This window comes from Hesperophylax consimilis, chromosome 17 (genome assembly GCF_061612785.1).
Source record: "Hesperophylax consimilis isolate HC1 chromosome 17, BYU_Hcon_1.0, whole genome shotgun sequence".
NCBI classification, from domain to species: Eukaryota; Metazoa; Arthropoda; class Insecta; order Trichoptera; family Limnephilidae; genus Hesperophylax; species Hesperophylax consimilis.
Genome location: NC_142852.1, coordinates 14,026,315 through 14,170,493, shown reverse-complemented (window position 1 = coordinate 14,170,493; position 144,179 = coordinate 14,026,315). Strand labels below are relative to the sequence as shown.

Here is a 144,179-nt window from a genome sequence, read left to right as displayed (position 1 = left end):
AATGGTTTGAGTCAATGAACAACGAGACGCTGGGGATAACCTGATGACATTTAGAATTTAAACATTTAAGAACAAATTTGTCAGCAAATAGTTGACGCCTTAAATAAAGAGGAGGATCAGAACATTCTACTTGAAGGGAATTGATGGGTGACGATTGCATCGCTCCAGTTATTATTCGCAAAGATTTATATTGAATTTTGTCTAATTTATTAAGTACATTTTTTGAGGCAGTACTAAAAAGTGGGCAGGCATAGTCGAGATGGCTTCGAATAAGTGCATTGTAAAGCAACTTAATGCAAGTAGGGTGAGCTCCCCACCAAACGCCAGATAATGATCTGATGATATTTAATTTTTTTTCGCATTTAGTAACTAAATTATTAATATGGGAAGACCATTTAAGTTTCCTATCAAATGTTACTCCCAAAAATTTTACTTCAGAAGCGTTGGGGATTGGAGAATTTTTAAATAAAATTTGAACGGGGGGGTTTTTATGGCGGTTTGAGAAGGTGACACACTGAGTCTTTTGGATTGAAAGTTCAAGACCATGTAACGTGAGCCATGTGCAAAGGGCATTCATGGCTTCGTTAAGATATTTGACGGCAAGAGGGATGATTTTGGATGATAAGAAGAAAGCTATGTCATCTGCGAACTCGATAATTTTTATTTGTGGGGGAATAGTGACATGCATATCATATGTGTATATATTATACAGTAAGGGGGACAATACATCGCCTTGTGGTAAACCCTTCCAAATAGACCTACTTTGAGGAGAAATATCTGGAAGTTCAATGAAAATTTTTCTATCTAGAAATAGATTAATAATAGATTGGACAAACATGGGGGGAAGGCCAAGGCCTAGAAGTTTTTTTTTCAGGATTGGGATGGAAACATTGTCAAAGGCGCCTTCTATATCTATAAAGACGGCAAGACAAACTTCCTGTTTAGAAATTGATAAATTAATATCAGTGCTGATGATGGCAAGGTTATCCTGAGTGGATTTTTTTTTCCTAAATCCAAATTGAGATGGAGAGAGAAGCTGTTTACTCTCGACAAAAAATTCTAATCGGTTTTTAATTAATTTTTCATAAAGTTTACTGAGGGTGGATGAAAGAGCGATTGGCCTGTAGTTGGATCCAAAATTTGGAGATTTGTTTGTTTTTAAAATAGGGATGATTATTTGAGAACTCCAGTCATCAGGCATTATACCAGTCTGGAAGATTTTATTTAAGATGCTTAAGAAGTGGTTTAGAACATTATCATTACTATTTTTGATTATGCTGTAAGGTATACCATCTCTGCCTGGAGATGAGTCCTTGACTGTTGATAAACCATTTTTTAGCTCAATTAAGGTGAATGGAGAGTCTAGCCAATGATTAGACATGGGAGTATTATAGATGGGCGTTATTTCATCTAAGTTAGGAACAGAAGGGGGGGCAATTTTGTCCAAGAATTCATCTATCCATTTAGAATGGGACGCTCGAGGAGATGGTGAACTGAAGGAGGATCGAAATCTTCGGATCATAGACCAAACTTCCGAAATTGGAGTGTTCGGAGATACTGAACTGCAAAAGTTGTACCACCCGGATCTTTTTTTTGACCTCAATACCCTTTTGGCATTGGATTCAGCGTTTTTGTATATAAGATAGTTCTCCATAGTCATATTGTAACGATAGGAAAGAGATTTAGCTTTCCGAATTCTTACTACTTTGGAACATTCCTCATCCCACCAGGGAGTTGGAGGGAGTTTTTTTAAAAGAGATTTAGTTTTAGGGGGAGGATTGGAAAATTGGCTTATTTTAATAAGCGCTACCGATAAAAAGTTGTCTTATGTCTTTATTGTTAATAAAAAATTTTAAAAAGTCGTTGAATGTTATCATTTTTAGGTTCCACATTGCGATCGAAAATTGATTAAAATACATTTTTTGTGAATTATTCCCAAGTGATAAGGTAATGAAAGAGTTATAATTACAATTTTCACAATAATTTATTTAGTATTAAATGCTGTTTCAACATTAAGAATTTAACTCATAAATATTACAGATATCGTATAGAAATAAACGAAATCAATTATTCCGGTATGGAATCACGATTAGTTAATTAATTAATTAATTTTTTGGCATATTTTTTCTGTAGATTATGGTGGTAGTAATAAGGCCTTCCCTGTTCTTCTTGCCACACACTTTCGAAGATGCTTCAGTTACAACCTTCACACAGCGTTCTACCGATTGTGTGTGACAGGGGAATCCCTCAAATTTTATGAAAATGGAACTGATTTCTGAAGTTAGGTTAAGATCCTCCGGGTCTTGTTTTGTTACATCTTCTAAAATGGGAGGATATGTGATCGGCGTATCTTGCCAAGATATCATATCAATATAGCATTGTGTGTTAAAATTCAATGTTGGTACTTTAAATGTTCGGAGCTCTGTCCGGGAAAACTCTCTGGCTTTCAACAAACGTCTTATCCCAAGTTCTTTGATGATAGGCGATTCATCGGTTATCATTGATAAGAGTTAATTTTCCGGATGAGCGTAGTAAGCATTTCGCTGTATTACGTGATAAATGATGGCTTTTAATTTTTTTTTTTTTTTAAAGAAAGACAAACATTCCCGGGTTACGAATAACCCAACAATGTTTGAAAATCTCCTACTACCACCACAGAAAGCCGAAAATGTTGCTTGTGTTGTGATGGGGGACTTAGCCAGCCGAGGAATCGAACACGCGACGCTCGGGTGAGACCCAAGCGCTATGCCCACTCAACCACTGACCGGTCAAATTCGTCCGGAAGATAGCGCGAATAGTTTATCATATTATAAATATGCCTCGCACCATCTTTGCACGACCCATATAGTTTTATATCAAACCACATGGGAACATAATATATACCCTTATGATAAATGTGGTTAATATGACCAGATTTTCTGATGGCGTTGCGCATCCAATATACAGTCGTAGGATACGACTCGCTGTAGTAAGCCATCGTGCATGTGACATCAATCCTGGGTTTCTTCTGGCAATATCAGGATGACAACGTCCGCTGGAAACTGTTTTGAAAATATCGAGCAAGTATTTTTGATCGGTGCTTAAATCAGCATGCAGGACATCGGTCGAGTACTCCACATCGATATTTATAAAAGATTGAACCGGCAAATTATGACAATTATGAAGAGCCGAACCTACAGGGCCGGAAAAAGCATGAGGTCCAGTAGTTGTGCCATCCAACTTAATAATCAAATGGCGTAGAAGCAGCTCGTTTCAATGAAAAAGACAGATCAGCCACTGTACTGAACGATTTAAGTGTCTCTCCATCATTCGAATCACACCACCAGTTGTTCCCGTGTTAAAATTTGTACCATCACAACAAATTGCTTTTAAATGGCCAAGTGAAATGTTTTGACAAGCAAAGTATTCTATAATTGCTTTGGTTATATTAACGGCAGTGCCTGACCTAGGGGTAATATGGGTCAAGAAATGAGATCCTGGTTCCATGATTAACGATACGTGTTCTTCAAGTACCGTGCTTTTATGATATTTCTGTCCTTTTTTATATTAACCAAAGTCTTGTCCTTTCGACCATCAAAAAGTAATCCACTTACTTTATCCCAAGTCTTTGATTTCATGAGTATAGATAGATCTGGTACGTAGACGTGCGCGACGCAGTCTAGTTTTATCTATTACTTTATTAGTATTATCCTGCGTTATTATGTTGCAATCATTTAAGACGGCAGAAGCGATTGCTGCACCAGCTCGATCCGATATCCTGAACCTGTCACAGATCTTGGAGAGAACTGTAAAAGATGGAGATTTGCTGGTCGTCGGAAAAGCAGTGGTATTAGTCTTAAGTAGCCCACTTGATTTTGCGATCGGAGAAGATGATTTTGATGTTGAAGTGGAAGATAATGATACAGTGTCTACAAATTCTTTTTTTCACACACCTGGTCTTTTATTTTAGTGATATCTTTTCTCTTTCTCTTCATAGATTTTTCCGTTTGTTTCGTAGTCGGTGTATCAACACTGCCGATGAATTTTTTTCTCTCACCTCTTTGGTCTTCCAAAAACTGTTTTTCTTTAAGGGAAACTTTCCTTGCTTTCGAACAAGTACAATAATTGTCTTTACATTTACAAGAACAAATATCGAATACTCGGGAGCTTGTTTCTATAAATTGAGATACTTTTTTTTCGAAACAATCTGTATTTCTTTTGTTCTTTTCTGTCTTCAACAGGAATTTATACTTAAGATGATAAACCTTAATAATTTTCGCATTCTTTCTTTCGAAATAGTTGGCAAAGAAGCTTTTTCCCATATTTCTAAAATACTTGAAATTACCTTCACAACAATATCACGTAACGGAGGGTCTTTGGGGCCATGGATAGATTTCCACTCCGATCGCCCCCACTCACAACACTTCAATATGTTTTCGTACGTGGGCAACACATTGACTTTAAGCACCTTAAAAGTACCAATAATAGGGCACGTGATTAACTGCCTAGTATTAATTTTGCTCAATTTTACACTGTATTACCAAAAAAATACGCATGACCTCTCCCTTCGAAAGCAGTTGGTCGACTGACTAAGGCCTAGGCCCTAGGGCAAATACAGAACGGCGAGTAAAGCGCGCAGCCAGTGCGACGGCGAGGCTAGGAACTGCGGGCGGGAACTTTTTTGTGTCGTATTACTACAAAAATAATAGATTCTAGTTTTATACAGTAAAGCTACATACTTTATTAAAGAAGATTTCATAAATGCACATGATTAAACTGATTCAGAATACTTTATAATGAGACTGAAAAAAACTAATTTTTAGCATATTTTCTCAAACTTTAAAGGCAAAGTGGAGCCTTAAGATATAAAAGATATATTTTTAAAATTATAATATTTTGATGTTTTAGATACAAAGACAACTTTTTATAAGTAGCGTCAAATGGAATTCTGAAGAAAAAAAATCGGCCCACACTACTTGACAGTAAGTTAAGTGCAGTAAAATCAAAGTTATTTTCAAAATAGCCTTATCACTGTCACAAACTGAAATACATACATTATAAAGATCTAAATGGACACTATCTCTCAAACAGGCCGTAGCCTTATCACTGTCACAAACTGAAATACATACATTATAAAGATCTAAATGGACACTATCTCTCAACCAGGCCGTAGCCTTATCACTGTCACAAACTGAAATACATACATTATAAAGATCAAAATGGACACTATCTCTCAAACAGGCCGTAGCCTTATCACTGTCACAAACTGAAATACATACATTATAAAGATCTAAATGGACACTATCTCTCAAACAGGCCGTAGCCTTATCACTGTCACAAACTGAAATACATACATTATAAAGATCTAAATGGACACTATCTCTCAAACAGGCCGTAGCCTTATCACTGTCACAAACTGAAATACATACATTATAAAGATCTAAATGGACACTATCTCTCAAACAGGCCGTAGCCTTATCACTGTCACAAACTGAAATACATACATTATAAAGATCTAAATGGACACTATCTCTCAAACAGGCCGTAGCCTTATCACTGTCACAAACTGAAATACATACATTATAAAGATCTAAATGGACACTATCTCTCAAACAGGCCGTAGCCTTATCACTGTCACAAACTGAAATACATACATTATAAAGATCTAAATTGACACTATCTCTCAACCAGGCCGTAGCCTTATCACTGTCACAAACTGAAATACATACATTATGAAGATCTAAATGGACACTATCTCTCAACCAGCCCGTAGCCTTATCACTGTCACAAACTGAAATACTTACATTATAAAGATCTAAATGGACACTATCTCTCATACAGGCCGTAGCCTTATCACTGTCACAAACTGAAATACATACATTATAAAGATCTAAATGGACACTATCTCTCAACCAGGCCGTAGCCTTATCACTGTCACAAACTGAAATACATACATTATAAAGATCTAAATGGACACTATCTCTCATACAGGCCGTAGCCTTATCACTGTCACAAACTGAAATACATACATTATAAAGATCTAAATGGACACTATCTCTCAAACAGGCCGTAGCCTTATCACTGTCACAAACTGAAATACATACATTATAAAGATCTAAATGGACACTATCTCTCAAACAGGCCGTAGCCTTATCACTGTCACAAACTGAAATACATACATTATAAAGATCTAAATGGACACTATCTCTCAAACAGGCCGTAGCCTTATCACTGTCACAAACTGAAATACATACATTATAAAGATCTAAATGGACACTATCTCTCAAACAGGCCGTAGCCTTATCACTGTCACAAACTGAAATACATACATTATAAAGATCTAAATTGACACTATCTCTCAACCAGGCCGTAGCCTTATCACTGTCACAAACTGAAATACATACATTATGAAGATCTAAATGGACACTATCTCTCAACCAGCCCGTAGCCTTATCACTGTCACAAACTGAAATACATACATTATAAAGATCTAAATGGACACTATCTCTCATACAGGCCGTAGCCTTATCACTGTCACAAACTGAAATACATACATTATAAAGATCTAAATGGACACTATCTCTCAACCAGGCCGTAGCCTTATCACTGTCACAAACTGAAATACATACATTATAAAGATCTAAATGGACACTATCTCTCATACAGGCCGTAGCCTTATCACTGTCACAAACTGAAATACATACATTATAAAGATCTAAATGGACACTATCTCTCAACCAGGCCGTAGCCTTATCACTGTCACAAACTGAAATACATACATTATGAAGATCTAAATGGACACTATCTCTCAACCAGGCCGTAGCCTTATCACTGTCACAAACTGAAATACATATAGGTATTATTTATTTTTTTATTGTTTAGGAACATTTACAGACTATTAACATGAAAAAAAATCATTAGATAAGCGCTACAAAAAAAAAACGTATATGTCAACAGTCCACTTAAAAATGTTCACATCATGCACAGATTAAGTGTCATTATACACTATGTATTAACAAAAAAATATATAAACAGCAAAACGTGAGCAAAGGCAAAAAATAGAGATATCAAAAACAAAACATACAGATAAATATATGATCCAAAAAAACAAAAGAAACAAAAATAAAACAGAAAACAAATAGAGTTTATATAAAAAAAACAACAAACATTCACAATCTATTGCTAATTTGCTTTTTAAAATAAGTGAGACTATTTGCATATATATCTATGTAGTTACACTCAATAGAATTGTACAGACGACAACTTCTAGATAATGGATTGAAGTATGCAATATTGTTCTTATGGAATATATTATGATTCCTTAGATTACGTCTATTCGGAACTTCAATAAGAATATTGCTCACACAATGAGTTGCTTCAAGCTTGTCATGAATAATTTTGTGTAAACACATTAAGTCAGCAAATTGTCTTCTTTTATCCAGGGTCGTAAAGTTAAAGTATTGGAGTCGTTCCTCATAAGACTGCAGTACGGAACTTAGTCCAAGTTTAAACGATAACAATCTTAGAATTTTTTTTTTGTACAGATTCAATAGTTTTTTAATATTTCAAGTAGTTTGAGTTCCAGATAACACTACCATATTCCAATTTGCTTCTGACCAACGAGTGGTGAAATTATACATTTTAGATTCGAAGACTTTTGCAAAACATGATAAAATACTGACTGGTCGATAATTTTTCACAAAAGACTGATCACCAGATTTATGTATTGGAACAATATGTGCATTTTTCCATAAATCTGGGAAAGTTCCTGTAGATAATGATTCGTTAAATATAATGAAAAGTGGCTTAATCAACGAGCTAGAGCAACATCTTACAAACAGGGGAGGTATTTTGTCTGGTCCTGGGCCTTTATGTATATCAATTCTTTCTAAACAGGATTTGATTGATCCCATGCTTACATTAAGTTTACTAAGACTAAATTGGTTGAATAGAGCAGCATTTAGTCCGAAAGTATTTGATGTGGGATTCGAGTATAAACTGATCCAAAATAATTAGAGAACATGTTGGCAATCTGCTGTCCATTATTTGCAGACATTGAATCCATATACATTATTTTTGGAATAGTATTTGTATTACGCAATGATTTAGAATACGCCCAGAAAGTCTTTACATTATCTTTTATCCCTTGCTCAACTAGGTTAATATAGGTTGTGTAGCATTCTTTAAGTATTTTTTTTGATCTTTTTCTAAGAGTAGCAAACTCGGCATGGTCTCTTGGGTTATTGTGTTTTTTAGCCCGTAGTCTAACCTTATTTTTCTCTTTGAGGAGCATTTTTAGAGATTCGCTAAACCAATTGGGATAGTGATTTTTTATGTGAGTTTTTTTTTTTGGAATGTGTTTATCTATAATTTCCCATAGAATATTGTAGAATAACTGTACCTTATTGTTGAGATGACAGTTGCTGAAAAGTGAGATCCAATGTACATTTGTTAGATCCTGACAACATCCTTCATAATTACCTTTCTTAAAGTTATGTTTGACAGGAGAGTGTTTTTCTTGTAAGTATTGCATTTTTTCTAAATTTACATTTATTTCAAAACAGGGATGACGATGATCGATTTTTGATAAGTTAGCTGTGGCAGAAACATTAATATTGGTTTTATCGGATAGAACAAGGTCGAGAATATTAAAATTTTTGTTAAGTAAATAATTCAATTGGTGAAGGTTACACACTGAGATCAAATTGACAAGGCAGTGAGCTTTGTGACTAGAGTAATTGGATGGAGCTAGTATTTTTTTATAATATGCTTTGTCAGGTGTCCATTTAATTTCAGGTTGATTAAAATCACCAATGATTATAAATTGAGATTTGTGATTAATGTGTTGCAAATAAATATCCTGAATATTTTTGATTCGATTACAGTAATCATCGACAGATAGATTAGGGGGAATGTATAGTACACACATGTAGATGAATGAGTTCGAATTTTCATGCGGTTTTATCATTAACCATAAATCTCCATCACCACTTTCCCAAGATGATTTATGAATTGTTATTATTTTTTTATTGACTGCTGCTAATACCCCCCCACCTTTTCTAGATGTAGAGTTAGTGGATTCCCGATCTCTCCGAAAAACCAGGTAACGCTCGTCAAACAATTCATTATTGAATATTGATGAATTTAACCAAGTTTCAGAGAAGCAGATTACATCGTAATTATTGATTATAACTTCATTTTTTATGTCATTTGTTTTAGTTTTAATTCCCCTAACGTTTTGGTAGAAAATTTTCGGATCCATTTTGTATTTTATAAGACATATATTATGTGTACAATCGGTTAAAACACGGAGGATTACTGAGATAGTTTAAGGAGTGAATCCTTGTTTTTTACTAGCACTGAAGCAGAAGTGTCATCTTTTCTTAGATAAACACGCCCATGCTTGACCCACACGTACTTGTAGCGAAGATCTTTGGCGGCGCGCCTAGAAGCTGCGTGTATATCCTTGTTGTGTGGAGATAGATGTTCGCATACATAAATGGGGGAAGAGTCCGGGAATCCAAGATGTTGGCGATTCAATTTGTTATCAGCATTCCTACGATTAAAAGCTTTCACTGCTGATAGTAGTTCGTCACGTATACGAGGGCTGGGTAGAGCTAGAATAATATTTTTAGGTCGAGAACCTGGAACGGCATTCGGATGATGAGGTGTTCGGTGGCAGGACTTAATATCATCTTCCTTTAATGTGTAGTTGACAGCAGTACACAATTTTAGCACTGACGTCTTGATAACTTCATCCTTCTTTTCAGGAACCATCTGGATCTCCACATTGAAGTTCCTGTTCGTCTGCTCGATATCATTAAATTTATTCATAAGTACCTCTTGGCTCTGTTGTAGACGAAAATTAGCAGCATAACGTTTTTTTAATTTCCGCTTCATTTTCTTTGCATATTTTGTTAAGTCTGTCATACTCCGTGGAGAAGAATTCTAGGGATGTTTTGAGTTCATCGAAATGACCTAACTTTGTCTTGATGTCCCCTAATTCTTCCACTATTTGTGAGTTGAGGTATACAAATAGCTCGTTTTTAAGATTTTTTAAAACGTCATCTAACTTACGGTCTATATGAGACATCATTAATTTAGATTCATCACTTAGGGTCGTACTATGTGCAGTGGAACTATTACCGCGAACAGGGGTTTCCGCATTACTTCCTGTAGACCGCTGTTTCACCTTACATTCTGGGCACTTCCAAGTTGCTTTGTAATTCTTAGATTGCTTCAGGTAATTATCCTTCGTTGTTCCCAGACATTGGAAATGATAACTCAGCGAGCATTGACATCATGTCATTACATCATTATTTTTTGCTTGTAGCTGGCATCCTTCACAATTAAACATTATGCGTGTTTTTTTCATGACGATGAATAGTAATAAAATTTATAATTTTTATTTATTTATGTTTAGTTGATAAGTAGATAAGTTGCTCTTGTCAGACTAGCGCCTGTTTGCCGCAATCCGTAGGGCACAGTTCCAAAATCAGACACTTTCGGCCAATAGCGAGATAGATGACGACATTTACGACCAATGGCGATATAATGACAACACTTGATCTTAGCGCCTGCGTGTTTAGTCTGTTTAAGATGTAAGAAATGTTTTTATAATTATTTTATTAATCACTACACAGCTTACTATACACTTTTTTTCACAAATCTAACTGACTGTAAACGTCGAACACCAAGTGATTTCAATTATTATAACGTTGTACTAGATTTACTTGTAAATCCTTATCGTTTAGGCAATTTTAACGTGGAGCGTGTATCACTGTATTCTAGACGGTACGACGGTAGATAATATCTATAATAGTGTGATGATAGCGAGTTGTGGATGGACGTCCCACTCTACCAAGAAGTGTCTGCGTTTGGAAATGGTGAGTTTATTTTTTAAAACACTCTACCGGGTGCGGACCGTAATTGAAAAATAGACATTAAATTAAATTAATTTGTGATTTCTGTTGTTTCAGAAACGGACATGAAGGATAGCCGCGCAAGCGACGTGGACGATGACGCGAGCGACGTCGACCACGGAGTGAGCAACGAGGATACTTTATGTATGTTTTTTTTTAATTTTTAAATTTCAGTGCCGGAAACCCGGGCGTTTATTTATTATTATTTATGTACATACATGATTTTTCTCCTTACCCTCCTCACTAGACAAAGTCTGTTCTGAGGCTGGTAACTAACAATTTCTAATTACATAAAAACAAATAAGTGGTAAAAAATGAAAAAAAAAAAGAAATATATATATTATAGTAAAAATAATAATAATAAAATAAGAGGAGAATCAGAAATTAAAAACAGAGTAGAAAAAAGGAAAAATATAATTTTAGATATTAAGAATATTACTTATCTCTCTTCTTTCTTTGACATTCAACCAGTTTAAAAATCTTTTGAATACCCAATTCAAATTATTAGATGCGACGTAGGTCTTTGTTTGGGCTACAAACTTATTGAATATATGTGGTGCCAAGTAAGATTCATGTTTTTTTGCAAAATTTGATTTGATATATGGTACTTGTAATTGATTGTGTGTGTTTGCTCTTGTGTTTTGCGAGTGAGTTATGAAGTGTGGTGATATTTTTATGCAGTTTTTGTAGATGATCTTCTTTACGAACAGTTTATTTATGTCTAATAGGTTATTGTTGATCATTAGCTGTTCTGTCGGATGTTGATAAGGCTTTCTAAACATAATTCTGATTATTGTTTTATGATTAATTTTAAGTGATTTGAGATGAGTCTCTGCTGCTGCTCCCCATACTGAAATACCATACATAAGAATACTTTGACAGAGTGCAAAATATATAGTTTTTAGCTGAGGTAGTGACATAATGTTTCGAATTGTTTTGAAGATGTAAGAGAGTTTCCGTATTTTTTTTGTAATTAGGTTGATTTGGAGATCCCATTTTAAGTTATTGTCAACAGTTAAACCGAGATATTTAATATTTTGCGCATAATCAATTTTGTCACAAACACAGCGTGAGTTAGTTAATGAGGTAACTGTGCAGGGGTGAAGATGAAGTTGTGGGTGACTATCTGGCTGACCAGCTAATGTTTTACTGAAAGTTAAGTATTTAGTTTTAGAAATATTAAGTGTCAGTAGATTATTTATTAGCCATCTATTTACTTCAGTCATCCCTGTTTCCGTGTGTTTGAAGACGTTTTCCCATGATTGGGCTTTGAATAAAATTACAGTGTCATCTGCATAACTGATTACTTTGTACTCTATGTTCCCTAGGCTTATCTCAGTTAGACTGTTAATGTAGATGAGAAACAGTATGGGACCCAAGACGCTGCCTTGGGGTACTCCATACCTGTTGCCTACTTTGTCACTTTCTTGATTATTTATTTTTACAATTTGCTGTCTATTTTCAATGTAGCTAATGAACCATTTTAGTGGTGGACCTGTTATGCCAATGTTTTTGAGTTTTTGTTGGAGTAATTTGTGTGAGATGGTGTCGAAAGCTTTTGCTAGGTCTAAGAACACTCCTAACACCTTTGAACCGCCATCTAGGTTTTTCACTGTGTAGGTGGTTAGTTCCGATAAGGCGTCTTCTGTTCCCATTTTCGCTCTAAACCCGAATTGACGGGTGGAGATCAGTTTGTGTTTATCAAGGTATGCGAGCAGTCTTTTTTTCATAGTTTTTTCTAGTAGTTTCGATAGCGAATTTAGCAGAGTGATTGGTCTGTAATTTAAGATAAGCGTTTTGTCTCCCGATTTATGTATTGGAGTAATATAACCTATTTTTAGGTGATCGGGGACAATGCCGAGGCTGAAACTTTGGTTGAAAATATGTTGAAGTGGTATAAGTATATGTTCTCGGAGACTAATCAGTATATGATTGGAGAGGTTATCTGGGCCCACAGCGCAATTTGGTTTGAGAGAAGTAATTAAATCTGAGATTTCCTTTTTAGTTATTTTGTGAGCATAGAACGAATGATTTGGTTGTATGGTAGAGGATAGTTTGGTTAAAGAGTCTTCTGTTGTGCCGTTTTTAAGAAGAATTTTTTCAGCTAAGTTAGATCCGACTTTTGCAAATTGGGAGTTAATAAAATTAGCTATTTTACCAGGTTCATTTTTTGTAAGGGTTTTGTTTCCATTTATTAACAGTACTTTGATCTTCGAGTCTTTTTTCGGATTGGAGAAAGTAATATCTTTGACGATTTTCCAGATTTTTTTGGGATCATTTTTGGCGGATTTTATTTCTTTTTTGTAGTACTTGTATTTGGCTTGTTTGATTAATTTATTACAAAGGTTTCTATATAGCAGGTAATTATTTTTTAGTTTGTCGTCATATGGGTTTTTGCGCACTTGCATGTGCATTGTGTCTCTTTTATGAATGCTGTTTACTAATCCTTTCGTGATCCAGGGTGTTATTTTTTTTTCTTTATGTGAGTAGTTTTTCGGGGTATTTTTTGTTGTATGTTTAGCAATGTAGGTTCCAACTGTGTTCATAAATGTGTTCAGCGCGTTGTTTGGGTCGGGTTCATTTATTACATTTGACCAAGATTCCTTATGTATGTCCTCTATTAGGCCCTTAAAATTAATTTTGTCTTGTACGGAGTTGTTTTTTTCATCTTTTTGTTTCTCGTTATGATGTATGCTTAGTATAGTAGTGAAATGATCTGTGACCGTTGATCGAATAATGGATGAAGATGTTTTTTTCCTAGTTTTAACAAATATATGGTCAATACAGGATTCAGAGTTTGAAGTAATTCTTGTTGGTGAGTTGATTGTCGAATTTAATCCATAGTGAGTAAGTAGACTTAAGTATTCTGTGGTTATTGGTTGCCCGTTTAGTAAGTTAATATTCATATCCCCTGCAATAATTAATTGTTGTGTTTTTTTTATTTTTTTCGAGAAGTTTATTTAAGGAGTTGAAAAAAGGTGAGAGATTGTTATAGCATGGGGGTCTGTAGACGGCAAATATGGAGATGTCTGTTCCGAGCGAGATTTGGATACAGTTTGCTTCGGTTAGGTTGATTTCTGTTATTGATGGGTTTAGTGAATCTTTGGCAAAGATTACTACACCGTCGTTTTGATTTAGATGTTTAGTGGAATGGAGAGTTGTATAGTCTTTTAAGTTTAGGTTTGTGTACGAATCATCTAACCAGCATTCAGTCAAGATAATAATGTCGAAGCTTATGTTTATTTCGTTTAAGAGGATCGAGAAATTATCGAAGTTCTTTCGAATACTTCTAATGTTTTGGGAAATTATGTTTAAGTTGTGTTGTTCTGTGAACAGAGAATTACATTCTGTCGCTTTGTCAAAAGTGTGTTCTGAGTTGTTAAATGTTTCTGTATCAATATTAAGTTGAGTGATCATGTTGCGGTTGCGAAGTTACATAAGTTGATCCATACAAAGTTCACACATTTTGCTAGTGGTGGTAAATAATGAGTAATATAGGAGTAAAAATTGAGAGTAAAATTAATCAAATACTTTGGATAATATAAACTTTTAAAAACATAAAATTTCATGGTTAAATAATTAGAATACTTTGAATAATAAAATAAAATCCTTTTAAACCATAAAATTTGATGGTAAAATAATTCAAAGAGTTTGGATAATAAAAAATATTTAAAACAATTACATTTGATGGTAAAATGATAGCAGTATTTTGGATAAGAGAAACCTTTAAAAACATAAAAATGGATGGTAAAATAATGAAAATACTTTGGATAATAAAAACCTTGAAAAGCATAAAATTTTAAAGGGAAATAATTTAAGTACTTTGAATAATAAAAACCTTTAAAACAACGAAATTTGACAGTAAAATTATTCAAATACTTTGGATAATAAAAACCTTTGGTACAATATAATTTGATGGAAAAATAAGTTGAATAATTTGGATAATAAAAACTTTTAGAACAATAAAGTAGTATGGTAATAATGATGGTAAAATAATTCAAATACTTAGGATAATTAAAACATTTTAAGCAATAGCATTTGATGGTATAATAATAAAAAAACATTGGATAATGAAAACCTTTTAAAACATAAAATTTCATGGTAAAATAATTAGAATACTGTGGATAGTAAAATAGAATCCCTTTAAACCTTAATGTTTGATGGTAGAATAATTCAAAAACTTTGGATAATACAAAATATTTATAACAGTAAAATTTGATGGTAAAATAATAACAGTACTTTGGATAATAGAAACCTTTAAAACCATAAAATTTGATGGTAAAATAATGAAAATACTTTGGATAATAAAAACCTTGAAAAGGATAAAATTTTAAAGGAAAATAATTTAAGTACTTTGAATAATAAAACCCTTTAAAACAATAAAGTTTGACAGTAAAATTATTCAAATACTTTGGATAGTAAAAACCTTTGGTACAATCTAATTTGATGGAAAAATAAGTTGAATAATTTGGGTAATAAAAACTTTTAGAGCAATAAAAATTGATGTTAAAATAATTCAAATACTTTGGATAATTAGAACATTTAAAACAATAGCATTTGATGGAATAATAATAAAAATACATTGGATAATAAGAACCTTTAGAAACATAAAATTTCATGCTAAAATAATTAGAGTACTTTGGATAATAAAATCCTTTTAAACCATAAAATTTGATGGTAACATAATTTAAAATACTTTGGATAATAAAAACCTTTAAAGGTATATATTTGTTGGTAAAATAATTAAAAAACTTTAGATAATAAAAACCTTTAGAGCAATAATATTTTATGGTAAAGTGATTAACATAATTAGAGTAATAAAAACATTTAGAATAATAGAATTTGATGATAAAATAATCAGAATAGTTTGGGTAGTAAAGACATTTAAAATATTAAAATTTTATGGTAAAATAGTTAAAATACTTTGGGTAATAAAAACCATTGGAAAAATAGAAATTGAAGTAAAAATATTTAAAATACTTTGAAAGACCTTTAAAACAATAAAATTTGAAGGTAAAAATGTAAACATAATTTGGGTTATAATTTGGGTTATAATAGAAAATGATGGTAAAATAATTAAAATAATTTGGGTTATAGTAGAAAATGATGGAAACATAATTAAAATAATTAGGGTTAAAATAGAAAATGATGGAAAAATAATTAAAATAATTTGGGTTATAATTGAAAATGATGGAAAAATAATTAAAATAATTAGGGTTATAATAGAAAATGATGGAAAAATAATTAAAATAATTTGGGTTATAATAGAAAATGATGGAAAAATAATTAAAATAATTTGGGTAATAAAAACATTTAAAACAATCAAATTTTATGATAAGATAACTTAAATAATTTGGGTAAAAAAAAAACATTTAGAATGATAAGGTTTGATGTTAAAATAATTAAAATGGTTTTGGTAATAAATACATTTAGAGCAGTAAAATTTGGTGTTAAAATAATTTGGATAATAAAAAGAATTAGAAAGATTTTTGTAAACAAAATCGGTAGAAATAATTAATGAAATGGGACTTGTAGGGGAATAATATAGTTGCAATGATTGCAATGTGTTAAATAATTCTGCCATTATGATTTATTGCAATACAGGAAGTTTATAATAGAATGCTCAGTTATCTACAGTTGAATCCCCATTTTTTTCAAATCATTTTCATGTTTTATTTCTATTATTTTTTCCCCAGTTGCTTTGCGGACAAGCAATTTGAACGTTTAATATGTATATTTCAATGATTGAAAAATGCATAGGTATTTTCGTTTTTCCCTGTATATTGTACACATTACTTGTTTTGTTTTTGTCTTTTTATATATGTTTTTTCAATTTATCTATATCTAGTAAAGTGGCTATTTTAGATCTAGTCACTATACATAATGAAACCATTTCAAGCAATGTTCAATTTTGAATGGCGGTCTGTCACCAGGGCGATACTAAGAGTATATCTCTGGAACGAAGCATAATGATACTATATATTGATTAGTTTAAATTTTATGACTCCAATAAAAAATTTAACTATTTTTATTGCAAGTAATAAATAAATAAATTGTTTGTTCTATAATTTATTTCCTCCCAACTGTTTTTTTTTCAAAATCCAACTTTTAGGTATAAAAATCATAAAGATTTTAATAAAATAAAATACCTTTTTGTTTTAAAACCACGAGTTTTAAATAATTTTTACAACCGACCGGTTTCGCTTTACTCAAGCATCTTCAGGGTACAAATTATTACTACTTGTGGTTTTAAAACTAAAAGTATTTTATTAAATATGTCAAACCACAAAGTAATTGCTTTCTACAATAATATAAAGATTTTAATTACCGTTCTAAGCTCCTACAAGTTTGACATGAAAGGTTTCATCACCATCATCAACTTTGCTAGGTTAATTCACCTGGTGTGTATTGAGCTTAAACGCTGTCAAATCACGTATTCTGGAGGAAAAAATGTCAAAATAACACGGAATTTAAGCAATTTACAAAGTATTTTCTGAAAGATTAGTAATATGTATTGCTTTGATATATATCTTATTAAAAACCTTGTTTTTTGTTTTACTATCCAATATAAAAACATGGTCATAAATATCCTGTATTAGATCTCAAATATATAAAAAACGGCGCTTCGATTTTGACATTGTAAAATAGACTGTCTGCATTATACTATTCAATTAGTTAAAAAAGGCAAAAATTATAATAATTGTTGTGGTAATTGTAGACAATGAAATTATCTTTCTAATTTAATACAATTTCAGTGTGTTAAATGTACTTAACATTGTAATTTAGTTCTTGACATTTGGACAGTCCGTGATCAAATTCTTTAAAATATTTTTTCATCCACGATCTCTGTAAAGTTGTTTTCGGTTAAAATCATAAATCATCTTTTTTCCATAGACATGTATCATTTATTATCAAGTAATCCACACACAACATACAGAAATATAAAATATTTTATGTTGACTCGAAAAAGTACCTGTCACAGCAGTTTCGATGTAAAAAATACGCAGGATTCACACGATTATAAACTTTACGATTTTTTAAATATTTTTTGTATAAATCCTACAAAAATGAAACAAACATTAAAATACAGGTTAACTCATTGGCTATATAGCACTATAATAAGTTTGTATGACTTCATGTAAAAATTCTAAGTTATGTTTTTTTTTAATGTTGGCGAAAAATTAAAAAAAAATTATCGTCTGTATATCTCGAGCAATCGAGGCAAAAATATTTATATCGCGTGGTCGCTCCAGTGGTTAAGTTCTTACGGTAAAGTCAAAATTTTTCTATAAGTAACTGAAAGAATAATGGTGAATCCTTATCAAGTTCTCAAAATATGACCCAGCAACCAAACTGTTGCGTTTTCGCAACGTCAGCGAAAAAAGGGTTAAATATTATGGTAAGCCGCACACACAATGACAACGCAGCAGATCTAAGGAAAAACGTTCCATCGCGACCCGCACCTCTGTTGACTTGCATAGTTGCACTCGGAATAAGAAAAGAGGTATTTTCTCCGCTCTGAGTAAGCACGTGTTGAAACCAATGTTCTATATGGGGGGTAAGGTGGCCTTTCCTAGAATCTGAATATGTGCACTTGAAAAATGAAAAAGGTTTGTCGCCATTGTGAGTCAGCGTGTGGCTTTTTAGAATATCCATAGATGAACAAGGAACAAGAAAAAGTTTTCACCGTAGTGACTCAACGTACGCTTCAGATTGCCTTTATAATAACATAAATATGTGCACTTGGAACATAAAACAGGTTTTCGCCATTGTGAGTCAGCATGTGGGTCTTTAGATGGACGTTTTGATAAGATGAAATGTTTTACACGGGACATGAAAAACGTTTTTCTCCACCGTGAGTTAGCATGTAGCACTTCAGATAACATGTAAAGTTGCACACGGAATATTAAAGACGTTTTCCTATGAAGTGAGAGATGGCTCTTCAGTTGGCCCTTTTGATAACATGCATAGTCTCACAAGGAACATGAAAAAGGTTTTTCTCAACTGTGAGTCAGCAAGTGTCTCTTCAGGTTACCCTGTTGAAAACTTGCATAGTTGCACTCCAAACATGAAATAGGTTTTTCTCCACTGTGAATCAGCATGTGCCTCTTTAGCTGACCCTTTCGACAACACGCATGGTTTCACACGGAACATGGAAAAGGTTTTTCTCCACTGTGAGTCAGCATATGGCTTTTCAGTTGACCCTTTCCATAACATGCATAGTTGCAGACGGAACATGAAAATGGTTTTTCTCCACTGTGAGTCAGCATATGGCTCTTCAGTTGACCCCTTTGATTACATGCATAGTTGCAAGCGGAACATAAAAAAGGTTTTTCTCCACTGTGAATCAGCATGTGCCTATTCAGTTCACCCTTTCCATAACATGCATAGTTGCACTCTAAACATGAAAACGGTTTTTCTCCACTGTGAATCAGCATATGGATCTTTAGTTGACCCTTTCGATAACACGCAGAGTTGCACAGGGAACATGAAAAAGGTTTTTCTCCACTGTGAGTCAGCACGTGGCTCGTTAGGTCGCTCTTTCGATAACATGCATAGTTGCATACGGAACACTCAAAAGGTTTTACCACACTGTGAGTCAGCATGTGGAACTTTAGTTGACCCTTTCGATAACACGCATAGTTGCACAGGGTACATGAAAAAAGTTTTTCTCCACTGTGAATTACCATGTGTTTCTTTAAATTTCGCTTTTGGGCATTTGAATAGTTGCACTTGGAACAAGAAAAAGGTTTTTCTCTTACATGTGTGCGAAAGTTCATTGCGAAATTTGACTTAGGAGAGGAGTAGTTGCGATGGGGAGGAGTGAATCCTTTTTCCACAAAATGCGTCTGAAGATCTGTCGACAAATTTGAAAAAAAAACATGGGTGAAAATGATTCAGTTAAACTTAAAGTAAATAAGCGAAGTAAGTTCGTAGAAACGTTAAAAAAAGGAGAGGCCAAATTTTTCAAGTATACCATGAAAATTGGTTTTACCTGCTGCCTTGGTAATTCTTTCAAAGCGTTCCAAACATTCCTCTTTAACATCCAGCAGGTCTATATCGATTTTCATATAAGTAAGCCCCGCTTCGTCTTGTCGGGGTCCGAGATCCGGCTTTATTTATTTATTTATTGGTAAGAGACAAACAGCTTATACATAAAATACAAATATAAATATATACGTGTTAAAAACAGTCAAGCCAAAAAAGTCTCCTATATTAATATTGATTGGAGATGCAGTTTTATTATATAAAAAAAAAAATATATATATATTTTAGGTGAGGAGGGGAGGAATAGGAATTTAGGATGAGGATAGGAGATGCTCTGGATACATTCCATACTATAGTATTAATTTTCGATCGTACGAGTTACTTCTAATCGATATTTGTGAAGTGTATTGCTAAAAATATCTATGTTTTGAAATTTAGTATTATATTGGGCACATATACGTGGAATTGGTGAATTTTTTCTTAAGTTAGTTCTACATGTAGGTAAATGAAACAAATGGGATTGCCGTGTTGATCTTGTTGGAATATGAATATTTATTAAATTCATTAGCTCTGGTGAGTCGAGGCCATTGTTAAGAATTTTAAATAATAAAATTTGGTCAAAAACCAAACTTCGTGTATGAAGTGAGTTGAAGTTGTGGTAATTAATAGAATCGGCGTAAGTTGAGAAACTCAGCTAGGGGACGACGCAATCCAGGAAGACACACTCCAAACGACATTATAAAACACGAAGAACAGGCCAAATACTATGTCACACACGAAAAAAATGCCAAGCCAAAATGCTAACCTAATTAAAATATTAAAATAAATATCCGAGAAGATCACGTTGGAGCGCCATTATAAGGGGATTTAATCCCTCAATAGGAACCATGATGATGTAAATGAAGTAATACAAAGAGATATGAATTACAACATTTTCATTTATTTCCACAGCGTACAAAAACCAGAGCAAAACTAGAGAACTCTAAATTTACATAATTGAATTTTTAATCTCAGGGCGTGTGCGTGAGATCGAAGATCTTGCGCAACGGATTTTTTTAAAACATAGGTAGCAATGATAAATGGTGTGACTAAAAATGATCAAAATTAGTAACATAAACGTGTGTGAAGTGAAGTATTCTAACCTGTTATAAAGAGATGAGGGCGCCAAACATCATTTTACATGATGTTAAATTTAGTTGAGAAAAGCAACGACCAGCAAAACGATTATAATATGCCGCGTCATTCTTCACCAGAAGATCGATGTCACGAAATGTTCGTCCAATGTCGTTTGTAGCGTTCGCTGTGTCTTCCTGAGAAGCGCCGGTCCCCGGCGGTGGCTGATTTGGTACTGCCAGACCGGGCCCGCTCGAGTTGCCGTCTCCTATCTTCTTGCCAGAGTTCAGTGTTTACATACTCCGAATAATCTTGAAATGTAGCGGGTAGTAAGGAACTGCTACAAAATTTCATGCTCATATTGAGGTGGCATGTAGCACTTCACTTAGAATTCTGGACTTTGTTCTACGCACTGCAAGGAATTTTAGAGATAACCGGGTGCTTATATTTTTATTTAATTCCTTAGTAAGGAGAAGACTTAAAAGTGGGTCGGTGATTTGGAGTCCACACCAGGTAAAGTATTCTCTCATGTTGGAGAGAGTTCAGAAGAAATTCTTGAGATTTTTCTACACGAGGGAGTATGCCTACTACCTGTGGCTCTATCCCACTGACTTTCTTTTGGGTATGCTCGGAATGAACTATCTACGGGTCAGCAGAGATGTGCGCATTGCTACACATTTCTTTAGACTGATTCGTGGATGGTTTGAAAACTCGGTCATCCTGGAGAGCATTCATTTCTATGTGCCCGATGGTTATCTACGTCACCGACAACATAGACTCTTTTATCTCCCGGCCTGCAGAACTAACTTGCCAATGGTCATGTCTGTGGGGAGAACAATCTTGCTGTTGAACAGAATCAATTCGGATATCGTCATTTTTTGCATCAATGAAGCTTCATTTTAAAGGCAAGCTCTATTATCGCTGGTTTAGTTGACATACACACTGTTTATATTAATCTAAGAATTCTTATTATAAAAATATTTTAAAAACGCATTGAAATTAATTAATTAACAATTTTTTAATGTTTTTGAAATGAATAAATAAATTGAATTGAATTGAACATCCGTCACTCGTAGACAAACTGACCTCCAGATACCTTACTCTATGAGAAGTGAACAATTGCATTCGGTACATGAAAAAGATTATGTCCAAACGTGGTTCCTCAAATCTCCATTTGAGAATACGAATAATTGCAGTCAGAACATGAAAAAGGTTTTTCTCCAATATATGGCTCGTTAGATGGTCCATACAGGCACAAGAAGAAGGTTTTTCTCCTCTGTGGGTAGGCAATTGTTTCCTAAAATGTCCATTTGAGAATATGGGTAGTTGTAATCAACATGAATAAGGTTTTTGTGCACTGTGAGTCTGCATGTGTCTCGTCAAATTTCCCTTTTGAGAACATGTATAATTACAGTCGGAACATGAAAAAGGTTTTCCTCCACTGTGAGTCAGCATGTGGCTCGTCAGATGAGACTTTTGAGAATATAAATTGCTGCAATGGGAACACGAATAGGGTTTTTCTCCACTGTGAGTCAGCATGTGTCTCGTCAAATTTTCCTTTCGAGAACATGAGTAATTGCAGTCGGAACATGAAAAGGGTTTATTTCCGCTATGAGTTAGCATGTGGTTCATCAGATGTTCCTTTCGAGAATATGAATAGTTGCATTCAGAACATGAAAAGGGTTTTTCCCCAGTATGAGTGCGTAAGTGCCTTTTGAAATTTGACTTGTGAGAATAAGAATTGTTACAATGGGGACAAGAGAATCGTTTTTCCACAGGATGTGTCTTCAGATCTGTTGGTAAATTTACAAATTATACATTTATTAAACAGTACCGAAAATGCATACAAAATAGGATGGCACAAATTAGTTAATTTAAGAAAAAAACTGATTTTACCTGCTGTCTGGGTAATTCTTTCAAAGCGTTGTAAGCATTCCTTATTAACATCAGGAAGGTCTATATCAATTTCTATATGAGGAAATCCCCCCTTATCTACTTCTCGGGGTCCAAGTTCCGTATTTATGGGAACTGTCTCCACATAAATGCTACCTAGAAATCAGTACGTACATTGACCATCGATTTTCAAATAACATTTACAAAAAAAAAGTAAACTTATTATTAGAATATTTACATTAACACCTAAAACATCGATTGAAATGGCTTGGGCCGGGTTTGGTGACCAGATCTGAATAGCCAGGATCTTCCCACCTTCCACTTGCCTATCTCCTTCCTACTACCTTCAGCCTTACAAAATACCCAATTGCTCCACGAGGCTGGGAGCAGTTGGGACTCTTGCGCGGTATTCAGAAGAGAAAAAAATTATGTTCAAAGAGTGTTGTAGTTTGGCTGTTTTCGGCAAAGATTCATTTACAGTAAATACCAAATAGGCGTATTTATGGAAAGAGAGGACGTTGTGAACAAGCTCATGTCTCGTCTGCCTGACAATTCAAATCCGATTCGTATTCCGAATATCTAAATATTTTTCATAAAATATGCCATGAAACTAACTGGCTGTCCGAGTACTCTCTAAATTGTACAAACATTCTTTCTTTACATCTGAGAGGTCAAAATTTATATCAGTATGCGGCATTTCACATCCACCTTCTTCCTTGGGCCCTGGTTCCGTATTGATGGAAACAGTATCTGACTTTAATAAATCCATGTCACTGCTGTGGTAGCGTTTGGTTATTAGTTCAAGCCCAAACAAATATACCTGAAACAGAACATTGTTGTTACGGAATTCTTATTTGTATGAGCTTTGAATATTTTGTTTCACTTGGAATATTCTGTCAAAATCGTTGTCAATGATTAGATGACTCCATATATAAAGATCCATCGGTTTTGTCGTTCCGTTATTATCCAAATAATAAGTCGAGAAGTCCATAATTTTATAATCCGGTATAATTTTTATCAATGTCTTTAAAATTATATAATAAAAATAGGAAATATGACGTCTTGATTATCTAAATGTTTCTTAAAAACCCCAAATGGATTCCTTTTCTAAAGCATTAGAACTCACCAATAACTATCACAAGAATGAGATGACAAATTAAACAACGTGTGTAAAACGGAGATTGGAAACAGGAAGAAATGCCTGAAGGTGAAGAAAGCTGAGAAAGCATGTGTCAACAATAATGAACAGTAATGAAGTCATAGACAATTTTTATTCGTAAAGTTGATAATAAATCTTTCAAATTAATTAACATATAAGCCCAGTATGTTAGTATTTTTTTGTAGTAATATCACTTGCAAGTAGCGATGGGCGGAATCGATGAATCATCGATGGCTTAATCGATCTTTTTTACCATTCGAAATATCTCGATTCATTGTCAGAATTAATTCGAATGCAACTCCGAGACAATCGTTTTGAAACGTCATCGAAAGTCGTCGCTGTGATTGGTTAGAAATAATCGATGCCAGCCAAGCGTTGTGATTGGTCAGAATTAATTCGAATGCACGGTCCGAAATAATCGTTTTCAAATGTTATCGAAAGTGGAATCGAGACAATCGCTCTGAAATGTCAGGAATCATTCGAATGTTCAGTCCGAGACAATCGTTTTCAAACTGTCAGAATTCGTTCGAAAACGCAAATCGATTCTCACATTCGAGAGGTTATATTTCCAGATGTCAAAATATCTCGGATTGCTTGACAAACGAAATATTTTATAAGTACATTGTTGGCTGCCTACTGAAGCATGTTGATGTTATAATCAACCTCGTGTGTGAATTGTAAATTATGAATTAATACTTTTAGGTGACGATTTACGTTTCCAGTAGGTATAGTTTATGTGTAAAAGATTTTCATGGTGATAGTTTTTCACAATTGAAGGTTTAATACCTACCTATGTTATTTTTAGGTTATGTATCATCTATTCGGGACATTCGGGTTGTGTATATTTAAAATAAAATAAACCAATAACTTAGCAAACACCATTTTTATATTTAATGCTGATCGGGTTTCACTACAACCGTAGCTTCTTCGGGCAGTATACAATATTCAGTATATATTAAACTCATCAAGTGACATGTGTTCGTTCATATAAACATAATATATCTGCTACCTATGCTACGAACAAATATATTTAATTTATTTGAAATTAACATGAATGAAATTAACATTGGTGTCTCTTAGTAAGTAATTAAAATGAAACGCTTTCTGTAGTAAATAGTACTATAAGTAAACTTTGTACTTAAAAAACTTGTATAATAATTTATTTTAATTGTACGTATGTAGATATTCGAATCTTATTAATTATTTATAAAAATGTTAATTGCATATACATACATATTTGAAATTCGTGGCTAACAGGAATAATACTAATGTTGCTAGCAGACAACAAGGGAATCATTGCCAGGAATGAAAATTAGTGATTGAAATTTCGCTAGTACCTGCTTACCAAAAATATTGCCATACAATAAATAAATTACAACCGGAATATGCAAACAACGATAGGAATAGTCTTGATATTCGAGTTTCTATTTTCGAATCCTACCCCCCCCCCCCCCCCCCCGACGGAAAAATTTTTGCCCCTGTCCGTAGCTATTGCTCCCGCACTCCGAGCGATTCATTCGAATATATAAATATTTCGATCATTCCCATCACTACTTGCAAGAAGTGCTTCCGCCATGGAGAAATATAGAATATTAGAGTAAAGAATATTCTCTCATAGCGATGATAGGGATTGAGTGATGTACGGGCCATACTAGGAAGAATATAATCTTTGCAAAATGTTAACATTCTGCTAATATTAATTATTCCAGTGCGACAATATTAGTGTTGTCATTTTATTACAAGATATGTTGAGGAGTGTGGGAAGGATGGGGGTATAGGTATAGGATAAAAAAAACAGGACTGAAGTAGATTTTAAGGAAGATTGTGTCTACCCTTTTGGTGATGTCTTATTTTTTTGATGTCTACACATTTACACTATCGAAAAATTGCGACTCTTAAGTACGTCATACACCATCGACGAGGATAGAGGAAACTAAAAACGGCGCGACCGTAGACAATAAAATATTTATTCGTAGCCTACTCCATTCATTGGACTAAAATATTATTTAAAAAATAAAAAAGTTTAAAATATCGAAATATTCCATCACAACAAGAAAGATTTTTAAGACACAGTGCTGTCCTCCAAAAACGAGCTTAACCCATTACCTCCATGATTTATTTTTTATTTTTATAAACTTGAATCATCATTATAACCCGATAGTATAGACTTAAAGGAGAGCCCAAAATCAGTTTTAGAATTTTCCGCCCGCCCACCCTCTCACCGGAGCGTCTAAAAAATTGATGCCTAAACGCAACGCTTGGAGGTAACCCCCCTTAGCAAAATTTACGTCAAGTATGGGTAAAATGTAGTAAGCTGTATGATTTATATTGATAATTTAAAAAAAATAATTGCAATTGTTTATAATTCAATGAAAATACAATTTATTAATGGAAAATACACAAAATAACAAAAAATTCAATACTAGAAAAAACCTTCTAGAATGAGGAAAACTAACCAAATTATTCTCTAAGTGATACCGTTCGAAGCAGTCAAAATGAAGGGCGCGGTTGCAGGCCCGGCATCGATAGACTGCTGGATTTTTTTTACATAGAGCACAACGAATTCGAGATTCGCCACGATATGTCAAATGAAATTCTTGCATTCGACGCACACGATTCCCATCTTCCTTCACACGAGAGTCTCCGAATTAGGCATTGACCTGATTTGCAAAAGACAATAAAAGAGTTCGGTTAACCTCCACACGGAATGCCTTCTGGGAAGGTTTTCTCTGTCGCCTAGTCATCTGGTTCCCCATATCATGCTCGTACTTCCTATAGAAGCATAGCAACTTATATCCATTTAAAAGAATGCTGCTCGGGCAAGATGCAAATAAAGGCCAGTACCACTTATTTGACCGAATGTTGACCCGATAATTTTGTATACCATTATCATGGAGGTCTATCCCACCCATTCCCAAATTATAATTTCGTGTTGGCACGCTGGGCACCCGATTATTTTTGCATGTTTCCTTCAAGACTTTGCCTTTTTTGTCTTTCTTCAATTTCTGCCAACTCTGCACTTGACTTACTGGCTCCATTCGATCATTGTTCGTGGCCACTGTTACTTCACGGTTGTCCTAACCAACGGCATATGAAGATTTGGCTTTCTACGTCTACCACCGCATCAAATTCACCTGCTACGTAAATGTTCGCTATGCGCAAGGGAAATATAGAAGAAAATGTTACCTTTAGGCAATTACTTTCCTGTCTTCAACTTGCCTGAAGCTTCAAGGTTAGGGAAGCGAACTGGCTTACATATGCCAGTAGCGCACATTCTCTTATCCTTCAGGATACACATCAAATGGTGAGATGTGAAGAAATTGTCCATAAATAACTCATGGCGTGCGGGGAACTCTATATATTCCATCATAGACAGTACGAAGGATAATCTTTTACCTAATACGGGGTCATATGTATCAGATGCTCAGGAATATGGCATAGCTTGGAAACAGGTAGCCTTCGGAGGAAGCAAGACACCAAATCTCGTAGCCAACTTTGATTGGCTTATTCTTAATGTACATCTTGCAATAATGTCGACCGAAATATGGCACCATTTGCTCGTCGATGGAAAGTTTGTGTGCAAAAACATCAAATACAAATAAAGATGGAACGTTAGTCATTATCATACCTTAGCCATTACAGAATGGCTAAGGTATAAGTATAACCGACAGCGGTTATATCTAGATTGTTGTTATCGTAAAAATGTATATAGCGCTTTATAAGCTCGAAATGTGGACGTTGGTTCCTTTTTTGATGACGCTTACACCCAAGGTCGGGTCAGACGAATAATAATCTGTGGTAGATGGCAATGTATTGTAGCCGGTCAACACAGAAACCAAGAAAACGCTTCAATTTGTATATATCTTACTGGAATTCGGTATTGGTTTTAAATCGAGCGTATTTGATCGTCCTCTCAAGAATAAACTGAATCACTTCGTCATCAAAGAATAATGAAAACACTTGAAAAGCTTAAGACTTCAGCTTTTCGTACATATCTTTATGCACCACATTTAGCGGTTCAGGAACGCAACAGTTTACTGTAGTTTTAATTTTTTGGCTGGTGGTGCATTTTAAATAGATATTCGCAAGGTATTACGACTCGCACCAGAGGATGTCAAAGGCTGATTCCAGTCAAGTCGTGATATGCCATCAAATCATCGTCAATCAGCTCTTCGTCCGTCTGTTCATCAACATTCTCTGTTTAAAAATATCCGAAAACTGCAGGCTAAATATAATTTTTAATAAAAATCACCCATAAAAACACAACAAAACCGTATTATTTGAAGGCAAGCCAACCAAAAACATATGAAAACACTGTCACAGCTAACCTCCAAGCGTTGCGCGCAGGCATCACCTGATTTTAGTGACATCCAGCGGTCATCTTATGCATATAATACTATGTTGAAACAGTGTTGTCGACTATTTCATCTTTTGATAACAATATGTGATTCACACATGTTTTATTTTTTTCCGTTTTAAATTTTTACATTTTTTTCGCAAAATGGGTCTATTTTCAGGGCTTTAGTAAAAAAAATATTAAAAATAGAATAATTAATAAAATTTATTAAATTATGTTAATTTTTGAAAGCTAACATACCATTCTGTAAATGCTGCATAACAACTTGGTGGGATTTAGCTTTATTCATAGTGAAAAAAAATCATACTTTTCATCTATTTTTTTGATGCCTATAGACATCGTCATGGAGGTAATGGGTTAAAGTATCTTTCTTTACTGCTCATTTTTTCAGGACAGCGCAAGTAATGTAAAATCTTGCTCCAAGATAAACAATTAATCTGTCTAAAAAATAATCTACAATGACTTGAAATTTGAAACTCTTTAAATAAAGGATTTGATTTAAAATCATTTATCGGAAAGGGTTGTTACGGAGAATTTGAACGTTCATTTTGCGTGTTCTGTGAAAGTCCTATTAAAATTCTGTTAGAATGTATTATTAGGCTAGTAGCTTTACAGAACTGAAATAATAACAGAACTTGAAAAAAATCTTTTACTGAACATGAATATTAATTTTGAATTTGTAGAATTATTAGAATTCTTCTAAACAACTCGTCATTAAATTAAATCTAAATTTTAGATTATCAAATATGAAATATGAAGACGTGCTTTTTAAGACATAATCGAATTTTGTAATTTCTCTGCTTTTAACAGAAAATTGAAGAACACAGAATTTTTTATTTCCTTTACTTAGAGTTACATTTATACATTTATATTAAGAAATTAAATTCAAGATCATAATTGGTCATGAATTCATTATCGGATAAGAGAATTTCTTTGTCCTGATAAAAAGGGAGTCACGATTCTTTTATGTTTTGCATAAAATATAAATTTATTAATCTTCTTTTTTTCTTGGAAAATGATAAATATATATTGAACTACTACTAGGAGAGGCGTTTTTATCGTAGCCAGTAAAAGAACCCAGTATTTTCATGTGGTACTTTGTACTTTGGACAAATCCACAAAATACCTTGTTCCAAAAAACTCATAAGTAGTTTATACTGGGACCAAAAATTAAATATTTATGAGTTATTTTACAACCTACCCTCCCATGGAGTTGAATAAATATTGTGGGGAATTACTTCCTTCAGAAATTTCCTAATAACTGCCCCTACAAGGATTTGACAAATTACTGTTGGGAAACAAATATCGTAAATTCTTGTGGGGAATTACCTTTCACAGAAAACTTTTATGGAAACCTCTTTTCTAACTCGCCTAAAGTGAGTGTTATGATGAATTTTAAAGGGATCTTGACCCATATGTGTAAAATAAATGTATAATGTAAGGTATCAAAGACAAAGAACTACAACTATTAAAAAGTTACATGAGCGACAGAACACAACAAGTCAAAATTAATAACTATACTAGCAAACCACTGCCGATTACACACGGAGTTCCACAAGGAAGCATACTAGGGCCCGTTCTTTTCATAATTTACATAAATGAACTTTTTTTTTATTTTTATTTATTTATTTATAATGTATTACAAAAAACATGGTAAGTAACACATTATTCCCAATGAGTTGAGATAAAACTCATTACGGGAAGTACAGACATATAAAATACATTTTACAAGGATATTACACTTTTAAAAAAATACAACATATTTAAAAGGAAAAGAAAAATAAATAAAAAAGGAAAAATACATTGTTAAGAATAGAGATTTTAGAAATACTGAGAGACATCTATACACATGAAACATAGTAAACCAACATATGAAAGCGAGCGAAAATTCACTGGTTTAAAAACATTTTCAGGAAATAATCTTTAAGCGTTTTAACTAATATTTTTTTGTTAGTTACTGATTGCTTTATTTCATTAGGTAATGCATTGTATTGTCTATATGCAATATATTGTAATGAGTTAATACCAAATTTTGTTGTGTGGGTAGACGATGCTAGGTGTATAAGATTTTGGGACCGTGTTTTGTGCTGGTGTATGTCTGAATTAAATGCTGGTTTGATGTTAGTGTGTGAGGATCTATGTATGATTTGTAATATAATCTCTTGTAATGTAATCTCTTTTCATACTCCAAGCAGGTCGGTTTCAAGACAGTACCTACCATATTATTGTAGCAATTCTATGTCAACGTCCCAATATCATACTCCTATGCGACGGATTCAACAGCTAGGAAACAAATACTCAGATGTTGTTGATATATTTAGTACATCAATTTCAATATATAAGCATACCCTATTGAAGTTTTTTTTTTCATCGAGTAGTGGAATATTTTAATAAAGGTATTTAATTTGATTTGACTAACATTTAATAATTTTGTCAACTGAAACAGAAAAAATATTTTGGATATTTTATATGTTGTGCCTGCATTCTGTGTAGATCAAGTTGAGTGATATTTTGACTTTATATTTATTTTTCTGCAATTGTATTAATAGTCGTTTCCTGCACTATTTTCATGTATAATTTCGTAAATATTTTTTATATATATGTATGTAAAAGCCTTAATAGGCGTGAAAGAAATAAATAAATAAATAAATATTGTACAAGTGATATTGTATTTAGGTAGAACCGTAAAAGGAAGTATGTTTGTCTTTAAATATATATCTTTGATATGTGTATCCCACGGTAGACGGTAGATATTCCTTATTGCTCGATTTTGAATCACTTGTATTTCTGATATTTGTTTTTTAGTAATAGTGCCCCAGATACTAACTAAATAACTCAGATGGGAGTGAATCATCGCATAGTATGTGGCCCTTAGTAGAGATGTAGAGAGAAGACCTTGGAGTCGGTACAGTACGCCGGTTATTGGGGATATTTTAGATTTCACATGCTCAACATGGGAATTCCACGAAAGTTTAGAGTCTATTAATAGCCCTAAATATTTCGTGACTTCTATATTTTGGAGCTTCTCAGTTCCAAGTGTGATATTCATGGGCACATAATCCTTATTACCGAAAGTTAGGTAGTGCGTTTTTTTTATATTGAGGCTCAATTTATTAGTACGCAGTCAATTAGCTAGAATTGAGACATCTACATTCATTTGAGACTCCAGGTCACTCAGGCTTGTACTGTGATAATAGATTACAGTGTCATCCGCATAAAGTTGGAGGTTTCCAGAGATACCACATTTAGTTATGTCATTGACATATAGCAAGAAAAGCAGAGGCCCAAGAATTGATCCCTGTGGCACTCCACATGTGATTTTACCTAAGCCACTCGAGACACCTTTGACTTCAACAAGACAAAATCTATCATCTAAGTAGCTTCGGAGAAGATTTAGGGGCTTCCCAACAATTCCCAAATATTCCAATTTCTTTAAGAGTATTTCATGATCGACCGTATCAAAGGCTTTTTTGAGATCTATAAATATGGCTGCCACATATTCACCCTGGTCTATATACTGTTGAAGGTTGGAGATAAAATCAAAGGCGGCACATTGAGTACTAGAATTTTTCCGAAAGCCATATTGTTGTGGTGTAAGGATATTATTCGCAGATATGTATTTTAGGAGTCTATCTTTGATTATGGTCTCAAATACTTTTGAAAAAACCGATAGAAGTGATATAGGACGGTAGTTAGAGAAACATGTTTTACAGTCTCCTTTGTGTATAGGTATTATCTTCGCTAACTTTAATTCATTTGGAAACTTTCCCGAGGACAGTGACCAATTAAAAAGTTCTGTAAGGTGACCCGCTAATTCTTCTTTACAAGTCTTAAGAACTGATGGTGTTACTCCATCGAGTCCCGGTGCTGCTTTCAGCTTAGTTTTAGAGATGATCCTCAGTACCTCATCTTTGTTTGTCCTAGCCATGTACAAGGATTGGCAAGCCTTCGGTTCCACAAATACGGTATTACAGTCATCCGGGAATGACGGAATGGTAGCTGCTAGCTTTTTTTCTATTGAGAGAAAAAACTCATTAAATGCGGATGCTATTTGGCTCGGATCCTTAATTACGCAGTCATTTACCACGAGGGATTCTATTTCGTTAGTTGGTTTATGTGTTCGGTTTGATAGAATAGAGTTTATGATTTTCCAGGTTTTAGTGGGGTTATTTTGGTTTTGTTGAAAGCTGTTCGCATAATATTTGTGTTTTAGATTTCGCCTATATTTAGTAATGGTATTTCTCAATCTCTTTTTAAGTGTTACAAGAGTAAGATTACCAGGGTCTTGTTTCAACTGCTTGTGAATCTGGTTTCGTTCTTTGATTAATGTATTTAATTTGGAATCAAACCACGGAGTATTCAGTTGTACCCGACTTCTTAATCCTGTTTTTGGTGTAGTTGTACCTGATTCTATTGCCTTTTTAATGTGATAATTGAAACTTTTAAAAGGGTCTTCTGAGGTGCTTAAGTTGATCGTGAAATTGTTATCAAGAAGATAGGATTTTACTGACATACTGTTGATGATAGGTCTCGTAATCCGGGATTTGGTTCTATTATTAAAACATTTTTTTAAGTTGTTCTTATAATCAACAATAAGTATATTATGGTCACTAAGTGGATCATCAATATTCGATATAGTAGTCTGAATGTTTTGCCTATTTGATAAGATGTGATCTATTAAGGTGCAGCTTGTATCAGTGACTCTCGTGGGAAATGTTTTGTTATGTATTGAAAAATTGTAAGATTGTAAGATGTTGCAAAAATTTAATGAAGAGTGTGTGGATATGGATATGTAAATGTTAAAGTCTCCGAATATTAATGTATCTTGTCTACTTTCGTTCAGTATTTTTTCTAGATGTATTAGAAAATCCTGCATATTTTTGTTGGGTTTTCGATAGATAGCATAGATGTTAACTGGTTTCCTATCACTGCTACTAAGCGTTATACCTAAAAAGGAATTTTCATTTGAGAAATTTTCAATAATTGCACACTTCATAGTATCAATCACATATATTGCTACGCCGCCTCCTCCTTCGTTGGGGCGAGAAGCAAAAACACTTTTGTAACCATTCAGGGAGTAAAACTTTTCCTCTCCAATCTTAAGCCACGTTTCCGTAATGACGAGCACGTGTACAATGTACCGCGAACTTCTTACTTTTTCTTCGATCTCATCAAACTTATTACGGATGCTTCTCGCGTTCATATACATTATTCGTAGACAGTTCGTCACGGGATTATAATTCTCGATGGTGAGGCACTTATGCTCATGTATGTTACACTCCATAATCTATAGTTGCAAGGTCGTTCTTGAGTGCAGCGTGTAGGCCGGGCAGTTGTCCCTATCTCCAGTTGAGTGATCAGCAGGCTTACCAAATCTGGTGCATGTCGCGCAAACTGGTTTGATGGTGGAATTTGGGCAGGACTCACCAGTATGATTCTGTTGAGCACAATGTCCACATGTGGGTTTGGTATCTCTGCAATACTTGTATGAGTGACCAATCATGTAGCATTTGGTGCAGACAGTAAGGCCAATAAAATCTCGGACGCGGCAAATAGTCCAGCTTATAAATACTTTCTCTTGCTCGACTAGAAATTTACGTACGGTAGCGGGTACTGCGTAGATACGGTGACAAGCGTTACCTGTGCGAGCACCAGCCAGGTGACTTAGTTTACAGCCTGCAATAGTTTCTTCAATGTCTTCAACGTTGGGAATACCAGTGAGAGCCATCCTTAAAAAATCTTCGTCGGTCAGGTCCCGGGGAACATTAAAGAATATCAGTCTCGGTAGACGCTTTGACGGTAGTCGGGCCTTCAGTTTGCTCGAGTTGTCGAAGCAAGGTGCATTTAATAGCTTTTGTTGTTCGCCCGTGGTTGCCGTATTGATCAGGATGCCTTTATTTCTTATTTTTTTTATTCCCGTGACCCGAACGCCTAGTTCAGATGGCCGAATTGTATCTTCAATCATTTTTTTCGTACCGTCACTGTCCTTTGTGGCGTCCGCATCCGTTGGAAAGATGCAAACGGCAGGTCTTGGTGGTCCGACGCGATGTCCTTGTTGAGTGATTGGTGGGGGTTGGTGAGCATCATATGGCTGTTTTCGGGCAATGTCAGCAAAAGAGAGGGTAGCCTCCGTTGCCACTGCCACTCTCCGCATTACAGGCCCGAGATCAGACTCTAATTGTATGATTTTTTGCTCAAGGTGCCTTTTTCCCTCTTCTCGTGGCGTATTTTTATTTCTGCCATTCTAAGTTGTGCTGTAACTGTAGCTAAATCCGCACGCATCGTCTCTCGCTCCAACAACAGCTGAGATACGGATCTGAAAACTTCCGATACGTTTCTAGCGATCCTCAGCTGCTGGTCTTTTGAGACCTAAGATTGCTTCTCTGCTAACACAAGTTGAAGAGCTGTCAAATGTGCTTGGGTTTCATTGAGCACATCTACTCCTGAAGCGCAAGGATATTCCGCTTTGGTGACGTCCGAGCCTTTGGATGACGTAACCGAGCTGTTTTCATCCGCATCCTCAATCGTGACGCACTTTCCTCCTATATCCTCTGGACTAGGAGACATCATTGTGCTTATGTGTCGTTTTTTAGGACGATTCATTATTAAACACTACTTTATAAGGACACATAAAAAAAAAAAAAACAATGTTTGAAACAAAGTATTAGTTCTGTTCAGCTTTGCGCCTGAAAATTCGTAGGTGGGCAATCGGTCTAGCTCTATGTAAATCAAAACAAAAGTCGCCGTATCGAGTTTTTATATCACGATTTTTTTTATATTTGCACTAATTGAGCACAAATAACTTTAAACAGTTTATCACTATGAATGTATCTACGAAATCCACTATCGGTTTTACCGAAAAGTTTCTGTTTTATTCACGAAATTATCGGATATGTTTTTTTGTAGGTTCTGGATAATTTTATTTAAAAGAAAAAATACACAAATGTTTACTAAAAAGTATTTTGCGAGATGAGAGTAATCTCTTTCGACGCACAATTGTCACTTTAAAAGGATTTAATACAGAGAATTTAGATAGTTTCGATTGTAAACAAGGGGTATCACAAATTCACAACACAAACGCAACCAATAGGAGCCCTGAAAGGTGAGCTCATAATTAAAGCGGCCAATCCGCGCACTTTATCCGTTGTACACAACACTTTGGTTTGGGATGCAGTGAATTTTATAGTTTATATTATTGAAAAAACAATGGTAAAATGTTAAAAAGTCACTGGAGAACACTACCACGTGTTAAACTTTCGTTGTTTTTAACGACGATTACGTTTTATCTTCCGTCGGATTTATTATAAAGTTGTTTACTATTATTAACGATAGCTTGACAGAGCACGACGCTTCGCTTCGTAGGTACGGTTCGAATTAGTTTGCAGCATGGAAATAGATGGAGAAATAATTAGTTACGCAGACGACACAGTTTTACTATTTAAATCTAAGTATTGGAATAAGGTTTATAACATAGCGAATCTAGGAATCACGCAAGTGAAAAAATGGTTGGACTCAAATACACTCACACTAAACATATCGAAAACGAAATTCACAACGTACATTCTCGTACAACAACTCATTCAACGTACGTTCTCTGGCGCTCCTGAAGCTTGCCGGCTGCTTTTTTCTAGCGCTCCTAGATATATTTTGAAAATATTGGGAGGTCCTTGTTTGTTAAATTGTGTAAATATCTAAAAATAACCGTAATCATTTTTATGTTAAGTGTATATAATCAAAATAATTTTAATATCGCAGTTTCTAGCTTAATTGAACTTTTAATAAAATAACTCATATTATTTTAAAACTCTCGTTTCTTAAAACACAGTTGCGCTTCCATCCGATGGTCAACTGGACACATGTGCATACCGCACGTGGCTCGACCTAGCAGCTAATCCCAAGTGTTCAGTTTGTAGTGCAGTGATTTACGATGTTTACTTTGTTATGCAATGCATAATATAAACACTACTATTGTGTATAATAGGGCAACACTATTAAGTTTTAAAAATAAACGTGTATTGTTGGACCCTCTGGTTGCCGCAAAAGTAACCTTGTACAACCTTGTGCGTGACCCAAATGTTAAAGCTAGGTACCGGGGTTGTCGTGGAGGACAAAACAGGAAAAAATATCTATGCAAGAAGGAACAAGACTTTAAAACTAACAATAACTCTAATAATATTAACTCTCTATTAGAACAGGGTATTCAAGTGGTCATACCAACTGACAAACGGAGCGTCCTAGCTTCTGAAGCCCTACGCGATTCTGATAAATGTGACAATCTGAACTTGAATAAAATTCGATCAGAACGACATGCGAATTTTAGAAGCAGACGGCTTGCGGTGGGTTCCTGGAATGCACGTTCTCTGAACAACAAGTTAGAGGAGGTGGATGATGTTTTTAAAGATCAAAAACTCCACATACTCACCATCACAGAAAGCTGGCATGAAAACAGTGAATCTTATTCAATCAAAAGACTTCAAGCTCTTGGGTATGTCGTTCTGGAGCAGGCTCGACCCAGAGCTACGGAACACTCTAATAGTATATCACACGTAAATCATGGGGGTGTCGTGATAATAGCCCGACAAGGACTGCGGCTTACCAGGGTCGAAAATGGCACATTCAGTACATTTGAGTACATTGGCTGCCGTGTTTCTTCTGCGGGATCGTCATTTATACTATTAACGCTGTACCGACCCGGTTCGAAAACGATCTGTGTAGAATTTTTTAAGGAGTTTTTGCGTTTTTTGGAATGGGCAGTGGGTCTTTCCGAAACTCTCATCATCACGGGTGATATAAATATTCACCTCGAGCGCGAGACATCACCCAACGCTATCAAATTCATTGACCTACTGGATAGTTTTGGACTCCGGCAATGGGTCAACGAACCAACTCATGATGCTGGTGGAATTATAGACATTTTTGTATCCATGTGTAGTAGCCCACCACTGACCGCTAAAGTCTGTGATATAGGCTTATCAGATCATCGACTTGTCCGCACCGAAATTCATTTCAACCCGCCAAAAGTGTCCTATAAAACAATAGAATCGAGGGAATGGCGTAAATTTAATTTCGAAAATTTCCTTGAAGATCTCAAAAATTCTTCTCTATGCATAGAAAGCAACTGGGAAATTAAGACGACGACAGATCTAATCGAGGAGTATAACACCACTCTTTCAAACTTATTAATAAAATATGCTCCAACCACCTCGAAAACGCGGAAAGTTCGAAAGTCTGACGGATGGTTCGACGAAGAGTGCCGAAGCCAGAAAAGGCGAATGAGGAAACTAGAGAGGTCATATAGAAGAAACCCAGATGTTACTACACGAGATCAGTGGATAAATGCTCAAAATGAGTACAGAAGCAAAATAAGTGCCAAAAGATCCGATTATTGGATCAATAAAATTGACTCTGAGCGGAAAAATCCACGACGTCTCTGGAACTCGGTCAAAACTATCATCGCTGGTAATACTGTTCCAACTGCTACAGAAATTACACCGCAGGCCTTTTCTAAGTTTTTCTGTGAAAAAATAGAAACCATACGCGCCTCCACATCTTCTGCCCCTCCGCCAAGATTTACAGCCAATTCCACAAGGATACTGTCATCTTTTGAACCTACAACGCTGGAAGAAGTAGGAAAGTTGATCCTTAGTTCGCCAAACAAACAATGTACTCTTGACCCTATCCCAACGTGGCTTCTCAAGAAATGTTGCAACGTGTTATCCCCTTTCCTGGTTCACGTGTTAAATAAGTCCCTAAGCACAGGTGACTTCCCGGAGCCACTTAAGTCTGCTGTAGTTACCCCAATTATTAAAAAACCACAGCTTGATGCCGACAACCTGGGTAATTATCGACCTGTATCAAATCTGCCTTTCGTAGCTAAACTACTAGAAAAAATTGTGGCTTCTCAAATAATCTCCCACTTAAATCTTAATAAATTAATCACAAATCATCAATCTGCATATAGGAGGTTCCACTCAACAGAAACCGGATTACTTCGTGTCCTGTCAGATATAACCCTTGCCATAGAGTCAGGTAAGTTAGCACTTATTTCACTTTTGGATATGAGCGCTGCATTTGATACCATTGACCACGACTTTCTCATTAAGAGACTAGAAGTAACGTTTGGCTTACATTCTAACATCAAATATTGGCTAGAATCCTATCTATCCAATCGCTCGCAAGCAGTAAAGGTTGGAAATAAACAGTCCAACTTCTCAAAACTCTCTTCAGGGGTACCCCAGGGATCCGTTTTGGGTCCACTTCTCTTCATTCTTTTTACAAATGACGTCGCAAAAATTATCGAGTCATTTGGCCTTTTATCTCACTGTTATGCTGACGATCAGCAAATATACTTTTACTGCTCACCAAATGAGATCGACGGCCTAAAAATTCGCACAGCTGAGTGTCTAGAAGCAATCAATCTCTGGATGTCCTCAAATAAACTTAAGCTAAATCCTTCAAAAACGGAGTTTCTCGGGGCAGCCACACATAGACGCCAACATTTAATAGAAAACTCACCAATCGCTATTTCCGGCAACGACGTAACTGCTAAAACAACCGTCAAACTTCTGGGAGTTTATCTGGATTCAGACCTTTCTTTAAAAAGTCAGGTAAATAAGACCGTTAGCACGGGGTTCTTCTACCTTAGACAACTTAAGTCAGTTCGTAGAAACCTTTCAACAGAGGCAACTAAATTACTTGTGAACTCATATATAGTATCACGTCTTGACTATTGCAACGGCATTTATGCAAATCTTCCTAAATGCGAAACTGATAAACTACAATCAGTGTTCAACGCCGCAGCAAGGCTTATCACCGGGGTACCCAAGTTTTCGCACATTTCGGAACACCTCCGAAATCTTCACTGGCTGAAGTGTCCTGAAAGGATCCAGTACAAGCTATGCTGGATGGTGTTTAAAGCTATCAACGAAATGGCGCCACCGTATATTACTGAGCTATGCATTCCGGAAAATACTGGTCTAAGGCAGCCAACTCTTAGATCAGCGACATCATCTGCAATTGGAAGGTTGAAAGAGCCTAAGCGAAATCCGAACACTAAGTTTGGTGATCGTGCATTCGGAGTATCCGGCCCCAAGGCTTGGAATAAACTTCCTATGGAATTGAGATGTATAACCAGCCCAACAGAATTTAGATCCAAACTAAAAACTCACTTTTTCAGACACTCATTTCCATAAATCCGTCATTCTATCCAAATATTTCGTTTTTTTCATTTTTTTATACCGTAATTATTACATTATCTAGCGATTCCGTTCATTCAATTTTGCTATTGACTTGCCTACCAGTGGACAATGGACAATATCAGCGGGAACATAACAAGTTAATCGGTTTAATTGTTGGCAGATGAATCATCTAAATGCGTTTAAGATTGGCGATTGATTGATTTTATTCATTAATTTAATTCATTTAACATATAATATATCCAGCTAACAATAAATCCACCCTAATATAATAGAACTTCCTTCTTCTTCTGGCGTTAGTAAGTTTAAATTGTTAATTTTAATTTTAGTTGTAAGTTGCCAAATATGTAAATACTCGTGTATATGTCGTTAAGATAGTAGTTATAGGCCTTAGTCGTAAGTCACTAGATATAAGTCTTAGAGATAAGTCAGTAGTTCTAGTATTAAATATTTAAGAAATATATTTGTACAGCGCCCTTGAGGTGATTTCTCACGAAAACGGCGCTATATAAATTAGCCAAATATTATTATTATTATTATTATTACATCATAACTAACACAGGACAGCCAAAAAACAATACAAACACCATAAAAATACACGAATGCATAAACACCAACATCTGCGATTGCCCCCCTCTAGAAAAAACAGAACAAATAAAGTATCTAGGAATCGTAATTGACCATAATCTTAGATGGACACATCACATCAAACAAATCACAAATAGACTCCTCAGAACAATACACATTTTCCTAAACATAAGAAACATATATAAAATAAAACAATTGAAAACAATATATTAAGCACTATGCCAATCAATAATAGAATATGGAATAATTGCTTGGGGAGGAGCAACAAACGCAGCTATCGCTCAAATAGAAATCGCACAGAAAACGATATTAAAGGTAATACTCAAAAAACATAAACTAACCGACACAGACCAAATATTTAAAAGCTGTGACGTACTTGATATACGCCAATTATATGTTAAAACACTACTAAACTACATTTTCAACCAAAAAAACAAACCCCAACAAACACAAAATATCACTAATAGACCGGTCAGACAAGCGTACAAAGAAAACATAAAAACTCCGACGGTAAACACTACCTTTGGACAAAGACCTCATAAATACCACGCTATTAAAGCATTCAACAGTCTTCCACTTGAAACAAAAATTGAGGAAAATAAAAATAAATTCAAACACAAAATAAAAAAATGGATTAAAGAACAAAAAGACAATATTACCAAAATTCTATAACATAAAAGAATAAAACATATACACGCAACACAAAAAAATTTATAAAACACCCAACACGCACAAACACATATATCATTATAAATGCCGATTTACATTCTCTTTTGATATTTTTCTTTTAGTGTTATAATTATATTTTAATTGTTAATCTTTATTTTTATTTTAAATTTATCTTTATTTTAATGTTGTTTTTCTTTTTTTTTAAATGTATAAATTCTTAAATTATAAAATGGGGGCCTCAGCACGGGTAAACAACCCAGTGAGGCCAACATTACTGAATTAAAATATGAAATATTGTAAAAAAAAAATGTATCAACAATAAAAAAAATAAAAAAAAAAAAATCAACAATAAAAAAATGGACAAAATTAGAATCGCTTGACCTAAATATTCGACTAGAAATGATTTTATTTCGTTTTTCTTCTTGTGTTTTTTTTTAAGGGTCACGGATTTCTCACTGTTAATAGATTGAAGATCTGCTAGAGCTATAACATTTACAAGACGGAAGTCGAAAGAAGTTGTAATGTTCAAGGCCAGGTTCATAAAAATTATATTAATTGTCTATGACTTCATTCTTGTCTATGCATAACCTATATATTTTTTGACATGTGTTTCTTCTCGTACAGTCTTTCTTCCTGTTTCTAAACTCAGTTTATCCCGCCCTGTTAAACTTATTATCCCATGCATGTGATTGTTATTGGTAAGTAATAATACTTTAATTGAGTCGTGTAATTTCTATTCACGCTATATCAACTTTCATTGATTTGGAGAAAACCGCAAAAAACTATCACATCTCTAGCGTACATAAGTAAATGCATTACAATTTTTTATATAATGAATTGGAGTAATAAAATTTCGAAAAGCATTTATTTTTCTATATATGTCTAGCAATAATTAAGTTATTTCGATAAATAAAATGGATATAGCGGATTTTGATACTCACTTCGTGATTTTGATAGTCAACTGAGCCGACATGGCGGGTTTAGAAACTCACGCGTAGATCATTTTGACACACGAGCGTGGCGTCAGAGCGGCGGCCATATTGTATTTTGGCAAAATAACTGCTTGTGATTCGTTGAATCCTATATAGCGGGTTTTGATAGTAACTTTCTGTATGATATAGCGGATTTGGTTTCTCACTCGCATTTTAAACATGGTTTTTGGTCGCGAAAAGGAGGGTTTTGAAACTCAATTTTAGGCTCCTGTTGTTGCTCGCAAAAATGTGAACAAGATGTCATACTCAGATCATTTTGTCAAAAAATCGGATATAGCGGGTATAGAAATTATAGGATTCAATTCATCGTATTCATTTTGGTAGCGGCCGTTCTTCCAGTTTACTTAGGGAATCATTGTGCGTTTTGTCACAGCAGAATGTTTTAACTCTCATTTTGACATCAACCTATTATTAGATTAGAATTTTAAATGCATTTTAAAAAATTACAATAAATATACTATTACAGATGTTATATTAAAGGTGGATTACAACGGAATGGCGGTGGACATAACATTTGAGGCTCCCACCACTTACGGTAGACATAACAGTAAATAAATAAAGAATTTACCCAAGATAAACGACGTCTCTAAACTTCAAGGTTTTCTAATGTGTATTTTTGCTACGACTTTAGAAGCCAAATTTTAAAATCTGATTTATATTAGAATTCCGTAACAACTTTGTTCTGTTTCAGATATATTTGTTTGGTGTTAAACTAATTACCAAACTCTACCAAAGCAGACCATGGATCTACTGAAGCCAGATACTATATCCATCAAGACGGAACCAGGGCTCCAGGAAGAAGGTGGAGATGAAATTGCATTTTCGGATTTAGATTTCGGCCTCCCAGCTGTAAAGAAGGAATGCTTGTAATATGCGGAGAGTACTCAAACAGCCAGTTATTTGCATTGCATACGTGTAAAATATGGAACCTTAAATTCTGAAACTGGGTAAAAATGACTTACTACTCGCTGCGTTGGGCCTACTTATATGGCCCAGCCGGCGGCGGTACTAAGTACGCGAGACCGCTGGTAAACTACGGGTCACTCGCTTCAGCGAGATTCTTCTGGTAGTTTCGATGCAGCTGGAATTATGCCTAGGCAATAGGCTAGAACCTTCTAGCGAATGCGCGTAATGTACATAGTCCAACTCGCAAAGTATTTTCGTAGGTAGCTCGCTTGGACGTCCCGAATAGGTAGCTCTTAGACAAGTAGCTGGTACCTATTTACATTACGCGATGAAATTTGTTGCGCAAAATGTCTCGTACATTCTAAGCCCATGCGTTTTAAACCGGTCGGCTTTCTCGAATACTCTAGCAGGATCGATCGCTACAAAATCATAAATATTGATTGAGAAAACACTATCCCATTGACTTAAAACTCTTACTTACGGTGCTCTATAGCAGGGTTTTTATTTCTTGAAGAAGTTCCCTCAAGCGGACGTCTGAGGTCTTTTTTTCTGATATTGACATTTAAAACTTCCATCCAAATTTCCGCTTCTACATTGTTGATCAATGGTTTTATTCATAAAAAAATTGTTATTTTTTTTCAATTAATTTTTTTTTTTCGTTTTATGTCAATGGTACGAAGATCCAGGGCTGGCCCCATGTGGGTGCAATTAGAGCAGTTTGCTCAGGGCGTCGAATATTTCACCTAACACATGGCCCTTCATATTATTTTTGATTAATACCGCGCTACAAAACAACACAAATCATCATTTTAATGATTACAGTGATATCCTGCCTTGTTGTGTACTAATTTAGACTGTTAGGTTAGTTTAGCGTCCTGGTAGTTAAAATTAAACTCGCGCCAGGCGCCGTTTTGTTCAGGGCTGGCCATGCAAAGATACATACTATTTATTGTCCTTTTTTATTCCAGGAAGCATTAATGTGAAGACAGTTACCATTAACGCGGATCTTGGACCCCGACAAGTTGAAGCGGGGCTTACTTATATGAAAATTGACATAGACCTGCCGGATATTAAGGAGGAATGCTTAGAACGCTTTGGGAGAATTACCAAGGAAGCAGGTAAAACCAATTTTCATTGTAAACTTGAACAATTCGGCCACTCCTATTTTCTTAACGTTTCTAAGAACTTACTTCGCTTATTTTCTCTAAGTTTAGGAAATAAGTTTAACCGAGTCATTTTCATCCATTTTATTTTTCACATTTGTCGACAGATCTTCAGACGCATTTTGTGGAAAAGGGATACACTCCTCCACATCGTAACTACTCCTTCTCTCCTTAGTCAAATTTTGAAATGAACTTTAGCACCCATGTAAAAGAAAAACCTTTTTCTTGTTCCAAGTGCAACTATTCAAATGCTCAAAAGCGAAATTTAAAGAGACACATGCTGACTCACAGTGCAGAAAAACCTTTTTCATGTTCCATGTGCAACTATGCATGTTATCGAAAGGATTATCTGAAGAGCCACATGCTGACTCACAGTGGAGAAAAACTTTTTCATGTTTCGCTTGCAACTATGCGTCTTATCAGAAGGGTCATTTGAAGAGCCACATGCTGACTCACAGTGGAAAAAAACCTTTTTCATGTTCCTTGTGCAATTATGCATGTTATCAAAGAAGCAACCTAAACGGACACATGCTGATTCATAGTGGAGAAAAACCTTTTTCATGTTCCGTGTGCAACCATGCATGTAACAAAAAAAGCCACCTTAAAATGCACATGCTGACTCACAGTGTAGAAAAACCTTTTTCATGTTCCTTGTGCAACTATGCATGTTATAAAAAAAGCAACCTAAACCGACACATACGGATTCACAGTTGACAAAAACTGTTTTCATGTTCTGAGTACAATCATTCTTTTTCTCCAAAGGTCAATTTAATTAGACACATTCTGGATCACACTGGAGAAAAATATTTTTCTTGTACTGAGTGCCACTATTCATCTTCCCGAAAAGTAAATTTGAAGAGACACATTCTGATTCACAAAGGAGAATAATTTTTTCATGTTCCCTCTACACCTATTATTTTTCTCAAAAAAGCGGCTGAAGCAGTATATGCCAACTGACAGAGGAGAATAACGTTTTATTATTCCGAGTGCAACTATTCATGATCATAAAAGGGAGAGATTTATAGAAACACATGCGAATTCATAGTGAATAGTAATTATTTTGCTAACAGTTTGTCTATCTTTTACACTTTTCAGAATATTAATTTTACTTATTATTACTATAAAAAAAAAATAAAAAAAAAAGAAATAAAAAAAATGTGAGTCTGTTTTTACGCCTTTAAAATTGATACTATATATATTTTATTACACATATATTTTACCGCAGTAAAAAAACATTTGAAGGTATAAAAAAAGATATCGGTAGCATTCTCCCCATGCGAGCCGACTTACACAAAAATAATTCATAGAAAGAGACGTTCTGATGAAACCAATATCATCTGTGAACAGTTTTGTATAGAGTTTTGCATACTTTCACAGGTGCGGAGAGAATCAGTGCTGCTTGCAACACACTCAGTATGCCTACATTGCTTTCGTAGATTAGATATGGCAATTGGTAAAAATTTTAGCGTAAAAAGTGTTTCAATCTTTCACAACGGTTTTATACGCTAAACACTGCAATTATCAAATATAAAACTCACCGTTTATCAAAAAATGGTCTTTAGGACTAGGATAGAACGGCAAAACATGCAAACTCTCCACAATGAAGAAAGATGGTGAATAGACTAAAAAAAAAAGTGGGTGTGTCAAGCCTACGCAAGACAGAAGTGAAACTTCTAGTATTCCTCTCTCTCTATTTTCATTTCATCATCTCTATTTTCTCTCTTAGGTTAGTTTGAAAATTAGAGGTTAAATAATTCAACGACGAAGCATGGATTTGCTTTTTCTAATATTTTCTTATAGATGAATGACGTTCGATTAATGTATAGTTCCAAAAATTTTCAATTTATTCACAAGTATACAATATTACATAAATAACAATATTACAATTAAAAATTACAAAGAAATTACAATGACAATTTACCAATCATGTGCCATTTTCATTGTCAATTTCATGAATATCATTTCATAATGTCGTGATAATTGGGTTATGGTAACTAAAGTGCGAGATATATACATGAGCACTTAAATCCTTAATGAATCGTGCAAAAACTGCATCGATTGTTGTCCCGTGTCGGGAGAGAACGTTCGTGAGCGGCTCCCCCACCTCAACAAGCGCATATGGTGAGAGAGGGACAGTGAACGGTGAGCGGTGGTGGGGGTACCCGCATTTTCGTGTCGATCCTGACTCGGTTTTACTCCATCCCAGAAAATTCATTACGCGCCTAAAGAAGTTTCACTTCAAAAAAAAAAATTATTAGTAAAAAAAGATACACGAATTACATTACACAATTAGATAAATTAAGTTATTAATTACATAATATAATAGAATATAAGTATTCGATGTACCCCCATAAATAAGCAGGGCTTGTGTTGTTATATTGGTTTATATTTGATATGATTCAGTTCAACTGTTCGGAATAGTTTTTAAGGTGGCTTTTGAATTCGTTTATATTTGCATTCATGTTTCTATTTTTTTCTGGTAATGAGTTAAAAACTTCAACTCCGAGATATTCATGGTTGAACTGTCCTATTGTTTTTTTACATTTAGGAGTAGGAAGTATTGATGTTTGTCTAAGATTTCTGTTATTTTTAAAGGCAATATTATTGAACTGAAAATGACTTCACCGACTCCAAAATCAATAAACCTTAGACCAGTAGCTCAAATAGAAAGGTAAGTCTTAGAATTATGTTATTTATAGGCTTTTTCACCACATTTTACATGTACTTCTTCAATTTGCTAGGCAAATATACAGGATGCTTCATTTATTATTTATTTATTTACACCGTTTAGGGCTTTTACCTAAAATGAGTCCTAATAAATTATAATAGTGCATTAAAACTTGTTTTTATTCTCATTTCTTTATTTGCTCCTTTTTAAATATTCTACAGATAAAACAAATGTTCATACCATAAAATTAACCATTTGTGGACTTAACCACTAAAAACGTATTAAATTAAATATTGTTCAGTTATGTATTTTCTGTGAAACGCTAAATTTTTGTAGTTTTTAATTTTAACACAATTTATTTCATTTATTTTTCGTCATATTATATCTACTCGTAATACATATCTAAATATAACACCTTTTCGTTTCAGAATTGAAGAGATTAAAAATAAACTTACTTTTGATGATGACGTCGTCATGATAACCCCAGAAGAGCTTCAATATCCAAATGAATTCATTATTATAGATAATGATAAAAAAGGTTTACCAAATTGTGATACTTCTACAGATGCAATGTTCCAAGATTTTCAGTCACAAATCACTCTTAAGGACGAGACAATCAAAGATATCACGCCAGCACAAAAAAAAACCATAACAAGAAAGCGATTCAGAAATCCCGAAACTTGGCCGAAAAATATCAGGAAAAAACAATGGGAAAGCGGCGAGGAGTACATCGATGTAAAAGCAAAAATGCATTCAGCTAAAAGTGTTAAGCCTGGGTGCGAGTCAAAATGCCCACATTTGTGTCTTCAAAACTTTAATGAGAATGATCGTGAGAAAATAAGCGCGGAATTTTATTTATTATCTGATGAAAAGAAGAAGCAGTTTTTACAACACTTATACCAGCAGAGAAAAGCCGGAGAGAAAGAGAACGAATAAAGAGGAAAGCCGGAAAAATATTCATTCAAGTACTTTTTCTTAAGGAATTCAGAGAAACTGCAAGTGTGTAAACGATTTTTTTGTGCGACTTTAAATATTTCTCAGAGGAGGGTGTATTACTTTTACGAAAACTGGATGGTGAAAGGAGGAGCAGTGGCGCCAACACCAGCTAAGGGGAAATATATCAAGAAGTGTTTTGACAATTGAAAGGTTGATGAAGTTTTTAATCACATTTCTTCCTTTCCAACCGAGGAATCACATTCTTGCAGAGCGTCCTCTCAAAGAAAATATTTAGATAGGTCTTTGAGTGTATCTAAAATGTATGCGCTGTATGAAGGAACACATATACCGAAAGATATTTAATGAGAAATTTAATCTTTCGTTTTTTAAACCCAAGAAAGATGCTTGCGATTTGTGTTTTGAGTTCCGTGCGACCACAGATCCGGATGAACTCAATTATATGAAGAGCAAGTTATAAAAAAGGATGAAGGCTATAAAGAGCGTGAACAAGATAGACACCTGAAAAGTAATCCATCGACGGCCGTTATTACATACGATTTGGAAAACATTTTTAGTCTGCCAAAGGCTAACATTTCCTGTTTCTTTTATAAGAGCAAACTAACTGTGTATAATCTGACTGCCCATTGCAGTTCTAATAAAGTCACAGCATCTGGGATGAGACTACCAATGGCAGAAGTGGAGACGATATAGCTAGTGCATTGAGAGTTCGCCAACAGGTGGCGTCGCGAAAACAACCCGTGTCAATAACTCCGCGAAAAAAAATAATATAATTAAAAAAATATATAAAAAATACAATACGAAAAGTGCCGAAAATGTCTCCAATTGGGGACTGCCCGTGCGGGATTATAGTCAACGAAATCCTTGCGTTCATCCAACAAAAAATGGACGTGATGGACGAGCAAACAATGAACATTATTTGTGATAAAACATTTACTGAAGACGACATCGAATCCGCTAAAAGAAAAAACGAATCATAACGGATATAATAAAAATCCTCAAAGAAACCGACCCGAACAATATGCCGAAATTTGCGGTTTTAAACATTAACAAACTACCGCCGGTCACATTCGATTATATTGACGCAACTGCATTTCTGAGAGACTTAATAATAATCAAAAGTGATGTTCAGAAACTAAAAGATGAATCCGACCATAGTAAGAACTTGGCAATTAAAGATCAAATTGATTTATTAACTTCGGAGATAAATAATCTGAAATCTACTGTTAATGAACTAACTAAAGTAAACACAAACAGTGCAGTGCCATCTACTAATGAACCGCCGAAGCTTCATATCAAGGTCAAAACTTTGGAAGATGCAATTATGTCAACGCCATCTATGGAGACAAGGTCAAAACACGATTACCCACTTCAGGCCGAAAAACCAATTGATCGCCCAAAATCGTTTGCAGATGTCGTTAACGACAACCCTTCGGGTGAAAACGAAAATCACAACGGGCATGGATGGAAATCCGTAAGGAAAAAGACCTACAAAAAAACACAACTTTCATTAAAAAAGAAAAACATGATTTTGGGCAGCAACGAAAATGCAGAAATCAAAGGCCTGCAGAGAACGAAATATGCTCTCGTCACAAGACTTAAGAAAACCACAACATGTGAAAATGTGATCTCTTTTCTTAAGACAAGCGGTATTGATGCAGTAGCTTACGAACTACAAACTAAATCTGGCGAGTATCGAGCGTTTAAAGTTGGGACCACCGAGTCAGCATACGAAAAACTTATGGATGCGAGTATCTGGCCAAAATTCTCGGTTGTGAGAAAATACATTTTCCGAATGCCGAAAACGCAAATAAATGATGCAAAATAATATTAAAAATGGATATTACAAATACCAAGCTTCTGAAAATTGTATCATTCAATTGTAGATCAATTCGTCGAACAGAGCACTTCATAAAGGAATTATGTACTTGTAATGACGTCATTGTATTGCAGGAAACCTGGCTGTTACCTACAGACTTGGGATATCTGTCGTCAATACACCCGGAATTCTCCAGTCATGGGACATCCGCTGTTAACCTCTCTGACGGTCCATTAATTGGCCGCCCCTACGGAGGCGTTGGTATCTTATGGTGCAATACAATTAAAACTACTCTTATTGATTGTAGAGAACCTCGAATCGCGGCTATTAAAATAGAGTCAGCCAATGGAACACTCCTTTTTTTTATTTTTTTTTATTGAAAATTTTTTTGATACATATATATACAGGTACATACATAATAACAAAAAATAAAAGAGAGTAACAAAAAAATCCCACATAGGCGAGGCCTGTGCGTGGGCATTATTATTTGTATGTGGATATTTAAAACAGTGGTTTAAATAAAAATAAAATATTGTACGACATGGTGATTGATTTTACCGTAATTTCAGTTACTTTTTACTAAAATTCCAAAAATATTTAAGTGCTCAATGAATATTAATTGGTACAACAAGTATTAATTGATACAACAAACACATAGCAGACTTTATTATATATCTACTCTTAAAGCTAATTAATTGTAAGTATAATTAATGGCTTTGTTAATAACTTATAAGAAAAAAATATCTATTTTGGCTGTTTTGAGCCAAGTTTTGATATATTTTTTATATGAATGAAGATTTTGACGAGTGGTCTCTTTAAGGGTTGAACATACTGAATTATAGATTTTTGGAGCAATAAAACTAATGTGTCTCTGGGCCTGTCTAGTTTTACAGTGGGGTACAACATACTCACAGGCGCCACATCTTCGACTGGAACGATTAGAGTTTTTAATAAAATTGTTTGGGTGCTTGTAGATAAATTTAAGACATTGAAAACTATAGGTTTGTCTAAGGTCCAAAATATCGGTTTCCCTAAACAATTGTTTGGAGGGATAAGATTTACTTTTCTGGTACATAATCTTAATTATTGATTTTTGGGCAATTTCTAATGGTTTGAGATGATTATTGTAACTTCCTCCCCAACCAATTATTCCATAGGAAATAGATGAGTGAACTAGTGCATCATAAACTAATTTTATGGTTTTTATATTAACTATATTACACATTCTTTTAAAAATATAATTTAAATATCTCAGTTTGTTAACAGTTTTTTTCTATATGGCTGGTCCATTTTAGTTGAGAATCTATGGTTACACCTAAGTACTTAATATTTTTTCCTGATTTCATCTCTTAACAGTTTGAGCATGCGGTAGGGTTACAATTTACATTATGAAATTTTAAATTAAGATTAGTTTTGGGAGCTGACTTCAGTGTGTTATAGAAAGGAATACAGAGAGTTTTTTCATAATTTAAAGTAAGAAGGTTTCTATCTAGCCACTCTTTGACAATAGTAATACATTTGTTAGCCTTATTAGTTGTGTCTTCCCATGTATTTCCTTGGACTGTTATTGCAGTATCGTCAGCAAATGAGAAAATATTACCAGGTATAACAATGTTACATAAATCATTTATATAGATTAAAAAGAGTAGCGGCCCTAATACAGTCCCTTGTGGAACACCGTGTTTTACTGTAGTCCTTATAGTAACAGTTTATATGCCAACCAATTCAGCCGAAAACTTACCGGAATTCTCAAACTGTTGCTGAAAAATAAACGCCATTATTGAGGAACAAAACAGTTCCAACTCAATTATTATAGGAGATTTTAATGCAGATCCGAGATCTCTTTTTGGACGTGAACTTGCACAATTTTGTACAGAAAATAACTATACATACACTGATATGATGCATCTAAGCTCTGATACTTTCACTTACGTAAGCGATGCCCATGGAACCACCAGATGGCTTGATCACTGTATTATGACACAGGGGTTGAGCAGTGCAGTGAGGAATGTGAACATCACAGCCAATGCGACATGGTCAGATCATCTCCCACTAAATGTCGAAATAGATGTGGATCTAATCCCTATTATATCTAACAGACAAAATCCACCAAGAGATTTTGGAAAATGGGCGGCAAAGTCCGAAAATGATGTAAAAACTTACAACGCCTGTGCGGAAAAATTATTGCCTAAAATAAAACCTCCAGATGCCATAAGATGTCAGATTTAACTGTGATAACAGAGTTCACAAAATGGAACTAGATTCTCTCTACGACACTATCGTGAAAACACTGAGAAACTCCGCCATAGAAGCATTAAAAAATAAAGGACCCAAAAAAAAGTATGACATTGTTCCAGGGTGGAATGATCAAGTATCAACTCTGTATCGCCATTCAAAGCATGCATTCCTTTGCTGGGTCCAAGCCGGAAAGCCTACGGAAGGTCGTATTGCAGACGAAAGAAAAACTAGTAAGAAATCTTTTAAAATTGCTCTCCGAAAATGTCAGCACTCGGAAAATCAAGCAAGAATGGATAGCATAGCTACGGCTATGCACAACAAAGACTTCAAAAAGTTTTGGCAAAAAACTTCAACTGTGCTGAAAGCCAAGAGCAAAGCTCCACTAAGTGTCAACAACATCACGGGGGATGAAAACATTGCTAACAAATTTAGAGACTTTTTTTTTCTTTAAGCGCGGATCAAGGAGATAGCATGAAACCAAATATGATGACATGTTTGCCTGCGGCAAATGATGACCTGATCATGAACATTACTCCTGAAATGATCGAATGCGCGATTAAGCAAACCGCCCTAGGTAAAAGTCCAGGATACGACGGTATTGGTATCGAGCACATAAGGTACGCAGGAAATCATCTCCATACTATTCTAGCCGCCCTGTACTCAAGCCTCTTACGACACACACATATGCCTATGGACATGAGTCGAGCTGATATCATACCAATCTTAAAATCCAACCAACTGGATGCATCGATACTAGGAAACTACCGACCTATTTCCCTAGCGACAATGATCTCAAGACTATTTGAAAAAATTCTGTTCACGCTAGTAAAAGACAAGCTATTTACCCTAGATAACCAATTCGGCTTCAAAAGCGCCTCATCAACCGATATGGCCATCTATGGAGTTAAACAAACAATAGAATACTACAAAAAAAGAAAAACCACCGTTTATGGATGCTTTCTCGACCTAAGCAAGGCCTTTGACCGTGTTTCTCATAAATTATTATGGGAAAAACTCATAAAACGAGATGTGCCAGCAGCAGTGGTTAATATGTTGGCTATTTGGTACGGACAGCAGAAAAATTACGTTCAATGGGCAGGAGCTTCTTCAAGACCCTTACTCCTAAAAAGCGGAGTTAGGCAAGGGGGTAATATGTCTCCTATTCTATTTAATGTGTACATTAATGACCTCTTACAAGAACTGAATGATACACGAATTGGTTGTCATATCTGCGGTCAAGGCAGTAACAGCATCAATTACGCGGATGACATGGTGCTGTTGGCGCCTTCGATTAAAGCGATGAGACGACTTGTTCAAATATGCGAAGAGTATGCAATCTCACATAACCTGCTGTACAATGCAAAAAAGTCAGTAATCGTGGTTTTTAAATACAACAAGGAGCCAATAAATATTCCTCCAATCTGGTTAGACGGAAAAGAACTACTTGTAGCCCCGCAGGTTAAATATCTGGGACATATCCTAACCGAAGATATGAAGGATATAGAAGATATGGAACGACAAAGAAGAGCAATCAATATACGGGCCGGAATGCGCTCAAGGCGGTTCTACCACTGTAGCGATGATGTCAGAAAAATACTTTTCAAGGCATTCTGCACTGCACTGTACACATCTGAGCTGTGGACACAATACCCAGCAGCGCAATGGGACAAGCTGAGGGTGTGCTACAATAATGCATACAGGCAGCTCATGCAACTACCGAGGTTCTGCAGTGCCTCCACAATGTTTACTGAAGGGAGGGTGCACTCATTCCCCGCCTTACTTCGCCACCGACTAGCCAGCTTCTGGGGTAGGACTCGGAAGTCAATCAACATCATCGTTGTGGCTGCATCCGAGTGGCTCAGTTCCCCACTCAATGAGCGATGGATGCAGATGATGCGGCGACCTCCCTGATGGACGGTTTAATTAAACTTAGTCTAATTGTTTTTTTTTTTATTGTATTTATATGACTATTTTATTTTTGATTTATATTTTAATTTTATATTTAGGTACCTGCCTAATATTTTTTTTTCTCTTTGTTTTATCTTATTTCCATGTTTATAATTTTTTTTTTTTTACTTTATTTTATTGTTTCCCTGTTTTATTTCATGTAATATGGCAGACTGGGATTGCACTATCCTCCCAGTCCTGCTGGATTAAAACTTAAATAAATAAAATAAAAATAATAATAAAATTGACTAAAATTCTGAAAGAGGTAGTTAAAAGTTTGCCGTCTGAAATTACTAAATTAGTTTTATGGTCAGACAGTTGTGTACCGCAAAACAGAAACTCCCATATGAGCATGGCATTGTTGTGTTTTCTGAAGTCCGAATACTCTGGCAACATACAAGAAATACAAGCCAGGACATGGAAATGTGCAAGAAGTCGACTGTGCTCATAGTCTGATTGAAAGACATCTACGACACATTGAAATATTTAGTCCGTTATCTCTGCTGAGATCGCTGATGAAAATGAAGTCAAAATCTTTCAATTTTGAATTCATTCAGTTAAAATGTTCCGATTTTTTGTCTTTTCACGAAGAAGCAATGAAATTTTCATTTTCCCAAATTCCTTACTGCAAAACTAAATTCATTGCTTACAATAAAAGTGCTTGGAATATTATTTCTTATAAAACACGCTTTTCTGGAGAGACTACTTCAGGGGATATACTCGACCTAAAAAGTTCTATGAAGATTTTGTCCAGTATTCAACTTAAGCTTCCTAGCAGTTCTTTTTCGAAAAATAAAATAGACGATATTAGAAGCATGTACAAATATATGCCAGAAGTTGACAAAACATATTTTCAAGCATTATTAAGAAGGTTTGAAAATGAAGACCCCAAACAAGGAATTGAAAATATCCATCACTTTGGACAGAACTGATGTGATCGCTATGAGGCGGTAGTTGGCCGGGTTGGAGCGGTCACCTTTCCTGGGAATAGGGTGAATGACCGCTTTTTTTCCAACCAGAGGGCACAGTGCCACACTTCAGGGAGATTTTGAAGAGCTTTGTCAAAGTTGGAACTATTTCCGCAGCACACCTCTGCAATACCAGAGCAGGTATTCCATCAGGTCCACTAGCTTTGTTAACATCGAGCCCCCGTATAACGTGGAGTGCATCCTGATGCCGGATCCTCAGCTTTTTCATATAGAAGCCGCAGTGAGGAACCGACGGCGGAACAGCACGAGGGTCGAGTTTTCCGCAAACATTTTCCCTAATAAGTTAGCCTTTTCGGTGGCGGTGTTTGCTAGTGAGCCGTCAGGTCTGGTAAGAGGTGGCAAACTGGGTTTGCAAAAATTCCGACCTATTGAGCCCGCAAGCGACCAGAATGCTCTGCTGCCATGCTGGCAGGCAGCCAGCTTTTTGCTGATCTGCAGGTCGTGTTCGAATTTTGACCTATTAATGATTCTCTTGCATTTCTTTGCCGATTTGTTGTATGCTGATCTGCTTTCGGGCGTTCGAGATGTGTTGTAGGCTCGGTAAGCCGCGTTTTTTCGTCGAACTGCTTCGGAGCATTGTCGACTGAACCACGGCTTTGAGCCCACACCAGTTTCTTTAGTAGTCGATTGTATGAAGCCATCCATCGCCGATTTGATGACTTCACCAATCTCCTGGGCACATCTTGAAGGGTCCGAAGTCCGAAAACAAACAGCTGACCACGGAAAAGCGTTCAACTTGTTTATCTTTCCTTTAACCTTCAAATGTTAATTATTATTTTTTGGTAAACTAATGTTTTTAAGACAAGATTTTTATGCATAGCACAAAGGGTAACAATTATTTTACAAGCAATAATTGTTCGCCTGAATGAAATGTAACAAGCAGTAATTGTTGAATGAAACACTAGTATATATTGAATAATTTCGCGGGTAAGAGATAAGCCGCCATAGCTCAGTGGTCAGAGCTGTCGACCGGAAATCGAAGGGACACGGGTTCGAGTCCCGTTGGCGTCATGTATCTTTAATCAGGAGATTTTTCAATGTGGATGAGTGTTTCAGGCTTATAATTATTGCTTGTAAAATTCAAATGTTAACTACGGTAAACAACGCTAAATGCGGTTGGTAAAGTTCGATTTAAATGAAAAATTGTAGCCAATAAGTAGTTTTCTGAATTTACTACTAATAATTTCAAAAACAAGAACATTTCAACTTTTTTTTAAATGAAAAAGTTTTCGTTTTTTTCGAATAAAACAGATTATATTGGCATTGCAGCCTTTACAAACCCCACTTAAAAAAATGTAAGGTTAAAATTTGTCGGATCTGTTTTGTACAGAGAAAAATAATTACATTTTAATATATCTGAGAGGAAAATCGTCAAATCAGTCAAATCAATAGAACTTTTTTCTGTTTGCCCAGGTAGTACGTTCTCGAGCGGTTGAAGTACCTAGTGGCTGTGTTTACCAAATAATTCTAGTAGGTACAAGGTGCGACCTCCAATGGGTAAACAAAAAAGAAAATATTCTAGAACGTACAACTAGCTGCTCTTACAATTCTACAGTTTTGAAAGTGAATTTAGAAGTGTAAAAATATTATTTGAAGAAATAATTAAATACATTACTATACACATAATCATATATATTTTGATATTCGTGTTAGTAGTATGACATAATTATCTTTTTTACACATACATTTAAGTTTAAAAAAAAATCAAATCTTTTACAACGTGTAATGTATGGTGTATTGAAGCGGGTGAAGGTCTTACACAATAATGATACTTGATCTATGTACTGATATTTATTAAGGAGCTGCTTGTAACAAAATAGGACAATCCTTGTATGCATCGCTTTATTTAGCTCTCACAAGCATGCTATTTTGCTCGCACTTACACACTTTCATACAGACATCACACAAAGCGATTCAGAACAAATTCAAAGAAATCGCAAGCTTATAAATATTTTGACCAAATTATACTAATTTTATATACTGGAAACTCTCTGGTGAAACATATCATATCTATAACTAGAATTTATTCGGTAAATAGTTTTCGTGAAGGTGAATGTTAACGCAAGGAACAAGAAAAGTGTCCAGTCAAACAGTCTTTTCGAGAAAACGCATAATTACATATGAAAAAAACTGTGAGTGCGCACGCGTTTTTTAAAATCTCTCTTCAGCCAGAAAACGAAAAAGTTTTATCTCAGCTGTCAGTCAGTTTTTTCTCTTCAAGGTACACTGTTGATAATTTGCATAGTTGCACTCGGAAAACGAAAGGGGGGTTTTTCTCCGCTCTGAGTCAGCATGTGTTCCAACAAATGTCCTATATGGGGGATAAGGTGGCCTTTCCTAGAATCTGAATATGTGCACTTGGAAAATGAAAAAGGTTTGTCGCCACTGTGAGTCAGCATGTGGCTTTTAAGATGTGCGTTTTGAGAATATCCATAGATGAACAAGGAAAAAGAAAAAAAAATCTCCGTAGTGACTCAACGTGCGCTTCAGATTGCCTTTATAATAACATAAATATGTGCACTTGTAACATAAAACAGGTTTTTCGCCACTGTGAGACAGCATGTTGGCCTTAAGATGGGCGTTTTGATAAAATGAAATGTTTCACACGGGACTTGAAAAAGGCTTTTCTCCACTGTGAGTCAGCATGTGAAACTTTAGTTGACCCTTTCGATAACACGTATAGTTGCACAGAGGACATGAAAAAGGTTTTTCTCCACTGTGAGTCAGCATGTGGAACTTTAGTTGACCCTTTCGATAACACGTATAGTTGCACACGGAACAAGAAAAAGGTTTTTCTCCACTGTGAGTCAGCATGTGGCTCGTTAGGTCGCTCTTTCGATAACATGAATAGGTGCACTCGGAACATGAAAAAGGTTTTTCTCCACTGTGAATCAGCATGTGCCTCTTCAGCTGACCTTTTACATTACATGCATAGTTGCACACGGAACAAGAAAATGGTTTTTCTCCACGGTGAGTCAGCAAGTGTGTCTTCAGGTTACTCTTTTGATAACTTGCATAGTTGCACTCGGAACATGAAAAAGGTTTTTCTCCACTGTGAATCAGCATGTGCCTCTTCAGCTGACCTTTTACATTACATGCATAGTTGCACACGGAACAATAAAATGGTTTTTCTCCACGGTGAGTCAGCAAGTGTGTCTTCAGGTTACTCTTTTGATAACTTGCGTAGTTGCACTCCAAACATGAAAAAGGTTTTTCTCCACTGTGAATCAGCATGTGGCTCGTTAGGTCGCTCTTTCGATAACATGAATAGGTGCACTCGGAACATGAAAAAGGTTTTTCTCCACTGTGAGTCAGCATGTGGCTCGTTAGGTCGCTCTTTCGATAACATGAATAGGTGCACTCGGAACATAAAAAAGGTTTTTCTCCACTGTGAATCAGCATGTGCCTCTTCAGCTGACCTTTTGCATTACATGCATAGTTGCACACGGAACAAGAAAATGGTTTTTCTCCACGGTGAGTCAGCAAGTGTGTCTTCAGGTTACTCTTTTGATAACTTGCGTAGTTGCACTCCAAACATGAAAAAGGTTTTTCTCCACTGTGAATCAGCATGTGCATCTTCAGCTGACCCTTTAGACAACACGCATAGGTGCACACGGAACAAGAAAATGGTTTTTCTCCACGGTGAGTCAGAAAGTGTGTCTTCAGGTTACCCTTTCGATAACTTGCATAGTTGCACTCCAAACATGAAAAAGGTTTTTCTCCACTGTGAATCAGCTTGTGCTTCGTCAGCTGACCCTTTCGACAAAACGCATAGTTGCACACGGAACATGAAAAAGGTTTTTCTCTACTGTGGGTCAGCATGTGCCTCTTTAACTGTCTCTTTTGAGCATTTGAATAGTTGCACTTGGAACAAGAAAAAGTTTTTTCTTTCACATGGGTGCGTACGTTTATTGCAAAATTTGACTTAGTAGAGGAGGAGTAGTTGTGATGGGGAGGAGTGAATCCCTTTTCCACAAAATGCGTCTGAAGATCTGTCGACAAATTTGAAAAATAACATGGGTGAAAAAGACTTAGTTAAACTTATTTCCTAAACTTAGAGTAAATAAGCGAAGTAAGTTCGTAGAAAGGATAAAAAAATAGGAGAGTCTGAATCGTTCAAGTTTACAGTGATAAATTGGTTTGACCTGCTTCCTTGGTAATTCTTCCAAAGCGTTCTAAGCATTCCTCTTTTACATCCAGCAGGTCTATGTCAATTTTCATATAAGTAAGCGCCGCTTCATATTGTCGGGGTCCAAGATCCGCGTTTATGGTGACTGTCTTCACATTAATGTTTCCTGGAATAAAAAAGGACAATAAATATAATGAATCTTTGCATGGCCAGCCCTGAACCAAACGGCGACAGGCGCACGTTTAATTTTGGCTGCCCTAACAGTCTAAATTAGTACACGCCGAGGCAGGATATCACTGTAATCATTAAAACGACGATTTGTGTTTTTTTGTAGAGCGGTATTTATCAAAAATAATATCAAGGGCGATGTGTTAGGTTAAGTATTCGACGCCCGGAGCGAACTGCACCAATTGCGCCCGCATAGGGCCAGCCCTATATCTTCGTCAAATTGATATTAACGAGAATTTTTTTAAATTTAAAAACAATAAACTTTTACTTTACGAATAAATACCTTTGATTAACAAGGTCACTGTCAGATAAAAAATGACCTCAGATGTCCGCTTCAGGGACCGATTCTTCAAGAAGGAAAAACCTTTCTCTAGAGCACCTGTAGTAGAGTTTGGTTGTTTTCGGTCAATGAGATATTGTTTTTACAATCAATATTTATGTATTTTTAACGTATAGATAATACGTGTAATTCACATCATATCTCAAATAAAATTAGGTGAAAATCGAGGAACCACAACTTATTGTGAATAATATAATAAAGTTAAATGAGTGCTGTATTTTGGTATTTTCCGGCAAGGACACATATTAAGGTAAATACTCAATACACCTCATGTTTTATAAGAGAGGATGTTGTGCACAAGTGTGTGTCCTGTTTGCACGACATTTCAAAAGAGACATTGATTCCGGACATCCGAATTTTAAGTTCTATATTTAACACGTATGCAATGCAACAAACTGCTGTCTGAGTACTCTCCGCATATTGCGAGCATTCCTTCGTTACAGCTGGGTGGTCGAAATCTAAATCTGAAAATGCAATTTAACCTCCATCTTCTTCCTGGAGACCTGGTTCCGTCTTGATGGATATAGTATCTGGCTTCAGTAGATCCATGGTTAGCTTTGGTAGAGTTTGGTTATTGGTTTAATCCCAAAAAATATATCTGAAACAGAACATTGTTAAAATAAAATAAAATTTATAAAATTTAAAAGTTAAATTAAAACAGGATACATGATTTTTAGCTCAAATCGTTAAATCATCCCTCCTTACGTACCCTTAAAAATTGAATATAACAACCTGCAAATCCTGATACGTGAGAATTATCATGGGCTGTGCATTGATAATCACCTAAATTTCATACAGCATATTCAAGATCAAGACAAAATCACCCCTTTAATTAGTGTATTTAGCCGGATATCATATCTGTTACCAAATGAAATTAAAAAAGGTCTATATTATAGCCTCGTTAATTGACATTTAAACTACTTGATTGAAATCTGGTTAAATGCATACGAAACATATATAATGAACTACACGTAAAACATAACAAAGTAATCAAAAAGCTATTTCACTTCAAACTAGAACATCCACATAAAAATTATGTATGAAATTAAACTAATAACATTAAGAAACTTTTTATGAATGTAATACATGTCTCCTAAAAATAAATAATAAATCCAAATGAATATAATCAACATCTATTTTTTATATATATATTCTTATAAAAATGTAAAAAAAATTTATAATATAGCGACTAAATAAAAAAAAATAAAAAAAAAATACAGAAATCATTAAAACGTACCAAGTACACACACACTTTACACGGCAACAAGCTAAAATACATTTAAACACCATACTTACTCATTACGGCAAGCAATCCATTGGTTACGAGGGGAGCAACATACATAATTGCCTCCCAAACGAAATTAAAAATGATAAAAGTGTAGATAAATTTTTAAAAAAGTTGTTCAGTTTTATGATCAATCAACGAAACAATGATCGTGAATAAAATCGTTGTGTAGTGTATTAATGTGTAATGTATTAGTTTTTTCTAGTTAAATAAGTAAAAATGTAATTTTCTTTTATCTAGAATAAAAAAAACGGTTAAGAGAAACGTTGTTTATCGTGGGAAAACTATATACCTTTATGTTAACAATGTTAGAATACCGCCATTCCGTTTTTAACAAAATATCTGTTAACCATATGTTATGTTTGTGATCATTGTAATAAATGCCTTCGAAATGCTAATCTAATAATAGGTAGACGTCAAATTGACAGTTTAAACATTCTACTGTGACAAAACGCCCAATGATTCCCTAACTAAACTGGAATAACGGCAGCTACCAAATAAATAGCGATGAATATAAGAATGAGTACTTACTTTACCAATAACCATCACAGGCGTGGGATAGTAAGTTAAACAACGCGGGATAAACAGAGTTGGGAAACAGGAAGATACTGCTGTCGGAGAAGAAAGCACTTGTCAAAAATATTTATAGGTTATGCAAGAATGAAGTCATAGACAATTATTCATGGCGACCAGATAACTAAAAAAAAAACATTTTCATCATGTGACTTTTGAACACATACATATTCATCATATGATAATTAATCAGGACGGTTATTATTAAGAACGACCTTAACTAAGAATAATGATTTGAACATTTCGACGGTCCCGAAGAACAATGTCAATGTTTCTATACGACAAGGAGTTGTCGTATAGAAACATCCGACATTGTTCTATGGACATAGCATGAAACATGTGTGTCGTATATGTATATCCTACTTTATTCTTTGGAACTCAAACATAAGTTTTTGTCGTATTTACAACCTAATTTTAATGTATATATTTTTTTGTTTCTAGTATTACCAAAAAAAAGTTAATCTATTTTTTTAGTAATAATTACGTAAAGGAACCCCATTATAATAAAAGTTAAAAAACAGGGAAAATAACATATTCAATTTTTTATTCGTTTTTAATGCAACAGAACTGGGAGGATATTTCAATCTCAGTCTGCCATATTACATGAGATATCCACATTATTTATAGAGAAAAAATATAAGAAAAATTAAAAACATAACAGGTTACCTAATCATAACATAAAATTAAAACATCCGTAGTTTTATTTGTGTTAATCTGGCAGTACTTGGTACTGGGAGGATTGTTCAATCCCAGTCTGTAACATGAGTTAGTTACATAAGTACGACTATCACATTATTTAAAGGAGAAGAAATAAGAAGATATAACAAAAGTTAAAACATAACAGGGTGGTACCTAATCATAACATTAAATTAAAACATCCGTATTTTTATTTGTTTTAATCTAGCAGAACTGGGAGGATTGTTCAATCCCAGTCTGTTACATGAGTCAGTTACATAAGTACGACTATCACATTATTTAAAGGAGAAGAAATAAGAAAATATAACAAAAATTAAAACATAATAGGGTAGTACCTAATCATAACATAAAATTAAAACATTAATAGTCTAATTTTCAAAATAGAATATTTTTAAAAGACCTAAATTAATAATTAGGTATTATTATTCAGAGTCACCATCATTGACACAAATGTTTCCGTATGGTCTTATAAAATTCATGATATTGTTCATTCCTGAATTGCAAAGACTTATAAGGTCATTGTATTTATCTTTTTGAATCGGCAAAGGGGTATCATACGCCTTATGAAGTTTGATGTCAATAGCATGAAAATGTCTTGTGGCATTACGAACGATGACAGTCTGAAACTCTTTTCTGAGCTCATATTTATACTCCAGCTGATTGGAATGATCTCCAGAGGTACGAACTTGCTTGACGCAACTCCATGTCATTTTTTTTATTTTGGGTATCTTTAGTCCAATTTTTATTCTTTAACAGTATTTTAAAGTCGTAAAAGTTATCTTGCGACATATCTCGAACTTCGTAGGGATTTTCATCAATTTTTGCCCATCTCACGAGAATCTTCCATTCATTTGGACCATAAATCGTCCTAGGAGCACTTGCTTTTTCGATTACTGCGTGCACACTATCTCCCTCATTTTGAGTGTGGCCCTTTTCTAAGCAGCTGTGTGTAATGGTGATTCCAAATTTTTTAGCTGCATATAAATACAGGCTAAAAACCACTCTATTTCGATTCTGTCCAGGGCAGTTATCAGACCAGAATCTGAATTCTTTAGCCCCCCTTTCAACTTTTTTTTAATGAAATCAAGCAAACAACTACTTACTTCATTGGCTGATCCCGTGTCTCGCTGCCATATCGTAAACAGTGAAATTGTAAGTGGACAATTTTCGTTTATAATAAAAAATACTTGCCTTACCATGAGAAGAAGTTAACACCTTTTGAAAATCAAAAGTCGCACATATGATTGACCAATCAGAAGCGATAGTTTTGGCTTTGTCGTTATTTTTTAGGTCCCGGGCAAACTCCTTCTCCTCGCGATGCAAAATGATGGCTTCTGTCTGCTCATCAGACGGCTGAGACATATTTTTAAATGCATAGCATTGGCCGCATTGATACTTTTTAGGGATGTGGAAACCTAAATTAAATTTTTGATTAACAATGTCTCTGTATTATCGTTCGGATGTCGCCTTTTTGGTATATATGTCTGGGTTAAACCATTCAATATACAATTTGAACATCCGAGCAATGCTGAGACTTCCATCTAAATATAACTTTGTCGAATCTTTTCTGAACCATCAGGAAGAGGTGATTCAGGAATCTCTAAAAGGTTTAAAAAAAAATTAAATAAACTCTGTTTCTCATAAGTATCTGAAAATCTGATTCTAGGTACATTTATAATTTTTATGACGAATAATAAGTAATTAAAGTAAAAATTATTGACCTTCTTCTTCCTGCAACAATGGTGACTGAGACGAATCAAAGGAATTCAAATCTGGATTCATCGTTTTTGTAATATCCGTATTATTTATTTGATTCGGAGTATCTTCATGACGTGAACAGGGATCTAAAAACATGGAATATGTTAATCTCAAATACTTATTAAATTACATTTTTTTATTGTAACACAAATATGAAAATATCATAATATTATTAAATAATTTATTTACACAGCAAATAAATCTTTACAAAATTGATGTAACATGATACAATAATACATTTTCAAGCAAGATTGCATTTCCTCTAGTTAAATCAACAACACCACAGAAAAAAATAATAATTAACAGGTGTTTAAGAGCTTTTTTTTGTCGAACAAAGTAGTATTGAAAAAACTTCCCAAGAATAATGTTAGATGTGAACATCCGACACGAGAAAAAATTTAAATGTTCCAAGAACAAAGTCGGATGTTTGTTTCCTGCACACCGCTACTTGACAGATTCCAACAAAAAATGTCGGATGTGCTTTTACGGCGACACATATTTTTTTATCACTTATACATATTTAAGTACCACCTAACAATGATTTAATTAATGTAAACTAAAAACTCTCATTGTAAAGACAAATGATTTATTTTATTTGATTGTTGTCGGTTTGACAATCCGACATTGTTTTTGGGAGGCCCGATGAAGTAATTTAAAATCATAGCAGTTCTGTAGGAAAACAATAAAAACTTACCTAGTACAACTTCTTTTTCATTCTCATTATCCTGATTTGAATGAATATTGTTATTTGTAATGTCCATTAACTGCTTTATTCGACAATTAATGTATCTCGACACGTTAGAGGCATGTCCTGGTTCTCGTTTATCTTTGTCTGCACTTTGTTCATTCACTTCAATTGGACACATTTTACTAGGCAAACATTTAAAACGATTATTATATTTTCGAGGCATAGTTAGTTTATACTGCCTTACTAACAAAAACAACAATTTACTTTTATATTGATGTGCACGCACTGATTTTTCACACACGCCTTTACCGTATAAACTCTCCGAAGAACTAAGTCGATTCTGACAATCCGACTGTGCACGCGCACCTCCAATGGTGGACTTGTGACAACGAACAAAGTCGGTTGTGCACTACTGACAATGTTCTCCGGACAGGATGTCACAACCGACTTTGTTTGTTTCAATAAATTCTGAAATAATTGAAAACGCAGTCTATAAAAGCAAGAAAAGAAATTTAAACTAAGCCAAAAAAACGATTATGGCTTTTTTGCAGATCCGACATTGTTCTACGGGACCATCGATATATACCCAGATGCAAAACGGCAGCTACAAGACCACTACGAATTTCTAGTACAAAAACTTTTTTTAAATTTACAGAATGCAATAAAAAGTGGAAGAGCTATTACAACTTTTAGAAAAAACTAAATGAACTTTTTTTTGTAACTACTGTTAGGAACCTACTATTTTTTTACTCAATCCAGTATAAGTATAATCAAATAAATTAGCTCCCCAGTTAAAGTCGAGGATATATCTCTACTAACTGGGTAATTCAATTAGTAAATAATAACGTTTTATAACATTTTATTCATAATTTGTTCCTTTTCTTTATATTTTCAATAAAAAAAATAATTATAAAAACTGAAATTACTTCAAACGGGCAGATTGTATGACAAACGTAGTAAAGAAAGATACGACATGACATCGAAAACAGCGTTACTGGTGTGACTATAGGTCGGATCCTGGTTCCTGATTTTCCTGGCTGCAGACTGCAGGATAAACCACCCTCAGATAGGAGAAGGCTCCGGAAGAATAAGATTTTGGTAGCTCCTTTCCACAAAAACGAAAATTCCTTTTTAATGTCAGGATAGTCAGTATCTATTTCTTGCGCGTGTTCCACTGCCACTAAAGTGCCCCCTTCACAATTGATCACATTATCGTCTTCTACTCCCAATCCTGAACTGCAATATTGCATCACGAGGTGGTGTTGGACTCTCTTCTTCGGGGATTGTCTCTGATTGCGACTTTATGGCGCCGATGTCTGTCGTCATAATTTCCATGTCATATTAATTGATACCTTATTTCAAAGTTATCAAATTCTGCAGAAAAAAATTAACGGTCAAAACTTTTATTAATGCGGTCTAATAACACTCAGTGACGAATGTGATTATTTGGACGTCAACTCGACTAAATGCTGATTGTAAGTCCGTTTCGGGTTTAGAACAAATTATGTTCAGAAGAATAGAAAAACTACCTTTTTGTTAAGCTGGTCAGCTTATTACAATTTGATGGAAAGCAGAAAAGCAGCCAAAATCAGCGTGTAACGAGGAACTTAAAAATGTTTAAAAAAAAGAAAAAATAGTACGTTAAACAGCCATTCGATGACAATGTTACGTTTGAATTTCTGTGAAACAACTGGCCTATAAAAAAGTAACTTTTTCATATTTAAGTTGGAACTATGAAGTAAAATATATATTTTTAAAATAATTCATTACTTAAGTTCTAAAAAGAAACAAATCTTTCGAAATTTTGTTAATAAAAATGGCGGAAATTTTTAATTTGATAGGCTTTCATTCCTTGAACTTCATTTCCTTGCAAAGATCCTCCATACAGCGTCACCAAGGATGTCAAAGGCCCTGTCTTGACGTCACTCACATACCAGAGGGAGGAAAAAATCCATACATGCGTCACTTCTAGACGCATTGACCTCCAGATTTATTTATATCCGAGAAGTGAACGTTTGCTTTCGAAACATGAAAAAGATTGTTTCCGCAGTGAGTCTAAACGTCGATCCTCAAATCTCCATTTCGAGAATACGAATAATTGCAGTCAGAACATGAAAAGCGTCGATGGTCTTTTCGGGCACATAAAAAAGGGTTTTTTTCCTATGTCTGTCGGCATGTGTTTCCTAAAATGTCCCTTTTGTGAACATGAGTAGTTGTTTTCAACATGAATAAGGTTTTTCTCCACTGTGAGTCTGCATGTGTCTCGTCAAATTTCCCTTTTGAGAACATGAATAATTACAGTCGGAACACGAAAAAGGTTTTCCTCCACTGTGAGTCAGCATGTGGCTCGTCAGATGTGACTTTTGAGAATATAAATTGCTTCAATGGGAACACGAATAGGGTTTTTCTCCACTGTGAGTACGCATGTGTCTCGTCAAATTTCCCTTTAGAGAACATGAATAATTGCAGTCGGAACATGAAAAAGGTTTATCTCCGCTATGAGTTAGCATGTGACTCCTCAGATGTTCCTTTCGACAATATGAATAGTTGCATTCAGAACATGAAAAGGGTTTTCCCCCAGTATGAGTGCGTAAGTGCCTTTTGAATTTTGACTAATGAGAATAGGAGTTGTTACAATGGGGACAAGAGAAACGTTTTTCCACAGGATGCGTCTTCAGATCTGTCGGTAAATTTACAAATTATACGTTTATAAAAGACAGTAAGTACCAAAAAAACTAACAAAATAGGATGGAACGAATTGTTTATTTTAAGAAAAAAAACTGATTTTACCTGCTGTCTGGGTAATTCTTGCAAAACGTTGTAAGCATTCCTTTTTAACATCCGGAAGGTCTATGTCAATTTCTTTGTAAGTAAATCCCCCCTTATCTTTTTCTGGGGGTCCAAGTTCCGCCTTTATGGGAACTGTCTCCACAGAAATGCTACCTAGAAACATTTAAAAAAATTAAAATATACTTATTAGAATATTTACGATGAAATATTTAATTGATTAACGATACAGAAGCGAGAGTCAGGTTAAGAGACTTGAAGGTTAATTTAAGAAAAAACAATGACTCCATATGTCCACCTTAGACACCGGTGTTTCAAGAATGACACATTCGGTACGATGTTTGGTTGGGTAAAGTCAATCGAGTCATGTTTTCTTACATCAATATTAACGATTTTTTAATTCATATAACTACGCATAACCGACATCACGTCGCAAACAGGATGAGGTGAAAACTTGAGGAATTGGGAACTTATCATTGGCAATAGCGGTTTCCTTGGTCGGGGTAAGGCTCTCGACTAGCAATCACGAGGCCACGGGTTCAAATCCCGGCGTGCGCCAATAATTTTAAATGATTTATCATGATTGCGTTATTTCACAATGTATCCCTTTAAAAGATACGGAAAATATTCTCAGTATCGTCCGGGTTTCACATTAACAAATAAAACATTGATCAATTAACAAATAAAACAGTGAGCAGATATGAATAGCAAGATTCTTAGCACCTTCCACTTGCATATCTCCTTCCTGTAACCTACAGCCTCAAAATTTTATCCAATTGCTCCAAGAGGCTGGGAGCAGTTGAGACTCTTGTGCGGTATTTTTCAAAAACAAAATATTATGTTTAAACAGTGTTGTGGTTTGGCTGTTTCCGGCAAAGATACAATAACAATAAATACCAAATAGGCGTATTTACGGAAAGAGGGGACGTTGTGTTCAAGCACATGCCTCGTCTGCCTGACAAATCAAAATATTTTAGATAAAATACGCAATGCAACTAACTAGCAGTCCCAGTACTCTCCAAATTATGCAAATATTCCTTCTTTACATCTGGGAGGTCGATGTTTATATCAGTATGCGGCATTTCACATCCACCTTCTTCCTTGGGCTCTGGTTCCGTCTTGATGGAAACAGTCTCTGGATTAAGTAGATCCATAGCACTGCTGTGGTAGCGTTTGATGATTAGATCAAGCCCAAACCAATTTACCTGAAACATAACATAGTTGTAACGGAATTCTAATTTGTATGAGCTTTGATTATTTGATTTCACTTGGAATATTCTGTTAAAATCGTTGTCAATGGTCAGATGACTCCGTATATAAAGATACATTGGTATTATTGTTCCATTTTATCCAAATAAGAAGTCACAAAGTCCATGTTTTTATAATCCGGTATAATTTTAATCAATGTCTTCGAAATAATATATAATATACGAAATATGACGTCGTGATAGTCTAAATATTCCTTGAAAAAACCCCAAATGGATTACTTTCCTTAAGCATTAGAACTTACCAATAATTATCACAAGTATCAGATGATAAATTAAATAATGTGGGTAAAACGGAGTTTGGAAACGGCAAGGAACGACGGTGAAGAAACAATGTGTCAACAATAAGGGACAGTAATGACGTCAGAGAAATTTTTTTGTTTCGTAAACTTGACAGTAATTCTTTCAAATTAATTTATATTTATATTATGTTGGTATTTTTTGTAATCATATCACTTGCAACGGCTCCCGCCAGGGAGTAACTTGATAGAAGTATAAAATATCGGCCGGCGTGGTCTAGTGGTATACGCTTTTGACTACAGATCCGAAGGTCGCGGGTTCGAACCCGGCGTGCGCAAATAAATTTTATTTGATTAATTTGTGTTATTTCACAATTAATAATTAAAAATAATATATAGTATATTTGCGGCACGTTCCAGAGTGGAAGATACTCTCAGTATCGCCCTGGTGTAAGACCACCATTCAGAATTGAAACGTTGCTTGAAATGGCTTTAGCCGTGTTTGGTGACCAGATCTGAATAGCCAGGTACTTCCCCACCTTCCTCTTCCCCATCTCCCTCCCCTCCCCAATACCCTCAGCCTCACAACATACCCCAATTGGGGATGCCATAGTCTCACTCGCTCCAGACGGGAGCAGTTGGGACTCTTGTGCGGTATTACTGTAAAAAAAAGAAAAAATCTCTCATAGCGATGACAGGTACTGACTGATATACGGGCCATACAAAGAATAATAAAAATAATCTTTTGTAAATATTAACATTCTCCTAATATTAATTATAAAAGTGCGATGGTATGAGTGATGTCAGTTTATTACAAGATATGTTGAGGGGTGTGGGAGGGATGGGGGATATAGGTATAGGATAAAGAGACGTAGGACGGGAGTAGATAGGAAGGAAGATTGTGTGGTCTAGAGGTGGGTCCTATGAGTACTTTTCGTTACTGGGTACAATGAGTACAGGTACAGGAAAATACCCGGTAAAAATAGCGGTGACAAAATACTCAGAAGTATTTAATCCCGACCTGAGGATTGATTCAGAATGAGTAATTCTAATCGCATAAATTCTGCCCACATATTACCCACAAACATTATACTTGAGAATGATTCCCCCTTTCATTATTCAAAATCCGTGGGGAGGGGGGGTTGTTAGAGAATGTCTGTATACATAATTCAAAATGAGTCAAAATGAGAATAAACATAATTCCCCACAAAAAATTTTCAAAATGAGTTCCCCACGAAATATTTGAAATCCATGGGGGGGTGGTTGTTACAGAACTTCAAAAAAATTCCGCACAGCCAAGCCAAAAACATCATATGTGTTTCCCCAAATGGGGGGGGTAGCTACGGAATTCCATCATTTCGAAAAATTCCTCACAGTTTTCCGGTCGCAAATACACATGAAATATACCCGTCAAAAATACCTTTAAAAATACCTACTAAAAATACCCATCAAAAATACCTACCAAAAATACCCATCGAAAATACCCATCCAAAATACCTATCGAAAATCCCTATCAAAAATACCTACTAAGAATACCCATTAAAAATACCTACTAAAAATACCCATCAAAAATACCTATCAAAAATACCTGGTAAAAGTACCTATAAAATACTCATGAGTATTTTGGAACCAGGTATTTTGGAGATCTGTCACAATGTTGGAGATCTGTCACAAGTACGAAGTATCGAATGGAAATACCCGGTTCTTTTACTGGGTACAATAAATACGCCTCACCTCAAGTGTGGTCCCTTTTGGTGATGGGCAGGACGCATTTACACTATCGAAAAATTGCGACTCTTATCGTTAAAACGAATATTTACTTATTTAATTTTTTTTATTTAAAATAAACAGTAACTGATTTGAATCCCCTGAAATAGTATCGCCGATAAATTATCTTGTTCCTAGTAGATCAACTAGAATCATATTATTGCAACAATCCTGCCACTAATGCTGAACAAAATTTTCTAATATATCGCCTGCGTAGATAAAGAAATGATGATTTTGATATCAATGATGAATGAAGTCTGTTATCATATAAAAGATGCATAAAAATATGTTTTTCGTATGCAAGATTGAAAAGATGATTAATAAAGCATACTTAATTCACTATATGTATTTTATGATATTGTAGATAAATCACCGTTACCTTTTTTATTTGGAAAACAACAGTTTATAGATGTATATGTGTAATTTACCTGAGAAATTAATGATTGATTACTTTACTACACTAACACATTATAGCTTTAATAATTATACAGAACAGCTAATATATATTATTTAAAATTACAACAAAAATTACCCCATAATGCATGTACTTTGGTTTATTTGGAAAATGAATAAATTTTAAACACACTTTAATTCACTTTAAAGGTGAACTTACGTAGGTCATCAAGTTGAATATATGTTTGTAACTCGCTATCACTACACTTGCTTTTTATTTTAATCACAAAGAACTTTAACAAGCAATATTTTAGAAATAATATAATTTAACTAATTTCGGCAACCGTGTCGCGTGGCCTCGAGCGAAATGTCAAACTCTAAGCCAATGAAATCTGTTATTTTTTTCTAAAAGAAATCGGAGTTGGGCGTGTCGGTTTCAGATGTGTTTCAAGTCCAGACACATAAATAAACCACTCACTAGACCGGAAACTTCGGGCTTTTCGTACTTAGCAAATTGGTCATAGGTATATTTAGAAAAAAAATTGCGTGCAACAAAAGTACGTCACACACCATCGACGAGGATAGAGAAAACTAAAAAAAATGCGCGACCATAGACAATATAATATTCAATCGTAGCCTACCCCATTCAATGGACTAAAATATTATTTAAAAAATAAAAATCTTAGAAATGTCGAAATATTCCATCACAACAAGAAAGATTTTTAAAACAAAGTGCTGTCCTGCAAAATCGAGCTTAAAGTATCTTTCTTTACTACTTGTTTTTTCAGGACAGCACGAGTCATGTAAAATCTTGCTCCAAGATGAACAATCAATCTGTGTTAAAATAATCTACGATGACTTGAAATTTGAAACTCTTTAAATAAAGGATTTGATTTAAAATCATACAGGGGAAAGGGTTGTTACGGAGAATTTGTACGTTCATTTTCGAGATCTGTGAAAGTCCTATTCAAATTCTGTTAGTATATATCAATAGGCTAGTAACTTGACAGAACTGAAATAATAACAGAACTTGATAAATTTTTTGTACAGAACATGAAAATATATTTTGAAATTTGTAGAGTTATAAAAATTCTTCCAAACAACCCGTCATTTAGGTTATCAAATATGAAATATGAAGACGTGCTTTTTACGTCGAAATCGAATTTTGAAATTTCTCTGCTTTTAACAGAAAATTGAAGAACACAGAATTTTTTGTTTCGTTTACTTAGAATTACATTCATTCATATATATTAAGAAATTAAATTAAAGACCATTATTGGTCATAAATTCTTTATCGGAAAAGAGAATTTCTTGTTTCTGATAAAAAGGAAGCCACGATTCTTTGCATAAAATATAATTTTATTAATGCATTTTTTTGTTGGAAAATGATAAATTAAAATTGAACCACTACGAGGAAAGGCGTTTGAATCGTAGCCAGTTAAATAAAAGAACCGGGTATTTTCATGTAGTAGATTGTACTTTGGACAAATCTATAAAATACCTTGTTCCAAAACACTCATAAGTAGTAGGGTGGATCGATTTTTTGTTTTTGTGTTTTTCTTAGCAGCGGGGTGTGGAATGGATGCTCTATGGGGATACTTTTAAAAGTCATTATGACAGCATTAAGATATTTCGAGTGCAAGTACTGCCCCAAGTCAATTCAAATTTAAAAAAACAGCGTGAAAATAGAAAAAGAAGGGTTTAGTCTTTGCTCAATAAAAATAGTTAAAATATAAAAAAATAACATTTTATTTACTAATTACATTATCTACTAATCAAGAAACAATAATAGTATCATTGCTACACAAAAAAATCACAAACAATGTTAAAAAATAAAGTCAAAAATCATAAAAGTTATTGTGTTTTATAGTCCTTCTTCGAATTGAATACTGGCATTATACGACAAGATTCTAGCTTGTTTTGTATCCACCCTTCACGTCTGTGTTCAAACAGCAGAGCATGATGCCGTTACCACTTTGATGCATTTTCCGTGGCTTGCGTGTGACAGGGCATCAGTCGGAATCTACACAAAATATTGGATAATTGATTGATAATTTCGTGGTCTGCAATGGCATCAATTATTGTCTCGCTAAATATCAGTTTTGTAAGAGGTGGTTCTGATGGATTTTTCCCAGTAGATCAAGTCAAAATAGTCTGTTGCGTTCAAATTAAAAGTAGATAGCTTAAATACTCTTATTGGAGAGAACCCTGACTTACGTCCTCGGATACTTAGAATCCGTCTTAGAGCCAACTCTCTAATTTGTCTTCGTTCGTCGTTTAACATACTAATAAGTATATTTTCGCTGTGGCCAAAATACCCGTTGCGTTGAATTACGGGATCTACCACCTTTTTCAAATGCTTTGGAAGGTAATGAGACAATTTTATGGTTTTGTGGAGGTGTCTCGCCCCGTAAACAAACGAAAGCTGTGTTTTTATTTTAAACCACATCGGAGCATACACTCCTAGCACACGTTCAGTCAATATCACCTGATTTTCTGTCGAATTCTTGAAGTTTTCGTTACATTGTCCATATTTTCAATAAACAAAGCTGGTCTGTGCTATGGTGCTAACGGGATTTTGTAATGTCTGGTAAGTTGCATTCTATTGCTTGAAATTCTATCACAAGATCATGTTCACAGTTCTTGAGTAACTTTCCTAGTTGGCCGCTAAAGCTTCTAGGACCACCAAGGTATTTGAAAAGGTGTCTTAAACTTAACTCGTTAGCATATAACTGACAGACCAACCACTGAAGTGGACAATGGAGCTTTCCTTCAAGAAGTCGAATAATGCCAGACTTAGTTCCAGTATTAACTGCTGTTCTGTCACATCCGATAGCCACGATGCACGCTAAATCAATTAATTTTACCACAAAATATGCAAACAATTTGTGAGCTATTGTTTTAGCATCACTGAACTTAACGCCTACGTTGCCAATGTATTGTGAGCCAGGTTCTTTCAAAATACTGATATGTTCTTCTATCACAACTTTTCTGCGTCCATCCTCCATGATTAATATTTTATCCTCTCGACCGTCAAACGATATGCAAATGCACGAGTCAAAATCGGACTGACTGATGGCAGTCAAGTGTGGTCCTAGTTTTTCCACGAGCACGTCGAATCTTATTACGATCGATCACGTCTGTTTGGTTATCTTTTGTCACTAATCCAATATCTTGCAATGTAGCACCTGCCCGATCAAAAATACTGTATCGATCCTATGTTCTGGATACAATAGATGGTCCACTGTCTGTTGGATTTATTGCATAAGGAGAAGAAGTAGATGAGGCAAAGTATTGTTGGTTAGTTGAAAGATCAACGTTAGTAAAACTTGCAACTGTACTGCGAGATATGGACGGTTGATCTAAAGATGCGCGGTGCGCGAGCGAGGCGCGAAAGTGGACTCAGCAATTTGTCAAATTTTGGCGGGAAAATAAATATTATCTAATTTTTTTAGTATTATTATTTAAGGCGCGGCAATTTTTATTCATTATGAAATGTAAAAGTAAAAAATAATGTATTAATATTGACACAAAACTGTTTTATAAAGGGCCAATTTTTTACCAGATTTTAAATAATTCAACTGCTTTGGGGCAGTACTTGTTGTCAAAATTTTAAATTGATATTTTGTATGCTTAATTGTATGCACCTAGAGCATCTATTCCGCACCCCGCGAAAACTGATTTATAAAAATAAAAAAATTCCATACAATGGCGATCCACCCTATAAGTAGTTTATATTGGGACCAAGAATAAAATACTTGTGAGTTATTTTACAACCCCCCCCCCCCCTATGGAGTTGATTAAATATTGATGGGAATTACTTCCTTTAAAAATACTCTAATAACTGCCCCTACATGGATTTGAAAAATTACTTTGTGGAAGCAAATATCGGAAATTTTCGTAGGGAATTACCTTTCACAGAAAACTTTTATGAAAACCCCTTCTCTAACTTGACTCAAGTGAGTGTTTTGATGAATAAAATTATTTAAGGAATTTTGACCCAAATATGTAAAAGAAATGTACAATGGACAAAATCAGAATTGCTTGACCTAAATATTCGATTAGAAACGATTTGATTTCGTTTTTCTTGTTGTGTTTTTTTTAAGGGTCACAGATTTCTCACAGTTAATAGATTAAATATCTGCTAGCGCTATAATATTTACATGACGCAAGTCGAAAGAAATTGTAATGTTCTTAAAAGCCCAGGTTCATGAAAATTATATTAACTGTCTATGACTTCATTATTGTCTATGCATAACCTATATATTTTTTGACATATGCTTTCTTCTCTGACAGTCTTTCTTCCTGTTTCTACACTCTGTTTATCCCGCCCTGTCAAACTTATTATCCCATGCATGTGATGGTTCTTGGTTAGTAATAATAGTTAAATTCATCGCTATTCATTTTGGTTGCGGCCGTTATTCCAGTTTAGTTAGGGAATCATTGGGCGTTTTGTCACAGCAGAATGTTTAAACTGTCAATTTGACATCTACCTATTATTAGATTAGAATTTCAAATGCATTTTTAAAAATTACAACAAATATACTTGTTACATTGATGATTACATGATTACAACGGAATGGCGGTAGACATAACAGTAAATAAATAAAGAATTTATCCAAGATAAACGTCTCTCTCAACCTTTGTCAAAACTTCGAGGTTTTCTAATATGTATTTTTGCTACGACTTGAGAATCCAAATTTAAAAAACTGATTTATATTTGAATTCCGTTACAACTTTGATCTGTTTCAGATATATTTGTTTGGGGTTAAACAAATTACTAAGCCCTACCAAAGCAGACCATGGATCTACTGAAGCCAGATACTATATCCATCAAGACGGAACCAGGGCTGCAGGAAGAAGATGGAAGTGAAATTAAATTTTCGGATTTAGATTTCAACCTCCCAGCTGTAAAGAAGGAATGCTTGCAATATGCGGAGAGTACTCAAACAGCCAGTTAGTTGCATTGCATAAGTGTAAAATATAGATCCTTAAATTCAGATGTCCGGAATCCATCTCTGATTTGAAATGTCGTGCAAACAGGACAAATACTTTTTCACAACATCCTCTCTTGTAATTCATGTGGTGTATATAGTATATACCTTAAAATGCGTCCTTGCCGGAAACCATCATAGTACAGCACTCTTTTAAATGTATTATATTATTTACAATAAGTTGTCGACTCCTCGATTTTTAGCTAATTTTATTTTTGACATAAAGTAAATAACACGTATTTTTTATACGTTAAAATTTTTTGGTTAACTTGGTGTACTAAATAAACGTCTCGATTTATCCAGTTTGAGCGTTTATTTAAGAATGCACAAATAGCAATTACTACACACAATAACGCGTTTAATACGAGGAGGCACTATATTATTTTGGCGCGGAATGCGGGTGAATAATTAGATTAAGTTTACAAACGCGGCGTAATACGCTGGCTGACTGGTTAAAAATGATTGACTACTCGCTGCGTTGGGCCTACTTATATAGACAACGCCGGCGGCGGTGGTAAATATGCGAGACCGCTGGTAAACTACGGGTCCCTCGCTTCAGCGAGATTCTTCTGGTAGTTTCGATGGCGCTGGAATTATGCCTAGGCAAAAGCCTAGAACCTTCAAGCAAGTGCGCGAAATGTTCATAGTTCAATCATAATTCAATCGCAAAGTATTGTCGTATGTAGTTTGCTTGGACGTCGCTTAGACATGTAGCTGGTACCTATTTACATTACGCGATGAAATTTGTTGCATAAAATGTCTCGTACATTCTCAGACCATGCGTTTTAAACCGGTCGGCTTTCTCGAATACTCTAGCAGTATCGATCGCTACAAATTCATAAATATTGATTCAGAAAACACTTTCCCATTGACTTAAAACTCTTTACTTATGGTGCTTTAGAGCAGGGTTTTTATTACTTGAAGAAGTTCCCTCAAGCAGACGTCTAAGGTCATTTTTATCTGATATTGACCTTTAAAACTTCCATCCAAATCCCCATTTCTACATTGTTGATCAATGGTATCTTTATTCGTAAAAAAATAGCTTTTTTTTTTTCAATTAAAAAAATGTTTCGTTTCATATCAATAGTACGAAGATACAGGGCTGCCCCCATGTGGGTACAATTGGAGCAGTTTGCTCCGGGCGTCGAATATTTAACCTAACACATGGCCCTTTATATTATTTTTGATAAATACCGCGTTACAAAAAAACACAAATCATCATTTTATCGATTACAGTGATATCCTGCCTTGGCGTGTACTAATTTAGACTGTTAGGGCAGCCAAAATTGGTTTGGGGCTGGTCATGCAAAAATTCATTCTATTTATTGTCCTTTTTTATTCCAGGAAGCATTAATGTGGATAGAGTTACCATAAACGCGGATCTCGGAGCCCGACAAGTTGAAACGGAGCTTACTCATATGAAAATTGACATAGACCTGCTGGATGTTAAAGAGGAATGCTTAGAACGCTTTGGGAAAATAACCAAGGCAGCAGGTAAAACCAATTTTTGTAAACTGAACAATTCGGCCTCTCCTATGTTTTTTAACGTTTCTAGGAACTAACTTAGCTTATTTAATCTAAGTTTAGGAAATAAGTTTCACCGAGTCATTTTCATCGATGTTATTTTTCAAATTTGTCTACAGATCTTCAGACGCATTTTGTGGAAAAAGGATACACTCCTCCCCATCGCAACTACTGCTTCTCTCCCAAGTCAAATTTTGCCATGAACGTAAGCTCCCATGTTATAGAAAAATCTTTTTCTTGTTTCAAGTGCAACTATTCAAATGCTCAAAAGCGAAATTTAAAGAGACACATGCTGACTCACAGTGAAAAAAACCTTTTACATGTTCCTTGTGCAACTATGCATGTTATCAAAAAAGCAATCTCAACGGACACATGCTGACTCACAGTGGAGAAAAACCCTTTTCATGTTCCGTGTGCAGCTATGCTTGTTGTCAGAAGAGTCAGCTGAAGAGGCACATGCTGACTCACAGTGGAGAAAAACCTTTTTCATGTTCAGTGTGCAACTATGCATGTTATCGAAAAAGCGACCTTAACGGACGCATGCGGATTCACAGTGGAGAAAAACCTTTTTCATGTTCCGTGTGCAGCTATGCGTGTTGTCATAAGAGTCACCTGAAGAGGTCTATGCTGACTCACAGTGGAGAAAAACCTTTTTCATGTTCAGTGTGCAACTATGCATGTCAACAAAAGAGCCACCTAACCAGCCACATGCTGACTCACAGTGGAGAAAAACCTTTTTCATGTTCAGTGTGCAACTATGCATGTTATCAAAAGAGCTACCTAACTCGCCACATGCTGACTCACACTGGAGAAAAACTTTTTTCATGTTCCGTGTGCAGCTATGCGTGTTGTCAGAAGGGTCAGCTGAAAATGCACATGCTAACTCACAGTGGAGAAAAACCTTTTTCGTGTTCAGTGTGCAACTATGCATGTTATCAAAAGAGCCACCTAACGAGCCACATGCTGACTCACAGTGGAGAAAAACCTTTTTCATGTTCCGTGTGCAGCTATGCGTGTTGTCAGAAGGGTCAGCTGAAGATGCACATGCTAACTCACAGTGGAGAAAAACCTTTTTCATGTTCAGTGTGCAACTATGCATGTTATCAAAAGAGCCAACTTACGCGCCACATGCTGACTCACAGTAGAGAATAACCTTTTTCATGTTCCGTGTGCAGCTATGCGTGTTGTCAGAAGGGTCAGCTGAAGATGCACATGGTGATTCACAGTGGAGAAAAACCTTTTTCATGTTCAGTGTGCAACTATGCATGTTTTCAAAAAAGAGACCTTAACGGACACATGCGGATTCACAGTGGAGAAAAACCTTTTTCATGTTGTCAGAAGGGTCAGCTGAAGAGGCACATGCTGACTCACAATGGAAAAAAGCCTCTTCCATTTTCAGAGTGCGACTATGCATGTTGTTAACAGGGTAACCTGAAGACACACATGCTGACTCACAGTGGAGAAAACCACTTTTATGTTCAAAGTGCGACTATGCAAGTTATTAACAGGGTAAACTAAAGAGACACATGCTGATTCACAGTGGAGAAAAACCACTTTTATGTTTGGAGTGTGATTATGCAAGTTATCACCAAAGTAAACTTAAGAGACACATGTTGATTCACAGTGGAGAAAAACCTTTTTCATGTCCCCTGTGCAACTATGCGTGTTATCGAAAGAGTCAACTAAAGTTCGACATGCTGACTCACAATGGAGAATAACCTTTTTTTATTTATTGTTTTTGTGTTTAATTCGTAGAACTCCATTTAATTTATTTTTTTTATAAATTTAATTTAGATTAAATTTGATAATATTATTATTAAGTTCTGCAACTGTTTTAGTTTTTTATTATTGTGACAGCTGTTTCGGCTTATAAGGCCATTTTCAAACTGTGGTTAGTCCACATTGAGACGACGTATTTATACTCTTTCAAATGTAAATTTTGAAGGTGCATACATTGATTTATTTCTGGTTAAACCGATGACTTGATCTATGGTTGGTCAAACCAATCTATGTTTTCCCCTCAGTAAATGGTAATGAGTTCTTAATTATTTACAACATTATTTACAACTCACAGTGGAGAAAAACCTTTTTCATGTTCCGTGTGCAACTATGCATGTTATAAAAAGAGCAAATTGACGGGACACATGCCGACTCACAGTTGAGAAAATCCTTTTTCATGTTTCTTGTGAAACTATGCATTTTATCAAAAATCCGACCTTCACGAATAGATACGGATTCACAGTGGAGAAATACCTTTTTCATATGATTTAAGATTTTTTTCACTGCCAAAAGTATTTTTGTTATTTGTTTTTGGGGATTATTCCGTGTTGCGCTAACTCCTTCTTTAGCCAACGTTTAAAAAAAAAAAAAAAAACGTTTATGTTTGCTCAGAGGGTTGGAGCTGGTAACACGGGATCCCATCCTCATACATAAGCTCACATTTCACCACAACCTCAAATAACACATCTGCCCTGATAATGGACACTGCAATGCTGTCCGAAACGTTGGCTAAAGAAGGAGTTAGTGCAACACGGCATAACACCCCAAAAACACATAACAAAAATACCTTTTTCATCTTCCATAAGTCTCATATTAATGTTTTTTTTTTATTTATTTATTCATTTGGGAAATTGACAGTGTACATTTAATCACTTTGTACATAAGTGTTATTTAGTAAAATAAAACCAATTATGGATTTCCTCCTTGTGACTTTAACTGAGACAATATAATTTAAATTTGTGAGAAAGGAATATTATTTAAAAAAATTATACCAATCAAAAGATTATATAAAACTAAAAATTTACGAAACAATACATTTATAGTCATGGAGAGAGTTTGTAGATATAAATTATATCATAATAGAGATATTAACAATAGAGACATAAACATTATTCGTTTTGCTTTGATCAACCCTGAATAGGACACAAGAGCGTGTTTAACGCGCAGGTACATTGAATGGCATCTTGTTTAGCAACTCTGGGCATGGTATATTATTTTAACTACTTTATACAGGAATAATGCCTAATAATTATGATGCCTCCGTACACTCAGTGAATCAATTTTAAAGTATAAAGCTGCCTCCGTATAATTATTAAATCTTACAAATGACTTGTAACAAATATATTTTAGGAATTCGTTTTGAATTGCTTCAATTTTGTTTATGTGGATTTTCTAAATTGGAGACCAAACAACTGATGAACACTAAGGGCTGCCACCTTTCAAAAACAGTAGACCCGGAATTTTGGAAATATAGTTTTTTTATTAAAATAAAACTTATTTAGTACAAATTATTTAATTAATGCAAAATGTTGTTGAAAATTACCGATGGTAATGTTTTTCTCTTGAGACATTAATGATTTGCACGGATCGAAGCTTCTCGAACCTTCCATTTTTTCCATAGATTCAATATTTTACTGAATTTTACAATCATTCAGATAAAACTGTTATTTGGTAACTCTTTGCCAAAAAAAAAACTGTTCTATAAACTAGATAAAATACTCTTTGAGATGTGTGTATTACAAGTCAACATATTTATTTCTAAATAAATAAATTTTGATATCAAAAATGCCAACAGGCTTACAAAAAACTTACCCGTGTATTTTCATTTAAAAAAGTATTAAAATTTACGAAACTCGGAATTTTGAAAACACGTTCCATCACTCAACACTTTTTTAAAATTAAACTACCAATTCACTTTTTAAAGCTTTCATATAATTTTATTTTAAAATTGAGGGTTGAACTATGATATTTTTATTTCATATATTTTCAATCACCCAAATTATTGAAACTTTTACCTCCGTTAACCATTGATTGCATAATCTGATTCTAAAAGTATTTACGATGCTCATATGCCTAAAGCATTTATATATTAAATTAATATCACTTCTGTTTATTTCCTGTAAAATTAAATGAATATTTTTCAATTTAAAATTAGTGTTACACATAACCTCAAAAAATTCTGTTTCTGCCAAATCGTGACGATAAAATCAACGTAGAACTTGAAATTTACTGGTTAATATAAAATAATTGATCAATTTGTTTAAACAAAACGGTATAACCACCAATTTATACTATAAATTTTGAAATTAAAACACGCAAAAAACTCGATTCCTAACGTTCCCGCACGCAAATATAACTGACATTTTGTAAATATTAGGGATGTGCAGTTCAACTCAAATAGACGAATTACGAACCGATTCGAAATTCCCCTGCGGGGCTTTTTGTCCCGCGTTCGTTTTTTACAATTAAATAAAACGATATAAAAACCATGGAATTGATTTACATGACATACCGGTTTCGCTTTGTTTATTGGGGTACAAAATTAAACTTCTAGTAAAAATATTTATGCGCACGAGTAATTTATTATTACTTTAATATATATTAAATTATTTTCTATACAGATGATAAGTAGAACGAAAAATAATCTTGTAAATAACATAATATGTAAAAAAAAAATCGGAAACACTTAAGAATTATCGCATATCTTCATATATATTTGCTTTGGAAGCAATGTTTTTAGAGTGAAATATATCGACAGAGCAAGTTTCATTCCCCACACGATACAATATCTAAGAACTGTATATAAAAATTAGTGCGAAGGCAACTATATTGAATGGAGCATGGAGTCTAGTATTGTATTTATTGGTTAAATTGTAATTATCATACTCACTTTGCAATGAGTTCGTTGATGATTTTAAATTATAATAAAAAAAACATAAAATTAATTAAATGTGAAGACATTCCCCATTTTAGAACAGTTAAATCTTTGTTAATGCCATATTATAGCAAAGCTTAATTTAAATAAATGGAGATAAAACAACAAGAAAATAAACGCGTTAAAAATAGGTACATTCATAATAACAAGACCACAACGAAATAGCTAACATAACCATCGGGACGTCCTGTGCGAAGGATACCAGAATTAAAAAAGTATGACTTATTCGAGCCGTAAGAAAAGAAAAAAAAAATGTTATCGTAGCAGATAAAAAAAGGTTCGTGTCTCCATCATCTAAGCCTACATGAATGATCACAACAGTAATAAAAAAATTGATTGAGTTCGTATTTTGTGAAAAGAACATATGACACCAAAAGCAGCCGACAACTAAGACATGTTTATTCCCAAAAATTTTGACACAACGTTAACAACACTTGCCATCAAAAGAAGAAACTTACAAAAGCGAACCCACAACAAATGCCTGAATACTAAAAAATACTAAACCAAAAATTTAAAAAACAAGCCTGTAACAAGATGAAACTAATTATTTGTTTTCAGAAATATATAAACATTATGTCGCTAGATTCGGAAAAGTAACTAGTGAAACCGTGACCATGCTAAGGACCGTGATCGTTCTAATGTACATACGTCAAACAAAACTACTTGAGGGTTGATAGCAGGTGAATTGCAGGCAGCAGTGCTTAAGATAATTGAATACAACGTTGATAAGAAACACGCATTAAACAGACTAAGTAATTCAAATCTCCGCAGTAGCAAAGTTTTCCTCAATAGAACCACGACGGGCGGTCGAGTGACGAAAACATAGCATTATAATGTGCAAAGCAGGTACTGGGCCGCCTGGGGGAGGGAAATATATGCACAATTAGCCATCCAGATGATAACAATCAACAATAGATGATCAGTCACGACAAGCAGAAAACACTGTAACCCTGTCCGCACAATATGAGTATTCAGTCAGATTTATTTACATTTGATAAACTAATAAGATTCCTTTCTGCGCACAACAAGGTCGCCGCTCTAAATACACCATACCTGCGAAACTAAAGGCAGGTATGATAATATTTAAAGCATGGTTCTACGCAGAGTGGTACCTAACAGGTTTCACAAATAAAAATTGTTCTCTTTTCAACCCTGTTGCGGTCGGCACACCAAATGCACCGGAGGCGCCGTTTTTTATTTACTGGTGGAGGTTGTATGTCGTTTGTTTCAGTCTGTAAGTCAGTGGTCATGAAATTAGTCTTTGGGAAGTGGTTAACGGGGCGGAGGCGGGAAGGGTTGGCAAACTTGTCGTTCACTACTACTCGTCTTGCCGGCGTCCGTAGCTGTGCCAACAGGAGGTGCTTTTCCGTCAACTGCGACACAAGCGACGTCCTGAGCATCAAAGTAGTTACCTTCAATGAAGACGATTGCCGATACATCACCATAGAGTTGTCAATACTCACGTTGAGCAGACGCTTGAACATCTTGTGGTGCCATTTCTGGCACCTCTTGCGTTCAATTAAGTAGGGTTCCAGCATCTGATCTTTTTTGTCAACACCTCCCATGTATTTATTGTAGTCTCTGACAACTTTTGGTTTATATATATTCTACCTACCCCTGGAAGGTCCAAGTTCCATTTCTGCGCCATGGTAGGTCGATATAGTCGTCACCTTCTTCTTGTCTTGCCACGATAGTACGGCGACATCACCAGCGTGGCGACCGAAATAATGTCCGTCAGCCATGTCGATACGACTGAATTCTGGTGGAACATTGGCACTATTAGTGCGCAATGTCAGTCTGTCTTATTTCGCTTGAGGTACCTAGCTAATAGAGGAGCAATTGTCCATCCAAAGCTTATTCAATAGTGGTTTTATAAGCCTAAGCACTGTGAATGTGGATCTCAAAACCCCAGGTGTTGAATCTACAGCAGTTGTTTTTCCCGAATAAACAAAGAACGACCACAGATAGCTAGTCACGGAATCACAAAGTTCAAAATTCTTCAATCCGAATTTAGCAGCCTTTGTTTTAATGTATTTCTTCATACCCAATTGACCTTTCCATAATGTTAACGACTCGTCAATTGAAATATTTTGGCCTGGAACATAAAGTTCTTGAAATTTGGTATTCAAGTGAATTATTATAGGCAATATTTTCGAAAGCCGCATGTCTTCAGGACAAGTGTACCTACGATCGTTGTCGTTGTAGTGTAAACACCTCACCAACTCACCGTACCACTTGTAAGTAATTAATTTTCTAAACATATTAGTTTTCACCAACCAATGAGTTGAGGAACAAGAATTTATTGTTGGCATGCGAATAATTCCTAGCATCATGAAAAACGAAAACAAAATTAAAATTTCATGTCTGTCAGTGTTCCTCCATGTAAGGCTTAGATTGTCATGACGCCGAGCGTCCATCGCATATTTGTTCGTCTCTGCTACAATAAAATCAAGAATCTCATCAGTCCATATAGCTCGAAATGCGTCATAGATGGTATCATACTTAGAGGTAGGCCCTAACATCTGGGGCACAAATGTTTCCTTCTGACCGGCATATGGACTTATGCCAGCCCAAAAGAACTCCGATGCGTTCTCACTATCGGTCAACAAATGATCACCGGTATCCGAAATGGGGTCATCCACTTCTTCAATGATTCTCGGGCGCTCTTCGGGGCTGCCGGCTGCTTTTCGGAAGCGCTCCGAGTTTATTTTTGAAATCCTGGGAAGTCCTCAATTTTCCAGGTGTAAATTTAGCATAAAATAAACGCATTAAGTTTTAGTTTACGTGTTTAAAAGTAAAATAATTTTTCTGTAGCCCCTTCGGGCTTAATTCAAGTTTTAATATAAAGTTTTACATATTTTTAGTTCAAATCTGCCACGTTATCCAAAAAGTGCACAGTGAAAGGCAAAACATCGGTCGTCGGTTTTAAATGCTTACCACATGTGCACGGTGATAGACTAGTGAACAGTTTCAAGTGCGTGTAAGTGATTTATGAGGGTATCTTTTGGGCTATGATGGTTGTAAACAATGTCGGATATGACCGGGCCACACTACTCAGACTTAATAGTGAAAGTGTCTATTTGGACCCTGCAATAGCTGCAAAGATATCGCTGTATAACCTTGGACGCGTTATTACTAAAACAACTACCCGTAAAATTAGGTTTCGTGGTTGCAGAGCTGGACACAGTAGGAAAAAACATCTGGAACACAGCATCGAAATAGTTACGTCACCGCTAACAGAAGAACAGGGAAAAGTAGCAACTCAAATTCTCCCGAATCCGGAGAGAGAATATAACACAGTTAATGCTTGTATACAACGGCATGCCAACTTTAAGAGCCGTCAACTAGGTATAGGATCCTGGAATGTTAGATCTCTCAATAACAAGATAGAGGAAGTAGGGGAGGTTTTCAACGAACAGAATCTTCATGTCCTGGCCATAACTGAGACTTGGCACGAAAATAGTGACTCTTTTTCAATAAAGAGACTCCGAGCTTTAGGTTATGTCGTGCTAGAAGAAGCCCGACCTAAAGCAACAATTTCTCGGTATGACAACATCGCTAGCGTAAATCACGGGGGTATCGTGATTTTAGGTCGCCAGGGCTTGCGTTTAACAAGGGTGTCAATTGGTGCATACCGAACCTTTGAGCACTTGGGATGCCGAGTTTCGTCTGCAGGAGCATCATTCATTTTATGTACCCTATACCGGCCTGGTTCAAAACAAATCACTTTGGATTTTTTTAATGAATTTTCGTGTTTTCTCGAGCGGGTTGTGGGACTTTCCGATAATATTTTCATAACAGGCGACATTAACCTTCACTTAGAGCGTCTAGAATCACCAAATACTCTTAAATTCACTGATTTATTAGACTGCTTCGGATGCCGTCAATGGGTTAATTCCCCAACTCACGATGCTGGCGGAACTTTGGACATTTTTATCTCAAAGTCAAGCGGTCCGTTTCTGGTAGCGGATAGTGTGGATGTAGGACTATCAGACCATCGACTTATTCGCGCAGAAATCGATTTTAACCCACCGAAAATTCCTTACGTTACTATCACATCAAGAGCATGGCGCGGTTTTAACTTTGACGACTTCCTGTCAGAACTAAAAGCTTCTCCGCTCTGTACACATAGCGCATGGGAAACAGAGTCGCCAACCAAACTAGCAGCAGATTATAACACCATCCTTTCAACCCTTTTAAATACATATGCTCCAATTTCTACAAAAACTCGGCGTCTACGAAAATCTGATGCCCTGTTTGACGAAGAATGTCGGAGCCAGAAGAGATTGATGCGTAAATTGGAGAGGTCCTACAGACACTCGGGGGTTACATCACGGAACGATTGGATACAGGCTCAAAAAGAGTACATGATCTTAATCCGTTCAAAAAGGTCTGAATATTGGACAAATAGGATCACTTCAGAGCGTCAAAATCCACGTAGTCTTTGGAACTCGGTTAAGACAGTCATTGCTGATGTCCATGCACCAAAAACAATCGACATAGCTCCGGAAATCTTCTTAAGTCAATACGAGCCCTAACAACCTACGCTCCACCACCGTATTTTACTAAATTACAACAACAACATATAGAGAGTGTACACGCATTTAAATTCGTCCCAACAAAATCACCTATAAACAATCAAAAAGTTACAAAATCAAGATAATTCACGGTGTAATATCTAATTAAAACTGGTGTAAAGTAGCCAAGTTATCAAAAACGTACATAGTGCCCGCAAAGTACGGAAATTGTGTTTTACAAATTAGTTTCTAGTGACAGCTGTTAAAACCCCCCCGTACCCGTCACCCGCCCGTCATTCCCCGCCGCGGTAGCTCGCACGAGCCTTGCCAATAAGTCAGGGGTTTATAACTGTTTATTCGCAATTAAAAATATATACTTATTCGTACAAATAATCAATAAAAAAATAATAAAAAATGGCTCTGTGTGATAAAGCTTCTAACTACATCACCAAAGTTAACTCAATAATTAGTGGATTAATTTCGATCGTTAATGATCCTAACAACAAATTTACAAAAGAAAACATTCTTAAAATTATTCCAAAAACTACTGAACTTATGGGTACTATTGGTGAATTGGTTGTCGATTTTGGAGTGATGCAAGGTGAATTAAATTCACTTAAAAATAATATGCATCTCATGGCTCAAACTACGAACCGTCAGCCGATCGAAACAAATATGTGTGAAATAGTAACCGAAATGGAAGAGAGAGCTAATCGATCTAAAAACATTATCTTATATAACGTGCCGGAGAGCACGTCAGAAGAAAAAGTCATAAGCATTGCCGAAGACACAGATAAAGTTTTTTCTGCCATTAAAAATATTGACCCATCTCTCGATCTACTTCATGTAAAAATGTACCGACTGGGTGCCAAAAAAACTCCTAACAAAAACAGACCAATCAAACTGGAATTTAATGATAACATCACACCAAAAACTGTGTTACGTAACAGCATAAAATTAAAAAACGGCATCAAAGCTGGTAACGATCTAACTGTTCTCCAGCGGAATCACTTAATTGAACTAAGAAGAGAGTTGCTGTCCCGGCAAGAAAATGGCGAACCAAACCTCACCATTAAATACATTAACTCTAAACCTACCATTGTTGCAACTCTTCCAAAAAACGACACAATAATTACCAACTGAAATGCTACTACCAAAACGTCAGAGGAATAAAAACAAAACTAAAGGACTTCAAAGTACATGCCCCAACTCTGCACCACGACATAATCATACTAACAGAAACCTGGCTAGAACCATCTATCAACACAGCTGAGCTTGGACTTCCCCACCATCACGTATACCGGGCTGACAGAAGTCAACATACCAGCTCTAAGTCTAGAGGCGGCGGCGTCATGATAGCCGTCAACAAGGTGCATTGCTCAAAACTTCTGAAAACCAAAAACTGTAATGTGGAACAAGTTTACATCTTATTAAACGGTAAAAACCAAAAAAATATCATTGGCAGTGTTTACATTCCGCCATCGTCGGATATAAGTGTATACAAAAGTCATTTTGAGGATATAGAGCAATTGTCGTACAAATTTCCAAATAGTAAAATCACTATCATCGGCGATTACAATTTACCCAAAATCCACTGGGGCACCTGCGATAATTCTACTGATTCTCAAAACTCAAACTTATCCGAAACAGAAAAAGAAATTGTCAATTTATGTGATTTCCTCAACCTTAATCAATTAAACAATGTAAAAAATGTCAATAACAGATTACTAGATCTTGTTTTTTGTACTGACACGGCCACTAAGGTTGATGAGTCACTGGATTTGATTCTTGCACCCGACTCCCATCACCCACCTTTAGACATTGTTATATTATGTAGCCCTATGAAATACCAACTTGAAACTAAGACCCAGTATCCAAACTTTAATAAAGCCAATTATGCCACAATACGTGATTATCTATATAACGTTGACTGGTCTATACTAGAGGGAGGTGACCTCGATGGAAATATTAAAGCCTTTTATGACCACTTGTATAAAGTCATTAAAACTTTTGTCCCAATCAGCTTTAAATCATCCTCTAATTTTCCTAGCTGGTTCAACAAGGACCTCATTAACCTAGTAATTGAAAAGAAGATAGCACATAAAATTTACAAAGATACTAAAAACATTTCTGATTATTCAAATTTCAGCATGCTACGAAAAAATTGCAATAAACTATCGAACATTTGTTACAAGAATTATATTAATAATGTTGAACTTTCAATTGGAAATAATGTAAAACATTTTTTTAAGTATTATAAATCACTAAATAACAATAATCTTGGAATACCTGAAACTATGCACCATAAACAGAAAACTTCCTGTAAAATTAATGAAATTGTCAATTTATTTGCAGATTTTTTTAAAGATGTGTATGAAGCAGATATACCTAACGAACCAATTCCAAACTTCGAGTCAGATATAAATTTAGAATTATCCCAGATTAATATTGAAATTAAAGACATAGCGGCTTGTATTAAACTACTGGAACCCAAATGTTGCTCAGGACCAGATAAAATTCCCCCCATATTCCTTAAAAACTGTGCAGGTAGCGTCTCTTACCCACTATACCTACTCTTTAAACAATCACTTTCATCGGGTAAGTTCCCGCAAATATGGAAAAACAGCTTTCTTACTCCAATATTTAAAAGCGGAGACAAGTCTTTTGTTGAAAATTACAGACCGATATGCATACAATCGTCGATACCGAAAGTTTTTGAAAAGTTAATTCTTCATAAAATATGTTCTTGTGTAAAATTTAATATTTCTTCTTTTCAACACGGTTTTGTCTCTGGCCGATCTACTCTAACTAATCTTACACTATACGAAAACTTTATCTCATGTGCTCTCGCTAACAGGCAACAAGTCGACTCAATTTATACGGATTTTAGTAAAGCGTTCGACAAGGTTTGTCATAAAATCCTTATAAATAAATTGTCAAAACTTGGAATAAGTGGTAAACTATTACACTGGATTAAGGATTACTTATCAAAACGTATACTGACTGTATGTATCAAAGAACACTTGTCTTACGAATTCGAAGCCACTAGCGGTGTGCCTCAGGGTTCACACTTAGGACCAATATTATTTATACTGTTTATAAACGATGTCACTTCTATTTTCTCTGATGTTCACATATTATTATTTGCTGATGATATGAAAATATTTAAAATCATTAAAAATATCAATGACTGTTTGTCCCTACAATCCAATTTCAAAAAATTTGCAGAGTGGTGTTCCATTAACAAACTTACACTTAATATTAAAAAATGTCAAATTATGAGTTTTTTCAGAATAAAAAACCCCATCAAATATAGTTATACACTGAACAACCACATTTTATTATCTGTACCTGAAATAAGGGACCTCGGTATAATCTTTGATAGTAAATTATCATTTAATAATCACATAAATGTCATTACTAGTAAAGCAATGAAAATGTTGGGCTTCATTACTAGAATATCTAAAGATTTCAAAAATATCCATACATTAAAATTACTTTATACAACTCTAGTCAGAAGTCAATTAGAATATAATTCGTCTATATGGAACCCTTCCTACAAAAACTATGCAAACTCCATTGAAAGAATCCAACATAAATTTCTCAGAACAATTAACTTCAAATTAGGAATTCCCTCTGACGACATTGATTACGATTCATTATTACAATTAATGCATCTCTTATCGTTAAAACATAGAAGAATACTTAATGATCTAATTTTTTTATTTAAAATAATCAATCACTGGTTTGACTCCCCTGAATTAACTTCGTTGATAAACTACCATGTTCCCTGTAGACAAACTAGACTCAAGTCACCTTATTATTGCAACAATACTGGAACTAACGCAGAACAAAATTCAATAATACATCGCTTGCACAGATTAGGCAATGAATATTCCAACATCGATCACGCCGATTGTCTATTATCATATAAAAGATGCATAAAACAAAAATTGTCGAATAATACCATACCATCATAATGTTTATGTACTTCAGATTAAAAACTACTAGTACTCCATGTGTCGCACATTATTATTATACACGCGATTCTCCCATTTATTACTTTTGTTTCCTTTTCATATTATAATAGTATATATTTTATTCTTTTCATTTTCTAATAGTTTATACCTTACTTAATTTTTTTATTTTATTTTTTACAAACTCTTATTGCCTTTCAGACATTTTATAAGCACTTCATTCTAGCTTATACTACTTTATTATAGATTATTACATATAATGTCTTACTTTGACTTAATACTATACTACAGATTGCTACTTATATTTTATTTATGTCTCTTTTTTTTCATACTTTTAACCTTACTACTATTTACTGATTATACCGTTATACTTACATTTATATTGTTGCATTCCTTATGTTGCTGTACTATTCTCTGTAATTTAGTATGTGAATGGCACATGTTGTGCCGTATATGTGAAAATAAATAAATAAATAAATAAATAAATAAATGCAATAGAGAAAACCTTTCTGCCTTCAAATCTACATCCCTAGAAGAAGTAAGGAAATTAATTCTTACTTCACCGAACAAGCAGTGTTCGCTCGACCCTATTCCAACGTGGCTACTGAAAAAGTGTTGCAATGAAATTGCTCCCTTTTTAGTTCATCTTTTCAATAAGTCACTTAGCACGGGTGACTTTCCAAAATCCCTTAAATCAGCTATCGTAACTCCATTATTAAAAAAACCACAACTGGACGCTGAAGATCTTTCAAATTACCGACCCGTTTCAAATCTGCCTTTTATATCAAAAATATTAGAAAAAATCGCTTCCTCACAGGTCATATGTCACTTAAATTCAAATGAATTATTAACTAAATACCAATCTGCATGTAGCGTGTTCTATAACACTTTGAGTGAACTGTAAAAAAACGATAACTAAAGCTCATTCAATTGGTTTGTAAATAGCACGGGAATAATTGGAAGAAGGAAAACAGCTTACCTGAACTCCCATGAATCCGGGCAAAAATACGGGTTTTCGATGCACTTTGCACTGGTGAATTTTCCTCCACAAACGAGACGAACAACAAACGAATTTATTTCGGTATTTACACATATGATACGACGACGAAGTTTTAGGTGGCACCTTCTTGATGTACGACACGAGCTCGACTGCTATTTGCGACAATTAGTGCAACAATGTTCATAAGGTCCAATGTGGGTAGGACTGTTTATAGGGAAGGAGATGGATAGTAGGAAAAATGGTAGGTAATTCAAAAAGCTGTTTCAATACTAAACATTCCGCCCGCCTTGAGGAAATGTACAAATTTTCTCAACAATCGACATAAAAAAAAGAAGATGGACAAAATATATATATATATATATATAAACTTAAGTTAATGTAACGAAAACTAAAATTAGAAACTAAATAAAACAAAATTTATTCGATAGGTAATCGATATAGTTTCACTACGGGGCGTTTAAAAACACCCTGTGGCGTACGAACTGAAACGACACGAACAATTTTATCAGCGCCAGGAAATAATTCAATAACTCGCCCAACAGGCCAACGCATGGGCGCAGAATGTGAGTCGTCAATCATTACTAGGTCGTCGACTTTCAGATTGGGTGATGATGATGACCACTTGTTCCGTTGTTGAAGAGTGTGTAAATATTCTTTTCGCCAACGATTCCAAAAATGTTGAGACATTTGTTTCAATAATTGCCAGCGCGATAGATGGTTCATTGGTACGTCCACAAAATCTTCTTCAACAACAGAAACTAGAGGAGCTCCAATCAAAAAATGCGCTGGAGTCAGGGCGTCCATTTCAGACGGATCCGTTGACATCGCGCCAATAGGACGAGAATTTAAGATTGCTTCGATACGAGTCAAAACAGTGGCTAGCTCTTCAAAAGTGAGTACTTGATTTCCCACTACCCTTTTCAAATGATGTTTAGTTGATTTAATTCCAGCCTCCGAAACTCCGTTAAAGTGTGGGGCGGAGGGAGGATTAAAGTGCCAGATAATTGAACGAATGGCAGTAGCGTCTATAAGTGTGTTATTGTTTTCAGGTAATCTTAAAAATTTAGAAAGACCTATATGATATCTATTGGCACCGACAAAGTTGGTACCACAATCGCTATAAATGTTTTGGCAAAGTCCACGACGAGAAATGAATCGATCTAATGCTGCTATAAATGCTTCAGTGGATAGATCTGACACTAATTCCAAATGAACGGCTTTGGTCGATAAACAAACGAATAGACATAAATAGGCTTTATAGGTTTTAGCGCCGCGACGCCTACTTTCGCGGACTACAAACGGACCTCCATAATCAGTTCCTACATTTAAAAATGGACGACCTTCTCGAAAACGGGAAGCGGGCAAGTTACCCATCAAGGGTAAACTACCACGCGGGTTGTTTTTAAAACAAGAGATACATTTGCTCAAACGATGTCGAATTACGTTACGAGCCGAAATTATCCAATATTTTAATGATAGTATAGATTGCAATGCACGCGGACCAGGATGAAGGTACAAACGATGGTAATAATCTATTATTAGAGTTGTTAAATGACATTGCTTTGGTAAAATAATAGGATGTCTAGAGGTTTCCGACACTACTTGTGCAAAGCGAAGACGTCCGCCCACCCTTAATATTCCAAATTCATCGATAAAGGGAGCAAGTCTTTGCAGTTGCGGTGAACACACATTATGCGAGATTATATTATCTATATCTTGTTTAAAATAAATATTTTGAACGAATTTAATGCAACAGGTCAAAGATAAATTAATTTCTTTCAACGAGAGTGTGTTGCAACTTATCTTTGATTTCAAACTTAATCTATTAATAAATCGACGACACCAAGCTATAACTCGTAATAATTTCGATAGTGATGAAAATTTCAATACAAACTCTTGGTCACGAGTCGACACATTAGTTGATAATGAAATTAGATTCTTCGATTTATACTCTGGTATTTGTTCTACCGGAATATCTTGAGGTTTAACAAAGGACCACTCCTCTACGGGTGACGATATAAAACGTGGACCATACCACCATAAGGAAGATTCGGCAATTTCACTTGGAAAAACTCCTCGTGACCCCAAATCTGCAGGATTTTCTTGCGACGAAATGTGAAACCAATGTTCATAAGGTAGACTTTGAATGATGGTTTCAATACGATTTGCAACGAAAGTTTGCAAACGAAACGTAGGTGTTTTTAACCACGCCAAAACAATAGTGGAATCGGTGAAAGCTATAATGTTTTCTATTTGAAGTCGATCTTTATATACTTCTTTACAATAGGTTAACAGCTTTGCCAACAAAACTGCTCCAAGCAGTTCAAGCCGTGGAATAGATATCACCTTAATGGGTGCAACTTTTGATTTAGATAGTAAAATGTGGCTTGAAATTTCTCGATTATTGATTGCAATCAAATAAACAACTCCACAATATCCTCGTTCAGAGGCGTCAGAAAAACCAACCAGTATACAACGACTTTTTTGAGACGTAGTAACAAAGCGATCAATTCTTAACTTTGATAGGGAAGGAAGTTCCGTTATATATTTCTTCCACTTCAAACTCATTTCCATGGGGATTACCTCATCCCAACCAAGTTGCAACTTCCACAATTCTTGCATGAAATATTTAGCGACAAAAACGACAGGGTTAATGAATCCCAATGGATCATATAATCGTGCTATGGTAGATAGCATTGTACGTTTTGTGCAGTGGTCACTAAAAGCATTATTAATTTTATATGTAAATTTATCGAGCGACGGGATCCATTGAATACCTAATATATTAATATTTTTCTTATCACCGTCAAATTCAAAACTTAATGGTACTTCCCGATAATTGAGAGGAATGTCTTCTAAAACTTCAGGATAATTGCTAGTCCATTTTCGTAATTCAAAACCACCCTTTTGAAGTAATGCATTCAACTCCATGATGTAAAATCGAGCGCTTTCCAAAGTTTGCGCACCACTGACAATGTCATCTACATATGTGTCATTAATTAATATGCTTGCAGCCTTTGAATAGTTAGTACTTTCATCAGCTGCTAATTGATGCAATGTTCGAATAGCTAAGAAAGGGGCACTTGCTGTCCCATATGTGACCGTTTGTAATTCAAATTCTTTTACGGGATGATTGCGCGACTCCCGCCATAATATATGTTGATAATTACATGAGTTTGAATCCATGAGGATTTGTCGATACATTTGACGTATGTCAGCTGTAAAAACGACTTTGTGTATACGAAAGTTACACATCAATTCGACTATGTCCTTTTGTAATTTTGAGCCCACGAAAAGTATATCATTCAATGCAATACCCGATGATGTTTTGGTACTTGCATCAAAAACGACTCTCAAACGAGTTGTAGAACTTGTCTCCTTGATTACGCCGTGATGTGGTATGAAATAGTTTCCAACTGGTGACCGAGATGGTATTTCAATCATATGTTCCAAAGTTAAATACTCTCTCATTAATGAAATATATTGCGATTTGAGGTCAGGATTTGAATCCAGCCTCTTTTCTAAATGCATAAAGCGCGACAATGCGGTGTCATATGACTTTCCCAATTTTTCTGGGCTTTCCTTAAATGGTAAAGTTACGACATACCTCCCGTCTTTGTTACGGTAGGTATTTTCAATATACAACTTTTCACACCGAATTTCATCAGGGGATCGAATTTCTTTCAACGAGGGGACATTTTCGATTTCCCAAAAACATTTAAGTTTATCCTCAATTGAGTCATCCATTGAAGTAAAAAATGAATTTATCGAATCATTTGACGATCCGACATTTCCCATTAAAACCCATCCTAATGTTGTTTCGATGGCAATAGGTTCATTTTCTTTGCCGACCAATTTACCTGGGCCTAATAATGAGGCAAAAATATTACTTCCGAGTAGAATGTCAATTGCTGATGGCAAGTAGAAGGTTGGGTCTCCTAATTTGAGTCCTCTAATATGTTGCCAGTCATGTTCAACGATATGAGACGACGGCAAGTACGATGAAATGTTATTGATAATAAGGAAATCTGTAGTAATACCAGACTCTTTCGAGGCGACAGGACGAAAATTTGTTTTTACTAATCCGTTTGATCCAATTGTGCGAATGCCACCAATACCGACGATAGAAAATGAATGTTTACTTGAACGAGAAAAGTCGAGGCGTTTTGCACACTCCTCCGAAATGAAATTAGCCTGACTCGCCGAGTCCAAAAGAATTCTTGCTTTTTGAAAAACGCCATTTTTTCCTAATATTTCCACGTAGGCTGTGGACAACAGTACCGATTTACTATTTTTATTGTAGAAAGTTGTTAACGCAAGTGGTTCAGAATTTTCTTGATTTTCAGAATTTTCCTGATTTTCAGTATTTTCAAACATTTTCTTTGGAAAATGCAACAGACTGTGATGTCTAGCTTGACACTCATTACAAGAGAAACGAGACTGACAATTTTTTGCATTATGTTTATTTTGTAAACAGTTGAGACAGAGCTTGTGCTCCTTGGCGAATGAAAATCTGTCCTTTGGTGACAGACGTAAGAATTTTTCACATTTATTCAGATAATGTGACGATTTACACACAAGACATTTATTTACGACATTCGACACAAAAGAACTAACATTATTATTATTATTATTCGAACGATTTTTAATGTTATATGCTTTCGAGGGGCTTTTATTAAAGATTTCCCTTTGTGAGAGACTTTTCGGAAAAACGCCCAACGCGGTCTCTTTAGCTAGACATTGTTGCTCCAGAAAATGTAATAATTGGTCAAATGTAGGCACTTTTTCCAATTTATTTTGAATCTCAAATTCAATACGTAATTCTTTTGGTAATTTACGTAAAACAATATGTAATAATAGGAAACTCCATTCATGTACTGGAAAATGTAATGCCATTAAAGCCGCTACGTTTTCCTTCAATATTGAAATAAATTTCCTCAAGTTATCATTGGCTTTGACAATTTGACATGACAATATTAACTCTATATGGGTATCTGCTATTAACCGAATGTTTTCGAATCTTGCCTTTAACAAATTGTAGGCAACAATATAATTTTCTTCCGAAATAGGAAGATGTTTAACACAAATAAATGCTTCTCCAGATAAACTACTAATTAAATAATGCATTTTTTGTACAGGATTTAACGTATTATTTGAATGTATTAACGAATCAAAAGTATTTATGTAATTTACCCATTCTGTTGAAATTCCAGAAAAATTTATCAATTTAATTTTCGGAAGTGAAATATTTGAATTCTTAGTAACATTTTTACTTTCAAAATCATTTTCGAAGTTTTCCGGAAACAATTCACTGTGATGTGACTGTATTTCGTAATAAATATCTTGAAATTCCGAATATTTAGTTTCCAAAGTGGCTATTTCAGATTCATCCTTTTTCGAAGTTTCCAAAAGCATGTGACACTGTACGAAATTATCTCTAACTGTTGTTAAATCCGAAAAACGTGCTTTAAAAATCTTCTTATCTGATAAATCCGATGTTTTTAAAGCCTTAACCGCCGACGCGCGTATACTTTCTAGATCTAAAATCGCCAATTTATATTTAATTGCGTTCGATGCCATATTTGCAGATTTAAGAAAAGTATTTTAGTAAACAAAATTCCGAAAAACAACAACAAACTATTTTGACAGCTAGATAATTTGTAAACAATGTATTCCAATATGGCCGTCCAATTGACAGCTGACTACTCAGTAGTACCAACTTAAAAACCAGCCACTTTCTGATTATTGAAACAATCTGTTTTACCGACACGAGAATATTCAAAAATAATTGCACCTACCTACTTCAAATTTGAAGGTAACAAATTTAAGATTACCCACCGAATTTGCAAACAATATTGACAATATTCTAGGTACTAAATTTATGCTTCTATTATTGAATAATGATTCTAAATTGTTGAAACAGCTTTTAGACAGGGGAATGGATGACAAGGTTGTGATATTCAAAAAAACAATTGAATGGCTAATTGAACCGATGTTCAATATCCAACCAGATCGATATCCGGGGAGAGGACCAAACAATGTAGCGTGTTCTATAACACTTTGAGTGAACTGTAAAAAAACGATAACTAAAGCTCATTCAATTGGTTTGTAAATAGCACGGGAATAATTGGAAGAAGGAAAACAGCTTACCTGAACTCCCATGAATCCGGGCAAAAATACGGGTTTTCGATGCACTTTGCACTGGTGAATTTTCCTCCACAAACGAGACGAACAACAAACGAATTTATTTCGGTATTTACACATATGATACGACGACGAAGTTTTAGGTGGCACCTTCTTGATGTACGACACGAGCTCGACTGCTATTTGCGACAATTAGTGCAACAATGTTCATAAGGTCCAATGTGGGTAGGACTGTTTATAGGGAAGGAGATGGATAGTAGGAAAAATGGTAGGTAATTCAAAAAGCTGTTTCAATACTAAACACTGCATATAGACGGTTCCACTCCACAGAAACCGGGTTACTACGTGTTTTGTCGGACATAACTACTGCCATTGAGTCGGGTAAACTGGCACTTCTTTCAGTCTTGGACATGAGTGCTGCATTTGACACGATTGACCATGACTTTCTTATTAAACGATTAGATGAATCATTTGGTTTAAACTGTGATGTTAAGACCTGGCTGACATCGTACCTGGCCAACCGTTTACAAGCCGTAAAAGTAGGAAAAAACCAATCAAATTATGCAACCCTTTCATCTGGAGTACCCCAAGGGTCCGTTCTGGGCCCACTACTCTTCATCCTCTTCACAAATGATGTCGCTAAAATAATAGAATCATTCGGCCTTCTATCTCACTGCTACGCTGATGACCAGCAAGTTTATTTTTACTGCTTACCAGAAGAAATAAACAGTCTAAAAATTCGTATAACTGAGTGTATAAAAGCAATTACTCGCTGGATGACCTCAAATAGATTGAAACTGAATCCCACAAAGACTGAGTTTCTGTGGACTGCTACAAGCAGACGTCAGCATAACATTGAAAACTCCCCAATAACCATTTCCGGAAGTGACATCACTCCAAAAACGTGCATCAAATTACTGGGTGTCAATCTGGACGCTAATTTTTCCCTTAAAACTCAGGTGAACAGAACTGTAAGCACGGGGTTCTTTCAATTAAGGCAAATTAAAGCAGTGCGGAGAAACCTTCCAACAGAGGCGACTAAATTGCTAGTCAATTCCTATGTTGTTTCACGTCTAGATTATTGCAACGGAATATATGCAAGTCTCCCTAAATGTCAAATCAACAAATTACAATCCGTTTTCAACGCCGCGGCAAGGCTTATCACCGGAGTATCTAAATACTCCCACATTTCAGAGCATCTCAAAAATCTGCACTGGCTCAAATGTCCTGAAAGAATCCAGTTCAAGGTATGCTGGATGGTATTTAAGTCACTTAACGGAATGGCTCCGGCTTATTTATCAGAATTGTGTATTCCAGAAGATTCCAATTCCCGACAGTCAACCCTTAGGTCAGCAACGTCATCAGCTATCGGAAGGTTGAAGGAACCAAAGCGCACACCAGATACTAAGTTCGGTGAGCGTGCTTTTGCCGTGTCAGGACCTAAAGCCTGGATGGACTGCCACATGATTTGAGAATGATCGCAGACTCGACAGAATTTAGGTCTAAACTTAAAACGCACCTTTTCAGACAGTCGTATCCATAATTTCAGAAACCTCCACTTTCACAGTTGACGGCAATTTAAATTTAAATTAACAAAATGTAAAAAATACTAAAAATAAAATAAAATAAATAAAAATAATAATTAAAAATAAATAAATAAAAACGATAACAACTAACAATTTTTAGGCTTTTAAGACAGTTAAAATATACTTAAATTAAAATAAAAACTATAGCAGACTTAAGATCATGCGACGACCAGTGTTTTTTGATATAGTGTCCTCTGCGTGCAGTTCTATCTTTTATAAGCATAAACTTTTTAATATAAGTGTGTTTGTTGGAAGTGACTTGCCAGGTAAGTATGTTTTGGTATCTTTTCTAAATAACAAATGTAGATCCTAGGAAATAAATTGTACAGCGCCCTTGAGGTGATTTTTCACAAAAACGGCGCTCTACAAATTATCCAATTATTATTATTATTATTATTATTCACCATCTGCCTCAAGTGTTGGCCGATGATCAGAACGTGCTGGCAACGGTGCACCTCGCGCTTGGCGAATGCGCCCACCGCGAGCCATACGGGTCATTTGTGCCCGAGATAAAGCCGAGAGCTCGGGAGGTACCTGGTCATCCGTCGTATAAACCTCAGTTGGTAAATTCCCGGATACCCAGGTATCTCCCGTTCTAACAGGACGTGCCCTCCCGCGGCGTTGCTGAATAGCAGCCCGGACGATGTTGCTGCCTTCGGTCCCAACACCGTTTCCGCGGGTGCGTCTGTTTCCGCGGCCGCGTCTACCCCCCCGTGACGCCTCCAGTGGAACAAGGAGCTCGAAATCTAAAAATAATGGTAGAAGTTATAGAAATTATTACTTTCTGTCATATTTTGTAAAAGTTTATGTAAAATAATAATAAATAGATAAAAAAGTATATAAAATGTACCTTCTGCGTAGCTGCCATCCACTTGGCTAGCAATACCGCCACCGACGTCTGTCATCAATTCTGAAAATATAACAAATTATTAGAATGCAAGTACATAAATCGATATATACATATCTTAAAAAATAAATATAAATGAATTTACGTTCTGCATGGCTGCCTCCCGCCTGGCTAGTACCGCCGCCACTGACATCTGTCATCAATTCTGAAAATATATCAAACTATTATAATGCAAGTACATAAATCGATATCTTCATAAGAATAACTGTGCTTTATGTTACGTATTTCTTACTACAATATTTTTACTAGCACTCATACCATCGTCCGTGGTCTGGAAAACTACTTCCATCATCCCCACATCCATATTCCTTGCGTAAAATGATGACGCCTGTAAATAAAGCAAATATATTATTATATAATTATTCACCGCATTATTTTTGTGTGCAGTGTGAAATAAAATAAATAATGAATACCTCTTCGAAATCATCAACCGGGTTGAGTTTTTTTTTTTTTTTTTTTTATATTAACTCCACACAGGAGGCCCTGAAGAAAATAATTTCCCTCAGCGCCTATGTCATCTTTGGGGATGCTGTGTGGAGGGTCTTTTTGTGGAGAGGAAGGAGTGAACATGGGTCTTGAAGAGTCCCATGTTGTAGGAGGGAGGAAACACAGAGGCCGGCAGTTCGTTCCACAGCCAAGCTGTTGAATTTAAGAACGAATCTTAGAAGCGACCCGTTCTCATGTGACAAATGTCAACCGTGTACAAATGTTGGGCGCGCGTTTGGCGTGTATCCCGACCATGCACCGGTGCCGAAGGGATCAATGACGCTAGTTCCTACTCTAGAGTCTACTGTCTGAACCAACTTGTCTCTTCGTCATCTTCTTCGCTGCTGGTACTTATCATTTCTGTTTCGAGAAATTCCAGCAACTCGGTTGGTGGCTCTTCCTCCGTTGCGCAATTCCATAATTTCCCAATGTAATTGTCACAATAATGAGTTTTATGTATTATTCTATCGCTGAATTGTGGTAACCAAAAATCTTTACAATTAGATACTTACCTATTTATTATTTCTGTATGTTATTTTTTTTCTCCAATTCATTATCAATATTTAATATTATTACGATAGTACATACAAAAATGATTATAAGCAATCATTATTAGCCTGAAATTTCCATTCAAACTGACAAGAATCGAACACGTTTAAATATAGCATATAATAATTTGTTATCCTTTGTGCTATGCATAAAAACCTTGTCCTATAAACTTTAGTTTGATATTAAAAAAAAAAGATTATTATTAAATTTTTAATTTAAAGAAATTTTATATAAAGATAATGCACAATAACGATAATATACCTACTTTATAAAAATAAAATTAAAATTACAGTTACAAATTAAATAATTAATACCCACAAATCTTCGAATAAATTATCGATTCAATTTTGGTTGGCCCCCTCACTAAATTATGCAATTCAGAAATTTGGTACATAAACCATATTTCGACATTCGAGTTGACATTTTAGAACAATACTTTGTAATTATATAAAAAGTCATTACTGTGTTTCGTGAATACTAAATGTAAATATATGCTTCCACTTTTTACATAAAAATATTCATAAAATACACGGAACTCAATTACTAAAACTGGATTTAAAAATGCGTTTGCGGCGATTTAGCATTTTTTAAATTTTCTATAGGATAATTATTGCATTTTTAATCATCAAAACCTATCAAATATAACATCAACACGTATATAATATATTGATTAACAAATACAAGTTTACTTACCTAGACATTTCGTCGTATTTTTTGTTAAAAACGGTTTTTTGTAAATTCAGGCGCACACACTTCACGATTGTACTTGTGAATAAACGGCGGGAAACAAAACGGTCACTTTGATTCAAGATAGTAAAATATCTATGTAAAATAGCTTCAATATTTCAAAGACAATGACAAGCACTATTTTGTTCTCTTTCTGACATAAAAGAAATAATTAATTTTTAGATGATAGGAAAAGAGATATATGCATTTTAATAATGTGCGGTCGTTCTGGGACAAATATGGTCTTAGGAGAGTATAATGCGCGCACGGCATTTGGGACTGTTTGGGTCTTAGAAGGTCCCAAGGGTTAATAAATTGAAGATCTGCTAGAGCTATAATATTTACAATACGCAAGTCGATAGAAATTTTAATGTTCTTAAAAGGCAAGGTTCATGGAAATTATTTTAATTGTCTATGACATCATTCTTGTCTATGCATAACCTATATATTTTTTGACATGTGCTTTCTTCTCCGACAGTCTTTCTTCCTGTTTCTAAACTTTGTTTATCCCGCCCTGTCAAACTTATTATCCCATGCATGTGCTGGTTATTGGTAAGTAATAATACTTAAATTCATCGCTATTCATTTTGGTATCGGCCCTTCTTCCAGTTTAGTTAGAGAATCATTGGGCGTTTTGTCACAGCAGAATTTTTAAACTGTCAATTTGACATCTACCTATTATTAGATTACAATTTCAAATGCATTTTTCATAACAGTTAATAAATAAAGAATTTACCCAAGATAAACGACGTCTCTCTCTCAACCTTTGTCAAAACTTCAAGGTTTTCTAATGTGTCTTTTTGCTAAGACTTGAGAAGCCAAATTTTATAAACTGATTTATATTAGAATTCCGTTATAACTTGGTTCTGTTTCAGATATATTTGTATGGGGTTAAACATAATACCAAACTCTACCAAAGCAGACCATGGATCTATTGAAGCCAGATACTATATCCATCAAGACGGAACCAGGACTCCAGGAAGAAGATGGAGGTGAAATTGCATTTTCGGATTTAGATTTCGGCCTCCCAGCTGTAAATAAGGAATGCTTGCAATATGCGGAGAGTACTCAAACAGTCAGTTAGTTGCATTGCATACGTGTAAAATATAGAACCTTAAATTCGGAAACTGGGTAAAAATGACTAACTACTCGCTGCGTTGGGCCTACTTACATAGCGCAGCCGGCGGCGGTGGTAAGTACGCGAGTCCGCTGGTAAACTACGGGTCACTCGCCTCAGCGAGATTCTTCTGGTAGTTTCGATGCCGCTGGAATTATGCCTAGGCAATTGGCTAGAACCTTCTAACGGATGCGCGTAATGTACATAGTACAACTCGCAAAGTATTGTCGTAGGTAGCTCACTTGGACGTCGCGAATAGGTAGCTCTTCGACAGGTAGCTGGTACCTATATACATTACGCGATGAAATTTGTTGCATAAACTGTCTCGTACATTCTCAGTTTGATGCGTTTTAAACCGGTCGGCTTTCTCGAATACTCTAGTAGTATCTATCGCTACAAATTCATAAATATTGATTGAGAAAACACTATACCATTGACTTAAAACTCTCTACTTACGGTGCTTATTTCTTGAAGAAGTTCCCTCAAGCAGACGTCTGAGGTCATTTTAATCTGATGTTGACCTTTAAAACTTCCATCAAAACTCCCGTTTCTCCATTGTTGATCACTGGTATCTTTATTCGTATTTTTTTTTTTTTTTTTTCAAAAAAAAAATGTTTCGTTTTATATCAATGGTACGAAGATACAAGGCTACCCCATGTGGGTAAAATTGGAGCAGTTTTCTCCGGGTGTCAATTATTTAACCTAACACATGGCCCTTTGTATTATTTTTGACAAATACCGCTTTAAAAAAAAACACAAATCATCATTTCATCGATTAGAGTGATATCCTGCCTTGGCGTGTACTAATTTAGACTGTTAGGGCAGCCAAAATTAAACTCGCGCCAGGCGCCGTTTGGTTCGGGGCTGGCCATGCAAAGATACATTCTATGTATTGTCCTTTTTTATTCCAGGAAGCATAAATGTGGAGACAGTTACCATAAACGCGGATCCCGGACCCCGACAAGTTGAAGCGGGGCTTACTTATATGAAAATTGACATAGACCTGCCGGATGTTAAAGAGGAATGCTTAGAACGCTTTGGGAGAATTACCAAGGAAGCAGGTCAAACCAATTTTCATTGTAAACTTGAACAATTCGTCCACTCCTATTTTTTTCTACGAACTTACTTCGCTTATTTACTCTTAGTTTAGGAAATAAGTTTAACCGAGTCATTTTCATCCGTGTTATTTTTCAGATTTGTCGACATATCTTCAGACGCATTTTGTGGAAAAAGGATTCACTCCTCTCCATCGCAACTACTCCTTCTCTCCTAAGTCAAATTTTGCAATGAACGTAAGCACCCATGTAAAAGAAAAACCTTTTTCTTGTTCCATGTGCGACTATTCAAATGCTCAAAAGCGAAATTTAAAGAGGCACATGATGACACACAGTAGAAAAAAAACTTTTTCATGTTCCGTGTGCAAATATGCATGTAATCATAAGGGAGACCTAACGAACCACATGCTGACTCACAGTGGAGAAAAACCTTTTTCATGTTCCGTATGCAGCTATGCGTGTTGTCGGAAGTGTCAGCTAAAGAGTCACATGCTGACTCACAGTGGGAAAAAACCTCTTTCATGTTCGAAGTGCAACTTTGCAAGTTATCACCGGGGTCACCTGAACAGACACTTGCTGACTCACAGTGGCGAAAAACCTTTTTCATGTTCAGTGTGCAACTATGCATGTTATCAAAAGAGCCACCTAACGAGCCACATGCTGACTCACAGTGGCGAAAAACCTTTCTCATGTTCCGCTTGCAACTATGCGTGTAATCAGAAGAGTCAACTGAAGAGCCACATGCTAACTCACAGTGGAGAACAACCTTTTTCATGTTCAGTGTGCAACTACGCGTGTAATCAAAAGGGTCAACTGAAGAGCCACATGCTGACTCACAGTGGAGAAAAACCTTTTTCATGTTCCGTGTGCAGCTATGCGTGTTGGCAGAAGGGTCAGCTGAATAGGCACATGCTGACTCACAGTGGAGAAAAACCTTTTTCATGTTCAGTGTGCAACTATGCGTGTAATCAGAAGGGTCAACTGAAGAGCCACATGCTGACTCACAGTGGAGAAAAACCTTTTTCATGTTCCGTGTGCAGCTATGCGTGTTGGCAGAAGGGTCAGCTGAATAGGCACATGCTGACTCACAGTGGAGAAAAACCTTTTTCATGTTCCGTGTGCAGCTATGCGTGTTGTCAGAAGGGTCAGCTGAATAGGCACATGCTGACTCACAGTGTAGAAAAACCTTTTTCATGTTCAGTGTGCAACTATGCAAGTTATCAAAAGAGCCACCTAACGAAACACATGCTGACTCACTGTGGAGAAAAACCTTTTTCATGTTCAGTGTGCAACTACGCGTGTAATCAAAAGGGTCAACTGAAGAGCCACATGCTGACTCACAGTGGAGAAAAACCTTTTTCATGTTCCGTGTGCAGCTATGCGTGTTGGCAGAAGGGTCAGCTGAATAGGCACATGCTGACTCACAGTGGAGAAAAACCTTTTTCATGTTCAGTGTGCAACTATGCGTGTAATCAGAAGGGTCAACTGAAGAGCCACATGCTGACTCACAGTGGAGAAAAACCTTTTTCATGTTCCGTGTGCAGCTATGCGTGTTGTCAGAAGGGTCAGCTGAATAGGCACATGCTGACTCACAGTGTAGAAAAACCTTTTTCATGTTCAGTGTGCAACTATGCAAGTTATCAAAAGAGCCACCTAACGAAACACATGCTGACTCACTGTGGAGAAAAACCTTTTTCATGTTCGGAGTGCAAATATGCTAGTTATCAACAGGGTAACCTGAAAAGACACATGCAAACTCACAGTGGAGAAAAACCTTTTTCATGTTCCAGGTGCAATTATGAATGTAATTGAAAAGATTATCTAAAGAGCCACATGCTGACTTACAGTGGAGAAAAACATTTTTCATGTTCCTTGTGCAACTATGCATGTAACCAAAAAAGTCTCCTTAAAATACACATGCGGATTCACGGTGGAGAAAAACCTTTTTCATGTTCCGTGTGCAACTATGCATGTTATCAAAAGAGCGACCTAACAAACCACATGCTGATTCACAGTGGAGAAAAACCTTTTTCATGTTCCAGGTGCAACTATGCATGTTATCGAAAGGATAATCTAAAGAGCCACTTACTGACTCACAGTGGAGAAAAACCTTTTTCATGTTCCGCTCGCAACTATGCGTGTTATCAGAGAGGTCGACTGAACAGCCACATGCGGATTCACAGTGGAGAAAAACCTTTTTCATGTTCCGTGTGCAACTATGCATGTTATCGAAAGAGTGACCTAACAAACCACATGCCGATTCACAGCGGATAAAAACCTTTTTCATGTTCCGTGTGCAACTATGCGTGTTTTCGAAAGGGTCAGCTAAAGAGGCACATGCTGACTCACAGTGGAGAAAATTTCTTTCATGTTCGGAGTGCAACTATGCAAGTTATCAACAAGGTAACCTGAAGAGACATTTGCTGACTTGAAGTGGAGAAAAACTTTTTTCATGTCTCGTGTGAAACATTTCATTTTATCAAAACGCTTACCTAAAGACTCGCATGCTAACCCACAGTGGCGAATAACTTGTGTTATGTTCCAAGTGCACATATTAATGTAATTATAAAGGCAATTTGAAGCGCATGTTGACTCACTACGGAGAAAACTTTTTCTTGTTCCTTGTTCATCAATGTATATTCTCAAAACGCACATCTTAAAAGCCACATGTTGACTAACAGTGGCGACAAATCTTTTTCATTTTCCAAGTGCACATATTCCGTTTATTGGGAAGGCCACCTTACCCCCCATATAGGACATTTGTCGGAACACATGCTGACTCAAGCGGAGAAAAACCCCCTTTTCTCGTTCCGAGTGCAACTATGCAAGTTTTCAACAGTGTAACTTGAAGAAAAACTTGCTGACTTACAGTTGAGAAAAATCTTTTTCGTTTTCTGGCTCCAATTATTCATGTTCTCATAAGAAAGATTTGAAAAAACACGTGCGCACTCACATGGTTTTTTTCATATGCAATTTTGCATTTTATCGAAAAGACTCTTTGACTGGACACTTTTCTTGTTCCTTGCATTAACATTCACCTGCACGAAAACTTTTTACAGAATAAATTCTAGTTATAGATATGATATGTTTCACCTGAGATTTACCAGTATATAAAATTAGTATAATTTTATAATGGTCAAAATATTTATAAACTTTCGATTTCATTGATTTTTTTCTGAATCGCATTGTAAAAGATTAGATTTTTTTAAAACTTAAATGTACGTGTGACTTAAATGTAAATGTTTTTGTAAAAAAGATAATTATGTCATGCTACACGAAAATCAAAATATATGTGTACAGTAATGTATTTTATTATTTAGTATTTTTTTATACAAACCGCATAGATAAAATGTAATCTTGTTTTTATTTTATATGCCCGTAGTTTGTTTATGTCTAGGTACAATAATATAATTACTTATATATTATATACTCTTCTTTAATATTTATATAAATGACATTTACGTATGCTTTAAAAATAGTTACTTTGTTTTATACGCGGATGACATGAAAATTTATAAAGCTATAGTGTTTAAACGATTGTATGGAATTGCAAAGCGATCTTGATAATTTGTGCGTATATTGTGAATCAAATTTATTGTCCTTAAACATATCTAAGTGTCACTCGATTACATTTACTAGAAATAAAAACAAAATCATCTATCCATACAACTTGAATAACAAACCTCTACAACCTATGTCTACGTGTAAAGATCTAGGTGTTTACTTAGATAGCAAATTAATTTTTGACAAGCACATTGAACATATTATTTCAAAATCCTACAGAATGGTAGGTTTCTTATTAAGAATATGCAAAGTTTTCAAAAGTGCTAAGACTCTGAAAATTTTGTTTTGTTCATTGGTCAGAAGTCCACTGGAGTATGCTTCCACAATATGGAATCCTCAATATAAGGTATACATAGATTTAGTAGAAAGTATACAGAATAAATTTTCGAAACATTTACTTAAGAAATACAACAAAACTACAAATAATATGTTAACTTTACAAAAAAGACGCACATTGTCAGACCTGTTGTTTCTACATAATCTGCTAAATAATAAAATTGATAGTCCCGAATTGCTATCCGTCATTGGTTAAAATGTTCCAACGAGGCGTACCAGGCACACTACACTATGTCATATTGAAGCCAACAATACCAATGCAGCAAACAACTCAGTAATTACTCGAGCAATCACAACATACACCCATTACGAAAAATTACTACATTTAGACATATTTCATGATTCCTTTCTAACATACAAAACTAATTTATTACATTTCTTAGCATGACATATTTCAAAAATAATTTCACATCATTTTTCAAAACTCCTATGTATTAACAGTCAATTACAATTCGTGAGTTTATTATAATTCTTGTTTTCAATTCAGTTATTTTATATATCCACACACTTCCTTCCTTTTATAATAATCTCAGGCGAAATTACGTAATGATACTTTATGGACTACAATAATAGTTACTACGTAATAGGTACTACAACTATGTAATAACTAAAAATATCTAACTGTATCTTATTGTACTGTGTTTGTCTTAACAAATAAATAAATAAAATTATCCACGCACAGGCTGGGCCTTAGTGGGTTCCAAAACAATACTTAAAAAAATATACTTAATTTAATCACTTTTGATCAAAATTTGTTTCCTTTGAACATTACACATTATTAAACAATATAATAAACAACATCATATTTAATAAAATTATATAATATATAATAAAAAATAAAACAAACATTTCTTTCAACTTCATAAATATTTTTAGGAATTCCAAGTTAATGGTTATTATCTGGGTTATAATTATATCCCTTAAAAGGTCGGATTTGTTACAGAAGAGCTATTGCCAAGGACCCTTTCTTCAGAGAATCCCTACCTGGAGTGTCATAAACCACACCCTTCCTTTTGTGTTCCTTGTCTGGGGTACCTGGGGTTTTTCTACTCTTTCGAAAGTGTGCGTGAGAGGTCAAAGGGCTATAGTTAACGTTTGCTTTTCAAACAGTGAACATTCTGAATATTCTGAACATTATTGAACAACGTTCTTGTAGTGACTTCGAGGTTTGTGAGATTTGTGGGAATTTGTCTTCTACAGCATTAACAAGCCATGCTCGTGCAGGTTCGAGTTCAAGGCAGAAAGAAATGGTGTATTTAATTGACCACATGTCTCATCAAATCACTGGCAATAAATTACCATGTAACTGTCAAGTTTTACGCAGCTTATTTTATAATATGCGGCAAGTGAAATTGAACACCAGAGAAGCTACAATACTAAAAATACAGGAAGTTGTAATTTTTTGGGAGAAAGCTAAGATACCAACCAAACACTTTCAAAATTGTGTTTCTAAAAGCACAGCTCAAAATAAAAAAAAAGTAGAAGCTTTCAAGTCAGCCCTTGATGACCTTTTTGATATTACTCGCCAGGATGCATTAAAAAACACTGTTGAAGAAGACAAGCAGTTTTTGTTACTCCAGAGAAAAAAGGGACGTCCTGGCTGCATGGGAGGCGTTTACATGAATTAAGTAAAAGCACAACAACGAAGAGAAAAAAGACATGCAGCTGAGATGGCGAGATTGGAAAAATCACAAAAAAGTAGGTTAGTAGAGTTTTTCTCTCTTTTTTCACGTTTTCCCTATCCTATTTCTCTTCAGATTATTTGACTTGATGCCTATTTCGTAACTGGAATCTTCAACAAGCAGCACATCAGAAGAAAAGGAACAAGAAGAGATGGAGGTGAATTTTCTTGACACAGAGGAAGGAGAACCAGAAATAAAGAAAAAGAAGTACGCGAGGAAGTGTAGAGATTATTACCGAAAGATTGGCTATATTGTTAGAGAGATGTAGTATTTCAGATAGAGACGCAGTTCGAATAATATCAGCTATTGCAAAGGCGTTAGGTTTTGACTCACAGAATTTAATTGTATGGAGAAGTTTAATACGACTTCGCAGATAGCTATTCCGAAAACAAAGGACTGAGCTTATCAAACATAGATTCAAAAATTTCGATTTAGAAGGAGCTGCTGTGCACTGAGACGGAAAATTACTTCCAGATATTTTGAGTAAAGAAAATGTAGAAAGGGTAGCGGTTTTGATTAGTTGTGGGGATGAAGAACAGTTGATAGGAGTTCCTCAGCTTGAAAATGGTACTGGAATTACTCAATTTTCAGCAGTTGAAGAGTGGGGGGCAGTTGAGAAAATCCAGGCAATGTGTTTTGATACCACTGCGGTAAATACTGGTCGCTTCAACGGAACCTGCGTTTTGTAGGAGCAATTATTAGAAAAAAATCTTCTTTATTTAGCATGTCGTCACCATATTTTTGGAAATTATTCTAAAATCAGTTTTTGATTTCAGATTGATTTCTCAAATATTTTTAAAAACATTCAAACTGGGTGGTCGAAGCTAGACAAGACAAAATATAAAACTGCTATTGAAGATAAAAATATTAGACATAAAATAGGGAATTCAGATGAAATATCATTTTTTCTTCCAGAACAATTAAAAAACCAACAGCCAAGGGATGATAACAAAGAATTAATTCAAGTTTCGTTAGTTGTGTTAGGACGTACTCCCCCAAAAAATACTTTTGTCAAAGTTCCTGGTGCCATTCATCACGCTAGATGGATGGCAAAGGTCATTTATTCTATCAAAATATATCTTTCCAGGGATCAATTTACATGAACAAATTTAGAAAAAAAAGCTATCACTGACATTGGTTTAATTTTAGTAAACCTTTATGTAAAAGCGTGGTTTAACGCCCCCAAACCCACTTTGGCCCCCAACCAAGACCTACAATTTTTAAAGTTTCTTGTAAAATATAGAGAAATCGATAAAGAACTTGCAGACAAGACACTGTCTAAAATGATAAATCATTTGTGGTACCTCAATTCTGAGCAAGTCGCATTTTCTTTCTTCGATGAAAATTTTGAAAAAAGTGTCAAAACAAGCTTGGCTGTTAAAATTTTACAATTAATTCCAATTGAAGAACAAACATGTGATAGGGATGTGAAAGCAAAACTCAGTGTCCATCAAGTGGATAATTTATTTGATAAAGATATCGATTTTTTTGTTTCTCATCAAACTCTAAATTTTTTCAAAAGATTTGAAATTGATACAGAATTTTTAAATACGGATCCTGATATATGGTGTGAAAATGCACATTATTTAAAAGCAAAAAAATAGTGAACGGTTTCAATGTTGTCAATGACACAGCTGAAAGAGGGGTAAAATTAATCCAAGACTTCAATTCCTGTTTGACAAAAGACTAAAAACAACGACAGTTTCTGTTACAAGTTGTATCGGAATGTCAAAAAAATTTTCCTGACTCTTCAAAAGCCATGTTATCTAAGCCATTACCACCTTAATCTGATAATTAATTGTTTATGAAAATAATAATAACTTCTTTCTTTCATAATGCTTTCTTTTGTATATTTTAAATAATAAAACTTTGAACATTATTTCTTCTTGTTTTTTATACCTTTTTGCATTTCTCTCGTAAATCCATCATTTTCAATTTGATTTAAAAAAAAAAAAAAATTATAGAAAGTTAAACTTCAACCTTGATGAGGCATAAGTTAACCTTATCCAATTGAGCTGAAACTTCACCAATCTCATTTTTTAGCCAATTGGAGGCTTTTAGGGGGGTCAGCACAAAAATTCCAACATTGATGTTTTGTAACCACCCTAATAGGAAATATTAAAAAAAAATAAGTAACCTAAAAAGAGTATACTACGCACTAATCCAGTCGTTAATTCAATACGGAATTATCGGATGGGGGGGTCATACAATAAGATTCTAACCCCGATCAAAATGGTCCAGAAGCTAATCCTTAAAGTAATCTCCAAGGAACATCAAAATTAAAAAATGTAATACCAAACAAATGCAAAATAACTTTACCTATTTAGGAATAAAGTATTTCAACAACCTTCAGATTGAAATAAAATTATATTAACAAACTTAAACTGAAACTGAAGCACCACTTTCAGAACGAATTAACTGAATAATTGCCTGTTTTTCCCTTTATTGATATTGATTATCAGTCTGTACTCAACTCCACTGTATTTAGATGTTGTCTCTTTATATAATGTTCCTATTATACTTACCTATAGCATAATGGTATTCTGTTTTCCTTATAATTAGTGTAACTCTCTCACCAAGCACAAGAACCAGTTTCTTCATTGGTGAGATGGCGAACATTAATATATTTTGTAACCATATGTACTCATGTAACATCCTGTACCCACTTATATATATATAAAAAAATAAAAAAAAATTGTCGACTTATTACAGTTTAGTTGCGTAGTGCAAAGTATGTTAGTTGTATGACGTTATCGCATGGAAATGATTTTAGTTCATTAGATACTATTTTTATGTTTACGGTATAACTTTTATTATTGTAATCACGCACCGATCGTGGGTAATCTCTGCTAATCTGAAATTGAAATCTATGATAGGTAACTACTATTTTATTGATATTTATGCAAGACCGCTTAAGAATATTGAGATAGAAAAAATGTATTATTTATCGTTTTATTAAATCTTATATGGATTTGTAAATTTATAAACAGATGCGAGTTAAAATTATTATGATTACGTACCCAGAATGCTGTTATATTAACCTTCCAGCGAGCGCGCTGTCGTAAAATTTACGACAGACGCGCCTTATAGCTTCGAGCTATGCTAGAGTCAAATCAAATGTCAAACATTTACCGCAAGATATAAATGTTTTTCTCAAAGTGAGTTACGGTAGGGCTATTGAACCGATGACAGAAGAAGAAAACATAAGCTTTCCAAAACTAGGTGTTTGTCGGTTATGTGCACTGGATAAGAAAAGATCCTCAGCATCAATGAAGTGTTGCCGTTGCCAGTCCTTTACATGCAAGAACCATTCTTCAGTTGAGGTGGTTTGTAACAATTGTAAGGATGGGAATAGTGATTCTGACTAAATAGGTCGATAACAAATTTTGTTTTGAAATATTAAAATGTTTTGAGTGTTGTTTCGTTTTTTTAAGAAAGTCAATTTGTTTTTGTTTTAAGTACTGCCTATTATCATTCTTCATATAATTAAAAAAAATCCCTAACATTTGTATAAAGAAAACACCACTTATATGGAGAAAACTTGATGACGTAAAATTTACGACAAGCGCCCGCTCAAGGGAAATTTCTCAACGCGCCCGCTGGAAGGTTAAAACAAATATTCATTATTTTAATTTACATGAAAAGTACAAATTGTATACATAATTATCCAATTAGCCAAACAGTCTACTTGTGTGAAATCTAAGGATACAAATTACCATTGCGCTTAAGATTGAAGGAAGAAACAGAATTATGTGGTTTTCTCTTCCCTTTTGATATTCGCTTTAATTAACTTAGCAATCACGAGAAGCCATTAGGTATATTGAAATTTGATGAAATTATATTTTAAAAATCCACAGCAGTTAACATATATTATATTATATAGGATTTAGCTTAGGTGTTAGCGGTGAGGTTAATTCGTAATGTAAGTTAAGTAATATTTATTTCGCTGCTCGAAATTTAACAAAAAAACCAATATTAACATGTAATACTCTTAACAACAACAGCTAATACTCTTAATTCGGGGGTTCTTGAATTTGTTACCCTAATTTGAGAATAAATAAATTATGCCTTTTCCTAAATAAAAAAATAAATATATGTTATATATGACATTGAGGCCGCTATTGTGAAGTCAACGGAGGACTTAATTTATTACTTACATTGTGCTATAGATTATCTTCAAAGACATCGCGGTAGATGATAAATGTGAGATCAGTTTCAGTCAAGATATGTAGGAAGATGAAAACGTGCTCTTGCTTTCAAATAAAGGTTTGTTTCCATATGCGGGCTGATGATGGGCTCGAACCGCGAGCGAGGCCGGTACGCTTGTAGGTACCTGCGGATTGATGCGGACAGAGTCGCCGCCCGTCGTCACTTGTACATGGACGCTTGAATGGGACTGACTCTGTAAGACTGACCTATGTACCGCAATGTCACCATGCACCACTCGTTCGAGAACAAATCGCGAGTAGGTAGGATTGCGGCTTTGCTGTCATTATAGATAGGTAGATGAGGCGTACATTTGCCGTCTTACTGGTATGTTCCAATGTGAGGCGCGTTGCATTTATTGAATTTCTAGAACCTACTCGTGTTTCTTTTAGATTTATTGGTATTATCTTCTTCTTAAATGATATATTACATATTAAAAGAAAAGTTATCCAAAAAATGTACAGTTTTTATGTTCTTTATTTATGTATCCTGTATCTTCTTAACTCCTGTACTTACATTATTTTATTTATTTGTCATTTTAATTTCTGAAAAAGAAGTATTTTACCGAGTAGGTATAAAGATTCTACATGATAGTAACTTTTTTCGGAATTCAAACGTTTTAAGGTTGTTTTTAGGTAAAAAATTGAAAATTGGTGAAAAAAAAAATATCTTCTCGGGAAAAATCTTTTTGTAAGGGAAAAACATACATTTGAATAATACCTACATATCACCTTCCGTAGTTATCGCACTTTACCCTCAGACACCCGGTAAACTCGTAATAAATATATGGAAAAGTTCTCTGGGCGCTTAAACAAATAAAAAACAGATACGATGATTTGAGATTTTCACGGCCAAATGTATAAAAGTGGTTTATTTTAATTATGTCGTGTTGCGCTACCTCCTTCTTTAGCCAACGTTAACAGCGTCCATCATCAGGTAGATGTGTAAAACATCATAATAAGGGGGTAGCGCAAGACGGCATAAAACCCCAAAAAATAACCCCTAAAAATAAATGAACGTATCAAAAATGAGAAATATATTAAAAGGAGAAAGAGGGTCGCTTTAGGGAAAGATCATAGTGATGTTGGGTCTTAAAGAGACCCACGTTGTAGGATGGTGGAAACAAATAATCATTTCTCAGTGGAGCTGTTGAATACAAGAACCAGGGTAGAGACGCATAGAAGTGATACGTTTTCATGTGACACATTTAATTTTTATGTGAATTGATAAGGAGATTGAATAAAAGGCTGACGTGGTAAGTTGCGAAATCATTAGTTTCCTATCATTTGTTGAGCAATGTTCAGGGTACTCTTTCTTTTCTCCGCCGTCTTGGTTGCAGTTTTCGGTAAGTTTATTCAAAATTATGACAAATTAATCTGCCATTTTCATTCGCTTTCTTTTGATTAAAAAATTTTGCCTTGGATTTTTTTATAATGTTTTGGTCAGTAAAAGATTTGAAAATTTCTGTTGTTGGCGTCCTTATGGGAACTTTTAGGATTATATTTAAAATACCTTCCTGGGCTTATTTAGATGGTTGCATCATGTTCTTGAAGTAGCAGAACCCCATCCTAGTATACCATATTCGATACGAGAGTAGCATAGGGCAAAGAAATGTTTTTTATGTCATTTTGAGTGTTTGTATTTGTGTCACTTGATCGTGCCTTGTGTTCTTCGGGGTTCCCCGACCTGTTCAACCATTCACTTCCAAGTGATATATTCTCCTAGTACCTCTTTCTTCGTTCATCACTTACATCTCATTTTACCACAAATAATTATTTGATTCATGTCTTCCTCGGTAATTTTCGGATTTTTCTGCCATTCGCTTCATACAATATCACGATATTTATATAGTTTCTGTTAACTGCATTATTTTGACTTTAATTCGACTACGTATCTCATTCTAGTGCTGAGATAACGTGTTAAGTCGATCTCGAGTGTCCCAGAATTCATAAACCATTGAAACCACTCTTTGTACAGTCCTGGCGCTAATAAGAAGAAACCTCGAAATGTTCAGTTAAATTGGTATAGTAGATTTAGAGTCTATGGGGGACAAACCAAAAAAACTCGATTCTTGTACATAAAGATTTATTTATGACTTGTGTTTTTACACAGAAGTTAGTTATAAGCAGTGGTTTTACGGTTTAAAATTTGGATAAATTTAAATGAAAAATTAAGTAATCCAATCATTTTCAGAAATAATATTTAACATTGAATGTTTTGTTAAAAATGTGGATATTATTTGTATATTAGTTTTTTAAACTATGTAAGCGAGGAATCGTCGAGTTTGCTACATAATTTGTTTGTGAAAGGAGACAATTAAATATGTCCTTATGCAAAGTGTGTCAAATTGGTTCTCTTATATTGACTAGATTCGCAACAGTCTAGCGTTTAATTTATAATTTTAAAAAGGAAGACTTTTCCTTCATCGATCCTTAAATCTTTGTATATTTTTGTAATAAAAGAAGCATAATAAATACGAAATAATACAAAAACAACACGTCGAATCACCAGAGATCAAATGGGAAAATAATTCACCGACTGCAGATATTTTCAAATAGGAGGGTTCGAACTTCTAATTGGACCTATAAATCCTACTGATCCTTCAGTATAAATATTTAAAAAATCTTTCGTAATATAAATAATATACATATTTTTATTATAACACATGAACTATTTTCGTAGAAAGAAATCACTTTGTGGTTTAACATTTTAATGAAATAAAACAATATTTTTTGTTTAAAACCACGATTTTTTATTAATTTTAAGACCGACCGGTTTCGCTGCACTCGAGCATCGTCAGTGTACAAAATTAAACTGAAGTAAACTGTCGAGTGAAGCGAAACCGGTCGGTCTTATAATTCATAAAAATTCGTGGTTTTAAACAAAAAATATTGTTTTATTTCACATAAACTATTATTGTGTTTTGTGAAAAAACGTAACTGCTGTTCTGCCTGCAGGTTTTATTTTAACATCTTTTCTAAATAAATGGAAAAATGGTAAGGAGTTATCTTAGTTAGTACTTATTAATACTACATTGACAGAAAAATTAAAAATACTATTTGTATTACCTTATGGTCTTCCTAGTAAAAAGTTATGGACTTAACGTTCAGGACAAAATAACTAAAATAATTAAAAATAAATAAAAAATATAATGGCGTACCTATAATATAATGGGTTACCTACAATATAATGGCAGGTTGAATTCAGTGTGGACTCTAATATTACAAACTTGGATTTAATAACAAAATCAGTATAATTTGGCAGGCAGTTATGGGTTCCTCCGCCCTGGGAACCATTTATTGGATAACCAACGCCTCTGGCAAAGTTTGGTCCACGTGGTTCGCTATATGTAGTGGCTTTATTGGCAGAGGTGCTTGGGTTCATGCGGTACGGTTTGTGGGAGGGTTGGATTCTTAAGTCCGTCACTTCTGGACATACTGATCCCTAGATTCCTATCCACCCTTTGTACCGCCGCCCTGGGAACCATTTATTGGATAACCAACGCCTCTGGCAAAGTTTGGTCCACGTGGTTCGCTATATGTAGTGACTTTGTTGGCAGAGGTGCCCGGGTTTATGCTGTACGGTTTGTGGGAGGGTTGGATTCTTAAGTCCGTCACTTCTGGACACACTGATCCCTAGATTCCTATCCACCCCTTGTACCTCCGCCCTGGGAACCATTTATTGGATAACCAACGCCTCTGGCAAAGTTTGGTCCACGTGGTTCGCTATATGTTGTGACTTTGTTGGCAGAGGTGCCCGGGTTCATGCTGTACGGTTTGTGGGAGGGTTGGATTCTTAAGTCCGTCACTTCTGGACACACTGATCCCTAGATTCCTATCCACCCCTTGTACCTGCGCCCTGGGAACCATTTATTGGATAACCAACGCCTCTGGCAAAGTTTGGTCCACGTGGTTCGCTATATGTTGTGACTTTGTTGGCAGAGGTGCCCGGGTTCATGCTGTACGGTTTGTGGGAGGGTTGGATTCTTAAGTCCGTCACTTCTGGACACACTGATCCCTAGATTCCTATCCACCTCTTGTACCGCCGCCCTGGGAACCATTTATTGGATAACCAACGCCTCTGGCAAAGTTTGGTCCACGTGGTTCGCTATATGTTGTGACTTTGTTGGCAGAGGTGCCCGGGTTCATGCTGTACGGTTTGTGGGAGGGTTGGATTCTTAAGTCCGTCACTTCTGGACACACTGATCCCTAGATTCCTATCCACCCCTTGTACCTCCGCCCTGGGAACCATTTATTGGATAACCAACGCCTCTGGCAAAGTTTGGTCCACGTGGTTCGCTATATGTTGTGACTTTGTTGGTAGAGGTGCCCGGGTTCATGCTGTACGGTTTGTGGGAGGGTTGGATTCTTAAGTCCGTCACTTCTGGACACACTGATCCCTAGATTCCTATCCACCCCTTGTACCGCCGCCCTGGGAACCATTTATTGGATAACCAACGCCTCTGGCAAAGTTTGGTCCACGTGGTTCGCTATATGTTGTGACTTTGTTGGCAGAGGTGCCCGGGTTCATTCTGTACGGTTTGTGGGAGGGTTGGATTCTTAAGTCCGTCACTTCTGGACACACTGATCCCTAGATTCCTATCCACCCCTTGTACCTCCGCCCTGGGAACCATTTATTGGATAACCAACGCCTCTGGCAAAGTTTGGTCCACGTGGTTCGCTGTATGTTGTGACTTTGTTGGCAGAGGTGCCCGGGTTCATGCTGTACGGTTTGTGGGAGGGTTGGATTCTTAAGTCCGTCACTTCTGGACACACTGATCCCTAGATTCCTATCCACCCCTTGTACCTCCGCCCTGGGAACCATTTATTGGATAACCAACGCCTCTGGCAAAGTTTGGTCCACGTGGTTCGCTATATGTTGTGACTTTGTTGGTAGAGGTGCCCGGGTTCATGCTGTACGGTTTGTGGGAGGGTTGGATTCTTAAGTCCGTCACTTCTGGACACACTGATCCCTAGATTCCTATCCACCCCTTGTACCTGCGCCCTGGGAACCATTTATTGGATAACCAACGCCTCTGGCAAAGTTTGGTCCACGTGGTTCGCTATATGTTGTGACTTTGTTGGCAGAGGTGCCCGGGTTCATGCTGTACGGTTTGTGGGAGGGTTGGATTCTTAAGTCCGTCACTTCTGGACACACTGATCCCTAGATTCCTATCCACCTCTTGTACCGCCGCCCTGGGAACCATTTATTGGATAACCAACGCCTCTGGCAAAGTTTGGTCCACGTGGTTCGCTATATGTTGTGACTTTGTTGGCAGAGGTGCCCGGGTTCATGCTGTACGGTTTGTGGGAGGGTTGGATTCTTAAGTCCGTCACTTCTGGACACACTGATCCCTAGATTCCTATCCACCCCTTGTACCTCCGCCCTGGGAACCATTTATTGGATAACCAACGCCTCTGGCAAAGTTTGGTCCACGTGGTTCGCTATATGTTGTGACTTTGTTGGTAGAGGTGCCCGGGTTCATGCTGTACGGTTTGTGGGAGGGTTGGATTCTTAAGTCCGTCACTTCTGGACACACTGATCCCTAGATTCCTATCCACCCCTTGTACCGCCGCCCTGGGAACCATTTATTGGATAACCAACGCCTCTGGCAAAGTTTGGTCCACGTGGTTCGCTATATGTTGTGACTTTGTTGGCAGAGGTGCCCGGGTTCATTCTGTACGGTTTGTGGGAGGGTTGGATTCTTAAGTCCGTCACTTCTGGACACACTGATCCCTAGATTCCTATACACCCCTTGTACCTCCGCCCTGGGAACCATTTATTGGATAACCAACGCCTCTGGCAAAGTTTGGTCCACGTGGTTCGCTGTATGTTGTGACTTTGTTGGCAGAGGTGCCCGGGTTCATGCTGTACGGTTTGTGGGAGGGTTGGATTCTTAAGTCCGTCACTTCTGGACACACTGATCCCTAGATTCCTATCCACCCCTTGTACCTCCGCCCTGGGAACCATTTATTGGATAACCAACGCCTCTGGCAAATTTTGGTCCACGTGGTTCGCTATATGTTGTGACTTTGTTGGCAGAGGTGCCCGGGTTCATGCTGTACGGTTTGTGGGAGGGTTGGATTCTTAAGTCCGTCACTTCTGGACACACTGATCCCTAGATTCCTATCCACCCCTTGTACCGCCGCCCTGGGAACCATTTATTGGATAACCAACGCCTCTGGCAAAGTTTGGTCCACGTGGTTCGCTATATGTTGTGACTTTGTTGGCAGAGGTGCCCGGGTTCATGCGGTACGGTTTATGGGAGGGTTGTATTCTTCTGGACATACTGATCCCTAGATTCCTATCCACCCCTTATACCGTGTCCTTCCCAGAACTTCCTCTCCTTCCTCTCCTTAAAATACACACCACCCCCCATCATTATTTCGGTCCCCGTGTTTATTTATTTATTTATTAATGCCCTATCGCGCTTTTACATAGTAAATTGACAGTTAATGTATGTAAGTATAACATAAAACATGGATTATAATCATAACATAATACAAAAAAAAATAAAAATGAAATGCTAAGATAAGATAAACATTAAATCCAAATAAAGTAAAAATGTAAATTAAGTAAAGCATAAAGTACGTTTGTACATTGTACATTCATATACCTATGCATGTTGCATATTTCACATATTCATGTTTGTTGAAAACCAGTATGACTGAAAACAGTAAAATAATTTACTCGTCAGGTAAATAGAAAATAAATACATTTAATATACCGATATGTAGTATAAAACAAATGTTTAAAAAAATAAGAAAAACGCAAAATACCAACGCCGTCATTATTATCGAATTTAAATAAAATTACTTGAAATGGTAAAGTAAATCAAAATATATTATACATTTCAAGTATGACCGTAAATGCATACAGTCATTAATATGCTTCTAAAAAAATAAATAACAAATAAACTAAGGAGGGTGTTAGTTAAACGCTGGAAGGTATAGAGAAAAGAGTATTTTTTAAAAGCTAATAAATAAAACAAGTTAATAACTAGCAATTAGGTCTGAAATTAGTTGCCTTTTGAAACTCACAAAATTATTAACACCAAATATATCAATAAGTTCAAAGTATTTGTTTGCAAGGTAATGAATTCTTCGATTGGTGAATACATAGAGCAGTTAGTATTGAGGTTATTGTTTTATATAAAAGAGTCTTTGCTTTGAGTTTGTCTGGTAGGCAGTAGCGGCGTTAGGGTAGGGCGCGGTTGGGCGACCGCCCAGGGCGCCGGATTTAAAGGGGCGCCACAGGCGCCCGGCGCGCCCCTTTATATCCCTCGTTCTTTGAACGAGGCCTACTTAACTACTTACTCGTAAATTCCCTAAATATAAGGAAAAAATTGTTATGGTTGCAACGCTAGAATCTAGAATGGAACCTTCGATTGCACCGCATGCAGTTCATTTTACCGGGAATCCCCAACCAATTGGCAACCATAGTAGCGATGGGCGGAATCGATGAATCATCGATGGTTTACTCGATCTTTTTTACCATTCGAAATATCTCGATTAATTGTCAGAATTCATTCGAATGCAACTCCGAGACAATCGTTTTGAAACGTCATCGAATTTCGTCGCTGTGATTGGTCAGAAATAATCGATGCCAGCCAAGCGTTGTGATTGGTTAGAATTAATTCGAATGCAACTCCGAGACAATCGTTTTGAAACGTCATCGAATTTCATCGCTGTGATTGGTCAGAAATAATCGATGCCAGCCAAGCGTTGTGATTGGTCATAATTAATTCGAATGCAACTCCGAGACAATCGTTTTGAAACGTCATCGAAAGTGGAATCGAAACAATCGCTCTGAAATGTCAGAAATCATTCGAATGTTCAGTCCGAGATAATCGTTTTCAAACTGTCAAAATTCGTTCGAAAACGCAAATCGATTCTCACATTCGAGAGGTTATATTTCGAGATGTCAAAATATCTCAGATTGCTTGACAAACGAAGTACATTGTTGGCTGCCTACTGAAGCATGTTGATGTTATAATCAACCTCGTGTGTGAATTGTAAATTATGAATTAATACTTTTAGGTGAAGATTTACGTTTCCAGTAGGTATAGTTTATGTGTAAAAGATTTTCATGGTGATAGTTTTTCACAATTGAAGGTTTAATACCTACCTATGTTATTTTTAGGTTATGTATCGTCTATTCGGGACATTCGGGTAGTGTATATTTAAAATAAAATAAACCAATAACTTAGCAAACACCATTTTTATATTTAATGCTGATCGGGTTTCACTACAACCGTAGCTTCTTCGGGCAGTATACAATATTCAGTATATATTAAACTCATCAAGTGACATGTGTTCGTTCATATAAACATAATATATCTGCTACCTATGCTACGAACAAATATATTTAATTTATTTGAAATTGAAAGAAATTAACATCGGTGTCTCTTAGTTAGTAATTAAAATGAAACGCTTTCTGTAGTAAAATAACTTTATTTACTTAATAATAATGTGTGAATTGCATACAAATTACAAATGAATGAATGGTTTGTTTTGGGTTCTAGTAGACGCCTACAACGTACATGAGATTTAGAGGTTATTTTTAACAAAACGGCATATAATTATTATCTTATTATTAAGAGGTACATTATAAATATTATTAATGGGAATTTGCACCTACTGGCTACACTAAGTAGCTATTCAGCAGGAGCTTACAATATTATATAAAACAGATATCAAAGTACAGCAAATGAAAATTACAGCACAATAATAATGTACATAAAAATATTTTTCTTTGTACTTAAAAAGCTTGTATAATAATATTTTATAATATATTTTGATTGTACGTATGTAGATATTCGAATCTTATTAATTATTTATAAAAATGTTAATTGCATATGCATACATATTTGAAATTCGTGGACAACAGGAAAAATACTAATGTTGCTAGCAGACAACAAGGGAATCATTGCCAGGAATGAAAATTAGTGATTGAAATTTCGCTAGTACCTGCTTACCAAAAATATTGCCATACTAATGAAAATAAATTACAACCGGAATATATATTCGAATCCTACCCCCCCCCCCCCCGACGGAAAATTTTTTGCCCCTGTCCGTAGCTATTGCTCCCGCACTCCGAGCGATTCATTCGAATGGATCATTCGATTCTTTTGATGTTTCGGTTTAAAAAAATCGATTATATAAATATATCGATCATTCCCATCACTAAACCATAGAGAAAAACAATAAAAAAACATTGTCCATCTCTTTTTAATATTTAATTTTTATTCAAAAAGAGTTGGCGGCGTTGGCGCTTCAAAATAATACAATATCAATGGAAATTAGCCTTCCTTATTGTTATATTTTATTTGGAACATTATAATTAGTTAAAATGAATAAAAGTTTTACCTCCATTCATGTTAAATAATGATCCTAGCCATCATGAGAATAGCACTTCACACAAGAAGTTTTACCTTTCATGGGTTGATACTGAACTACGATTAAAAACAGGAAAAACAATAGATTGCCAAGAGCAACATTTGATTAGAAAGGAAACTACCTACCAGATGGAATAATGTTTTGTCTAGATTGATGCATATTACACTTTACTTAGCTGAAAACAATATGGCGTTCAGAGGTACTTCTGACAAACTATATACGCCAAATAACGGAAAGTTCTTGGGCTTAGTACAACTACTAGCTAAATTTGATCCAGTTATGCAGGAGCACTTGCGATTAGCTATGAAGGGTGATGTTTCAGACCACTACTGCGGAAAAGACATTCAAAATGAATTAATAGAGTTGATCGGTGAAAAAATAAAGTCAGAAATCATATCTCGCGCAAAGAAATCAAAATATTATTCTATTATAGCTGACTGTACTCCGGACATTAGTCATGTAGAACAACTTTCACTGACAATACGATTTGTTGATTTATCATCAGATGACGATAAAGTATCAGTAAAAGAGCATTTCGTAAAATTTATACCTGTAAATGAGTCGACTGGTGAAAAACTGACTGAAGTTATTATTGATGTTTTAAATAAACACGGACTGGAATTGAACGACTGTAGGGGTCAGGGTTATGACAACGGAGCGAATATGAAAGGGAAAAATATTGAGGTTCAAAGGAGGATTCTGGACATAAATCCCTTAGCTGTTTATGTACCTTGTGGTTGTCATAGCTACAATCTCGTACTATGCGATGCCGCTAAGTCATCCGTAAAATCAGTCACTTTGTTTGGGGTACTTCAGAGGTTGTTCACATTGTTTTCAGCTTCTGTTCATCGATGGAAAATTCTAACCGATCATTTGGGATTATATACTATAAAAAAGCTCAGTGACACACGTTGGGAAGCAAGAATAAACAGTGTTAAAGCAGTCCGTTATCAAATTAGTGCCATCCATGACGCCTTAATTACTTTGGCTATTGAAACTCAGAAAACTGATGTTCGAGTCTCTCATGAGGCTACTACTCTAGCCGAACAGTTAAAAGATATCAGCTTCATAGTTTCGTTGGTTGTTTGGTATGACATACTTTTTCAAATTAATGTCGTTAGTAAATCTCTACAATCAACAGATATGGATATCAGTAAATGTACAGAAATGTTGAAAAAATGTTGCACTTTCTTGGAAGAATATAGAAATACTGGCTTTAAAAGCGCCATTTTAACTGCGAAGGGATTGGCTGAATAACTAAAAATTGAACCTGTGTTTAGAGCCACAACAAGAATTCGATTTGTTAAGCGTCAAGCTGGTGAAACTGCCCACGACGAGCCTATAACTTCTCCAGAAAAAAATTTGAGGTTGAATTTTTCAACTCTCTCTTGGACACTACATTAATTTCAGTTAATGAAAGATTTGAACAGTTAAATGAGTACTCGGAATCTTGGTCTTTTTTGTACAATATAAAACAGATTCCGGAAAAACCCGACCTTGTCAAACTCTGTGGTAATCTCCAATTGAAATTAACTGTAGACTCTAAATCTGATATAGATGGTTGTATGTTGTGTGATGAACTCGTAAGCCTGAAATCTTTTTTGCCTAATCAGAATGTGGTTACCCCTGCTTATGTTTTAAATTTTATCAAAGATCGCAACCTACAAGAACTGTATCCAAATGTGTGGATAGTATTGCGTATATTATTGACTATACCTGTAACGGTTGCTAGTGGGGAGAGGAGTTTTTCTAAGCTTAAGCTGATTAAAACCTATCTGCGATCGACAATATCACAATCTAGATTGACAAACTTGGCAACTTTGTCAATCGAAAATGAAATTGCTGAAAATATCGATTTTGATAACCTTATAAAAGAGTTCGCCGATAGAAAGGCTAGAAAAGTGAAGTTTTTTAAAATAAATAGTTTTTTTTTTAATAAACGGTTATTCCATTATACCCATTGCCTTTTTTCGTATGGAATTGAATTGCAGTTAGGGGGCGCCGTAAAAATCTCGCCCAGGGCGCTGATAGTACTAAAACCGGCCCTTCTGGTAGGTACATTCATATAAATTAATTCCAATTATTCAGGGCTGTCAATTAGAGATTTGATAATTTTGAATAAAAATAATATATCAGTTAGAATTTTTCTATCTGATAGTTTGAGAATTATGGTTTCGGTACGTTTGTTATTATAATTTATAAATTCGATGGAAATATTAATTTCAAAATTGATGTACGGAAGAAATTTATTTTGTACCTTTTCTAAGGCTTGAGAATGGACTTTGTAGAACGGTGACCATACTGTTGAAGTTTATTCTAATTTACTTCGTACTAATGAACAATATAGAAGTTTTAAAGTTAAAACATTTTAAACTTTGCCCCCATTCTCAAAATAAAACCGAGCATTCTCATTGCATCGCTTTTAGTTTCATCGATGTGTAAGTTAAACTGCAGACTTTCGTGGAATAAGACACCGAGATCTAGAATCTGTGAAACTCAAAGACGATTTAATGAAATAAGAAAAGAGGATTTTTACCTTTGTAAAAACTAATAATCTGGCATTTACCAATATTTTGTTGCAAATCATTTTCTGAACACCAAGCAAATAGTTTATTCAGGTTCAACTGCAAAATAGCGCGATCATTATCATCTTTAATTATTCTGTAGATCTTCAGATCATCGGCAAATAATTAAGTAATATATGACTTTACTAAAAATATTTGCTATGTCATTGACGAACAAACAAAATATTATTGGGCCCAAATGAGATCCTTGCGGTACTCCACTTGATGCCGCAAATGAGAGTGACTTCATAAATAACTTATGTATGGGATGTGACAATGAATGCATACAATTAACTAGGAATCTAGGTGGAACTTTATCGGGTCATGCGGATTTGCGGGAATCGAGACTCTTCAGCTTATATATAACGTCCTCTTTAGTTACTGTACAGTCAGATATATCAAGATTCTCAACCAAATTAGAGCAAGAGCACTTACGGTCTACACTTTTACCAACATATACACCACCAAAAAACTCAGCAAACAGATTAACAGTTTCCTGTAGATTTTGTGATTGTTTACAATCGATCGACGTAGTACTAGGTCTATAAGTTCCAGTTTCTTTTTGGGATTTAGTTCGAGGGAAAAGGCTCTTGACTGGCCAGCTGGAGGTCGCGGGTTAAAATCCCGCTGTGCGCGAGCTAATTTTATTCGTTTAATTTCTGTTATTTCTGCACGTTTGAGAGTGAAAGATACTCTCAGTATCGCCCTCGTGTAAAATCACCATTCAGAATTGAAAGGATGCATGAAGTGGCTTTGGCCGTGTTTGGTGATCAGATCTGAATTGTCAAGAATTTCCACACTTTCCTCTACCGCGTCTCCTTCCCTTCCTTCAGCATCACAACATACACTAATTGGGGACGCCATAGTCTCACTGGCTCTAGATTGCTGGAAGCAGTTGTACGGTTTAACATTAAAAAAACTAAAAAAGGAGATAATGTAAAAAATATACATTAAACTAAAATGGATGTGTATTTCTAGCTGCGCCCACTGCTGACAATGAAATCCAATGGCGTGTGGTCGGAGGAACAGATGCAGAAGTCGATGAGTTTCCCTACATGGCGTCCTTGAGGGACATCAATAACCAGTTTCTTTGCGGAGGCTCCATTGTGAATGCACACACCGTCCTCACAGCTGCACATTGCGTTATACGGTAAGCAAACCTTCTTATATATACATGGACCTACGTCGTATTTGTCGATCTCATTTTGTATTTATTTCATATCTCATAATTAAACAATTAAAAATATAAAGCTGCCAATAATATGTAAAAAAAATTGTTGAAAGATAATTTTTTTATTCTGAATTTGAAATATGAGATCGACAATTTCGACGTAAAATAATAGGGTCCTGATGTCCGAGTCGTTAAAGGCCTTGTTCCGGTAGATCATGTGTTCGATTCGCAGTTTAGACCGTTGTTCTGTTTCATGTTTCGTTTAGCTTTCTTAATGTATTCTTCTTCTTCATTAATGTGTCTCTTTTATTTGTTTTATGTAGTTACTTTCCAAGAACAATGGCACAATTATGTTACTGCGAAAGCACACTTCTGTCATGACAGAACATTTCAACTTAAAATACAGCATTCTGCCAAATACGCTGTTTTGCCACTAGAACTAGCGTCCAGCACCGGTGCATATTCAGGAAATACGCCAAACGCTTGCCCTACATTTGTACACGGTCGACATTTTTCACATGAGAACGTATCGCTTCTACGAATCGTTCTTGAGTTTAACAGCTCGACTGTAGATCGATTGAAAGCCTCTGTGTTTCCTCCTTCAAACAACATGGGTCTCTTCAAGATCCATGTTCACTCCTTCCTCTTCTCTAAATGATCCTCCACACGACATCCCCAGAGAAGACATTGGCCCTCAAGGAATTTCTTTTCCTCAGGGCCTTCAGTGTGGAATTGTAAGTCTGTCTCGGTGCGGGAGACAGAATGCTTGAGTTTCAGCGTTTTGACCTCACGTGTAGGCAGCTATCCGTGCCAAGTGCGCGTCGCGTAATGTGTCAATATGCTGTATCTCCGATATCTAGTTTTGGGATGAATGACTTTTGACTTATTTGGACATTTTGCTGTTTTCTTCGTCAAATGTTTGTTTCAGAATTAATTTGTAATGTTATAATAAAACCTCACGTGATACGAATTTAAGAATTGATGATTTATTTGTATATTTTCACCCTTAGAACCCGGGTAATATTTTGTAAATATCACAAAGCCAAATAAAATACTGAAAATTATATATGAAATAAATAACAGACATCTACAATATCAACGTTTTACTTAGGAATTTTCATGGACAGTATTGAAATGCATTCAAAACTTGTAAAATCTAGCTCCGTACACTGCACATTACAGTGCATCTGAATGTAGTCATGATTTCACTGAACTGCGATTGTAGTTGGTCGGATCCTTTTATTTTTTTATTAACGCCCAATTGGGTTTTTATAATAAGATTTTATTAAAAACAACAGCTACTTAAACTTGAACTAAACCACAGTATAACACAATTAAAAATATTTATGAAAGAACTGTTGAAATACAAAATATGTAATGAATACTGCTGCTCAATCATATTTATAAATTATTTACATTTACTTGAAAGAGCAGAATTAATTAAGCTGTAAATGTGTCTAAATTAAAGATGAAAATATCAGCGACAACTATTAAGTCCTTGCTATTGTCCTGGAGTAACAGCGACAACTATTAAGTCCTTGCTATTGTCCTGGAGTAACAGACATATGAATTAATAAAAGCCCGACTGTAGAGGTATAAAGATCGACCTCGGGATAAGTAACCAAACGTAGCGAACTACTTGGGGTGACCTATGGCAGAATGGTTCCCTGGGCGGCGGTACCCGTACCCGCCTTCCCAAATTTTAGTTCAATATTTGTATCATTTCCAACAGCCGCCAAGCTGATGAATTGATGATCATCGTTGGAAGCATATACCTGAACTCAGGAGGTACCAAATACCTGATGTCAAAAATCACCATTCACCCCAACTACAATAAAACTCATGCCTGGGCCAATGATATCGCCATCCTTACCACCAGCGAGCCTATCACCACCAGCACTAGCGTCGGCTTCATCGCTCTGCCTACCAGCTCTACTGGCGGCGGAGTCCAAGTCACGCTAACTGGATGGGGACATACCAAGGTGAGCATTGTCCGAGCACACAGCTCTTCAACTAATTACATACTTTTATAATTCTTTTCTTCGTTCATTTGCTCTTCATGCCGAAACCTTCTAAGTGCACCGTTAATTTTTCATAAACAATGCAATGCTTATTACTATAAGCGAGCAGTGGAAAGTGGGCGGCGAACTGCGTGAAGCCACAATTTTAATTCTACAGAAAGCAGCAAGCGAACTTCGCGCGCTAGACAGGGTACGGGAGGTAGGTTTTGGGATTACGAAAAAAAACAATAATACTACATAATACTCCAATAATACATCCAATAATACATCCAAGTACAGCGGTCTTGCATGTATGTCTAAATGAGTAAATATTTTGAACAATATACTTTTAATAAAATTCTTTGGAATTTGCTGCAAGTTTCTTTTATTATTGCCGAGTCTCATTTTTATGAACTAGTGCAATTTCATGAGCTAGGAATATTTTAATAGATTACATAAGAAATATAATAAATGTGAAAGAACAGACCTTTTCAATGACCAAGGTACAAAGTGTAAGTCGAAGTCCGCTGTTACAAAACCGCTTTGAATCATCACAAGTTAGTGCTGCCTTACAAATCGGCGTCTCAGAACTAAACTAGCTGTGGATGTACTAGTCACCAGCTTTTGACAAGAATTGTAGGATGGACCCCTGGCTGGATCCTACTACGAATCTGACTAAAGAACTAAATATGCTACCCTTCATTTGCTTTGATAACAATTCAGTGCCGAGTTACTGTTTATAATTCACCAGAGGAGAGAGATGATAGGAGAGATGAGGTATAGAATACATGTACCCGTATTGTAATTCATGAACCTGTATGTATGAGCTTGAAATCATCTGTGTACATCTCCTTTGTGTTGAGCCCTACCATAATATACACTTGATAAAATCACTATGTTATTATTAACATATATGAAGTAATCAGAACAAGATAGCTGTTCCCTGGCCTGGGACAACTCAATATGGTGCTTTGAGCTAGCCGTGAATTGTCTTAGGTTTGGCTGGCACTCAAACCTACTTCCCGTCTTATTTTGCCCTGCCATTGTGTAGCAGGAGTACTCTATTTTAAAAAACTAATGTAGCACCCTTACACTGGGGCCTAAACATAGCACCGCGAAGCGATCGAAAACATATGATGAAGTTTATGTTAAAATTAATTGCTGCACTGGGGTAATTCCGAAAACGGAGAGATCTGTTGAAAACTCACAGCGTGAATTCACTTCCAACTATTATTTGAAAATATCAAGTATTGTTTTTAATATACGTGATGACGTGTTTACTAGAATATTCCGTCTTCCATCACAAATCACAGAGCAAGCAGATTTTTGCAGACCAACAGGGAGATCGGACCATTTCTAGAGTAGATCTTTAAAATCATCATGTGATTTTTCCGTTGTAAATAAAAATCAGTGAATTTTACCAATGTTTTTTATTGAACAGACTTTGAAAACTCAAATAATGATTTACATTATTTTTCAGTCTGGAACACGCTCCAAAACCCTCCAGAAGATTACTCTTCTCACCATCTCTGATGAAGACTGTAAAAACAAGTCCACTAGTATCACCGTAGACGAGACTAACGTGTGCACACTCACCAAGGTTGGCGAGGGAGCTTGCAGAGTAAGCCATACATTATTTAGGTGTTGTTTTTTGTAAGGTCTAGAGGCAAAATGGCGGATGACTTATACATTTTTTCGAGTACATAACTTCCCATTTATGTGGGGTATTTTTGCAAAACTTATTTATAATAATTTTGTTTTCATGATGTCTTTGGCAACGGTATTCATAGTTTGTGAAAATACCGAAGAAAAATTCGCCACCTGTGTACGAAATTTCCAAATCTTGGGTAAATTTTAGTGAATATTGGCGGGTTTGAAATAAATTCGGCAGATTTTCAAAAATTTCTGTAGGTTCAATTTTTAATATTTTAGAATTTTACATATTTCGTTAGAATTTCTTTGAAAATTCCCACTCCGTTCTGGTACATGCTCCTTGTTTCATTTAATTCATACATCGTCTCATACATACTGTTTGATGCCCGAATGGAAATTAAAAATGGCCTTTTTTTCACCTTCGCGTCAAATATTCTCATTTCAAACACTAATTTCTTCGTTCATTCGTTCATTCCCAAACGGTGAAAGCATCCTTTTCTTAATCTTACTCACAATGATTTTCACCACGTACCTGTACGCCTCATGATATATTTTGTTAGCGCCAACCGGGTTCACTCCTCCATTACTAGAGTTTTCTGCATTTACCATTTCGTCAATATCCCTCTCGGCGTTTCGATCTCTCGTAAATATATTTCCCAAATACACAAACTCATCCATCCACCTTCTACAAGTATTCCTCATTCACAACTATATTGTACACTGTTTTCGTACTCTATCTTTTAAACACCATGACTTGAGACTTATTTACAATAATTTTAACCCATTCTTCATACATACTCGGTTAATCCTAGACACGAGAGACTGTAGATCTTCCGTGCTGTCTGAAATCAGCACTGCGTCATCAGTATACAACAGGTTTTTTTTTACATCAATCAATTTCAAGTCCAATCCCACCTCTTCCAATTTTTCAACATACAAACTCACCGGTTTGCTCCATGTATTTTTTTTTTAATATTATTTTTTTTTTTAAATTTATTTATTTTCATTTCTTTACACATATTGTACATATTAATAGATAGTATATAATAACATAATATATAATACCAAATAGTATACACAAGAAATGAAAACCCACTAAGGCACTGCCTGAGTGTGGGTAATATAAAACGATTACTATATTTCAAGTACCTAAAGTATAATACAGGGTGTATCGGCACTAACCCGACAAACTTTAACCAGCTATTCCTTAGCACATTTGGAGTAAAAAATGTTATGTGCACTTTGCTGTCCGGTAACGTTTTTTTTTAATAAAAAATTAATTAAACATATTTTCACCACATGTCACCACTGTTTTATCCTTTGTCAAAATTTGAAAGCAACATCGCAACTCTCGCGTGTTGCTGCGAACGAAGCCCGTATTACATAATCCAGTACCAGAAAAGAAATATTTTATTTAACAATAATGATTATTCACATTTTTCGTATGCGAATCACTGATTGTCTTCTTGTATTGTACACATCAGTTTTATTTTTGTATCTAAATTGTTTCACCTCTGGAATGCTTTGGTTTCACCTCTTACGCGTTTCACGTAATAAATAGTCTAATTTTGAAACTAAGAAACTAATTAGTAGATTTCCTGAATTTATAATCGAAGTCCAATAATTCTGAGCACTTTTAAAAACAATTTTCCTCACTTAGGTACTTATCAATAATAATAATTGGATTATTTGAACAGCGCCGTTGTTTTTTAAATCACCGTAAGTGCTCTGTCAAAATGTTACTTGCTAGGCTATCCTACAACGTATATTTTTTAATAAATTTAGTTATTTACAACTTCGCGGAATGTGATTTATGAATATTATTGCTTATGTTAAAAGCCTTCCAGAATTACCGGAATATAACGAGCAGCTTGACACACTTAAGTTTATTTCCACTAATTTGAAGGTACAAAGAATGTATAGTTTTAAAAACAATCCCGATGAATCAAAAAACGGTTCATATAAAACTGCTGCGCAACACACTGAGACAAAGGAAAGCACTCACACAAACGTCATGACTGCATTGGATTGACCACCTGCAAATGAATGCTGCCAGATTGCTAATTTATTTAAACAATAATTATTAAATTTTATTTAAAATATCGCAATTTTTTTAAAAAATCGACAATAAATTACAACTATAATTTAAAAAAAATATTCTTAACCCCACGCTTTTTCGTAATTGATTAATTAATTCAGAATTTAAACGTTGCTTGAAATGACTAGCCGTATTTGGTGACCAGATCTGAATATCCAGGTTCAGAATTTAAACGTTGCTTGAAATGACTAGCCGTATTTGGTGACCAGATCTGAATATCCAGGTTTAGAATTTAAACGTTGCTTGAAATGACTAGCCGTATTTGGTGACCAGATCTGAATATCCAGGTTCAGAATTTAAACGTTGCTTGAAATGACTAGCCGTATTTGGTGACCAGATCTGAATATCCAGGTTTAGAATTTAAACGTTGCTTGAAATGACTAGCCGTATTTGGTGACCAGATCTGAATATCCAGGTTCAGAATTTAAACGTTGCTTGAAATGACTAGCCGTATTTGGTGACCAGATCTGAATATCCAGGTTTAGAATTTAAACGTTACTTGAAATGACTAGCCGTATTTGGTGACCAGATCTGAATATCCAGGTTCAGAATTTAAACGTTGCTTGAAATGACTAGCCGTATTTGGTGACCAGATCTGAATATCCAGGTTTAGAATTTAAACGTTGCTTGAAATGACTAGCCGTATTTGGTGACCAGATCTGAATATCCAGGTTCAGAATTTAAACGTTGCTTGAAATGACTAGCCGTATTTGGTGACCAGATCTGAATATCCAGGTTTAGAATTTAAACGTTACTTGAAATGACTAGCCGTATTTGGTGACCAGATCTGAATATCCAGGTTCAGAATTTAAACGTTGCTTGAAATGACTAGCCGTATTTGGTGACCAGATCTGAATATCCAGGTTTAGAATTTAAACGTTGCTTGAAATGACTAGCCGTATTTGGTGACCAGATCTGAATATCCAGGTACTTCCTCACCTTCCACTCCTTCCCTTAGCCATAAAACTTACCCCAATTCAACATAAAAATTGTTTAAATTATCGGATGTAATGAAATGCATAATAATTAGACCCCAAAATACTTAATTATTCAGGGAAATAAACCCCTGAGTCATCAGTTGGAAATACCAACGACATTAAGTGAAATTAACAATGCAATAATCCTATTATTGCATTGTTTAAAATTTCACTTAATTATTAGCATTAGCAAATAATATTGGGATTAGCAAATAATAATTTACGACAATTTACTCGGAAATCAATAAAGCCAGAATAATAAAAAAAGAAAGTTATCACTTACGTCGTCTGTAAGTGGCTTTACCAAAGTTTGATAATGCCGTCAGAAGGTGAAACAGCTGTCACGCGTAATAATAATTACAACTAGCAGAACTTGTTTATAAACACACTGTTTTTATAAATTTTTTAATAAGACTGTTAAAATAAAAAAAATCTCTAAATTGAAATGGAGTTCTACAAACTAAACTTAAAATCAAATAAATTTATTGCGAAGGTTCAAAGTACTGTACTGTAATATTATATTAAATAATTTTTACGTGTTTAATTATTGTTTAAAGTCAGATTAAAGCGATTAAAAAACCCACCTGGCAATTCTTATTCGAGTTTCGTTGTTTTTACGTATTGGCGCGCTTACAAGCATCAGTCGTCTCATTTTTAACCATTAATATTTAGTGTGTAGGAAAGAGAGAAGACGCTTTTCGACACACTTGTCGAAAAACTTGTTGAATGCCGACGGGCATACTCTTCTACAGATTTTATTAAATATTGATATGTAGGTAATATTGATGTGTAAATGAATGACATTGTGAGAATTTTACCAATAAATAATAAATGAAAATGCGGACATGTAGTTTATGTTAATTTTTTTATTGGAGCATTTGTTCGAAGTGACTACCATTATTTTCGATGCAAGCGTGTAGTCTTGTTATATTTTGATTATTTAAGTTTGCAGGATTTGCTTTAATTTCTGCAGCGGCTTCCATCACTCGTTCGAGCAGTTGCTCTCTTGAGGCTATTGGCTTAGCATACACTTTTTCCTTGAGAGCCCCCCACAGGTAGTAATCCAGGGGGGTCAGGTCGGGTGATCTTGGTGGCCAAGCAATGGCCGGACTTCCACGGCCTATCCAACGACCAGGAAACTCGACATCCAAGTAGTTCCGCACGGCAATCGAATAGTGTGGTGGGGCTCCATCGTGCTGGAACCACATTCTCCGTAGTAATTCGAGGTTCACATCTTCCAGAATCTCGCCCAGTTGCACTTGTAAGAACTCCAAATACATCGGTCCATTTAGTCTGGGAGGCAACTCGATTGGACCGAGTATTTGATTTCCCAGGATTCCTGCCCACATGTTGATGGAAAATCTGTCCTGGCTCGACGACTCCCGAACAAGCTTGGGGTTTTGTTCAGCCCAATGGTGCAAGTTGTGCACATTTAGCACTCCTGTTTTAGTGAACTGTGCTTCGTCGGTAAACAATATGTTTTTCATGAAGTCTGCATCTCTTATGACATTATGCAGCATTCTTCTGCAGTACACGACTCTGGAAAAGTGGTCATTCTCCATGAGGCCTTGGCAGCGCCTATAGTGAAAAGGTTTGAGCCCGTGCTTCTTCAGAACTCTCCATACCGCCATGTGTTCCCTGTGTCCTATCATCAGAGCGACCCGACGCACGGACAGCGTGGGGTCTTCGGTAATTAAGTTCAGGATTCTCTCCTCAACTGCCACAGGAACGATGTTGTGTCCTCCGCCGGCGCCTTCAATCCGTCCGATGCCACAGTCACGCAATTGTTGATACATCTGAAACAAAACAACAAATAACAACTGCTTTTATTATTCAGCTCAGTAATAATGTCAAATAAACAATCGCGGGCTTTTTCACTCATTTTATTTTTAAAGAACACTTATTTTAGGCACATATCAGAAAACTTACGTTTTCTCTTCATTTATTTCATTTTTTTATAGTAAAATGTATAACAAAGTGTTTTAAATTATAATTTTCTTAACTAGGTACGGTTGATATCTTGGATTCACAGGGGTGAAATTGAATTCAAGTAATTTAAATAATCCCATGGTGAGAAAGGGAGTGAATTCAATTGCAGTGAATGATGCATTTATTAGAGATTAAAATTAATTAACTTTTTAAAACGCCGTTTAGTGACCACTGAACACAAATCACCTAAAGTACAATTTACATTTTTAAAGTTGGTGGCCCCTTGTTATGTTTTTAATGTTCCCAGTTTAAATTTCAAAAGCGCTTTTTGGCATTATCAATGAATGTAAATAGTTTCAATAAACAATTGATAGGGTACAAACCTGGACAAAGGTAGCATGGTGTGGGACGCGTCTTCCAGGAAACCTCATGCGATACTCCCTTACGGCTGCTCGTGAATTTCCATTGCAAAATCCATAAACAAAAACAATATCTGCTTGCTCGGCAGGTGGATAATTGAGGGGCATATTTCAACAGTAAAAACTTAGATAACAAAACAAAAACGAAACTAGAAACTTGATGACATGCGAACTCCCAAAACAGCACTGACCACTGATACGAGACGGGGTGGCGGGAACCACACGGGACTTGAGACAGAATATGTGTGAAAGAGATGACAGTAGCGCGGCGTTGCCAATTATTTTACCCCTATACTGTGGGCAGTAGCGGAGTGTGGAAATTTTATTTATTTTTTGTTTTTAAAAGAAAAAAAATGTTACCGGACAGCAAAGTGTACATAACATTTTTTACTCCAAATGTGCTAAGGAATAGCTGGTTAAAGTTTGTCGGGTTAGTGCCGATACACCCTGTATACATTAGCAGAAAAAGTTATTTTTTGTTTATAGTTATTATAAAAAGTAAAGAGAAAACATGATGTACAATAGTTTATAAAGTTTCATCAAGTGAGTTGTAGAAAGGATCAATATATTTATAGTAAAAGCGTTTCAATATCTGCGTCAATCAGCCATAATTGTACCTCTTTAATATATTCTATCTTTTTATTTATCATTTGAGTTTGTAGTGGTAGATGGTTAAATGTACGAGGAAACTGCCATGTGTTGGCATTAATTTAGTATTGGTTTGGGGGGTGTAAAATATATTATTTGTTCTTTTGCCCATTCGGTTTTCATTTATTTTGAAATTATTTTTGTTTTTAAATAAATATTTCATAGTTTGTAATATAAATAATTTAGATTCCTTGTATAATAGGACGGTCGAGAATGTTTTATTTTTGTTATATATGACTTTAATTATGTGTTTTAGAATTATTTGTAAAGGCTTAATAAATGTATCAGGTGCACCACCCCATCCTATTATGCCATGAGTGATTGCAGATTGCACCAGGGAGAAGTAGATCATTTTCAATTTTTCAGCGTTTAAAATTTCCTTGAGTCTTTAAAATATGTTCCTAGGTAAGATATTTTATTTTCGAAGGAAGCAAATACTTTGGGGTGTGACATATTGAATGAAGAAAACATACACTTAGTAAGACACCACTTTATTTTTGAATTAATAACAATAGCCTTTAAAACCGGGTTTCGCTTGTCCCAAGCTTCATCAGGACTAAATATCAACTAAAGCAAATTAGATACAGGCACATATAAATATAGGTAAATGAAAACAATGAGTGAAAGAGATACAAAACAGATAGAAAGAGATGCAAATAGAAAATGTGGAGACAAATTATTAAGGATGATGAGGAGGGTGGGGGGGAAGGAAATAACAGTTTCAGCGGCGGAATAAATTTAATATGGGACTATCAGATAAATTAATTTGGTTATTTATTATATTTAAATTATTATTAACTGCTTTTTTTATTTCAAGGGCTTCTAAGTTGTTTAATCTAATTCCAGATCCATTTTTATGCAATATTTTAGTTCCCGAGATTTTATCGAATGAATGATTAGATTCTATTAAATGATTCGCGAATTCTGAAAAGGCATTATTGTTTAAACATCGTAAATGTTCTTTTACTCTTAAGTTGACATTCCGGGCCGTTTTTCCGATATAAAAAGCAGAACAATCATTACAATTAAGTTTATATATGCCCGAGTGGCTTAGTTTGTCGTCTTTATCTTTAGTATGAATTAAGTATTTACCTAAATTATTATTAGTGTAAAAAGCGGGTTTTATTTCAGATGGGAATTTTTTAACGCTTAAAGAAGAAAAGTTATTTGTATACAGAACTCTACGCCATTGGAATGTTTGATTTATATTTATATTATTAGGGTTATAAGATTTGTTAAATAGGAATTTATTTGATGCTATTTGTTTCAATTTTTTATTAAGAATATTGTCTATTAATTTTGTATCATACCCGTTGTTTAAAGCGATTTGTTTAATGATGGATAATTCGTTGCAAAAATTATTATTATTCAACGGAACGGTAACCAATCTATGAATCATGGAGTGAAATGCTGAATGTTTGTGGGATATAGGATGGTTGGATGAATTGTGAATTGTAATATCAGTATACGTGGGCTTACGATAGATATTAAATACAAATTTATTGTTAATTATACTTAAAGTTAGGTCTAGAAAATTCAAGGTTAAGTTTGTACCTAATTCTACAGTGAATTGAATTTGTTTGTGAAAGGAGTTTAATATTTTAAGAAAAGAGTTTAATTGTCTTTCAGTGCCTGTCCAAATGCAAAAAACATCGTCAACATATCTTCTCCATAGTAAAATATTCTTTAAGAGAGGTGAATTTGAATCAAAAATATTGTTTTCTAAGTTATTCATAAAGATGTCAGCGATAAGGGGGCTTGTAGGAGCGCCAATTGCTAGTCCCTCTCTCTGCTGGTAAATAACATTATTGTATTGGAAGTAATTTTGATTCAAACAAATATTAAAAAGACGAGATAAATCATTAGCTAAATCTTTAGACAAGTGAGAATTATTCAGTAAATTAGAAATTAGGGTTTTGCTTTCAGTGACAGGTACATTAGGGAATAAGTTGACTACATCGAAAGATATTAATTTGCAATTACTGGGAAGAACCAGGTCCTTTAGTTCATCGATTAATGCTAATGAGTTTTTGATAGTATATTTTGGGAAAAACACATTGGCATCGTTAAATACTTTTGTTATAAATGAAGATAATTTAAAATTGGGGGAATTACAACAGGACACTACAGGGCGAATGGGGCAATTACTTTTATGGATTTTCAGAAATCCGTAAAGTTTTGGTGCTTTGGGGTTTTTTGTTAAAAACTTTGTTTGGTTATAAGAATCATCCTGAAAAATGGAGTTTTTAGAATTTTTTATAGCACATTTTATACTATCTAAATATTTAGATGTAGGGTCAGATGGTAAGACACTAAACACATCACATCACAGGCTATTGTTATTAATTCAAAAATAAAGTGGTGTCTTACTAAGTGTATGTTTTCTTCATTCATTAAGATATTTTAGTTTAGAAGTGGTTTGATTAATATGTGATTTCCAATTAAGATTAATATCTATTGATACTCCTAAATATTTAATATTTTTGACATTAGCGAGTTCGTTGCACAGGAAGCACATTTCTCGATTGCAAGTTGTATTATGGATTCTAATTTTAAGTTTTTCTTTTGGTTAGTTTCGTATGTTTTTATAAAAAGGTAAGTAAAATGTTTTGTTGTAGTTTAAACTATTTAAGAGAAGTTTGTTGTATTTTAACCATTTTGAAACAAGTGAAATACATACAGTTGCTTTCGAAAAAGTTTCTGTCCAATTATTACCATCCACTATTATTGCCGTGATGATGATATTCATCAAATAGTTAATTTTCAATGGTTCAATTGATCAAATAGACGAGTTCTCACAATTTGCATACCAGCATCTTATGTTGTTCACATTCCTCTTTGTTTTTACTAAAGAAAATAAATTATTTTTTAGGGAGACTCCGGTAGCCCACTCGCCGATGGAAATGTGTTGGTCGGTATCGTCTCCAGAGGAGAACCTTGCGCCAAGGGTAAACCTGATGTTTACGTCAGGGTCAGCTCCTATTTATCTTGGATCAACAACAACACTCAGTCTTAACTATTTTTTAACACAAGCAAATATTTCCGCTTACTGTGGTGATAGTAGGAGATTTTCAAATTTTGTCAGGTTATTTGTAACCCGGGAATGTTTTTATTTTCTTTTGGAAAAAACGAACATTTTAAGGTTAATTTATTTAAAAGTATTCACACATATTGAACAAATTAATTATGATAATAATGAAATGACTTAATTTAACCGCTTTCCTGGCAAAAAAAACATCAAGCGGTTTGGTACTTATAAACAAAATAGTTAATGGCTCAATAGATGTGCCGGATTAAAATAAGCTTATAACGTTCCGAGTACCATATTGGAAAGCGAGGCTTCCAGAGTTGTTCTTTATTTATTCATCGCAAACAGACTATAACGTTAATTCCCCAGTCAAAAAGCTACATAGCCCTGGAAATCAATTCATTACTATGTCTTTTATTATTTTTATTTCGGTTATTTAAATGCACTTTGTAAAATAATATATTTTAACTTGTTTTATGTAAAAATCCGACGGGCGTAAATTAAAAAATATACATTTTATATGTTTGGTATTCCAAAAGACTTGAAGATTTATTTTTTTTTGTATTTATGTAATTCACCCTAAAAAGACTGCTTTGCGCCGTTAGAGTTAAAATATATGGTTTAACGTAGATTATCTATTTAGGGACAAGACATGTCATATATTAAAGTTGTAGCGATCGTAGATTCATCTAGATTGTCTCGCTAAAGGTAAACAAAACGAGCTACCTGTCTATGAGCTACCGACGTCTGGAACTACTTCAACAATACGTTGCGAGTTGGTCTAGCACATTACGCGAACTCACTAAAAGGTTCTAACCTGTTGCTTAGACATAATTTCAGCGCCAACGAAAATTCCAGTAGCATCCAGACTGAGTGAGTTGTCATCATTTTACCTGCGATCTACTGATGCCATCGGCCGGTCTGTATAAATTGGCCCGACGCAGCGAGCAGTCAGTCATCAGTCAGCCAACAAGAAGCATTTTGGAGGAGGCCCACCACTTCCCCGCCCTGTTTTAGGTACTGATGGTACCCCTTCAGAGCTCTCGCAAGGACGCTAATTTTTTAAAAAACGAATCTACATTTAAAATTTCAAAACAAGACCTCCAAAATGTCCATGCATACGATGTTATTCGCAGTATGCAAGTGCTGTGTTTTAATAATTTTAGTAAGTTCTATTCTACTTGGTTAATATAATAAAAACACATTTACAAAATGTCAACAATAGGTAGAGAAGAATTAAAATAATACACAGCCACCTACAAAGAGAACAAAAAAGAAAAATGGTAAAGTATGCGCCTCTTTCTGTGGTGAAGGGGGTGTCGATACCCACTAACAGGCAGACCTAGGGAGAGAAAGCTGGGCGTTGGATTGGCTTCACGAGAATCAGGTTCCGCGCCCCTAAGCCAGGAAACCGGTTGTGCCTCGACGAGAAGTGTGAGTTGGGGTTGGGAATATCCCGAAGACCATGAGGAGAAAGCGTCGGAATACCTGGAGGCAGGGCGGAAGGTTGCCGATCCACGTTCGGCCCATCCTCAGTCCAGTTCCTGACCTCAGGGGAGGCGCTGCGAGCAGACGATGACACAGATCCCTCATCGTGATTTGATCTTGAAGTTTGATATGCACGGACGAGGTCTTCTGTCACCCCAGAGTTGGGGTACGCCGGACTGACACAAGAAAAATATAAGTTCAGTGCTACTACCAGCAAGCAGGTCACTCTATAGTAGAAAAGAAAGAACAAGATACAAAGCAGTGTATAAAAATAAAAGAAAATCTTAAAAAAATTATAAGCAGAATCAGTCTGTTACAAAATATCCAAAATAACCTGCAATAAGAGATAGAAAGTAAACATTAGATGCAAATAATAAACATTAGTATAATCAGGAACAGAAAATACAGTAAATAAACAGAAAGAAAAAGAAAAAAAAAACAGTTATAAATATGTACATGAAAACAATTGTCTCGTAGTCCATTGTGTCCAGGAGCAACACCTGGCGTTAAAGCTATCGATTTTAGTCTAGTACTCGACTCTAAGATCAGACCATCTCTCAACCCAGATCTTTGTATACTTCCTCAGACACTCGAAATTCACTTTGTTCGAGACGAGATCGGAGTTCCAAACCGGTCTCGTTGTTACTTCCAAACCGGCCAATAATTCATCTCTTGCATCCATCATAATCTCACAGTGCCACAAAATGTGCTCAGCGGTTTGATCAGAACTACCACACGCGCAGTTTGGATGTGGGGACAGGGAGAGTCTATGTAGTCTCCCCCTGAACTCACCATGTCCTGACAAAATTTGGGTCATGTGATGATCCAATTTAATGTGGGCTCCTTCCATTCTGCTTTTAACTGATGGGAAGAAGGAGAAAGTCCATCTTCCCATATTCGACCTATCCCAGCGAGATTGCCACTCGTTGAGTGACAAATCACTCATTTGTCTAAGCAGTCCAGGAAGAGTCCCGACACCGCCTGGCGTAAGAGTTACGCCGAGATGGGTAGCGGGGAGTCCCCTGGTCAACTTTTTCTTCGTTAAAACCTCCCTAATTTCTAGATCGATTGGCAAAATACCGGCCAACACGGGCAAAGCGTCTGAAGCAACGGTTCTATAAGCACCGGAGAGCGCCAGCAAGGGGGTTCGCTGACCCCTCTTGAGAGCCGAGAGTATAAGCGAATTCCCCAAACGGTGCTCCCACACAGAGGCAGCATACGAGACTTGCGCCACGTATGTACCCCTATAAAGTAGTCGCAGCGCTGGGGATCGCAACCCCCACTCAGCTGTAGAGATTCTTCTCAGTTTCAAGAAGAGGGCCTGGGCCTTGCTGGAGACCTCTTTAACATGAGTTAAAAAGGAAGACGATCGATCTAGTGTTACACCAAGATATTTTACAGAGTCTGCAAATTGAATAGTGGAGGCTCCCATTCTGATGAAAGGATTTCTTCCTCTACTGAGGGTGCCTTTCATCAAGAGTCCCACGGTCTTTTGGGGGGCAAAGTTCAACTTGTTCCTCTCACCCCAACTGAGGATTGCTCGCAAACCTTCTTCAGCCTTTCTTTCCACTTCCCTTCTGCTGTCCCCCGAGACCAGATACAACTTATCATCAGCGTAGTCGACCGATGTGCATCCTTCAGGAAAGGGTAACCTGGAGGAGTCATCAAAATTTATATTCCAATATTTAGGTGCCAATATGGAGCCTTGTGGGCATCCCTTATCAACCTTACGCACTATTTTCTGATCACCATAAACGATCTCTATTGTGCGATCATTTAAGTAATCGCAGTTGATTTTAAAAAGGTCTGGTGGGCAGCCTCTATTTTTAATTTTGGTGATCAACATCGGCCACCACGCGTGATCGAAGGCACCAGTTATATCTAAGAAGATTCCAATGACATACTTCTTTGGACAGACCTTCACCCATTCAAGCGCATACATAATGGCGTGCTCGGTAGATTTCCCAGGGACGAAGCCAAATTGTCGCTCACATGCTGGTGAAAGATATTGCTGCAACCTGTTATTTATTAGTGTTTCCAAAATTTTGCTGAAAACAGGCAAAAGGGTGATTGGACGGTAGGCCTTCACGTCCGTCCTGAGTTTGTCGTTTCCCTTTGGGATAATCTTGAGCACACCTCTCTTCCATTCCGTAGGGAAAACTCCTCTACACAGACATGTTTCCATAACCTGGAACAACTCTTCCTTGGCATGGATCCAGACGTTCTTCGCTATTATACCATTAAGACGATCGTGCCCTGGTGCCTTCTTCGGACCCAAACCCTTAATTATAACATCAATTTCAGCCTTAGTTACTTTTAGCGTTCTATCCTCACTGGCGAGGATCCTAGGTTGAAGCCGTGACAGAGCTCTTATCTGTTTGTGGTGGTCGTTTTCCCCGATTACTGAGTCTAATGGAACTAATTTATCCAACAAGGTGTTTAGTGTGCTGGTCACATCGGTACTCTCAGAGTTCCCAGAGGGATTATCCGATATGACGCTAGTCAAATACCGGTCAGAACCTTTTCCCGTTTTTTCGATTGCGCTGTGGATTTCCCACGGGTTGGCGTTACCTACTTGTTTTACCCAATTGTGCCATGCAGTTCGTTTTGCCGAGAGGATAGATAATTTGAAAGCTTTCCTGGCCCTACTGACACGAGTCTTAAGAGATGTGAGCATCTCTTGCGTGCCACCAGTCCTCTTTAGGGATCCAAGTGCCCTAAAAGCCCTCTTATAGTCCCCCTTCAGCAAAGTCAACTCACTCGACCACCACGGCGTTCTAATAGCGGTTTTTGGGTTTGATCTTCCCAAAGACCGTTCAGCAGCTGACACAACGGCTGCGTTAAAGTAATTCCCCAAATTATCCGGATCGTTTGCTGCTACGTTGTGAAATCCCCTTAGAGTGTCACGTAGAGCCTCCCCAAAGTTATCCCAATTCGCCCCTGTGGTTTTGAAGTTCCAGGAGGTTTTCGGAGCATGGGTCTTCTGGACCCCCACAGCAAAAGTAATTAATCTATGATCGGAGACAATTGCGCTA

The 144,179-nt window shown here is 35.6% G+C and overlaps 3 protein-coding genes and 1 long non-coding RNA gene across 4 annotated transcripts; 1 reads left to right on the top strand and 3 right to left on the bottom strand.

The window, feature by feature from the left end:
• Positions 1-22,957: 22,957 nt before the first annotated feature.
• LOC149416051 (uncharacterized) lies at positions 22,958-24,097 on the bottom strand. The gene is made up of 3 exons (XR_016303595.1): positions 24,022-24,097; positions 23,511-23,715; positions 22,958-23,051 (listed from the first exon to the last, which is right to left on the bottom strand). It is a non-coding gene; the product is annotated as an uncharacterized LOC149416051 (long non-coding RNA).
• A 29,939-nt stretch (positions 24,098-54,036) lies between these two features.
• Positions 54,037-61,161, bottom strand: LOC149416050 (uncharacterized). Its single transcript, XM_089641863.1, has 5 exons — positions 61,053-61,161; positions 59,719-59,834; positions 58,685-58,834; positions 58,055-58,531; positions 54,037-54,062 (listed from the first exon to the last, which is right to left on the bottom strand). Exons 2-5 carry the CDS (start codon positions 59,783-59,785, stop codon positions 54,037-54,039), a joined length of 720 nt encoding a protein of 239 aa, XP_089497989.1. The 5' UTR covers positions 59,786-59,834; positions 61,053-61,161.
• Positions 61,162-66,797: 5,636 nt separating this feature from the next.
• LOC149416049 (uncharacterized) lies at positions 66,798-68,138 on the bottom strand. The gene is made up of 3 exons (XM_089642078.1): positions 68,024-68,138; positions 67,027-67,179; positions 66,798-66,916 (listed from the first exon to the last, which is right to left on the bottom strand). The coding sequence occupies exons 1-3, from the start codon at positions 68,103-68,105 to the stop codon at positions 66,849-66,851; spliced, it is 303 nt and encodes a 100-aa protein (XP_089498204.1). The 5' UTR covers positions 68,106-68,138; the 3' UTR covers positions 66,798-66,848.
• A 6,844-nt stretch (positions 68,139-74,982) lies between these two features.
• LOC149416048 (chymotrypsin-2-like) lies at positions 74,983-139,644 on the top strand. Its single transcript, XM_089641862.1, has 8 exons — positions 74,983-75,057; positions 75,440-75,643; positions 77,026-77,175; positions 77,325-77,507; positions 126,712-126,883; positions 128,637-128,886; positions 130,385-130,525; positions 139,501-139,644. Exons 2-8 carry the CDS (start codon positions 75,490-75,492, stop codon positions 139,642-139,644), a joined length of 1,194 nt encoding a protein of 397 aa, XP_089497988.1. The 5' UTR covers positions 74,983-75,057; positions 75,440-75,489.
• The last annotated feature ends 4,535 nt before the right edge of the window (positions 139,645-144,179 follow it).

What these genes read in the sequence shown, in the direction of transcription:
- LOC149416049 (XM_089642078.1), bottom strand. Translation starts at nt 68,105, where the DNA reads ATGCCGCATACTGATATAAACATCGACCTCCCAGATGTAAAGAAGGAA. An exon ending in GGAGAGTACTGGGACTGCTA is followed by an intron (nt 67,180 to 68,023) that starts GTTAGTTGCATT and finishes AAATGTTTCTAG; the next exon opens with GTAGCATTTCTGTGGAGACA. An exon ending in AAGAATTACCCAGACAGCAG is followed by an intron (nt 66,917 to 67,026) that starts GTAAAATCAGTT and finishes ATTTACCGACAG; the next exon opens with ATCTGAAGACGCATCCTGTG.
- LOC149416048 (XM_089641862.1), top strand. Translation starts at nt 75,490, where the DNA reads ATGGATCTACTGAAGCCAGATACTATATCCATCAAGACGGAACCAGGG. An exon ending in GCTGCACATTGCGTTATACG is followed by an intron (nt 126,884 to 128,636) that starts GTAAGCAAACCT and finishes CATTTCCAACAG; the next exon opens with CCGCCAAGCTGATGAATTGA. An exon ending in TTGGCGAGGGAGCTTGCAGA is followed by an intron (nt 130,526 to 139,500) that starts GTAAGCCATACA and finishes ATTATTTTTTAG; the next exon opens with GGAGACTCCGGTAGCCCACT.
- LOC149416050 (XM_089641863.1), bottom strand. Translation starts at nt 59,785, where the DNA reads ATGGATCTACTGAAGCCAGATACTATATCCATCAAGACGGAACCAGGT. An exon ending in TCTCCAGGAAGAAGATGGAG is followed by an intron (nt 58,835 to 59,718) that starts GTTAAATTGCAT and finishes TTTTTATTCCAG; the next exon opens with GAAACATTAATGTGAAGACA. An exon ending in AAGAATTACCAAGGAAGCAG is followed by an intron (nt 58,532 to 58,684) that starts GTCAAACCAATT and finishes ATTTGTCGACAG; the next exon opens with ATCTTCAGACGCATTTTGTG.